The sequence below is a fragment of the Dreissena polymorpha genome, chromosome 4 (assembly GCF_020536995.1).
Source record: "Dreissena polymorpha isolate Duluth1 chromosome 4, UMN_Dpol_1.0, whole genome shotgun sequence".
Lineage (NCBI taxonomy): Eukaryota > Metazoa > Mollusca > Bivalvia > Myida > Dreissenidae > Dreissena > Dreissena polymorpha.
Window position 1 is genome coordinate 83,674,753 of NC_068358.1, and position 144,179 is coordinate 83,818,931.

The following is a 144,179-nucleotide window of genomic DNA, read 5'->3' on the forward strand; positions in this document are numbered from 1 at the left end:
AATTTTGACACGGCTAGATAACAGTGTTCCACTAATAAATGAAAGCGATTAAGTACAAACAATGTTAATTAGTGCAACATTTGGCCCGTCAATACAAATACTGATTGACTACAACAAAGGGTTTAAGAATGGGGCTTTCTTGTCTGATAACTATATGTCAATTTAGTTCATTACTTTGTTCTCTAATAACTTAAATATGAATTCACTTAAAGGCAATCATTTTTGCGAATAACATTAAAAAACAACCGAGATCCACTCTATGTACTCACGTAGATTGCGAACAGTGTCAAGACAGTGTCAATGTGTCTTTCATTGAACATTAAACGTAGATCAAATACGCTGCCGGCCAAGGCCATGTGTTGACAAGTGAAAGGGTTGAGATGATAAACAGCTGAAAGTCCACACCATAGATAACAGTGATTTACAAGGCATGCCAATTACATGTAATATTGGAATATTGACATGTTGAATGCCTTTTTAAGACATCGGATTTTAACAATGGTATAAAATGAGATCGCATATAAATCGTGGGATGTGTCCAACCATACTAGAATATTACTGATGTACACACAGTTTCCCAGTACTTAATCGCTTAGGCAAGTTTGACCAAAGCCCAGCGGATCGAGAGTTAAATTATTTTTGAAAGCCAGATTTAAATATATTGGGTTAATCAGCTTAATGTGAATATTTATTGCAGCCTTATTTTTCCGGCTGACTTGGAGATTACAGATTCGCAGTTGACACCAAGTAGAACTTTATAGCGCAGTCGTAACACCGCTTTGGAAACCAGTTCCTCTTCCACGTTCAGCATGCGTTTAATAACCTATTTATTTTCTTCTACACAATTATTTATTCAAACTATCGTTTAAAATGTAGTGATGATTAAGGCATTTTCATAGACTCTGTTTGTTTTTGGATTAACCTCTAAATTAGTAAAAAAGAAATATCTTTAAAAAAGATATACGGCGTTGATTGTGGTTGGTGTTGATAAAAGATAAAGAGTTATATCAATGAGATCAAAGATGGGGGAATGCCTTTTTCTGCGCTGTCCTTAGCTGCATCACACGCAAATCAATTACGAAGTGTTGCGCCTTTCACAAACACCACTATCAACGCCGCATATCTTAGAAAAATAGTTCATGTCTCTATTGTAATGATTCTTAACTGTTCCAAATAAAACGTTTTTTTAGTAAAACATTTATTGACCTTTTTTTTTTAGAAATACGACATTATGAGAAAGTCACTGTAAAATATTTGACACAGGCTCATTGAAACATTTTTGAAGCATTTGTCACAAGTAACACGATATGGGATAAAACATTATAAACAAAATGGGCCCATGCAAAAGCCACTTAGCTGCACAAATTAAAAAAAATGAATGCGTTTGTTTTGAGGTTGGTCAGCGTTGAAGTCATTGCATGATTAATTGAATGAATCATTTGGGAATGCGAGTCCTATGATTGTTAGAATGTCATTTGACTGTAACACGTTAAACCGGCTTGTGCCCCCTACCACCCCACAAGACAGCCGCGTCACTGTAACACTTTACGTTAAACCGACTTGTGCCCCCTACCACCCCACAAGACAGCCGCGTCACTGTAACACGTTAAACCGGCTTGTGCCCCCTACCACCCCACAAGACAGCCGCGTCACTGTAACACGTTAAACCGACTTGTGCCCCCTACCACCCCACAAGACAGCCGCGTCACTGTAACACGTTAAACCGACTTGTGCCCCCTACCACCCCACAAGACAGCCGCGTCACTGTAACACGTTAAACCGACTTGTGCCCCCTACCACCCCACAAGACAGCGGCGTCACTGTAACACGTTTAACCGACTTGTGCCCCCTACCACCCCACAAGACAGCCGCGTCACTGTAACACGTTAAACCGACTTGTGCCCCCTACCACCCCACAAGACAGCGGCGTCACTGTAACACGTTTAACCGACTTGTGCCCCCTACCACCCCACAAGACAGCCGCGTCTGGATTTGCCCTGCTGTAATCACTTAAAACCCGAAAAAAAAACAGTAATTGCTCTGATTTATCATGACGGACATTGATGTTTATCGTAATGTTTGTATATATATATATATATATATAATCTTTACGGAGAATAGTATTAATTGCTAATAATGTACGCTTCCATTAGAATATAATACACAGTTCGAATATTTCTTAAGTCAAAATAAATAAGATCTATTTTAAGACACTCGGTATCAGTATGATGCCATTAGAATACCCTTACTTGTATTATTCTTTTGCAAACGGATTGCGTATGTACTGCTGGTAAATAAATACGACCTGTTAGATAAACCAACCTTTCTTTAAAACTATGAAAACAAGTCATAGAATTGTCATCCTTTGCGATGAGTACATTAAGAAACTCGGCAATGCAAAATAAGACTATTAGTCAAAGGGGCGAACTCGCTGTACATGTCTTTGCAAAGGCTGACCCGGCTAGATTATTTCAAAAGCATTTTACATTGATCTCTCATTTAATAAAGAATTAAACCGTCAAAAGCAATTATCCCAGCCAAGCATGATATATTTATTGATAATTATGTAAAAACATCGCCTTGATCAACATCACTACACTCATGACATATAGTAGATATACATGTATATTAACCCATTTAAACCTAGCGTCTATAAAAAAGGCCTTGGCAAACCGCGTAGACCCAGATGAGACGCCGCATGATGCGGCGTCTCATCAGGGTCTGCGCTGTTTGCTTACAGGAATTTCTGTAAGAAATATTCTAAATATAGAAATAAATATACTAGACATCCCTAATTTTGGAAATAAATTGATCCCATTTATAAGGATGGGAGAGTCCACTAGACATAAATGGGTTAACACTGCATGAGCAACCGGTACTTGGGCAATCGAAACTGTATCGTTACCTTTCTGAACCGTCTGCACAGCACACTCGGACGAAGGGGATGGATGGTGAGTTATATGACGATAATAAATTGCTAACAGTGTTGTTAATTATAATTGCACTTGAGCATGTTGTACATGACGCACGCATAAAGTCACGAGTTACCTCATCAGAGCCTCCACCATGCGGTACGAGTCGGGAACGCGCATCGCCTTGTGCAGACACGTGTCTCCCACGTTGTCTCGTGCATCGAGATTGAGCCCGTGCCCCGCCATCAGGTAGATTACCGCCACTCCGCTAGGGTTGAGCACGTGACCACCGTGCCCGGCAAGCACGTGCATGAAGGTCTGACCGGTACTCGAGTCCATAATGTTGACGTTCTTCTTGGACGTGATGTACAGTTGACAGGCTCTCCATAGCTCCACGGCCGACATCGACGGGTCGTTAATGGCCTGATAGAGCTTCGTCTTCGATAGATCCATCAAGTCCTTGTGTATTGCAGCGACCTACGAAATCAACACTGTAATCGGTCTGGCATCTCTGTCATTATTTGATTCTTGTAATATAATACTTTAAAAACATACTAATTATGGCTATTAAGCTAGTTTCATCACCTAAATGATTATTTAACATCCAAATTGCGAAGTATAACCTTTAAACGGTATTTGAGTCTATCATTTTAATACATGTTTCTGGTGCATCTGTTGTGTTGGTTCCGTAAATTTTAATATCCCGTTCGCGTTTAAGTAATCTGCTATTTAACAAGACTGAACACAATACAGTAAACATTATTTACTGAAATGATACGATAGATTTAGAGATAACGGCGATAACATTAAATAATAGACGATTGGTTCTACCTGTATTCCAATAGTGGAGCACTTAAAGCGAGACAAATACTTGCTCTCTCTAATTCACACTAGTCCAACTGTCTCCATCAATCAACCCGTTAAGCACGCATTTGTTTGATATTGGAGCGTGTTCGATTCTGTGCGTAAAATCAATGCAGTTTACGTCTTGTTAAATAAATCCCTTTCGATGACATGCGTCCGTCTATATAATGCCTCACAATAATTGATTATTCCCCTTCTTTCTCGGACAACTATCAATATGTTGACTCAAAGGAAGAAATTAATTTTCACTGATATTGGAATTTCAATGTCAATGCAGTGCAGTCCTTTTTAAAACATAATCGAGTGCACCATGAATATTATTACAATATCTATTCCACCCACGAAAAAATGAAAATCTAAAATGTGTATCTTTTTATTTCTACCGTCTATACGAGAGAGGAACAGCGTCCACGTAAATCTCGAAGTTAAAATAGAATTGTATTAAACAGGCGGCTCGCTAGCATAAGGCGATCAACGAACAATCAAGAAATAAACAGATAAAGTTCAATAGCAAACAATTCTGACAATACCAGTCGATCTTAACACTTGTAAATCAATACATAACCGGATTATTGAAGGCTTTGTAAGCTATCGAGGTAATGTATTTATTAAACACTTTGTGATAGACGTGGCCTTTTAAAAAGTCATGATCGCAGATAAAAAACGCTATTTAAAGTCAAATAGTTGGGGGAATACAAATGATAGATAAAACGACCAAAAAGTCTTGTTATTTCAGTTAACAGTTATTACCATTTTCAAGTACGCTTTCAATAATTAAAATAATACTCATGGAATGTATTTCGCATAAAATATACCTAATCATGTATTTATACGATATATCTTTTATTTGAACAGTGGGCCAACTGGGTTAGGGTTAGTGCACGAGCGATATGCACAAGTAAGTGAATGTTTCAAAAGTTCAATACTGTCGAAGCGCTTACTGGGTGAAAACAATCGTCAGGATTCAAGAATATATATGTTCACGCGTGTACAGCACTCAACTTGATTTATAACATCGGGTACCATGGTAATTTAACGCTTAACTAATGTGTGTAAGAGTTATTGAACATCAACACTTATCAAATAATCAAATTATTCACACTTTTCATTTAGCTTCTTAATTGTAAAAGCATAGTATTTACAACGCTAACGGAGGCGATTTAGGACTTTCCGCTTTTATGATATTTTCTATTTAAAGAAAGTCTCTTCTTAGCAAAAATCTAGTTTAGGCGGAAAGTGTCGTCCCTGATTAGCTTGTGCGGACTGCACATGCTAATCAGGGATATGACACTTCACGCTCATGCATTATGCCCAGTTTTCCCAGAACGCGACTCATTTACAGGCCTGCTAGAGAGGCTAGACGGACATGTGGGCAAGTGCAAAGGGCTCTGCAAATGACCACCCGTCTCATACTTGCATCCAAACTTCAAGTATAGCGACGATCGAGAAAAAAAACTCGTTTACTTACAATTTTACGCAAAACGTCGTTGAAACTACACACTTTTACGAGGTTTGATCAAGCACAAACAGAGTAACTAAAATAATTTAAAAATTAACATTTCATCGTCTTGTATCTTATCTAATTCTTGGCTGGCCTAAGCCGATATCTATACTACAACAACTTGGTTGGTCGCGTGAAAAAATAGAAACAAAAGCTTATGTAATCACTCGAGGCCACGAGGTTACTTCATCTCTATGAAATGTAATTAAAGGGAATCAGAATATAAAATCTGAACATAAATTATGAACAATATGTGGACAAAACCTGTGGCTTTTGGAAAAGAGGCAACAATTTCGCCTCAATGTTATACTAACTTGTCAGAATGTTGGGCATGAGCAAGCAGCGATATTCGATGCAATGATCAAATGTCTAGATATAATCTGGTATATGTGATTTATTACGGTATATTTTTCGCAGCTGATACCACACCCGGTTTTGCCTAACATATTTAGTTTTCAGTTCAAACACTTTTTAAGACACATAAAATTCCTTAGGTAAAACAAATCGTTTTATTTTTATAAGTAGGTAATATAATCCCGGAAAAGAATTATTTTTTTATTGAACATGTCGAATGGAGGACCAACATTTGAGCATAGAATAGCAATTTCTGTTTAATTTTAGCGAACACTCTTTATCGACAGTCTCAGCATGCACCATTTTATTCAATAAGCAATTTGAAAGTGTGTTAGGCTCAATCTTAAATAAAAATCTGCAGGGTCGTCACACCAGGCAACTGTCTGTTTCTCGCAGGAAACCTTTTACATTTTCGTCATGCACATTCGCAGTGAACTCGCATGTTATGCGTATGTTGCTCTGATAAAATGAAATATATTTGCAAAGAATCAATTTAAAAGAATACAGAAACTCTTTACAATAGGTTGTCCGTCAACATTGCACAGTCCCAGATATCTTATAGGCTTATCAACCACTGAATTCTCAGCTTTCAAAGAATTCGCTACAATATTCCTTTTTTATTTTATGTATTCTTTTCATACATACAGCTGATGACATCAGTGATAGAATCAATTAAATGCTTTTCCCTAAAGGGCTGTCGTACTCTTCATGTAAATCTCCAGGGCTGTGGTGCTCTGTATGTATCTCGAGATCTTTCTTATTCTTTATGTTCCACAAGGGCTGTCGTAACCTTCATATCCCTACAGACTGGGATACTCATGTCCTTCCAGGGCTGTCGTACTCTTCATGTCACTCAAGGGCTGTCGTTCTCTTCATATTCATCTAAAGCTGTCATACTTTTCATGTCTCTCAAAGACTTTCGTACATGTCATATTCATCCTGGGCTGTCGTACTCTTCATGTGCCTTGAGGGCTGTCGTACTCTTCATGTCCCTTGAGGGCTGTCGTACTCTTCATGTCCCTTGAGGGCTGTCGTACTCTTCATGTCTCTCCAGGGCTGTCGTATTCTTTGTTGCTTTTAATTTGCTTTGTGTTGCTTTTTGTGTCTAATTGTACTACATTTTGGTATCAAAGTGTATGTTTTGATGAATCTGATTCGTTTCTTACCGAACATATAAACTTTACAGATGATTCCGAGTAATATATCTTAAATTAACGTATTATCTTCTCTGGAAAAATAAATTACGATCAGATAAATATATAACAAGGTAATCTACTCAAAATGACCCGACAATAGGGTGCATCGCTTTGAACAGCCATTACTTCATCAAGAGTGCTATGATTTCCACTAACTCGGTCTTTTTAAATGAATTTCCTTTCTGGAAATGTACATATTTTGCAATATTTTTACAAATGCTTGGTCAAATTTTAAGAAATAACACGATACACAACTCGCGTGACTTACTCGTCATCGATCTGACCCGATCCAAGACTGAAATCTTCACGGAGTAAAGGGCATTTTACCTGCAATGTTCACGGACATCGGTACCATAATTCAATAAAACGTATGAAAAAACATCCTCACCGTTCTTGCCGTTACATTATGCATCTCAACTAACTCTCCAGCGCCTTCTGAAACCTTTGTTTACATATATCTCAACTGGCCGACATTTAAAACACACGAGCGATTTCATCGGTCCGACGCGAAAGAGTGTCCTTTACTCCCTGAAGATTTTATACTTGAATCAGGTTAGATCGTCGACGAGTAGGTCACGCAAGTTGTGTATCGTGTTATTTCTTAAAAATTGACCAAGCATTTGTAAAAATATTGCAAGATACTTACATTTCCAGAAAGGAAATTCATTTTTTGCGTTTAATAAGACAGAGTTCATGGAAATCGCTGCACAATTGATAAAGCAATGGCTGTTCACAGCGATGCACTCTATTGTCGGGTCATTTTGAGTTAAATTCCTTGTTATATATATACTTGATAGTGATTTTTAATTTTCAGGGAAGTTGATTTTTCGTTATAATTTGATTATTTTTCATTCAAAATGATGTTTTTACCAATAAATATCATAGTCCACACGCTAACCACCTGTGTTGTAAGCCTTTCAGACACGAGTCTTATAAATTTAAGTACACAGGCACACTACATTAGTTGAGACAATTACATATTAGCGTTTAATTGCTTAACAGTAAAAGCTAAATAGATTAAATTAACTTAATCGAACCTTTCGTTCTTGTATTAAAACTATTTGTAGACTACCGGTTACGCAACGCGAAAAAAACAACAACTTATATTACTTTTTAAAACTATTAAATGAAAAAGCAGAGTGACGGGACAAATATCGCTTATTTCAATAAGCCTTCCAAAACTCTTTTTTTCAAACTTTAATTCTTTTTTCACAAACGCGAAAGACCAAACAATTTTTTTTTCAATTTTCCTACGTCAATCATGATGCAGCATTTATCCCTTCGATATTCTTGATTGTAGTCTTTAAACTCTATTCTTTTGATACACGTTTTACTAACTGATTTTTTAGGTCAGAAGTTTACTGGCCAATGTTTTACTCACCACAGATTTTGTACGGATAAAAATTTATAGTTCATATTTCGTCTAGTTTTGTTTGCTTGCATGATGGGTTGAAACCCTGCATGCGGCATACACGATACATTTGTTCATCGACATCTTCCTTTTCCATTTTAAACAGTTGAATTAAGCAGACAATACTTTGTGGATAAACATATTTTGTTTATATAATAAAGGAACGACCTATTCATCAATTTTAAAGTATAAGTCAATTTCCGGCGAAAGTAAAAGGTCAATGTACCACAATTATAAGATTTAACACTCTTTAAAGCCGATGAACTGTTCTCAACGTCTGAATTTTTCAACAAAAACACTTAATTGAAAACATCGCGCCATTCGAGCACATTCTACTATATTTTTTAATAAATATCAAATGCAATCTCGCCGGTGAGGTCCAGCCATATATTCCAAAACGTGTGTTCATATTTCATTACAATTATCCATCCTGAACACACAAATACAGGGTGCTGGATCAACGGGATTCACGGGAGTTAACACACAGGCTGGGCATAATATAAACACAACGTTAAGAACTTAAGTTTTGCAAATATCACAATTTGTTGAAATTCATTAAAAAAAATCGTTAGAGCATAAAATATAGTTTTTCTTGCAGTTTGTGCAAATAACTTAAGATTTAAGAATACATCCGTTAATACGTCAAAAATCGGTGCCAAATGTTCTCGTTACGTGCAGCATAACCGTGTACATGAATGCGGTACGCATCGAATGCTTTGGCCAAGATCACAGGCTTATTAAATAAAGTAATTTTGATGCATTTCACATTGCCATTAGCAGCCTAAAATCGTTCGGCTCGTAAATGTTGTACGGGAAAGTATTCATAACAGCACGAACGCGCCGAGCTTCTAATTTTATTCAAGAGTCATCGCCCGTTGCAAATGATAAATTCTTGAAGTATTATAATGAAATTAACTATGCCATCGAATGATACCATATTTTTTGCTCACCAAAAACAAGCAAAACGACCATAAAATGGTCAGTTTTGCGAACTACTTTATTAATATCCTGTCCTAAAGATTGACAGTAAATAGACGTTTACAACGCCGATGACAAGTGTTAAAATGATTGCAATCAAAACAAGTTACTGAAACGAACGCCGTTACTTCAAGTCAAGTCCAGTCAAGTAAATTTTGTTATTTATGCTACTTCTAGCTTCAAACAAATGGGACTGCGTCAAAAAATGACAATCCGTCGTAATTAACTGGTCTAAAAACAACAGATCTGGCCTGCAGACATATTTCAGAATAGCATTATTTACAATTCATTGCAATGTTTGCAGCGGGTGGTGACGTTCTTGATTTGTAAAAGGATACTTGAATCGATGTACGTGCGGCAGAATTAACCGCAGTGACGTGAACGTTTTCTGTTTTTGTATTAAACAATTCACCACTCAAACGGGCATATTCATGATGGGAAAATAATGTATACGCATAAACCAAGCATTTGATTCAGTTTGGATAATTAAACCGTAAAAAGTGGTTGAAATTAATTTAAATAAAACACATTCTTTATGAGCTATGGAAACGAATGATTCCAACGCGGAAACTCTAAATGAGAACTTTGACGCGCCCGAGATACTAGTAACTGCAGTGGACAGCGACGATGAAATGGGAGACGTGGATGCACCCACAGACATTCAAATACCGTTTGCGAAATATGCGCAAGATAATGACACGAACAGTGATAACGCGACTGGATTAGCGCAAGATAAAGGAGCGAAACTGGATTCTAAAAGCGAAGGTGGTGATAGTAGATCCAGGAAAACGTCCAAAGTGTCATTCCACAGTGATGTCAAAAGCCAAAGTTTACCAAATAGCCGGAAGGTTTCCGCGCACTGCTATGGTTCCCCGCAGCGAGGCGAGGGGGTTTACATCGCCCCAGTGCATGAGCTATACCCGGTGTACAGTGGGATTTCTTTTGCACCTCACGCGCATGGTAACGTCCGGAAGCTTTCTGCACAACCTATGTCGTATTACCCGGATGCGCCTCATGCCAGCCGGAAGTCCTCAGTGGAGCCGTTCTACCTTTCCCCACAGCACATGGCGGATAGACTCTCACGCGCGTGCATGCACGCGATACACGGCGGAATGCACCCAAAGGTCTCGGTGTTCTCAATGGGCAACTACTCGGACGGAGTGTTCTCGGGTGGAGACGAGGGCGAGAGCATGCCCACCCTGGACCACTACCGGGTCAGCGTCGTCGATAATCAGAGATCTACGCTCTATCAACTCCGGGAGGAAGCCATGGTAACGGTTACTGGCTTTAATATAAGTAACAAGTAGTTTTATTGTGTTTTTAGTAATATTACATTTGCATCCACAATTACATTATCGCTTTAAGTTTATATAGCAAATAAAATATTAATGGATGCAATGGTTTTACTAGTTTAACGTCAGACTTAACCAAGGTTTCGGCATTTTTTTCATTTGATCAAACTAATTTAGTTAGTTGGAGTTATTCGGGTATTTTTACGATAATATTCGTTTCGTCGTACGCGAGTCAAAGCAAAGCCTTAAATACAATTTACTTATAAATAAATACCAACATACTAAAATGACATCAATCTATCATAATGGATGAACAGTTCATAAACAAATAATCTTGTAAATGCCTATAACGCTGGTGAAAATAAAATATACTTTAATCGATATATGCAGCCTATAAAACTACACATGCAATATTCAAAATCCGAACTCAATACACGCCGTTAAACATATCCACAGTACTCATTTGCAAACTATGGTGCTTTAATGAGCTACAAAAGACGTCACAATTTGTCACACGGTGCAGTTAATCTGTCAAAAGGCACAGTAACCAGTCATAACGGCATTATAAAAAAAAAAGGTAACGCTATGTTTCGAAGTCTAATTAAATGCGCATGGCGGTCTGGAGTTACGAAGGTTGCACATGGCATTAGGCCCATTTACGCATAATCGGCATTACATTTCTCCTCTCTCAAGAGAAGAATTATAACAAACAACAGCGTTTGAATTTTTTCTATGGAGTTTAAAAATTGCCGTTTGATTTAAAACGCGCAGTTATTGTATAATTCCAATTCCACCATCGTATTTCAACTTTTGATGTACACATACCGGTTCGCGTTTAACTCATAGAAAATAACTCACACCTCAACTGATTTCTTTATAAAGCGAATAGAGCAATTGCCATTCGGCGAGTAGAAAATACAATGTCCAGAAATACAAATCAAAAGTAGCGTAATACTAACATTAAATAAGAGATACAGAAAAACTCCATTTAATTTTATCAAACACGAATAAGATTAAAACATTCGGAATTCGCAATAAAAAAAGAAAACGCATCTTCTTAATTTGATAAATTGATAACTAAATTTGATAACCTTTACAAACTTACTACGGTGGCATAGAGGTGACATTCACTCCTCCTTTTAAAAACTGCATTCCTCTTTTTTTTTATCTCGTGGCCATTAAACAAAAGAGGGGAAAATTTTGAGATCTCGAGATCCCGACTTAGTCAGCCAATCAAATTTTGCGTAACATGTGTAAATATTCTTTACGCAAAGATATAGCTGGCGAAAGCGGGCTTTTAATGTGATGATTACTTCCCTTTGTATAAAGATCACAAAGGGCGACACTATTGAACAATTTGATTGGCTGTCTAACTCGTGGCCACGAGTTAGCTAAGTCGGGATCTCGAGATCTCGAAATTCTCCCCTCTTTTGTTTAATGGCTACGAGACAAAAAAAGAGATTTGTTTAATGCACCCTTCTTTTATTTACTACACCGCTCTTTGTTTTAATTGCACTCCTCTTTTATTTAGTTTTGCACTCCTCTTTTTTCTATCTCGTGGCCACGACATTAGCTAACTCGTGGCCACGAGTTACTAAGTCGAGTTACTAAGTTACGAGTTACTAAGTCGTGGCCACGAGATAGAAAAAAGAGGAGTGCAGTTTAAAAAAGAGAAGTGAATGTCACCTCTATGCCACCATAACTTACAGATTATATAAACAAATATTTAAAAGTCATAACCATACACATATCCAACATTTTAGTTTTTTTAATGTCTTTTTTTTAAAGAATCTCGTGTTTCGATGAACGTGTATTATATGCAATTTTGTTAACATAGGATCTTGCATGAGTGGTCGTTTTGAATTGAATTTATTAAACGAGTAATCTAAACAAAGATAACAACGAGGCTTGCCGAGTTTTTATCTTTATTTAGATAACGAGTTTAATAAATTCAATACAAAATGACCACGAATCTAAGATTCTATTTATAACATGACAAACATTTTTTTTCTTTATTTTATGCTCTTTTCACCTTTGTATTCACATTGTAAAAGAGTTTAACTGAAAAAATTCACTGGAAAATGACGTCATTTCGTCACAAAAATGACGTCATTTCACAGTTATATAACTTGTGTGTGAATGTCATCTCTATGCCACCATAACTTACAGATTATATAAACAAATATTTAAAAGTCATAACCATACACATATCCAACATTTTAGTTTTTTTAATGTCTTTTTTTTTTTTTAAAGAATATCGTGTTTCGATGAACGTGTATTATATGCAATTTTGTTAACATAGGATCTTGCATGAGTGGTCGTTTTGTATTGAATTCATTAAACGAGTCATCTAAACAAAGATAACAACGAGGCTTGCCGAGTTTTTATCTTTATTTAGATAACGAGTTTAATAAATTCAATACAAAATGACCACGAATCTAAGATTCTATTTATAACATGACAAACATTTTTTTTCTTTATTTTATGCTCTTTTCACCTTTGTATTCACATTGTAAAAGAGTTTCACAGAAAAAAATTCACTGGAATAATGACGTCATTTCGTCACAAAAATGACGTCATTTCACAGTTATATAACTTGTGTAATAACACCGTGTAATAAACAAAATTGAGCGTTACGTTATTTCACTCCTTAAACGTAAGTCATGTTATAAAAAGAAATAAACAACGGCGCAAAATGTCTTGCTAAGTAAAATCGATTAAGGTAAAAAAACAGGTTTTGGCCAAAACTACTTGTTAAATCTTATAACTTGTGGCAATTGAATAATTGTTCAATCTAAAAAATTATGAAAAATTAGCCATTATACTTCACATTTTCTAAAAACAATTACTTTTTTAATAACACGCTGGTCATCCAGATACTTCGATATACGGATGGGACATCGATAACAGAGAAAAATACCGGTCAGAGCGAGAGGTAAGTTTCTCTGTTTTTTTCCCTAAGCATCAGTCCTTGAAATACGAGACATGATGGAGTTAATGATTGTATGTACTATTGTTTTGCGAGGAAAGAATTTCAGTGAAGAATAAGAGATTAACTTAAATACGGTAGAAAATTACAAATTTAATATGTTGTTACATTATAAATATATTGATCTTTTTTTAATCAAATAGATAACACGCTCTAAAATTATTCTTATTTTTTAAAATATGCACTGATCATCCATTTCATACTGATTTTCAACGGAATATTTTCTATTTTATAATTAAATCCACTTCTGTGACGTTCTTTCTTCGCAATACGAAGTGCTTAACCAGTTTCCGGCCAAACAAAGTCCCGTGTCTGAAAACTCAATGAACAGAACATACAAGCAAAAGACCCTCGAAAACTCACCTCTAGCACACGGCTTTTGTTTTTTTGTTATCGAATTGTCATTCGTATATCGAATTATCTGGATGACTGGCGTGAAAAATAAAATCAGAGTCCGAAAGAAAATATCGGATACGTGAATCAATCTAAGACTACACATACTGCATTCCCGTTATTAATTACGGCGTTCATTCCTAATACAAAGTGTTTTAATGATGTCATCATTCCTGATTAATGTTTCTGTATGTTGTACTTAGCGCCTGGGTTGTAAGTTATCGTGTTACACGGTACTTTAAAACCTTGCTTAATTAGGATCTTGAAATAATGGTTTGAAATTTGCAAATGACCCTTGCACATTTAAGATGTCAAGTTCTGCAGAAGTCGGACTCGCTTTGCTAAAACAAATCGAGAACTAGGCTAACACTGTGTTGGATTTCCTCAAGATGCATAAACTATTCATAAAAAATTAAGAAGTTGATTGATTTTTCATGGCAGGGTTCTCAGTCGAAGAAAATCAATTTAGTTTATTCGACTATGTTTCCAGTTCTAAGTTTATAATACAAAATGTATTTAACGGTCGCAATATAGCCACTTTTGATAACGATAAAGTGATGTTCGTCATGCTTTTGTTAATTGAACAAACAAAAAACAAGACACAGACACTTTTGATCATATTTGCCAAAGTAGATTAAGTTTGCCTTATTTCTTCGAAGTTTACATACTTAACGAACAAACGGCAATTAGAAGGGAACTTAGATACCCATGGGTCGGGTCAGTTTTGGCAATTATGAAGCATAACGCTTAAAACTTTGATTTTAATTTCTATCAAACTGTATGGGTTACAAATTCATATTGTAGATTTGTTTTATTAAATATTCTAATTGGAACACCATCATCATCTAGCTCTTTATTTTCACCTAGAATGTGTGAATGCAAGAGAATCCCAGGCATTTTCATCAGTTAATGAGTAGTGTTTCATTTCTTTCAATTCACACTATCATGATATTTTTCTTTCTAATATTATTTAAACAAATATAAAAAACAAACACAATTACTTTTTACGAAATTTATTCACACCTGTTTTAGCAATATGACTTTTTGTACATCAAACATCATTTAAACCTAAATTTTTATAAAGACGTGTTTAACCTCAGAAGGCCAAAGGCGATGCAGCAAATGAAATATTTGCCGACGAGCTGTGTGACGACGCCGACGAAGAGAAAGCCAGCAAATCAACCGACGTGAAGAAAGGAGGACTGAAATTCGGCTGGATAGCCGGTGTAATGGTAAGCCGTGTATGGTTACATATAACATTAACTTGACGTGCTATACAAAAGGGGCCCCCTTGTGGATTGTTTTTCAAAGACGCGTGTTCATAGAGCTTGGTATATTTTTTTTTTGTAATTTTGGCATATTTACAAACCCATGTTAACGACTAAAAGATCCTAGTTTCTTCAAGTGGGACTCAACCCCTTTTGAAAAATAAGTCAACACATGAATCAATTGGCCTGTTCAGAATGTTGAAATTATTATGCATTTGTACTGTATTTGAACGATCCACGATCCACATCAATTTTAAAGAAAACATTACATACACTCCAAACTTATTTATTGCTTTGCGTTTCAAATATAAAATAGTCAATTTTAAGAGATGATTTCTCCTGAAAAAATGGTAGTGACTTTAAACAAGAATTGCCATAAAACAGTCGGCGTCGAGATTATTATTACGATCGTCTGCCCTAAAAAAGAAACTCTACGACCGGCATGACCTGGAACGTTATTTATCGAACCCCATTATATATATATAACAGGGAAAATACTCTCTTGATGAAGATCATTATATTGTCACAATATCTACCAACTTGATACAAAAGTTACCTTTTACGTGACCAGTTTTTACCATAGGGGCAAGGTTTAAAACAACAAAAACAACAGTTGTAGGTAGCCACTTTATTATGTTTTATACAAAAACAATGTTTGATACATCTTGGTTACAGATACAAGATGATTTAAAGTTTCCTTGATATATACGTCTATCAAAATAAAGTGACCTAGAGTTGTGTCCAGTTTTGACATTATTCCAACAAATTTTGTAGAGGACAACACATTTTGTAGAGGACAACACATTTTGTTGAAGACAACACATTTTGTAGAGGACAACACATTTTGAACCCAGAGCCTTTTGAATTGTGTTACAGTCATGAAGTGGCAGGTTTTTACTCAAAGGGCACAATTACAAAAAAATTGTGCAGGGACTATTTTATGAACCCAACATAATATATGCGTACCTTGTGGTTTACGAATATTTATTTAACTTACAGTTTACATTCATAATAATATCTTTTTAGCACGTATTAGTTGAAAAGGAGCTTGTCTTTTGGAATGATTAATGACTAATGTTGTCAGTATGCGAGCAGGTTTCTTTATTTACTAATTCAAGCGTTGAAACCCCCCTTAGCCCAATGATAATACCAATGTCTCTCTCTCCAACGAAAGCTGCGATGCCTAATGAACATGTTCGGTGTGATGTTGTTCCTGCGCATCACATGGGTCACTGGTCAGGCGGGGATCGGACTTGCCACCCTGATTGTCCTCCTGTCCGCAACGGTCACATCGCTGACCACCATATCAATGTCCGCCATCTGCACGAACGGCGAGGTGAAAGGAGGTCAGTAGTTGTCCAAAAAACTGTCAATGCATTACAATTCAAAAGTTTGTTTTGTTATCTATAGAATACGTTTAGCAGAAATATCTCTTGATTTTACAATTTTATTATCTAAAGCATGGCGATCTGTTGAGATTTCGTTCTTACAATAAAATTTTGAAGAAACAAATCGCACTTTATTGTATGTTTGTATTAAATATTTATTTTAAATGTTAATTTAATTATGAACATTTTACCCAAATGTGTTTATTGTACTGTTAACTGTTTGCATAAAACTGTAATTTTACATTCGTTTTTGTCTACTGTCTTACGGCGCTTTTACTATATCATCTCGCGAAGTTTTGGAAAACGGTTTTAACTCCACCCTACCACTCCTACCTCCCATAGCACTTACTACAAGATCTTGCAAAGTCTCGGACTATTACATGATAGCACGTATTACACGATCTCGCTAAATCTAGAACCGCAATTCTAACTCCGAACCTTCTCTTCATAGGTGGCGCTTATTACCTGATCTCGCGCAGTCTCGGACCACAGTTCGGCGGCTCCATCGGGATCGTGTTTACACTCGCTAACGCCGTCGGTGCCGCCATGCACATCGTCGGCTTTGCGGAGACCGTCCGGGACATCATGTGGGTGAGTGGCAGGGTCTTTAATATCATAATCTCAATCATCATAATCATAATCATGATCATGATCATCATGATCATGATCATGATCATGATCATCATCATGATCATCATCATGATCATCATCATCATCATCATCATCATCATCATCATCATCATCATCATCATCATCATCATCATCATCATCAACATCATCATCATCATCATCATCATCATCATCTACAACGACAACAACAACAACATCATCATCATCATAATCTATAGCAGCAAAAGTTTCACTATTACCATTATGAGTTCTCTTCCACATGTTTAAATCCCTCATATGTGTATTCGTCATCATTATCGTGGCTGATGACTTTTCAGAAAACAGAGATTGCAGTCAATAAAATTTGCAGAAAATAAGTTTAACTTTCCAAAGAAAATTTTGAAACTAATTTCACAATTGCAAAAAAATAGTTCTCTTTTGATACGAAAATATGTTTTCGTGTGTAGATATAGATGACTTCTTTTGCAAACAAACCTCCGTTTACAGTAATAAAGTGTTGGCCTCAGAAATGCAACATATTTTCAATCGCAACTTGATTATAGACCAAGTAATCTGTTGGATTTTGATATTTTATTTTTCACGGAAACTCATCTAACTGATGTTGTTTCCGATAATATTTATAAATTGAAGGCTTCAATGCAGGTTTTATACTAAAATATTGACACCTCACTCTAGCGACTTATTAATTGATGTTATTGATTCTATGCTGTCGGGGTGCGAACTTGTCAGAATGTCCCCGAATTCATCATTATGGATTGAAATTAATAACGGCCTCTTTTCGCTTTACTAAGCTGCTTTATCGTCCTCAAAACTCTTATATTTCATTATGAAATGACCGTGAAATTAGTATTGATCAAACCTTTGACCCCAAAACGCAATTGACGATATAGACAAGCAGCTAAAAAAAGTACCCGTGATGAACAATTATTGCCAATATTTCATTTAAGCCCAGTTAAAACTGAAACAAACATAGTCACTTCCTATAATTTAATTGTACTGAACAGTGATGAAATATCAGTTGTTACTTAGGTAAGCAACCAAGGCTGACCGTATTTGTGTCTCAATAGTCACAGTCATAGTCAGTAAACCGGTGCAAAGACATGCCTTGTTCTAAGCACTAGCAGATTTTCAACGTCTTAACCATTTAATGAAGGTCGAAACTTCGAATTTCATAAACACTTGTAAAACCATTTCTTTGAACACACTTAAATTTATTGCAAACTATAAGGATTTCTAAGAGATCACTCAATAGTCTATCAGTGATATATTTGATTAAATAGATCGATCTTTTGACGAAAAGATATTTTATTGAATTATATTCTGCGATATATCCAAGACCTTTAACAGAATTCGGCATGAAGGTTTTTTTATTCAAACTTAAAAAAACTAGCAAAACTGGAAATATATTACAAAGGATAGAAAAATACTTGTCTAGCCGTACCCTAAACGTATTTGTTTTGCTTAGCAATGTTTCAGTCATTACAAGTTAATGCCGGTGTCCCTCAGGGCTCAGAATTTTGAGCGGTATTTTTCCTAATGTATGTAAATGATATTGTAGACAATCGTGGAAGTGTTACCCGTATTTTTGCTGAGGATCCTCCATTATCATGTACTTTATCTAAATTATGTGATCTCGAGGAGCACTGCCAAATTAACATGTAATTAACTTTTAATCCCCAGAAAAATAAAGCAATTTTATTTACAACACAAAAATACATGTAGTTCATTTCCTACATTAATGTGCGGTAATTTACCCGTAGCATTTGTGGATAGTCACACACATCTTGGTCTAACGTTAAGCAGCGATGGCCAAAAGGAAAAAAAAACATACGTAATATTCTGAAATCTGCTAGAAACTCTTTGGAGTTATGCGAAAACTTAATTACAAAAACTCTAAAGAAAATGTCTTGATTAAATATTCTTCACCAACATACTTCACAGGCCTAACCAGATCCGTCTCGCTTAAAAATCTTTACACTAACGTTACATATCATTTACATTTTCAGTTCATGAAAAGTCATCTCGCAATCGTAGAATCACAGAAGACTATATATCCTCTATTTTAATCACGGAGAACTTTACTTTATTCAAGCTCGTGTTTATCACGTGCCATTAATATGTGGAATTCGTTAAATATTCGAAATGTAATACTATCTTCAAACATTTGGTACATTTATTCAACAACATTGCCCGGTACTTAAACACAGGAGATAGAAATACATCAATGTTACATGCATGTTTAGGAAATACTTTCTGTAGCCAAAATCAGACTTATTAAATAATCATGAATCACAGCACCTCCCTTTTTGCATGCGGAAATGAGGTTTAATATGTTGCGCATTTCCTATTTCAATCACAGGTGGTTAGCGTGTGGCCATGATATTAACTAGTGAAAACATCATTTTGAATGATAAATACTCATATTATAACGAAAAATCAACTTTTCTGAAAAAAATTCACTATCAAATATATATATAACAAGGTATTCAACTCGAAATCATCCGAAAACATGTTGCATCGCTTTGAACAGCCATAACTTCATCAATTGTGCAGCGATTTTCACGAGCTCGGTCTTATCAGCATCATAAAAAGACACTCGATTATGTTATAGACCTTTAGGTCTAACTCTTTTCCCAACATGTATACAATTATCTTAATGTAAACATTTTTTATGATGTCATTCTTGTCTTTTGGACATAAAATATATTTAAAAAAGTAACGAGATTTTAAAAACGAAAATAAGATTTGTAAATAGGTATTGTTTGCATATATTAAGTTCGCGTTTTCAGAAAATTAAATGTTGTTGTTTTCATTAGGAGCATGGCGCGTACATTACCGGGGACAGCATTCATGAGGTGCGCATTATCGGCCTGGTCACGGGCGTCGTGTGCCTCGCCATCATCCTCATCGGCATGGCGTGGGAAGCCAAGGTACTGTGAGTGTGTTGTGGAAATGATGCTGTGAGAGAGTGGGGGACCAGTGTAGTGTATGGTATTGGGAGGGCATGGTATCATGGGGTTATAGAATTGGATGCTAAGCTACTATTAGATGATAGAGTGGGGGGCCAAGGCACTGTATGGGAGTTTGAGGTCAAAGTTATCAGTTTTAAGAGAGTGTGTGTGTAGGGGGGGGGGGGGGGGGGGCAAGGTACTATTCGTCTCGTCTCTAGACTGTGGGGCCCATGTACTATAGGGTGAAAGATAGCGAGACAAAGGTACAATAGGGTCATATAGTGACAGAACACTGTACTAAATGGTGATAGACGGGAGGACAAACTAAAAAAGGATGATTAAGTGTAAGGCCAATTTGCTATATGTTTATATAGTATGTGGACAATGCACTATAGGGTGGGAGGCGTTCAACGCAGTATGGACTTAATATATGATATTAGTAGATATGTTTTTTACAACTTTTCCAATATATGCTCGAAATTTGATCACTATGCTGTTTGGCTCTGAGTTATTTCCGATCATGATTCTATATCATTACACTACGTACCATACTTGAAAACCACGTGCTGTCAGATCATGTGTACATGTTTGTCGTCAGCTGCAGGTCAATCTTGGGCTGCTAATGATCCTGTTCGCGTCCATTCCTTCCTTCGCCGTTTATGAATTTATTTTGTATGCTTTAGGCCCAGCTGGTGTTACTGGTGATCCTGATCGCTGCTCTTGTCAACTTTTTCGTCGGCACATTTCTTCCCCGTAGTGACGAGCTGCGGTGGAAAGGAGTCGTCGGGTACAGCGGTACGAACGCCCGACATTGTTTTCTTTGCAACTTCATTGTTATGAAACCGGTATATAACTTAAGAATGTGGAAACAAACACAATATTCTGACACAAAACGTGCAATAGGCTTTACTAATGAATTGTACTCGTTAAAATATGTTAGCATGGATGTTCCAAATAATGTTTCAATGTGTTTTAAGCATATTAAAACACATGTTATTCCTCCACTACTTCCTGACCTAAATACCGAGATTTTAATGTTTCAGACCAAACTTTCGTACATGACATCAATAACTTTATTAAGTAATTACTACATTTCTTGTTAAGGTGAAACATTCAAGACCAACTTTGTGCCCCACTTCTCGAAAGAACACAACTTCTTCTCGGTGTTCGCCATATTTTTCCCATCAGCCACCGGGATTATGGCGGGAGCAAACCTTTCCGGTGACCTTAAGGTATACACTCCAAGCGATATTTTGTCATTTCAAAATGACATATAAGCGTTTAAAAAAACTCATTTTATTGTTGCGTTTAAAAAAACGCATTTTATTGTTGACTTCTATTAACAAACGATACATTATTGTCAAACACACTGTTTCTAAAAAAAACAACAGCGTATTTATATAGTACATGTAGTAATTATATGCTGTACTGTTGCTATGAACATCACATTAATGATTACGTTGTATGATAGCGCTATAAATTGTTTTATTTTAATTTTGCAGGATCCCCAATCGGCAATCCCCAAAGGTACGTTCCTTGCCATCCTCTTGGCGTCATTGACCAACATCGCATTGGTCTGGGCCATGGGGGGCAGTATGGCGCTCGAGGCGGTTGGAACCGCTGTTACCATGGCGACAGGAAATACAACCGTGAACGTAACGTCACTTTCGGTTCCGACCCTCGAAGCCATCCAATTGTGCGGCGCTTCTGTGTGCAAATATGGTCTGCTGCATGATTTTGGGGTAAAAGTTGCAACTTCTAAAGAAAAAAACAACAAAAATATAATTATAAATCAAGTTTATATGGTATAATTTTTATAAACTTTAATATTTTGACAGGAAAACACTATGTTTGTAATGAAACGTTGTTAAGAACTTTACCTAATGAGCCTTTTATGTTGCAGATCACTGGTCTTGCAAGTGCCTGGCGACCTCTGATTATTGCGGGAATATTTGCCGCCACTCTGTCGTCTGCTCTAGGAAGCTTGGTGAGCGCTCCGAAGATTTTCCAGGTAAGCATGTTTGTGGCTCACGTTTAATTAAACATCTAACAAATGTGACTGACGAAATATTACGTATGAAACAACAACTACAACAAAAGCTATATATTTATTAAAATAAAGGCCCTTTGAAAGATATAAACAATATAAATAACCGTAATGCAATTTTGGCTTCATAGTTGCTGATGTTAGCCTCATCTAAAATGTTATCCCGAGGTTTGAATAACTTACATTGCTCACATATGAATGGTTTCCGGAAATCGCTAACATCATGGCGTATGATAATTTTCTGAATGTGCAAAGTAATCATTAATGAAGTTCGCCTCCTTTGTCACATCTGTCAGAAAATGATAAATACATAAAAGTTCATATTGCGTCAATGTTTCATGCTGGAAAAAAGCTCTACAGTTCACGGGAATCAACCGTTAGAACTATGAAAACATAGTATTGAATCAAAGCGACACAGTAGAGCGTCGTATGTCATTTAATATACAGTTGATTGCTGTATCTTTCGTCTGAAATACCTACACTAAGAGTTGTTTTGTAATCGTACAATCTTTCATACGTCTTTGAGAAGTGCTCACATTTTGTTAGCCAACACGCCAGATATATACTACCTAGCACGGAACAGATTTAACCATTGTTAAGTGTGGGCCTCAAACGCACCGTTACATTAATAATAACACACGTATATCAAATGCTTCACACTCCTCACTCTTTAAATTCACCAACCATAAAAATGTGAACAAAAGGCACTGTATATCTAAAATGAGCCGCGTCATGGGAAAATTTGTCATATGCCTGATGCGGCCAGCGCGTTAAAGTCGCGTAATATTCGTAGTCACAATAGCGCAAAACGGAGCTCCATACCAGTTTGCGCATAAGTGAAGGCTTGTCTGGAGCTACGTTGACCGCTTATGGCATACGACAAGTCGGCATATACAAGTCGAAGTACTCAGTTTTAAAGAATGTCGTCCCACGCCTCTGAACCGGACGTAATTAAGATCCCGTGGAGGTCAGCTAGTTTAAATGTGAATAATTCAGCTTGTAACGGGATTTCATTCAGATTTTCCATATATATATGTTACTGTATTCTTTTATTTATCTGAACCTTAAGAATTATTGAAATAAAGTTTTGTGTAGGGAATATAATCTAATGGTTTAAACAAATCGAGTGTAAATGTTACCAAAGTATATTCTTGCAATATTAAATACGAATTAACATAGCAAAAAAGTTATTCCCATCCGAAACATTACCAAAAGGTTATAAACAAATGACCCCCCCCACACAAAAACAACAACATTAAAACTAACATTATCACCACCAACAACAAAACTACAAAATAAAAAAAAACTTCATAAGTAACAGCGTAAGCAATAACAACAATAACTGCATTTCCTTAAAAACAACAACGTCACTATACAACAAATTAAAATGTAATCAATGTCATCAACGCCATCATTATAAACATCATCATCACAATTCCAATGCAAACAAAAACTCTTACACATCAACAGCGTCGAGAAGAACATAACATAACCATCTTCAACAACAACATCATCATCAGCACCACAATCCCCACAATATCCGCCACCATAATATATTTTCCATATCCAGGCACTGTGCAAAGATCGACTGTTCCCTTTCATCCACGTGTTTGCAAAAAGCTACGGAGCAAACGGAGATCCAAGGCGCGCCTACATCCTCTGTTCTTTTATCTGTCTCGCCATTGTTTGTATTGGTAAGTGACGTCATTGTTTCCTTCGGTTAATGGCGTAATGAGTTGTGTCAGCAAGTAACTTCTGTGTATGTGAATGCGAGTAACTTCATGCTTTGCTTCTGAAAGTGACGCAATTGTACGTGGTAGTCAGTGACGGTAATCAACTTCATATGTTTTCGTTTTCCCCGCAGGCTCCCTGGACATTATCGCTCCCATCATCTCGAACTTCTTCCTAATGGTCTACGCCATGGTTAACTTTTCCTGCTTCAACGCATCCATGGCTAACACACCTGGCTTCCGGCCTGGCTTCAAGTTATACAAGTGAGTCGTCGCCACGGTGTCGACATCGACAATTTAATAACTGGTTCGTTTTGAACATTGTAACTCAGTAAGTCACGAGTCTTAAAGGTTTCAAAGGCTGTCCTATGAAAGTATAACAAGTGTCTGGAAACAGCAACATTATTAAGTGGTCGATACATGTTGGTTCTCACGCTTAGTGAAATTTTAAAAACAAAAAAAGACAGTTACTGTAATTAAGTCTCACATGATGTGAAACTAAATACAGAACTCATGCAACGCCAACACTGTCCTTTATTGCTCATAATCAAATATCTACTGTCTGATGGTATATAGAAACTGTCATAGTCACGTGACCATTGTCTGTCTAAACAGCAAGTGGCTGAGTCTGCTGGGGTCATTGCTATGCATGGCTGCCATGTTCCTCATCAACTGGTGGGCGGCGCTCGTCACCTACGCCATCGTAGCCGGCGTCTACTTATACATAAAGGTATCCAAACCAGGTACGAGAGATCCAATACGCCCAATTATGGTATATGTCTCATTTCTAATGAATTTCATGTCCGAATGTTAATGGTGTAGTTTAAAACGCTAATTTGGAATTTAGCTGCAACTAAAAATGTATTAGTGTATCCAAGTATTCTTAATATTATTTTATAATTTAACATTCTGCCATTGTAATTTATGTATGTGTTACGTTTTTATTTAGAAACTTTGTTTACCTCAGATTTTTATTTATTCTTTTCTAGTTATATGTTCTTCTTTTCTTTCTTTCTTTCTTTCTTTCTTTCTTTCTTTCTTTCTTTCTTTCTTTCTTTCTTTCTTTCTTTCTTTCTTTCTTTCTTTTTTTCTTTCTTTCTTTCTTTTTTTTCTTTTTCTCTTTCTTTATTTCTGTGCTCGTCAGCTTGTTTTATTTCCTGTTATGTGTTCTTATGTTCTTTTTTGTTTTGTTTTCTTACTGTTCTTTTTCCCTTTAGCGTGTTTTGCTTTTTTATTCTGTTTTGTGCTCGTTTTCTTTATTCATACTATATTAATCATGTTCTCTTTTCCATGCAGATGTGAACTGGGGTTCATCTACGCAGGCCATTGTTTACAGCGACGCCTTAAAGACGACGTTAAAGCTCATCAACATCGATGACCACGTCAAGAACTTCCGGCCTCAGATCCTCGTACTCACCGGATATCCACGCAACAGACCCAACCTGCTCGACTTTGCGGCGACCATCACTAAGAAACAGTCTCTGCTGATTTCTGGGCATGTTTTCAAGGTTTAACATTGTTTTGCTGTCACCATTAATGTTAATATATTTTGCATTAAAAAAAAACCGTAAACAATAATGTTTCTAATTCAATGCTGAAAATAAAGACAAATAATTACTAAACAATACAGTAATCTAAACTTTTAGCATAATTCCCAATGTTTGGCCCTTGATTTAGTTTAGTGTTTGTAAAAAATGTGTTACAATCCAGCAATACTCACATATAAATACTTTAATATTGACATACTTGTAGACTTATGTATTATATTAATCATTGACCCCTAGGGTGACCTTGAGGAGCATCTGGCCCGCTTGAGGTCAATGTCCGTGTACCGATGGTTTAGTGCTCGCAAGGTCAAGGCCTTCTATAACAGTGTCTGCGCACCGACCTTCCGCATAGGAGTTCAGGTTTTACTGCAGGTGAGCGTTCATAGAACATACTGGTACATTCGTGTAGAGAAAATATTTGCATATAATACATGGGTTTGATAACATTTACTGTTTAACTATTGGGAGAGCTGAGCCAACTATGAAAGGACTGAGTCAAATGGGGGAGTAGACAGTAATTAGGGAGAAAGGTCAGAGGAAACGGAGAGAGGTCATTCAAGAGAGGTCACTCAAATTGGAAAGAGTTCAATCAAATGGGAAATCGGTCAATCATTTGGAAGACAAGTCAGGCATTTTGGAGAGACGTCCGTTAAATGTGAGGGAGTTCGGTAAGAAACTGTTGAGCAAAAGTCATCACTAAAGATAGAGATTTAAATACTGTTTACTACATTTTGACATGATTAAAATGGCGAATGCTCCTTCAAGTTAGGTATGCCAGTAAGGTTTACATGTGACAGATGCACACATGAATGTTTAAAAAGAAACTTAGAATAATTAATGCTTGCTCTGGATTGTACAGTCACAGTTTGACTCGCAAGGCATCTGTGTATTGATGCATGTTTCCATTGACAGGCGCTTGGAGTAGGAAAGCTCCGCCCCAACACGCTGTTGCTAGGATACAAGAATGATTGGCAGAAGGCGGATCCACTCGAGGTCCTCGACTACTTCAACGTTATAACGTAAGAAACAGAAGCCTTGTTACTCGCGGTGTTTTACATCATTTCTTGATATAACATATTTCAAAGGTTGTTTGATATCGTTTCTGTGACGCCTGATAACAATGTATTAACAAGTTTTACACGTTTTTTTTATGTGGATATCATTTTGTTACCATAAAATATGCTGACCACAAACTTGAATGGTTTTCAATTTAAAGTAGATAAAGTGATACTAAACTATGCTACAAATATAATTAATCTTCTATAATTAAAATTAAATAAGGCCAAAATAATAATATATTTCCACTAACATTCCCCAAAAATTGGTTAGGTGTGTCGGCCTTTTTAACAGCTTTTTTTATAATTCTCAATTTAAATACAAATATACAGTTGCATGGATAACTTTAAAATCTCTATGAAATGGTATTTTTTGAGTACACTTGAGATGATTAAATAATGTTATCGAATGAAGCATATTTGTAAAATGCTCAAATAATGTACATGGAATATCAAAAATGAAAATATTAAAGTATGCGATAAAAAATCAGGGTCATTCTAGTTAGAGGAAACAACTAAATGTTTAAGAAATACATGTGTTAATAAATGTCTTGTTTTCAGGGACGCGTTTGACCTTCGATATAGTGTTGGAATCCTGCGCGTGGCGGGCGGCTTTGACCGGAACAAGGTGCCCGATGACGTCATCGATCTCGATAACCCGGAAGTGAACGAATCGGACGAGAATATTGAGGAGGAAGACGGTATGCACGATATTTTAAATATTATTTCAAATTTGTATTGGCTATGCATTGTTAATCTATTGATGCATTCTATTGGTGCTCACCTTCAATAGAGAAACTTTCGATAAGCTCCTTGTTTGCAAACAGATAGAGATTAATTCAACACTGCTATTTTCTCAAATCGAACAGTATAAGCAACACCAAAAACATCAACAACAAAAAATAAAAATACACAATTCCACTACTGTAATTAAACAACAATAAATAAACAACTTTAATGTAAATTTAATTTAAAAAGGCTTTAGGGATAATTTCGCGAAAGCTGTAATGAAAACATGTATAAATCCTTGTTTAAACCAAATACAAACCTGATCGATATAAAATCGACAAAGCTGCTGAATCTGAAGTCATACTAAACATTACACAAATATGGCTGCGGTACTTTAGATGACGAGCTACAAACGAATGACGTCACTGCGAAACCAGTTGACGTCAAGACGAACACCCAATTGAACGGACAGCCGCACTTTGTCCATCACCGACTAAACACGCTTGAAGAGGGAATCGAAAACGCGGCCTTCCAAGGTAGCACACATAATTTTAAATGTTACAATCTTGATCCCTATCAACACAACTGACTTAAACTAGCAACATTTATTTAGTCTCTTGGTGTTTGTAATGAACTTAGTTCTACTCTACTTAAACATCAAAATATAACATACATGTAACTTGTTTAACTTTATATATATTTTACTTACATGGTACCCTAAATTGCTGGATGTCACATTGGTCATCTTTTCAGGACTTTGCACTGAACTGCAAATTCAACTTCAGTTAATATTGTGTTATGTAGGTTAGTAAAAACGGACCATGTCTTACGACCACGTGGATTCTAAAAGCAAATGATCATTCTCTTAGCTCTCGAGCGCTGGAAATCAAAGCTCAGATATTACAATGATTTTCACGAGTCATTGTTTCACGAGTCAAAGTTCAGACTTCGATCCAGGTCGCCATTTTCACAAAAATTTCTAAGCCTGTTGAAAACATGTATCTGGTTAAAGACTCTGATTTCATTGAATAATGTTTGAAAAGTCTACAATAAAGCATAAAATGCAGTAATGCGTGTAATATTTTTTTAAACTGTTTGTTACAATGATTTTTTTTCCACATTTTATAGTAAAATAAAGATATTGAGCTCAAGTTAATCCAATCTACACATGATTCTTATGAGATCAGGACCATCAGGTTGAGTGTATGGGCTAGCTCTCTGAAAAGTACCACCGACCAGTGCTAGGTTATAATCTACATGCGCGGTTTGTCAGTTATTGCGAACATAATTGTATACCACATATTGAATGTGTCAGCATATTTTGTAAAAGTCATTTTGATAGGTACATATCAATGTAATGGTTTATCAGTCTCATTGTACATGCATATGTGACGCGCTTTGAGAAAATGGTGTTTAATTCATGTGCGTAAAGTGTCGTCCCAGATTAGCCTCTGCAGTCCGCACATGCTAATCACGGACGACACTTTACGTTCTTATGATATTCTTTTTTAAAAAGAAAGTCACTTATTAGTATAATTACAGTTGAAGCGGAAAAGGTCGTACCTAATCAGCCTATGCGGAATGCACAGGCTGATCAATCTGGGACAACACTTTACTCACATCCCTTTTGTCAGAGAACGACTCAATTATATAAAATAGTTCACGCTGTCCGCGATAAGCAATTGTTTCAAACAAATGTGTACATGTACGAACTATCTAATTTGTATTTGACTCAAACGATCCATCGATAATTATTTATAACAATCTATGAGCTATGAACATTTCCATAAAGATGACGATGCCAAACCTGACGGAGTTGAGCGGACGGCGCCGGTGTTCCGGGAGAGCCAGTACGGCACGGTGGATGTCTGGTGGCTCTACGATGACGGAGGTTAGTTAAACACTCACGAAGTAAGGGCATGTTACGGCGGATTCATGAGTATTTCATTCTCGGTTCCGAGACCGATGATGTCGCATTTTACGTCAGGTATCTTCAGCGGGACAGGTGACCTCGTACTTTTCGTCATGTAATATTAGCGAAACACTATGCCATCGCCTTTTACGTCTGTAAACGGAATCGGAACAGCTTTGTATTTATTTAGACGTCAGGTAACGTAAGCGAAACGTATGACCTCGTATTTGAAGTCTGGTAACTATAACGGGACAGTTGGCATATTTTTTCCTCTGGTATTTTTAGCGGTATATGTGACATTGTATTTGACGTGTTATAAGGTAACCGGACAGACAGCGTCTTATATGACGTATGTCTGGTAATTTTAGCTGACAAATTCATATAAGACGTCTGAAAGAGAATTTTAGATGAGAGTCACACACATGAAAAACCTTATGTTTTGGGGGGAGTAGAAGTTGTGTTCGTGAATGGCTGTACCTCACATTTCCAGCTTTTTATACGGCTTTGCGAAACTCTTTTTGGAAAAATCTCTAGAAAACAATCTAAGATTCGTTTATATGCCCAAGACAATTTGCTAACTATAAGTAAAACATAAAGGTAATAATGTTGCTCTATTTTATAAAACCTTACCATACAAGATGTGACAAATAAGACAAAACAATTTTATCATAAGTGCCGTTAAAATTTGCAATCTTTCTCCAGGTATGACGTTACTGGTTCCTTACATTCTCAGTCAACGCAAACAGTGGAAAAATGCAAAGCTAAGGGTGTTCTGTCTCGGAACCAAGAAAGAGGAAGTAGCTGAGGACCAGATGAGGTATTTGTTATTGGAGTCACCTTCCGTTTATAAAAATATCGAATAAGTTATGTCGAGTTTTAAGCGGAAAACCTGCATTTGATTAAAATTACATGAAAAAGGCCATCCAACAAAAATAAAACAAAACTTAAATTTTAAAAGTGAACATTTTATAAGTTTATATCACAATCGGCATACTAAAATACAGCCTTACGGTATAAAAAATTATAATTAAAAGTTTAAATCACAATCATCTTGTAGAATGGCATCGCTTCTGGCAAAGTTCCGAATCAACTACTCGGAGCTGACAATTCTCACGGAGATGAACAAGAAACCGCAGTTAAAAACGTACGTGCAGTGCAAAACATTTTCAAATGACATCGCTTCTGGATTCGTATAAACAGTTCCTAGATACTGCCAAGCTGGTTCTGTTATAAAATTGAGTGAATAAAATATAGGAGTATATGTAATATAAACGATCTCATACGTCAGAGCTGGATCGAAGGTCTGTTACCGGCCCGCTGTCGATAGAACGGCACAACGGCCTTCGGACCGTAGGCTGTTATACAGCTAAGGCTGATAAGTTATATGTCATTTTCTAAACATTTATATGTTTCAAACATAATCATGTTTTACAAGTCGGGTTTCAATTAAAGCTTTTCTTTGACACAGTATATAGGCAGCTTTCCATAAGGCCTTCATTTTCTGTTCAGACGTGTTGTTGTATCATGGATTTATAATGGGTATGTGAAATAATGAAATAAAAAACATCAACAGTACCAACTTAAATTCAGAAAGATCATTTTTACATGGACTTACATTGAATCTTGTTATGAAAATACTCTAAACATCGTCTTATCCAATGACATAACACAAAGGCCTCAGTCCGACGGTATGTTTACATTACGTTATTTCCAGTTACCGCCAGTTTGAGACGCTGATCGGTAAATGGCGGCTGAAGGCGGGCGAGTTCCAGGAGGATTACCCGTGGAAGATCGCCGATGCCGACCTCATGGAGTACAAACAAAAAGTAACCATAGTCACCATCCTAGAAAACACATCATAGCAATCACAGAAAGTATAAAAAATAACAACTTGCCAATCATGACAGACGAATCAATAAAAACAATTTAAGCAATTCATACAAATAACAGCATTCTTAAACGTAAAGTCGAGTGCTTTTTTTTCGGTCAACACATGCATCATCTCACGTTGATTGATTGTGTTATTTTTAGAACATCGCTCGTCGAAGTATTCATCTGTGAACACGGGGAATTATTAGCAATGATAAACAACTTTTTTTTATGTAAAAACGTTTTTTAACACGATTCGTCTGTTGCAGTGACCGCGAGGTGTAAACAGGAAGCAATTTAACTTTTGACGAAAGGTTCTGGTTCGAATACCGTTATATAATTAAGTTTATTTTTATTTTCTAAAAAATATTTGATAAGACATTAAAATTTATAATATACTATTTATGTACCACATCATGAGTTGATTATGTGTAAAGCAGATATAGAGCAACATATATATAGAACGTACATAAAAAAGAATGTACATTTTTTGCCATTCTGTTTGTTGTGTATCTTTCTTGAAAAGGGTTCCAAGAAGAAAATATACATGAACTTATATTTATTAAAATATAAAAATAAAATGAAACAAACACCTCGTGAAATAAGTTTAAACTATGGGACTCGAACCTACTAAGTCCCAGTAAATGAGACGATGATCATACCACTAGGTCATGCTGGCCAGTTTGAAGCATGACGATGGTCGTTATGGCATGTATTTAGATGATGATAATGCTGATTATGATTATTTGACTACTTTATCATTACCTCCACATGATGATGATGATGATGATGATGATGATGATGATGATGACCATGAGCAGATTCGACACGATTAAAGCATCAGCCTTAAAATCAGTACGAGCAACAACAGTAACAGCATCGCCATCACTATAACCATAATCATCACCATCATTATAATACAAATCTTCGTCGTCATAATCATTAGTAACACCATCATCAAGATCGTCACTCTGTTTATACAATGATGAACCGTGTTGCGTTTAAAACAATACATGAAACTGGTTTATAAATCGTAACTAACGACTGTTCATTGAAAATGCTTCCAGGTCCCGCCCTGGTCCATTTGGGTAGAATCGTTTCCAAGTATCTTTTCTGATCCTAGAATATATATGTATTATAAAGCTATTTAGCAACAACAGCTGAAGCATACAAACAACAACAATTGGAATTTACGTGTTTGCTTTTCTCGCTGCAGACGTACACAAACCTTCGAATCCGAGAGAAGCTTCTTGAACATTCCATGGACGCTTCTTTGATTGTGATGTATGTATTACGTCCAACAACTTCCAAGCATGCGCACTAGCTTGCGTTCTTCTCAGTACTCGAAATAGTGTAAACTCGATTTTCGAAGAGATACAACGTAAAACAGGATCCATTATAATCTGAGTTATGCGAAAATGGGTATTATATCATAATTTCCTGATCAGCCTGCGCAATCGCTGTCACGCACGGTTTCGTGTTTTCATTAGCGGACAGGGTAGCTACTGTCTAGACTGCGGGGTTGTACAAGCTTTGCGGGGACTACTCTAGCTGCATAGTGCATAAGACCCATTTTCGCATTACGCGGCTCATATAAGTTATATGGGCATGCAATTTATGCTTTGGGAGACAGTATTTACTTCCTGCTTGCACTTAACGTGTTTGCCAAGTGTCATTATTTTGTGTTAAAACTAGATTTCCACGTATTATTAACATTAGTATATTCTTTAATATTATATATTATGATTAATTATATAACTCTGATATAATGTTCGCACTCTATCATCTCTATCCCCTCTGATACAGGACGCTGCCCGTTCCCCGCAAGACGGCGTGTCCGGCTGGTCTGTACCTCGGCTGGCTGGAGATTCTAACCCGCGACCTGCCGCCCACTCTGTTACTCCGGGGAAATCAAGAGAGCGTGCTTACGTACTACTCATAGAATGATGACGTCATAAGCTTCGGAGTGATGGTGTAAACTTCGCATAGACTAGTGATTTGTGACGGCACATCCAACGTCATAAACTTTGTTCCGGAGTGATTACTTCTCATAAACGGTTAACGTTATATCCGGGCGTTATGCGCTATAATTAAAGTATTTTATTTAGGTGATATTATTACAACAATCATTTGCATACACCTTACTAGTAATACAAAGGCGGACAATTAAGCATCGGTAAGTATTGTTGGTGTTCACTATATTAGGACAAATAGATATATACATATTCTTTTATAACATGTCATAAAATATATAAAAAATGTTTGCATACGATTCTTTCTTCTGTAATTTATTAATTTACTTGTAGGCCAAAGCATAATTTAAATTTGTAGTCTTTTTTAAATTTATGCTTAAACCCCATTTTCGAGAGTATAAATGCAATTCAACTTTGCTTGTGCGCTAGAAGGATTGCTTAGATTGAAAAGTGATTTATTATGACATACAATAACATATGCAGGAAAAGTCTACCTGTTTCTTTCAATGTGAGCTGCTCAAAATCATTTATGGCATGTTTATACACGTGTGATAGGAGAATGGAAAGATGCTCTCCTTGCTTGGCCTATAATGATGTATCAAAGAATTGCGATAAGGAATTTTTATTAGTATTTAAACACATGAATGGACATTTTGTCGTACAAAAAATTCGTCATATATGACCGTGTGGATTTTTTTTTGAATTATAAGATGTAGTTAAAAAAATGTTAACAACTGTACTACGATTATCTCTGAATTCAAATTGAGCTTCGTTAAATATATTTTCACATTCACACGACTTGTTTATGCGATCACGAAGGATGGATGAAAATACTTTAGACCTCTGTAGTTTAAGGAATTTTTCCTCTGTTCATTTATTGGAACAATTGCTTTTTGTTTAAAACTTTAAATAAATAAATTAATGTGTTGAAAATACAGCTGAATATATTGAAAACATAGGGTGAAAAAGAACTTGCAGTCATTAACACAAATCTGCAATAGTTCCTGCAAGATTACTGCTTTGATGTTGAGACATATTGGAAATCAGTTTAATTACTGCTTAAATAGATAAAGGACAATCTAGACACTAAAGGCTTGAATTGAAATCAGTCCATCTCGATGAATCATATAAATAGAATGTAGATCAGTTTCAATTTCCTTTATTTAATGTCTTGCAGAGTTTGCATTTTAAATTTAAATAATATTATAAATATACGGACTCTAAATACAATTTGGAATATTTCAATAGCATAAAATGTCATTTAGAAAATTGTATTTGTTGATTGCCAAACAAAGCTCAAAAAGTATTTTTGAAAAACGTTTTTCTTTTAATATAGAGTATAGAACTCAAAAAAGTTAAAAATTGAGCCATCTTTAGCTAATGTTTAAAACCACGAACTTCAAGTTACAATTGCGATTAACGAGCGTTTAACATTAATACACGTCTCCGTTACAGTGTTAACAACACTTCAGACCCGCGCAAAACACAAATCTTTACATGAGAATGTAAAAAAATGCTGCATTTGTGAAAGAAACGCCTTATTTTAACATATGCGTAATTGTTAACATTGACATTGGACATACTGCACAAAAGCTGCGAATAACACATGAATTTATTTTCAATAGCTAGTTTTTATCTTCCAGTAAAAATATTTGAGTTTTATTTCTTACTGTTTGGAAATAAGTTCAGACACAATAAATATGTAGCTTATAACGACTTTGTTTCAAAGAGAGAATAGTGCAAACAAGTTCTCTGACGATTTATTCCATCGTTAAAATTGTTGAAATCGAATTAAACGTATATCACTGACAAAAGACTAGGGTCTTCGAGCACCGAGATTAACAATCATCTTCTAGCGACGTTATAGGTTTGAAGGGGAATTTCTACACATCAATAAGGTCGCTAGTTGAAGTAATATATAAGATCAATTCAAGTCTAGTCTAGTCGAGGTCGTGCTTATCTGACCCGGAGTCTTCAGCGCAGTAGCTCGAGGTCTCTAAGCGTTTAAGAGCACACCCGATTCATACTTGTTGTTGTATAGAGTGCTCAAGCTTAGAATTAAGGACATCTGACTTTTATTTGTTTACAGATTCAAAACAATTTATCAACTACTTATCATAAAGCCAGCTTGAGAAAAGTATACGTCTACATTGTTATTATTTTTTCCAGTCATTTTTGTGTATGGGGCTATACATAAAACACGAAACTCGGGCCATTTACTACACTTTTTTTGTTTTAAACCATAGAGGTGCGTAAATAGACTTATATAAGCTGTAAATCACGGGACAACCTTTTCAGCAGACCCGCCAGTGAAGAAATGGGTCCAGTTGTGTTGTAGGAAGCTTTTTTTGGATGTGTTCTTTAGAGATTGCCTTCTTTTCAGCATCGCTCTGAGAGTCTTTCTTGCCAATGCCTGGAATACTGCTGTGTAGCTGGGGTATTTCAGCATTGCTTCAGCCTGGATATTCAAGGCATCATGGATATCTTTTGGCCTGATCCATCTTATATCTTGGCATTTTCTTTCCGCAATCCTCATCTGTTGGATAAAGCTTCCTCTCTTCAGTATTGTTTTTTGGTTGGGTCAGTCTGTCTTTAATAAGATAGTGTCCAGCTCTTTAATATGTTTTACCACATGGTGCTAGTCACTATTTTGGCCGCCTTGCTCTGATTTTTTTTTACATTTTAAAGTTTGATTTTGCTGCTGTGCCCCAGTTTGGGGCTGAGGACTCCGCCTTACGGTACTCCGTGTTTTAGTGTTGTCTTCCCGCCGTTTTGTCCATTAAAATCGACTCGTTTCAGCTGTTCAAGTACTCGTTTCGATGCAAAGATGCAAAGCTTGGTTTGGATCATCCGTTTCATTATTATGCCCAAATCGCTGGTGAGACTGATTGGTGGTTGGCAACCTTTGCTAAGCTTTTGCTTGTTCATGCGTTCCTCTTGCTGAAACGCAAGTGTGGTTCTATTGTCCCTCTTAACTAGGCCTTTCAATCGTTAGTTACATCGATGTTGCTATCATCCTTAAAACTATCCTGAAAAAAGGTTGGCTACTTCTCCTCCTGCCTGTCAGCAATATTTGGCATTGTGTGATGGTAATTGGCGTTGCCCTTGTTTAACACCATTTATTGTTTTGGTCAGCTTGATAGCTTGTTATCATTATCTTAGTTAAACTTTCTCAAACTCGATTTTGCTGCTTTAAGAAAGGTTATTCTGTATTCTGTATTTGGCAGTGTTTGCTTTCAATACGATAATCTGCTTTCAGAATGACGTGATTGAAGTTCTTGATGACTCGATTGGTTTAGAGGTCGTTTTTCTACAGGCTCCTAGTGTATATGTTTTTGAGGCTTTCAAACATGTGAAACTCTGCCTTATTTTAGTTTCTCACTGTTAACGTGTTGAAGTGTTGTTTTTGTACTGCAGGTTGATACTGCAGCTTTTACAGTTCTGTGATCGCTAACCCTTAACTGACTCAGTACTTCTCTTGTGCTGTTCTTCGAGAGATCATTAGTTTTTAAACTGGAGATATGGGGTACAGGTTGACAGCCACCTGCGTGAGAAGAAAGTGGGTGGGTCTTCATGATCGTCAAGCAGAACCATTTTGAAGTCAATCTCCCAGACCTCCACTCTGTTCGTCCTTTTATAGATCCAACACGTTGAGTGGCTGTCTTCAACAACCAAGCAATTCTCGGTAGAGGTGAGTATATTTTATGTATAGATCTGTCTAGGGTGATGTTGACTTCTTTGATTCAGCTTGTGGGTTCATATATGCTCTAATTTCACGTGATCGGTTGTTGTTCTTGATGAGCATCAGCACTCCTCTTTCGTTTCTTGCTGCTCTGTCTATAATGAAAATTTGGGTTTCTCTGATGATTAACCGGTGGTTTTGGTTCAAATGCGTTTCTTCGATACTGTCTTTATCAATTCTGTTACAATGCAGTCATTTATCGAAAGGAAGCCGTGTGTCGTATATTTAATATCGCTTTATATGAAAGAATGTTCAAAGGTCAACGTTTCTCTTGAGAGGTTGATGTTCTTTTCCAGCCAGTCGCATTTGAACACCACCTCTGTAGCCTAGATTTTCGCAGGGACGGTTCGAAATCCGGTGTCTATAATTGGACCCTTTTGAGGTACAGGAACCGGCACTTCTCCAGCTCTGGGGGACTCTACAAACAGAAGTGGATCATACAAAGATCAATTGTTGTCAATTTGTTTAATTGGAAAACGTTGCACGGTCGTTATGCGCTCCTTTGTCCAGTGCTTCCGGCTTGCTTGCCGACCAAGGCTTGAGAGCGTCTACGGCCCTTTGTTTCTGTCCGTTTGATCCTTTTAATACTTGATAGCCTCAAGGAGAGGTGACTGATATTCGTCTGTCCGCTGACCTTCAAACTGTCCAGCTTAGGAATCCCTGTCACGAGTTTACACGCCCACTAGCATAGCTCTCAGGGTCATAGGGGCACTCAAAACACACTGACACGTTTAAGAATCAGCTGTTTGGTAGGTATAATGCGATATAAAAGCAACAGTAATCAATATAATTGAATATCTATTCTAATTATTTAAATCTCGTTCCAAACTACAAATCTAAAGACGCTATATTTGTTTCAAATTACCAAACAATTTAACAAATGAATACTGTAATGACATCAGTACATGGCCGTTAACCCATTTATGCCTAGTTGACTCTCCCATCATTCTAAATCGGATCAATTTATTTCCAAAATTAGGGATGTCTAGTATATTTATTTCTATTTTTAAAATATTTCTTATAGAAATTCCTTTAAGCAAACAGCGCAGACCCTGATGAGACGCCGCATCATGCGGCGTCTCATCTGGGTCTACGCTGCTTGCTAAGGCCTTTTTTCTAGACGCTAGGCATAAATGGTTTAATCACGGACACCATCTCTTTTTTGAAATGCAGAAATAAACAAGCAAATTCTACTTTAGATTTGACATTACGGACTGGAAGTTTTAAAATACCCTGATAATTCTGCAGGGTTAGTAGGTTTTATGTTTTTCAACAGATTTCGCACTCGTTAAAATCGGGCTATGTAGTGCGATTCCAGGGCAGAAAAATTCAATCTTTAATGTGTGGAAAAAAATAATCACAGATTATTTGTAAACGTGAGAACCTGAATAAGTTGCATCGTGGTGTTTTTTTAGAAGAAAATCGATGGTTTTGTTTGCCTGTATGACGAGGAAACGCACGTCCAATTAAATCGCTATTTTCATCAGACGATTGCTTTGAACATTAACACGCTGCTGAATTCAGGATAACATTAGTCTCTTACCGATCTAAAAGATTATTGCACATTCTTAAAAAAAGGAGCATTGAAAAGGATGTGGCGCTTAAGAACAGGAGATAGCGCCCATTCGCATGTTAAGTCCCTTTAAAATGACATATTTTATGAAATAGTTTCTATGTATGATTTTCCAGGACTTATATTTGTCATGTTTCTGCTTAAATTGTTAAATTGATAATAGGAGTTACGTAAGTTTTGATATACTCTGATCAGACTTAGTAATGTCCTAATAATGTATTGATTGTTTTTAAAGTTTCAATGCTTGTCTTAAAGGTAAGAAAAATAAACCTTGAATAGCTTGATGCATTTCAGTATTTCAGTGACCGGACGTTCGCATCTGTTCATCATTTATTCGTTATCCGCTATAGAACTTGAGAACTTTAATAAATGCTCTGTTAATAAGAATGATTTCTTTCAACTATTACAACACTTAGTATATAACTTCGTGTATACGTAAACTGTTGTCAGTATCAACACACACAGAGCGTGTGAAATCATGTGAACCAGGTAATGCCAACTTTCTAGGCACTTTAGTAAATTGTTTCATGTGACCTATTATTAGCAACATAACCTCATCGACAAAAGGGAATTGATATATATATGGCTTTTGATACCCCAAGTACCTAGAAAGTATATAAACGTTGGCTAATATGCACATTTTAATAGAAAAAAACAACAATAATTGTAAATTGCTTTGCAATATTGATTGGTGTTTTTAATTATTTCCTGCAAACTACGCAAGGCGTCCAATACCAATTTGTTTGTTTCTATTAGCCGGACTGACCCTAATTTTCGGTACCGATCATACACTTTTGTGTGGTATTCCATGTTGTTTCGGTACCGATCATACACTTTTGTGTGGTATTCCAGGTTGTTTCGGTACCGATCATACACTTTTGTGTGGTATTCCAGGTTGTTTCGGTACCGATCATACACTTTTGTGTGGTATTCAAGGTTGTTTCTTTTTTTCTAACTTTTTTTTCTTAATATGATCATGATGAAATATAATCGAAAAACTAAATTCTTCATAAAAATGCAGAAACATCTTCTGCAAAGAGATCTTGATGATTTGTGTCATTGAAAATGACTTAATTATAATAAAAAAGAGGCGTATAAACGACCTATCCTATTTTATTTGAGATGTTAAAGGAAACAAACAATTTATTTTCCCCTAATTAAGTTCTTTAGTCGCTTTTTAGTGAAGAAAACATTTGTATAAGGGGACAACAATAGTCGTGCAAGCAAACGTTAATCTTACTGTGTAAACATGTTGTACATGAACTGTTTTGAAAATTTTGGGTACTTATTTATTGGATTTATTGAGTATAACATAATAACATATATTGGTCAATCTGTGTTAGTTATGTTTCTTAGTTCTTTTCTTAGATAATAAAATACAGGCATTTTGTGTATATATCGTGTGTATGTTATTTTAAGAATGCGGTTTACGTATGAACTTTGAAAAAAAAACACATATATAAAGGAAAATTATCTGTCATATTAAAGGAATGTGATGATATTATTGTGATACATTTGTTCAATCATATATCGTGCATTTGCACACCTCCTATTCTTGGTCCCACCTCCTTAATAGTGGTTCCATAATTTTTGGAAGAATTCACAATTCTCTTTTAGATCGACAAGAAACAATGTTATTCAGATTTTTGATCTCTCAAGCAACGAGTTTATGGTGAAAGCAATCGTCTGATGACGTAAGGGATTTAATTGGACGGACATTTGCTAGTCACACTGGTAAAAACATCGATTTACTCTTAAAATTTTCCGCATGTCAGAGCCTATAAAGGTCTACACTTTTCCACACGAATTTTGAGTTAATGTTTCTTTATGAATAAATCTTCGCTTAATCGTACTAAAACAATTTTAAAAGGACGCGTAATATGTTGAAAAAAAAATACAACAATAACCACACTCATGTAAAGCTCTTAAGATTAATCTGTATAATTAAAAAAACGTCGGATCCTTTGCGACACCTGGAAATAGAATAGGCTCGTTTAATAATGCATCTCAAAACAGAGGTGGCGCGCGGCCGCGAAGTAGGGCAAGTTAAAACGGATGTGTTCCATAGAGATTGCCTTCTTTTCAGCATCGCTCTGAGAGTCTTTCTTGCCAATGCCTGGAATACTGCTGTGTATCTGAGGTATTTCAGCATCGCTTCAGCCTTGATTTTCAAGGTAGCATGGATATCTTTTGGCCTGATCCATCTTAAGTCTTGGCATTTTCTTTCTGCAACCCTCATCTGTTTGATGAAGCTTCCTCTCTTCAGTATATTTTTTTGGTTGGGTCAGTCTGTCTTTAATAAGATAGTGTCCAGCTCTTTAATATGTTTTACCACATGGCGCTAGTCACTTTTTTGGCCGCCTTGCTCTGATTTTTTTTTTACATTTTTAAGTTTGATTTTGCTGCTGTGCCCCAGTTTGGGGCTGAGTACTCCGCTTTACGGTACTCCGTGTTTTAGTATTGTCTTCCCGCCGTTTTGTTCATTAAAATCGACTCGTTTCAGCTGTTCAAGTACTCGTTTAGATGCAAAGTAAGCTTGGTTTGGATCAGCCGTTTCATTATTATGCCCACATCGCTAGTGAGACTGATTGGTGGTTGGCAACCTTTGCTAAGCTTTTGCTTGTTCATGCGTTCCTCTTGCTGAAACGCAAGTGTGGTTCTATTGTCCCTCTTAACTAGGCCTTTCTATCGTTAGTTACATCGATGTGGCTATCATCCTTAAAACTATCCTGAAAAAAGGATGGCTACTTCTCTTCCTGCCTGGCAGCAATATTTGGCATTGTGTGATGGTAATTGGCGCTACCCTTGTATTACACCATTTATTGTTTTGGTCAGCTTGACAGCTTTTTATCATAATCTTAGTTAAACTTTCTCAAATTCGATTTTGCTGCTTTAAGAAAGGTTATTCTGTATTCTGTATTTGGCAGTGTTTGCTTTCAATACGATAATCTGCTTTCAGAATGACGTGATTGAAGTTCTTGATGACTCGATTGGTGTTAATGTCGTTTTTCTACAGGCTCCTAGTGTATATGTTTTTGAGGCTTTCAAACATGTGAAACTCTGCCTTATTTTAGTTTTTCACTGTTAACGTGTTGAAGGTTTTTTTAATGCATGTTGATACTGCAGCTTTACAGTTCTGTGATCGCTAACCCTTAACTGACTCAGTACTTCTCCTTTGCTGTTCTTCGAGAGGTCATCAGTTTTAAACTGGAGATATGGGGTACAGGTTGACAACCACCTGCGTGAGAAGAAAGTGGGTGGGTCTTCATGATCGTCAAGCAGAACCATTTTGAAGTCAATCTTCCAGACCTCCACTCTGTTCGTCCTTTTATAGATCCAACACGTTGAGTGGCTGTTGAAGTCTTCAACAACCAAGCAATTCTCGGTAGAGGTGAGTATATTTTATGTATAGATCTGTCTAGGGTGATGTTGTCTTCTTTGATTCAGCTTGTGGGTTCATATATGCTCTAATTTCACGTGATCGGTTGTTGTTCTTGATGAGCATCAGCACTCCTCCTTCGTTTCTTGCTTCTCTGTCTACACTGAAATTTTGGGTTTCTCTGATGATTAACCGGTGGTTTTGGTTCAAATGCGTTTCTTTGATACTGTCTTTATCAATTCTGTTACAATGCAGTCATTTATCGAAAGGAAGCCGTGTGTCGTATATTTAATATCGCTTTATATGAAAGAATGTTCAAAGGTCAACGTTTCTCTTGAGAGGTTGATGTTCTTTTCCAGCCAGTCGCATTTGCACACCGCCTCTGTAGCCTGGATTTTCGCAGGGACGGTTCGAAATCCAGTGGCTAAAATTGGACCCTTTGAGGTACAGGATCCGGCACTCCTCTATCTCTGGGGGACTCTACAGACAGAAGTGGATCATACAAAGATCAATTGTTGTCAATTTGTTTAATTGGAAAACGTTGCACGGTCGTTATGCGCTCCTTTGCCCAGTGCTTCCGGCTTGCTTGCCGACCAAGGCTTGAGAGCGTCTCCCGCCCTTTGTTTCTATCCGTTTGATCCTTTTAATACTTTATAGCCTCAAGGAAAGGTGACTGATATTCGTCTGTCCCCTGACCTTCAACCTGTCCAGCTTAGGAAACCCTGTCAGGAGTTTACACGCCCACTAGCATAGCTCTCAGGGTCATAGGGGCACTGAAAGCACACTTACACGTTTAAGAATCAGCTGTTTGGTAGATATAACGCGATATAAAAGCACCAGTAATCAATATAATTGAAGATCTATTTTAATTATTTAAATCTCGTTCCAAACTAGAAATCTAAAGACGCTATATTTGTTTCAAATTACCAAACAATTAACAACAGAATACTGTATTGACATCAGTACATTGCCGTTTACCCATTTATGCCTAGTGGACTCTCCCATCATTCTAAATCGGATCAATTTATTTCCAAAATTAGGGATGTCTAGAATATTTATTTCTATTTTTAAAATATTTCTTATAGAAATTCCTTTAAGCAAACAGCACAGACCCTGATGAGACGCCGCATCATGCCAAGGACTTTTTTCGACACTAGGCATAAATGGGTTAATCACGGACACCATCTCTTTTTTGAAATGCGGAAATAAACAAGCCAATTTTACTTTAGATTAGACATTAAGGACTGGAAGTTTTAAAATACACGGTATATTCTGCAGGGTTAGTAGGTTTTATGTTTTTCAACAGATTTCGCACTCGTTAAAATCGGGCTATGTAGTGCGATCCAGGGAGAATAATTCATCCTTTAATGTATGGAAAAAAATAATCACAGATTATTTGTAAACGTGAGAACCTGAATAAGTTGCGTCATGGTTTGTTTTTTTTAGAAGAAAATCGATGGTTTTGTTTGCCTGTATGACGAGGAAACGCACGTCCAATTAAATCGCTATTGTCATCAGACGATTGCTTTGAACAGTAACACGCTGCTGAATTCAGAAAAACATTAGCCTCTTACCGATCTAAAAGATTATTGCGCATTCTTAAAAAAAGGAGCAATGAAAAGGAGGTGGCGCTTAGAACAGGAGATAGCGCCCATTCGCATGTTAAGTCCCTTTAAAATGCCATTTTTTATGAAATAGTTTCTATGTATGATTTTTCCAGGACTTATATTTGTCATTTATCTGCTTAAATTGTTAAATCGATAATAGGAGTTACGTAAGTTTTGATATACTCTGATCAGACTTAATAATGTTCTTATAATGTATTGATTGTTTTAAAGTTTCAATGCTTGTCTGAAAGGTAAGAAAAATAAACCTTGAATAGCTTGATGCATTTCAGTATTTCAGTGACCGGACGTTCGCACCTGTTCATCATTTATTCGTTATCCGCTATAGAACTTTCGAACTTTAATAAATGCTCTGTTAATAAGAATGATTTCTTTCAACAATTACAACAATTAATATATAACTTCGTGTATACGTAAACTGTTGTCAATATCAACACACACAGAGCGTGTGAAATCATGTGAACCAGGTAATGCCAACTTTCTAGGCACTTTAGTAAATTGTTTAATGTGACCTATTATTAGCAACATAACCTCATCGACAAAAGGGAATTGATATATATGGCTTTTGATACCCCAAGTACCGCGAAAGTATATAAACGTTGGCTAATATGCACATTTTAATAGAAAAACAACAACAATTGTATATTGCTTTGCAATATTGATTGGTGTTTTTAATTATTTCCTGCAAACTACGCAAGGCGTCCAATACCAATTTGTTTGCTTCCATTAGACCGACTGACCCTAATTTTCGGTACCGATCATACACTTTTGTGTGGTATTCCAGGTTGTTTCGGTACCGATCATACACTTTTGTGTGGTATTCCAGGTTGTTTCTGTACCGATCATACACTTTTGTGTGGTATTCCAGGTTGTTTCTTTTTTTCTAACTTTTTTTTCTTAATATGATCATAATGAAATATAATCGAAAAACTAAAGTCTACATAAAAATGCAGCAACATCTTTTGCAAAGAGATCTTGATGATTTGTGTCATTGAAAATGACTTAATTATAATAAAAAAAGAGGCGTAAAAACGACCTATCCTATTTTATTCGAGATGTTAAAGGAAACAAACAATTTATTTTCCCCTAATTCAGTTTTTTTAGTCGCTTTTTAGTGAAGAAAACATTTGTATAAGGGGACAACAATAGTCGTGCAAGCAAACGTTAATCTTACTGTGTAAACATGTTGTACATGAACTGTTTTGAAAATTGTGGGTACTTATTTATTGGATTTATTGAGTTTAACATAATAACATATATTGGAAAATCTGTGTTAAATATGTTTCTTAGTTCTTTTCTTAGATAATAAAATACAGGCATTTTGTGTATATATCGTGTGCATGTTATTTTAAAAATGCGGTTTACGTATGAACTTTGAAATAAAAACACATATAAAAAGGAAAATTATCTGTCAAATTAAAGGAATGTGATGAAATTATTGTGATACAACTGTTCAATCATATATCGTGCATTTGCACACCTCCGTTTCTTGGTCCCACTTCCTTAGTAGTTCCATAATTTTCGGAAGAATTCACAATTCTCTTTTAGATAGACAAGAAACAATTGTATTCAGATTTTTGATCTCTCAAGCAACGTGTTTATGGTGAAAGCAATCGTCTGATGACTTTAGGGATTTAATTGGACGGACATTTGCTAGTCACACTGGTAAAAACATCGATTAACTCTTAAAATCTTCCGCATGTCAGAGCCTATAAAGGTCTACACTTTTCCACACGAATTTTGAGTTAATGTTTCTTTATGAATAAATCTTCGCTGAATCGTACTAAAAGAATTTTAAAAGGATGCGTAATATGTTGAAAAAAAAAATACAACAATAACCACACCCATGTAAAGCTCTACAGATTTATCTGTATAATTAAAAAAAACGTCGGATCCTTTGCGACACCTGTAGAATAGGCTCGTTTAATAATGCATCTCAAAACACAGGTGGTTAGCGTGTGGCTATGATATTAATTGGTGAAAACATCATTTTGAATGATAAATTATCATATTATAACGAAAAATTAACTTTTCTGAAAAAAATATTTCACTATCAAATATATATATAACAAGGTATGCAACTCAAAATCAGCCCAAAACGGGGTGCATCGCTTTGAACAGCCATGTCTTCATCAATTGTGCAGCGATTTTCACGATCTCGGTCTTATTCAACGCAGAAATGAATTTCCTTTCTGGAAATGTATATGTCTTGCAATATTTTTACAAATGCTGGGTCAACTTTTAAGAAATAACACGATAAACAACACGCATGACCCACTTGACAGTGATCATGCTGTCTTTTAGACTGAAATCTTCACGGAGTAAAGGGCAACTTCCCTACAAAGTTCATGCAGTTCGATACCATAATTCAATAAAACGTTTGAAAAAACATTATTACCGTTTTTGTCGTTACATTCTGCATCAAGACTAACTGTCCAGCGCCGTTTGAAACCTGTGTTTACATACATTTCAACTAACTGACATTTTAAACATACGAGTGATTTCATTGGTCCAATGCGGAGGTGTGTCTTTACAACTAGAGAATTCATTCATAAAGACAGCATGATCACTGTCAACTGGGTCATGCGTGTTGTGTATCGTGTTATTTCTTAAAAGTTGACCCAGCATTTGTAAAAATATTGCAAGACATATACATTTCCAGAAAGGAAATTCATTTCTGCGTTGAATAAGACCGAGATCATGAAAATCGCTGCACAATTGATGAAGACATGGCTGTTCAAAGCGATGCACCCCGTTTTGGGCTGATTTTGAGTTGCATACCTTGTTATATATATATTTGATAGTGAAATATTTTTTTTCAGAAAAGTTAATTTTTCGTTATAATATGACTATTTATCATTCAAAATGATGTTTTCAATAATTAATATCATAGCCACACGCTACCCACCTGTGTCTCAAAACAGAGGTGGCGCGCGGCCGCGAAGTAGGGCAAGTTAAAACGATATTGGAATAACAATGCCACATAAATACTGTACTGCTTTTTTACTGTTCATAATGTATTATCTATAAATCAAACAAACATTTTAAAACTACTTGTCTTGATGTATTTGACAATAAAACAAATACGACTTAGTGAATGATATGCTATAAAAAAGGTATCTTAGTAAACTGTCCATAGTGGTTTATTTTGTGTCGGTATATGTCTAATATTATTTATGATGATAATCATATTATTATTAATAATAATAAAGACATCAGAAAATGCGAATTCGCTAATAACGAAAATTGATACTATTTTTTTTATGATATAATTTTGATCTATTTGCATTTATAGTGAATGTATACCAAATGGCCGTTTCATGTGTGCAACATGCTCTAAATATTGAACGATTAAACGTTAATTGTGCATTGATTGCACAACTGTCAAACTAAGTCTTTTAATAATATGCATTTAAACTCTGCATATCGGGGGAGTTTAATATCACAAAATTTATCAACAACATATTCTGTGTATTATGCCATTTTTTATCTAGACCTCAAACAAGTAAAATAAGAAAAGCAAATATTTAGATAATTTTCAGTGCATACCTATGGAAGCATATTTGTGCCACTACTTACCAGATGTAATAACGTGAAAATAATGGCGGATTTCGCGAAAAAAAAACGTTTTTCTCGATAACAGATAAATGTTCACGAAAATAAAATAAATTATGTTAACACGAATTTTTCCCTGTTAGTGCTCTAAACTGCCACCACATAAAGATAAATAAAAGTTTTTACGAAAATAAATCACTTATCTCGAAAACAGATAACTTTTCATGAAACCTTACTTTTCGTGAAAACTTTTCACGAAACCTTAAAAAATTCGCGAAAATTGCCAGATCTAAAAATAGATGCACTTCAGAGCCTTTAACGTGAATACCTAACGTGGTGTTCTACGCGTGGTCTGTTAGTATGTTTTAATTAACTTATACAAAATAGATCTATTAATTGTATAATATAGTGATATTAATTGTTATTAAAAATGTTTGAAATGTGTTTGTTCTACACTTCTTTTATAAATATAGTTTGGGAGGGCACGTATTCATAAAAATCAATGTTTTCATTGGTAAACTTATATTTTTTGTTACAGCTGTCCCAGAGCTTTTTTTTACTTTTTGCTGTGTCTGAGGCACTTTATAAAACCTTGTAAGACCTAAATTATTTAACATGAAGTGTTAAAAGTGTTAGTATGGTCTTTTGTGAGTGTTTTTGTTTTTTTCTTTTCAGAGTATTACCTATCCTAGAATTCCAACATGCCAGATTTTCAGAGATAGATATTGCGATACCTTTTTAGACTGTGAGCACATGCTGTGCTACGTTTGCAGCTGCAAAGAAAGGGGTTCGATATGCCCATTTGCAAGTGTCAGTTCAACATGTCAAAAAACGGTTTTACTTAATAAAACTATATTTCTTGGACTGATTTATGGCGAGGGAGTAGTTGGGTACGATTGATTAACCAATGAAAACCCAGATGGTTTTTTATACAGCAGTAACCAAGCTCATACTATGTACTATGTAGTTTTAATCAATATTTAATGAAAAGTATTAAGAAATACCCAAGGAGGGTGACACTCATGATATTATGATGTTTTTTCATTATTTTGGAAATTAGGTTTTACACACTTGAGCACAAAGTATTTCTTCTTTTGATTTTCTTGCTGTCCTGTTGGTAAATAGTTTTACATAGACTTATTTAGCGCCATCTTGGCCTTGTATATTTGACTTGAGGGTTTTAAACATGAGATGCCAGCATATATATTCATGTATACTTGTGTACTGTTGGATTGTGTTTTATAATTGCTATGTTTTTACAATTCTTATAGAGCACTTATTAAACCAGGGCATCTTAAGTGTGGATATTAATTTGTTCAAATTTGGATATTGATTTCAAATTTCTAAATGTCAGATTGACATTACATTGGTAAATATTTGGATATTTTTATATATAACATAGTTTGTTGAAATTTTTCCAGATTTCATTTTTTACACAATGAAAGTGTATATTTAAGCAATAGTGTCAAATGAACAAATTTATGACAATGGAAGTCATTTTTGATAAGGCTGAAAATAATGAATATTGTAAAATTAACTATAAAATACATTTTCAATTCATCCAAACATTGCTTGATAGCTGGTAGAAATATTCCTGCTAATGAAAAGGAAACTGTGTCCCTTTATGTAAAACGGTAATTTTTTTAGAATTTTATTCTTGAGAACAAAGTTAAAACTTAAGTTTTCTGATAAAAAATGTATTCTTTTAGGAACATTTAATACAATGTTAATGTATACTTTTAGTAACATTTTAATAAAAAAAATAGCAAATACCAATGAACATAAATGTTATACATTGTCATCTTTAAGATTATTAAATAAAGCTTACTCAGTTTAAAAGGACTGTCTGTGAAGAGTTTGAAATAGTTCTGTATTACACAAATTTTCAAGTTTTTTTCGCATTTTATATCCTTCAGTTTAAGTTGTTATCCCCCCTGATAGGTCGGAGGGGGATATGGGAATCGCGATCGTCCGTCCCTCTGTGTGTCCGTCCCTTTTTTGTCCGGATCATAACTCTGCCATTTATCACTAATCAAATTTCACTCATCCTGCAACGAAGGCTCCCTACTATTAGACGATGTGTCTCGCCGTAAATTAAGATTGCTACCCCCAAGATCAATGTCACACTTAAAGGTCAAATGTCCATATATGACAATATGATAGTGTTTCGCGTCCAGAGCATAATTTCGTCATTTATCAAGCAAATTTCTTTTAACTTGGCAAAAGTGATCCCCATCATAAGACGATATGTCGCGCTTTACAAACCAGGGTCCCTACCTCCAAGGTCAAGGTCACTCTTATAGGTCAAATATCTATTTATGACAATATGATACAGTTTTTGGTGTCCGAAGCATAACTTTGTCATTTATGAAGCAAATTTTAATAAACTTGGCTCAAATGTTCCCCATTATTTGATGATGAGTGGCACATAACAACCATGTCCCATTCTTCAAAGTCAAGGTCACACTAATAGGTCAAATATCTATATATGACTATATGATATAATGTTTTGTGTCCGAAACATAACATCTTCATTTATCAAGCAAATTTCATCTAACTTGGCACACATGTTCCCCATCATTTGCCTATTTATCGCGCTTAACACCCAGGTTCCTACCCCCAATTTCAAGGTCACACTTATAGATCAACTGTCCATATATGACAATATGATAGTGTTTCGCGTCCAGAGCATAATTTCGTCATTTATCAAGCAAATTTCTTTTAACTTGGCAAAAGTGATCCCATCATAAGACGATATGTCGCGCTTTACAAACCAGGGTCCCTACCTCCAAGGTCAAGGTCACTCTTATAGGTCAAATATCTATTTATGACAATATGATACAGTTTTTGGTGTCCGAAGCATAACTTTGTCATTTATCAAGCAAATTTTAATTAACTTGGCTCAAATGTTCCCCATTATTTGATGATGAGTGGCACATAACAACCATGTCCCATTCTTCAAAGTCAAGGTCACACTAATAGGTCAAATGTCTATATATGACTCTATGATAATATAATGTTTGTGTCCGAAACATAACATCTTCATTTATCAAGCAAATTTCATCTAACTTGGCACAAATGTTCCCCATCATTTGCCTATTTGTCGCGCTTAACACCCAGGTTCCTACCCCCGATTTCAAGGTCACACTTATAGGTCAACTGTCCATATATGACAATATGATATAGTGTTCCGTATCCGGGGCATAACTTCGTCATTTATCAAGCGAATTTCATTTAGCTTGGCACAAATGTCCCCCATAATTAAACGATGTGTCACGTTCAACACCCAGGTCATAACCTCCAAGACCAAGGTCACACTTATAGGTCAAATGTCTATATATGACAATATGATACAATTTTTTGTGTCCAAAGCATAACTTCGTCATTTATTAAGCAAATTTTAATTAACGTGGCACATATGTTACCCATCATTTGACGATGAGTAACGCTTAACACCTAGGTCCGTACCTCCAAGGTCAAAGTCACACTTATAGGTCAAATGTCTATATATGACAATATGATACAAGCTTTTGTGTCCTGAGCCCTACTTCGTCATTTATCAAGCAAATTTCATTTAACTTGGCACAAATGTTTCCCATCATTAGATTATATGTTGCTTTTAACACCCAGGTCCCTACCTCCAAGATCAAGGTCACTCTTATAGGTCAAATGTCCATATATGATTATATGGTACAATGTTTCGTGTCTGGAGCATAACTTCGTCATTTATTAAGCGCATTTCATTTAACTTGGTTCTAATTTTTTTCCCCATCATTAGACTATGTGTCGCTCTTAACACCCAGGTCCCTACCTCCAAGGTCAAGGTCACTCTTATAGGTCAAATGTCCATATATGATTATATGGTACAATGTTTCGTGTCCGGAGCATAACTTTGTAATTTATTAAGCGCATTTCATTTAACTTGGTACTATTGTTCCCCATCATTAGACAATGTGTCGCGTTAAACACCCAGGTACCTACCTATAATGTCAAGGTCACACTTATAGGTCAAATCTCCATATATGATACAGTTTCATGTTTCATTCGTGTCTGGAGAATAACTTCGTCATCTTTCAAGTGAATTTTATTTAACTCGGCACAAAGGTTCATCATGATTGTCCAGTGTGTCATGCTTAACAGCCAGGTCCCTACCCACAAGGTCAAGGTCACACTAAGACTTATAGGTTAAATCTCTATTTATTGTACAATGTTTCATGTCCTGCCTGTGTCCGTAGCACAATTTCGTCCGCGAAGTTCTTGTGTTTTTTTTTCTTATTATTTTCTTACCTTTTTGATAACATTGATTTCACATTGATTGCTATGCTGTGATATGACAAAAAGTCTGTCTTATTTTATATAAATTTTTTTCTAAAATAAACAGTGTCATTATTAATTTTATTTGCCCTTGCTTGACTTAATCATGTTTATGTGTTTTAGCTCTACTTTTCGACGCATGTTGAGTTATTGTTGTCAGACCATTGTAGTTGAGGACATCAGTCTTGTTTAAGTGTGTGACTGGTGTCCATTTTTCAACAACTATCAAAGGTTTTCACCTCTAACTTTGAACACTTGCAGCCAGTTGTGTAAACTTTGATAAAAGTTATCATTGGTTATCTTTTTCAATATCTCTGGTGTTTGGATAATTTAATTTGGATTCCAGTTGTATAAAAAGATTCGCGAGACCATTACATGCTTTGGATATTGTTTTGTTGTTGTTAAAGTTAACTAAGGTCTTAACCAATTTGGACAAATTTAAGCAGTGCGCAAAGATAACCGGCGGATAAGATATCCAAGTTTTATACAATGGGCTGTTGTTAACTATCAAAAGGAGAACACCAACTTGCAAGACAGATAATCCAAGAAATATTTTGGCAGAATTATACCCCATTTTCAACGTATATTTGTTCACTTAGATTTTCATTTTATAATAATAATCTAGCACTGCCCTGAGAAAAGTCGAGTGTGTGGATGTCGAACGGTTCTTGTTTAAATATCAGCTTGATTACCATCAAACAAATTCAACTAATACAGCCACCTCTGACTTACCTTTGCACTTTCGCATACTCTGTGTAGTTGTACCTTAACAAATAGTTAGTTGTACATAACTATTGATGTATTTATCCATGTTTACTGGTGTGTTTGAGGTATGTTACTCAAAGGTCAAGGTCACATGTACACTACTGCATAATAAAAATTAGTTTGGATATGAAACACTCTTATTGTATGTCATAAAACTGCTATTCTCACCCCACATTGGAGGAACAATGCAAGACGAGAAGTGCCTTATGACAACCCCTGCATTCAAGGGAGCACGAGAAAATGACACCTGACAGCCCTCTGACACGACTGCAAGAAACAATGATATCAAATTTGACAGTCGTAATGAGTCAGTTTCTCTCGTTTATCTTTAGTCTTTACAGAATCGTCTCAAGGCTCACCTTGTGTTGCATTGTTCATACCGTATGCCCAAAAATTTTATAACTATTTGACAGTATAAGGGCGATTACCACACATGGGCAGAACAGAAGCATTCCATCGTTCATATGCCATTTGAAAGTGTTACGCAAACAGTGCAGTGATCCAGAAATTATATTTTCAGACACTCTACCCTTCGTGTAACAGTACTTCCCCCGTGACGGTATTGATTCCATATACACCGTAACCTGGTTTGTGTTTTATTTTTATTTCAGGGTGTTCATAACAAATAAAGCTAGCATTTTGGCAACATATTAAATGATATTTTAAAGCGAAACTGACAAAACATGTATTGTTTTATTGACACACAATCATACATGGCAATGACAACGCATACAAAGCCAACAGCTTGTTTAAAACTAGTACTTGCTCTGCTTTCAGACACAACTATATCTATTAATTGACATTTTGTCAACTAATGCACAAGTTAGCCAGCTTGTAAGGAAGTATCATTAAGTTCATTTTTGTTTCATTTCCGTGTTAAACGAGGCGTTCAATGTACATGATTATTGCAGCAAAAAGCTCTGTTCCTTCTTCTCTGTTTCTAGGTGGGTATTGAAGATTCAAATCTCCGACAGCTGCTCTTGCAATTGTCAGGAACTCTTGTGATACACCAAGTTCTGGAGGGCGTTGAGAATACTCCCGTTCCACATCATTTAATTCCCTTTGGTCAACCAGTGATATTTTACAATCTCTTGCGCCATGTACTTCTGGCTGAAAGAACAACACCTCAGGTTTTCATGCAGGACATGAAATTCGGTTATTTCGACGAACACAATGAGTATTCCAAATATTGCAAACTTCATTCAGGTCTTTACTTATGACAAGAAGAAAACAATATCTAATGCATTCTAAGTGCACACTATCAGATGTGTCCAGTAATCCGAAATCACTCATATCTTTAAAATGGTTCATCCAGACATTTCCACACATTTCTCTAAGACTTCGCCAAAACCTCTCAATTCAGACATTTCTGTTAGATGAAACATAGACGAAGCTTTGGATCCCCTGGTACTGATCTGCGTCTGTCCATCGTAATTCCATTTGCACATCACGGACAATAGAATTTTCTATACCGCGTCACCGTAAACCCGAACTGGAATGCCATCAATTTCCCTAATGTAATCTAAATAAAAGCTAGATATGTACATCGGCAGCACCTTGTGAATCAATGAGTCCTAAAATAAGACGAACCATCTCAAATGTAGCTGCAAGTCCATGATTAATCAGGAGTCTTTGACGCATTTGCCGGTAACCAGCATTTTCACCGGAAGCTGATAACTCAAGCAATATTTCTTGAATAATTTCGTCGAGACTGTGCTGACTTTGGCCTCTAGTCAGGCGGTAACGTCTCAAGACTCGGAAAATTGATCGTTCGCTTGTTATTGTTCCATGTCGTATGGCCATAACTCCAAGAATTTCACGTATAGAATAACCTCTCTGACGATACAAAACAATAAGCTGTGATGATGACATACCCCGAAGATCGGCGTCCTGAATATCGTATGCGGGCATGATCTGGAATTACCATAAAGAAAATTAGAGATCTATTATTCAAATAAAAAATCCAATGGTCTAACAGGTGGCTTTCCAAAGGGGGAAATTGGTACTGTACCGTTTTCGACCTTTGAACTCTAAATGTGACATTGACACTGTATAGACTGTTGCATTAATGAATACAGAAAAATCGCACATCCATTTGTCACCCAGTAATTTCCATTTTTGTGTCTGAAAATAAATATGTAAAGACAGCTTCATGTATTTTCGTCAACAAAGATGCATTTACATAAAAAATAAAACAATAAAAGGAAACTTACTACTTGCTATAGTATGCACGTACACTCCAGTTCTTGGTCTGTAGGATAAAGACAATGTTCACCAATTGAAGAGCATCTATTTTTATATAACTGGCATCTTTCGCGAATTAATATTCATAATTTCATGAAGTTATCTGATTTCGAGAAAAGTTATTTGTTTTGCGAAATTTTCCATTATTTTCATGAACATTTTATCTGTATGTGTTGGCAGTTTAGAGCACTAACATGCATAAATTCGTGTTAACAAAATATATTTATTTACGTGAAAATTTATCTGTTTTCGCGAAAAGAATTTCTTTTTCGCGAAATCCTCTATTATTTTCATGTTATTTTAAGTTGTTAAGTGGTGGCACAAATATGCTTCCATACATACCAATATGCAAATTAGACATCCTGTTTACGTCAACATGGTCGGTGTGTATTGAACATTACACACATGAAATTGTTCTAGAACAAATAATAGATTTGTAATTTAATTTATTATGAAGAAGCGATTGCTATTGTAGTAAGAGTGGCGTGGAGGGGGCACATGGTAAACAAAGTCCATGGAGAATTATTTCCATTTTATTGGAGACGTAGACCAAGACAGTTAGAACGAAAAAAAAAAACACTAAACAAAACAATCGATACAGGTTGGCCAATGAGCATCTTGCATCGGACTAATTCTTGATTATGATTGGACATGACAAGTACAGGTTTTGCATCAGCTTTCATGGGTAAACGCACACTACAGAGGAAATAATTCACACAAAAAGTAAATATGCCTTATATAAAAAGGGAGATAACATATTTACCTGTACTACATTATTTCAAAGGTTATCACAACTAAGTCAATTAAAAACAGAGCAAACCCGGTTTAGCAGGAATACAAAGTACATACTAACACGATACAAGTTCATTCGTTGTAAATGTCAAACTCTTTAAATTGAAACAACTGAAGCGAATTCAGTGAATGTTTTGTTGCTATTATTAATCATATCAAAAAGGTATGTTTTATTTAACCGAATTGACGTAAAATAAGGTCTTCGTGAACAAACCTGTCGCTTATGAAAGGCCCAAAATAGTTTGAGCATCACGACAAAAATAATGTTTTTGGGGTTAAATATTTTAATATTATAATCTAACAAATTCTTTTAAATAATGTCTTGAACGAATGTAAGTACGCTTTTGGAATTTACGCACATATTTTTTAATACTTATGTAAAAAGATGCCTACATAATTAAAATTGACCGTTGGCTTACTTACCGAAAAAAAAACAAACAAATGCGAACAAGACTGACATTAGTAGTCTTAAAACATTTTGATTTTATAGCTGAATGTTAAATTTTGATGTTAATTTAATTTTTTTATTTATTTTGTTTAATCGCCAGGAGTATTAAACTATAGAACAAATCTTAATTTTCATTACGTCACTATTTCAATAAATGCATTCATAACCACACAGTATCCTTATCAAATCAAAACAAGTAATATACTTTATTACATTTTTGAAAAATGATGCATAGAAAATGTTGTCATTACGTTAATTTGACCTCGGGACCACATTTCAACCGGGTTTTCCAGGTGGAAAAACTAATTATTTGGATGCTATACCGAATTTTGACTTGAAATGACTAAATATGTCGTAAATACTTTCTTAAAATTAAACAATATATGATATTAACCATATAAATATATTCTTCATAAAGAGAAAATATGGATTATTTTATGATTATCTATATTTAGTGGAAATGAAGCAGGTATGCTTATTTAATTATTACTTTTTCGTGTACAATTAAAGATTTACACATAAAAATCTAGAAAATACAATAATCATAAATGCAAATCCGTTTATAGTTTAACGCAACATTGCACCAATGTTTCGGTAGTGATGTCGTGCTTCAATTTATCAAATTAATGTATCAAGTTGGAGCTATTTTGATTTTAATATATGATCATATTGTCATGCCCTAGATCGATCATTTTAACATGACTTTTTTTGTGTACATGTTCGTGCATATTTTTCGTTTTAGTGTTAGAGTTTGAAACTAAATGAGTAGGTCACTGTTATTTACTGCTTTTATAAGAAGCTTTGTTGTAGTTAGATCTGATAACAGCCGATGTCTACCTTTTGCACTTCTTTATTATTTGTAATATCCTTTTAAAATGTCTCCTTGTATTAACGTCTGTTCATGTGGCCGCCATTTTGTAAATGCAGGAAGTTGATTTCCTGATGCTGACAAAAGTGCATTCTGTGTAGTTTACACTGACTACAGTACTTTGACAGGTTAGTCATATGAAATAATTTCCTTAAAACTCATAATCAAACCAATATTATCTAATAAAAAGGTAATAGTCGTCTTTATAAATGATGTATGTATTTAATTGATATGTACTTGGCTATTCTTTGATTTTAATAATGTCAGAAGTTTAAGACGAGTGACATTACCGGTGTCAAGGAAGCTCAAATTCTTTTGTGCGCTCTTGTGCGATTTACTGAGCGTTTTATTGTGCGCTTTATGTGCACATTTCATAGGTGCACTTTTATGTTAATATTGCACAATGTCGTGCGTGCGCTTCTGGAGAGTATAAAAGGCACTGAACAGTCTCATTTGAGGACTCTGAACTTTGATTTCCTAGGTATGAAACCTATTTTATTTTGTTATTCAAAGAAACGACATTTCATTTAAATTATACAGATTGGCTATTAAAATTTAAGCTACACATTTATTTGTTTAATGTCATATTAAATAAAGAGTGCAAATACTTTCTGTAGTAACTGAATTTGAATACTACTACAATTCTATGATGAACTACTTATGAATTGTAGGTCTTATTGGAGTTATATGTACATTGAAAGTTGTCATTTATTACAAATGAATACATTGTGAAATGTTACAAATCTTGAGTTAACATTTTCTTGTAATATCACAAGGAACTAGGGCCAAATAGTTTTATTAAGTTTTCTGTTTATTGTGTTCCATGTTAAAGTGAAAATATGCATAAAAAAGTGTGGTACAGAAATCTGACAGAATAAAATTAGACAAAAAACACAGCTACCACTCGGCTCGTGACAATATTAATTCATTAAAACCTCGCTACGCTTAGAATACAATTAATTCACTCATTTAACATGCCATGATTTTATATGTAATGTAACTCGATTTGAAAGAATATCATGTTTTAATGAAACGTATGTTCTATTAATTGTGATCCTTTTTTTTACCAACTACTCAAAAAATGGTTAAGTAATTTCAATTCAGAAAAACCAGACAGTTGTGGCCAAAACATTATCGGTCAATCTGATAGTTTGTTGCCATAACATAATTGTTCAATCTCATTATAATTATAATTTTATTTTAAACTTCTTACACTGAATTTTCTACAACAATAGTGAAATCCCTATACAGAGAGCGACAGTAAATTGTCAGTCATTGCCCTAATGACTAAATGCTGCTATGGTCAAGTTTTTAATTAAAGCGTTCATTCCAAATAGAAATGGTTTTTATAATACCATCTTTCCTGATTAATATTGATACATATTGTACTGAGGCACTTGTATTAAGATAATGTATCAGAAATCGGGTTTCACTTGGAAACATGACTTGATTAAAATTTTCTAAAATTTGCCTCCAATATGCAATATAACCTTTTCCGATTTCGACATCAGGTTCTGCAGAAGTTAAAATAGAAGAAAGCAATGCAATGGTGAAAGAGCGTAAACATCGGCTTGAGCCACTGAACTGCACTCACGAACTACAACTACGAGGGCAAATACACAGAGATGCAATCCTACCTAAAAGGACGAGAACAGTGATGCGAATAAAAAAGCCCGAACGCTGACCATGTTTAAAAAAAAGCATGGATAAGGGCATTAATACATGGTAAAGCAACAGACACAATCGAGAGAGGGGGAGCTGGAACTTACGTGCAATACCCAGATGGACAGGCAGGAAAACCCAATACCATCAGACCACCCCACTTAAATGCGTGTCAGTCCAGGAAGTAGCATAAGTCTACAAATATGCCTCCCCTCCGAGAAGCACTACACAACATCAAGTCATTCAGAAATGTTCTCAAGTGGATCCATCTCACTGCATTTTACACGTACATGATGAGGAGCCAGAAACAATAGCAAAACTGAGAGCAGAGTCAGTGTAGAAGTAATTAACATGATAATCAACTGCATGTTCTGAACTTAACTACCGCAGGACAGCTACCAGTACATGTCTGGACTTTAACAGGAGATCATTATCTGACTGCGTACATGGCTCAATATAAAAAATTGCCACAAGTACAAGAGTGTCCACCTCATGCCGTATCTAAAGGGCCTCCTGTGGAAAAGCCGACCAAACGGCTGCACACATCCTCAAAGAATGCAGGGACTAAAAACCACTGAGGAAAAAAATAAAAATGAAAAACCGAAACCTGTGAGCCTGTATAAAAAGCTATAGGACATGGGGTTAGGTGGGAGGGGGGGGGGGGGCTCGACAGAAGACCACCCTTTTAATTCTTTCCTCCGGACATCACATTAAGCGGCGATAGAGATGTGGATTTTGCTAATGGTATGGAATTGACAAATTGCTTCATCACCAAAATTTAATACAAACTGTTTTTAAAACTAGACTTTAAAAAGTAAAACAAAACAAACCGCACATATTTAGCCATTTACAATACAGCACGATATGCAAATGAGGCACACTAATGACGTCAACATCATGGACTACGTGTATTAATCATTAAAAAAAAAACACACACAAGTTCTAGAAAACAAAATTGAAGTTAAATTTATTATGAAGAAGCGATTGCTGTTTAAAAGGTTATCACAAGGCTGTCAAAACAGGGCAAATCCGGTTTAGTATGAAAACAAAGTTTTTGTTTAAGTACACATAAACACGATGCAATGTCATTTATTTTTAATGTACAATTTAATTAAATCGAAACGACTGAAGCGAATTATGGGTTACAAAACATTTAATTGCTGTCATTAATCAAGTCAAAAAGGAATGTTTTATTAAACTTCACGATAATCGATTAAACGAGAGCTATCGTTTGCTGCGTTGAATCAAAATATGGTCGCAAATGTAGGCTTACCATAAAGGCATTACGATAGAAATAATAAGTTTGGGATGTTAATGTTTAATATCATAATCTGACAGATTCTTTTAAATAATGTCGTGTAAGAATGTTAATAAGTTTTAGTAGTTAGTAGGAACAACAAACCTGGTTTCTATCTCTTAATTAAAAAGGGGCCTTCATAATTAAAATTGAGGCTTTGCTTACTTACCGAACAAAACGCAAACAAGACTGGCATAAGTAGGTTTGAAACAATATTTTGATATATTAAATTTTACATATGTATTGCGTTATGTAGCCAGGAATATCAAACTATAGAACAATGCTTCAGTTTCATTCCGTCGTTATGTATATTAAAAATGTAGTACATGTATACTTATTGTAACTAAAAATAATCCACTTGATAACATTTTAGGAAAATGATGCATATAAAATGTTGCCATTACATTGATTCGAATAAGGGAGCTAATATCAAGTTTAACAAAAACTGAGTAAGTCCAATTACTAATGAATAATCATTCATAAGCTTACAATTATTGTTTAAAATAATTATCATATTATCATAATTATTGCAAATTTAAATGAAATATAACAAAAAATTCATCATGTCAGGTTTTCAAGAGTCGAGTTATCCGAGATTGCTGGCATATCTAGTAACAACAAGAACCGCAGTGCAGCAAGTATCAACATTTATCAGAAATGAAGACGTCATTTAAACCCCTTTCTATAAGGGATGAAAGCATTAAATAAGAACGGGAACAACGGCTTATAGGCAATGCCTGACAAACGTATTCACTATCGATTTCTGTTCAGAGATTTCATTATTGAAAAATTAGTAAAGTACATGCACACTATCATGAGTAAAACCTTTAAAGGCTATCCGATTGAACAAAATTATCAGATGAAACGATTATGTCATTGCCACCATTGTCTGGTTTTCATTAATTGAAATTATTTGACAAGTTTAGCGCAAGCTGACAACTGCATAGAACACACATTCATCGAAACATGGTGTTCTTTTAAAGCGAGATTATACGATTTTGTCAAATATTTAAGAATTTATATAAAATGTGTAAAAAAACTAATTATATATATATTTCAATATAAATTAAAATAAAAGTTAAGAAGAACATGTGTCGAAAAATGCGAAATAAGCCAGATATTTAATTCTAAAATTGAAAACGGCTGTACAGTCGAATTCGCCAGCATGTATACCATACATGTACGATGTGAATTTAAAGTTAGTTTAACGGTTCATTTGAAATTCATGCAACGATATGTATTCATACGACACACGAACACTAACTCCGATCCTAATAAAAAGACGAATGCTTCGGTTATTGAAGGAAAATATGTACGTCACAATCGGCTCGGGGCGCTAATTTGTCATTGCTGCATTTTATGAAATACGGCTTTAATGTATAATTTTTTTTGCCTATTCTGTGTTACTGTAACATATTTTATCAATATATTACAATTAAACACCTATAAAAAATCGTATAATCTCGTTTTAAATAAGTAATAATACATCATGGCAGGTTGGATAAGTGAATGAATTTGCATATTTAATACATATGCATGTGCTCACGCAAACTATAAAAATAAACATAAGATTTCAATATATGGTGTATTAAATTTTTTAAGTTTTCTTTTAATATTAATTCATATCGGAATTTGTGGAATTTAATTATGTATTTTTATAATGGCACCTTTCTATCAATGTTTCCAGATGATGTTATTTATTTGTTTTACCGCGCGCTGCAAAAATAATGGTTTACTGGAACGACAACTTACACTACAAGTTTTACAATTACACTGATATTATTTAATATGGGTTAATAAATAGATGTATTACGTTATGGTGCTCTCTTGTCAATAAACAACAGTCTTATTCTGCTGACAGGAAATCGAGAGTACATTGCGCAAATAATGCTATGATTAATGCTGAATCGAAGGCTAAATAAATCAAAGCGTTGTAGGCGCTGAAGGCATGGGGCTAGATTTAGTGTGCATGGGAAAAAGTTTAAACCTGTGTTATCGCTACTTATGACATTATACAACCAAATCACACGTCCTTATCTATACTGATAAGGCAGCTACAAAAAGAATATTTTTTTAACAGGACAAACAATGAACTCTAATTAAAAACCAATTAAAGTGCCGATTTTGATCCAGGACTTCCGCGAAAAGATGTGATTACGTCATATTTCACGTTGATAATGACATCACCAAGCTTAAACTGACTGAACGTCAGAACTATGTGAAAAATTGTTTTTATTCAGAATACAAGATTATCCCTAAAATGACAATAAACAGACAAAAACATGTATCCAATATGTCTAAAAAAGAAAAAAATACTAGTAATGCAAAACTCTTTCTAAAAATAAATTCAATATTAAAAACCTTTAAGTTTCCCGATATATTAAGTCTTTCTGTTAACAAAACAGATAAAACAACAACTGAATATCCCTTAAATTCATGATGTTATGACATTTCGTGAACACTCACTGGCAGCGGTCATTAATGCGTCCGAATGAAAAAGAACCAAAATATTACCCAACTATGCAATTGTGACGATTTTGGCCGGTATTTTATCCTTTAGGTTCATTATTCTTTGAGTACATTAATATTGTTTACATCAAAACGAAAGTACGTTTCCCGTTGGCAAATCGTTAACTATTCGGTACGTTCCACGCAAATAGCGTGTGTATTTAAGATTGATCATTGTATTTTCATGTACATAATTTAATTATTTAATAATACAAGTCGGTTACAAACATGCACAATATGTTTTTGCAGGATATAGTAGTAGTATAATACAATTACTGTTTGAAACGGTAGGGTTGTGTTTACATGAAATAGTAGGGTGATGTCTTTAGCAAGCGGGTCACGTGGTACATATATCAGTATATAAAGCGCTGCTCTTATGGACTATATATCGTCTAACAGGTCGGGCTACCGTAACCTCGTGAAGAGGCCAGTAGGACCTGTAAATAAACTCTGAAACACATACGGGGAGCGGGCAGTCTGCGTTCGATCGTCGAACAGTTCACAACGTTAAATACGTTGCATTAATTAGAGACCTTATACCATTGGAATTATCTGGGACTTTGGATGCCTTTTGAGTAGAAGTGACCTAAGCAACTTTGCGCACTACACCATAGCTTGATGGGTAGCTTCAATAGAGACTCATACCTTTGTCCGGGTCACAGGTTTTCATTGGTAATATAGGACAGTGCACGTTTCAGGTCTCGTAGGTCAGCCTGAGTCTGTCAAGCTACTGAGTGTCGCTTGTACAACACTGACCGATTGTCTTCCTTGCATAAACGCATAGGGGGGACATTGATTGTCTCCCTTGCGTAACACAGAGGGGAGACACTGACCGTATGTCTTCCTTGCATAAACGCAGAGGGGGGACATTGATTGTCTCCCTTTCGCAACGCAGAGGGGAGACACTGCAGACTCGTTGCAATAGGTGTAAGACACCTGGGGTGACCCAAGTCACCCAAGACACCCTAAGTCGACCCAAGTCAACCCAAGTCGACCCAAGTCAACCCAAGTCGACCCAAGTCAACCCAAGTCGACCCAAGTCGACCCAAGTCAACCCAAGTCGACCCAAGTCGACCCAAGTCGACCCAAGTCAACCCAAGTCGACCCAAGTCGACCCAAGTCAACCCAAGTGATCAAAGCAATCCAAGTCGCACAGGGCATACGGAACCGGCTTGTATAGAGGCAAATTATATTATTTGTTTATCAAATCACACGGCTAAGGAAAGCCCGAGGAAAAGCCATTATATATATATATCCCGAAGGAACGGTAGACACGTTACAAAAATTGGTGGCAGCGGTGGGATATATTGGGACGACCCTTAAAGCATCCCGACTCAGCGTCACAATGGCTTCACATCAAGAACAAAGTGACTTGGATAGGATAAGAGCCGAACTTGAGCATGTCAAGCTAGAAAATGCTAGACTAGAACTTGAAAACGAGGTCAGCTGTGATCGCCCACTTGAAACTGCCGCTCCAGACCATAGTTCGATGAGAAGACAGGTCCCCACCGTGGTTGGCTGTAACGTACAGACCCAGACAGACGAACCTAGGGTAAACAATTGCGATGTGTGCGATATCACATTCGGCAACCAGGCCATGATGTTCGTACACAAGGGTTGCCATTGTGTCGACAATCCTATGAAATGTAATGTCTGCGGTGAAACATGCCATGACTCGATGGGTTTCTATATCCACATAACCATGGGGCATACTGCCAAATGACTGAGACACATTTAGAACTGTTAGAGTTAGCTGTATAGTTTATTTTTACTGTTTTTTGTTCATTGTTTCATCAGGTCACACTCATGTTTGTTTTCTCATCCCATCAGAATACTATTCATTCATTTAGCATTAGATATCATGTTTTGTCATAACATTTGCTTTTAACATGACTACCGGGAGTAGTATTTTGTTCGTCAATAAAAGATGTCGTTGACGTATTTGTTTAACACTTAGACAGAGTATTGTAAGCGGGACGCTTAAATCGGAGGCGTGGGTAGTGTGACGATTTTGGCCGGTATTTTATCCTTTAGGTTCATTATTCTTTGAGTACATTAATATTGTTTACATCAAAACGAAAGTACGTTTCCCGTTGGCAAATCGTTAGCTATTCGGTACGTTCCACGCAAATAGCGTGTGTATTTAAGATTGATCATTGTATTTTCATGTACATAATTTAATTATTTAATAATACAAGTCGGTTACAAACATGCACCATATGTTTTTGCAGGATATAGTAGTAGTATAATACAATTACTGTTTGAAACGGTAGGGTTGTGTTTACATGAAATAGTAGGGTGATGTCTTTAGCAAGCGGGTCACGTGGTACATATATCAGTATATAAAGCGCTGCTCTTATGGGGAGCGGGCACGGGTAGCGGATCCGTGGTCTAGTGGTAACACACTGGCTTCACAATCCAGAGATCGCTGGTTCGATCCCCCGCTGCACCTAACCTACTAACTCGTCTTTCGCATGAGACGTTAAACCGAGGTGCAGTGTACTAGGTGCTATACACCGGGCACTAAAAGACCCAGGGTCACCCCTGGAACGGGGTGTCTCCTGTATCTTGCACTATCCCCCGTAACCAACTAACACGTCTTTCTGGGGGCGATGGCCATATGGGAGACAATCCCGGTGCACTCGATAAAAAACGAAAAACACAGGGAGCGGGCACGGGTTGTCCGGCTAGCGCAGTGGTTAGCACGCTCGCTTCTCACCTAGGCGACCCGGGTTCGATTCCCGTTCCCGGCGCATGTGAGTTTGGTTGGTGGTCACCATACCGGACAGGTGGGGTTTCCTCCGGGTACTCCGGTTTCCCCCCACAGCACAAGACCACCCTAAAATTAAAAATCTTTCAGTAAAAACAATAAATAGCTGGAAATTGCAGCTATCGTTCAAAAATTCGTCCCAACTTTCGTGAGTCTAAAATCTGATTAGGAAGGAGTGCTGGGACACACTCCGGGTCCTCACATAATGCAGCCTTTGGCGCGGAGGGACCTCATAAACATGGAAATACACACACACACACACGGGGAGCGGGCAGTCTGCGTTCGATCGTCGAACAGTTCACAACGTTAAATACGTTGCATTAATTAGAGACCTTAAACCATTGAAATTATCTGGGACTTTGGATGCCTTTTGAGTGGAAGTGACCCAAGCAACTTTGCGCACTACACCATAGCTTGCTGGGTAGCTTCAATAGAGACTCATACCTCTATCCGGGTTACAGGTTTTCATTGGTAATATAAGACAGTGCACGTTTCTGGTCTCTTAGGTCAGCCTGAGCAAGGGACATCTCTGTGACTTTGGATACTTTCGAGTGGAGGTGACCCTGGCAACTTTGCGCACAACATACCATAGCTTGCTGGGTAGCCTAGAGACTCGTATATAAGTCCGGGTCAAAGGTTTCCATTCCAGTTAGTGCACGTGTCAGGTCTCGTAGGTCAGCCTGAGTATGTCAAGCTACTGATTGTCGCTTGTACAACACTGACCGATTGTCTTCCTTGCATAAACGCAGAGGGGGGACATTGATTGTCTCCCTTGCGTAACGCAGAGGGGAGACACTGACCGTTTGTCTTCCTTGCATAAACGCAGAGGGGGGACATTGATTGTCTCCCTTGCGTAACGCAGAGGGGAGACACTGCAGACTCGTTGCTATAGGTGTAAGACACCCGAGGTAACCCAAGTCACCCAAGACACCCGAGGTGACCCAAGTCAACCCAAGTTGACTCATATCACCCCAAGTTGACCCAAGTCAACTCAAGACGACCCAAGTCGACCCAAGACAACCCGAGTCGACCCAAGTCGACCCAAGTCGACCCAAGTCGACCCAAGTCAACCCAAGTCGACCCAAGTCAACCCAAGTCGACCCAAGTCAACCCAAGTTGACCTTAGTCGACCCAAGTCAACCCAAGTCGACCCAAGTCGACCTAAGTCAACCCAAGTGATCAAAGCAATCCAAGTCGCACAGGGCATACGGAACCGGCTTGTATAGAGGCAAATTATATTATTTGTTTATCTAATCACACGGCTAAGGAAAGCCAGAGGAAAAGCCATTATATATATATCCCGAAGGAACGGTAGACACGTTACACAATATTCTTCTTATGCAAACAAAAAAGCAAATTTCTAAAAGAACACATGGTAAATGTATGAATAACAACACAAAATATGTACTTCGAAGTCACATCTGATGGGTTTTTTTGGCCTTGAACATAGAAAATTTGCAATAAAAAATTACCAATATTATAGAATACTACAATATTTCAACAGAAAACACTAAATCGAATACTGCTACATGCTGAGGGTAAATATGAGAACATTTACTTTACTCGTAATTCAATTAATCTGAAAATTTATCTGAAAATATTGCTAAACAGTTTAGATCCTGATCAAACGTCACATTCCAGGGCCCTCGTTTTACTTTTTTTGTGCCGAAAGTCGGCCCCATTTCCCCCCCCCCCTTCCCCATAAAATAGTATGCTTTTTTTCCCTAATTCAGCTAAAAATCCCCCCCCCCTCCTCCAAAAAATATATATATTGAAATATCGCAATTTTAAGTTTTAAAAATTGGTGCATGGTTATGAAGCGTGTTTTTTTTAATCTTCTAAAATTCCCCTTTCCCCCCCCCCCCAAAACGACGCCAAATCCCCCCACCCCTTCTAAGGACCCGGGCCCCAGTCCCGCAAAGTGTAGCGAGGGCCCTGCATTCTGTAACTATGGCGTCTGATCTGGATCCAAACTGTTTGTTAATGCCTTCAAAACTCTAGACAATCTAAAGCAACAATATGTTTCACTAAATTATTATACATGTATTTAGTATTTCCACCATAACATAGTCTAGAACTGTTCCGGTGTAAAATGGTGCAATCTCACATAATCGTAAGTACGAACCATTTTGGGGACGAATACAAAAGTGGGGAAAAAACACCTTTTTGCTGCCAAATCAAACAATGATTATAAAGCAGTTCCATTTTTAACTTGGCGGTTGAGTGCAGAAGCTTAGAGACAGTAAGAAATGACAACAAGTGTGTATATACAGTGTACATAGACGGTGGAGGTGTACACGATATCGACTGGTGGTGGGAACGATAACCTTTTGTTCAACCCTACAGATCTGTTAGAGGTTCGTCTACATAGGCGATGAGGAAATACAACAACAACAACAACATTGCCGCAAAAAAATGTTATTGTTGGTGTCAAATAAATCACTTTCAATAGCCTAAAATAGCTTTCTATTACATAATTTACAGATCAGGAAAACACTCATACTTCCTTTGTAATGTGTAAACAAAAGAAATTGTACTTACCCTGAAAAAGAACGGTGTACAGATTGTGTACTTTGTCTCACGTAGAACTTTTCGCGCTCGATCTGCGCACTGAAATACCATATCCGGTTTCTTCGTCTATTTCCGTGAATATTTTTTTTTGATTCTATTTTTTTCTGGAATGTCTTGTTAACGCAAAATAAAATAATAATATTTTAACATATGTTTATAAATACCAAATATAATGTCTTCAAAAAATGTCTCAGAAAAAAATCTTACTTTCTCCGTAAACACTCGTATCTTTTCGGCCTATACCGTTGAGTGTGGAACTTATTCTCGCATGAATATGTAAACAATAAAAACTATGTCGTAGCTAATACGTAGCAATTTTGCTTCAATAATATTTGTTTACACTTTTTATGATACTGTCATGTTATATAGTGATGTTCTGTATTTACAAGGCGGGTTATTGAGATCTGCGAAGAACTACTTTTAGTGTGCATGAATTAAGTGGTAAATCGGAGTTTTGGGAATTTGTTTTTTGGCAGCCAGCCAATTCTGATAGTCTCAAAAAATGTGTATCATTGCTATGGCATTGGGGCTACGCACACGCCAAAACGGGACTTTTATTCTTTGAACAATATAAAATCAAGAATGCATTCAAAACATTATTTTCAGATTTAGAGTTGTGTAAAATCCTTTCATAGTGGCTTATATAAATATATTCATTTTAACAATTGTGTTAGTTGGTATCTTAAAAACGAATGCAGGAGATATTAGAAAACGCTAACAATTGCAATAAGGTTTCATATCCTGAATTTAGAGATTTACATAAAGTACCGTTGCGGTTGTTTCTTTTTCAGAATTGTTTTTTGTCCATTTATATGAACATTTGTTCCCTTTTTTAAATCTAATAAAAATGTTTAAATTTGTCAGCTTGTGAACATGTCACATTATTTAGTAATTCAAGCTAAAATCCGCTTCGCCAGTCTGATTTCTGATCATGTCTATACCAAACTACAAGTTTGATCAAAATCTGGATACCGCTAAAACTCGTAATATGTGAATTTTCGAATGACATGATATATCCATATCCGAATATAGACGTTGAAGAAGTAGGTGTAAAAAGTTCAATATACACATAGCTGTATGCATAACTGCATATTCGTGTTTATTTTTAAAAAACCAAAACCAATTAATTATTTTTTACATTTCACAAAAGAAGGCGTAAAGATGTTAACGCGTGGACTACTCATTTTTAAAAGAGCGTCAACGCTTCAAGTTAACGTCAAAATACGTGTTAGAAAAGTAAACAACTTTGACTTTATCGATAAGTCAATGTAAAACTTCAACCCGATCGTTTGTTTAAATTATAAAATAATCGCTTAAGTCGGGAATATGTGTCGACTTCAACTTATCCGGAACTTCGACTAAAACGAATTCGATACGACGTAGTTTCGTTGTATATTTGAGCTTATAAAATATTATTAATAATGTATGCTGTGTATATTTACATTTTTAAGGTTTGTCAGAAGAATATTTTAATCAAAAATCATATCACAAATTTAGAAACACGACATACATGCATCGTCTTTTACCAGCTTGAAAAGAACATTTGTAAAGATGATTAACACATAATGCTTATAAATGTACTACAGGTACATGTGCTAAAGAATTCAAATATCAGAGATGAATACAAAAAGTGTGTGATATATGCACATACAAATTACTGAAATAAGTGCAGCTATGCCCAATTACATGTTCGGTGTGATGTTGTTCCTGTGCATCACGTGGGTCACAGGTCAGGCGGGGATCGGCCACCCTAATTATTGTCCTGTCCGAAATGGTTACCTCACTGACAACAGCTTGATTATTGTCATTACACCGAAAGCTGTTTTTTTGTTTTATTGCGCATGGTGCCCTTCGGATTCCTACATTTCTGCTGTCGAACTGCCCTCTGTTAATCTTAGATGGCGCTTACTACAAGATCTCACTCTATAATATGGTACCACGGTACTTCATCCACCCTATCTTCCCACTCCCGAAGGTTTCACCTACATTTGTATTTCAAGACCTCGCTCTAAATCTTCGCTTTCTCGCATAATTATCATGTGCATGGTTCAAGTATCATGTATCATTTACCTTTAAAGACTCAATTCATGTTGATGTTATACAAGCTTCAGCTGGGCGATGACATACAACATGCCGGCAACAGGTACCAAAATGTGCCGTCGCTAAAACAAGTCGAATGTTATGGTAAGTTTTTGCGCATTCCTCTTTTAATAGCATATCCTCAGATTGAGACTTTATAGATGTTAATAGCTGCACAGGCAAGGGTTTAAATGTATTGCAAAGAAAACAAGTGACAACAGCTGGACGTTGTTTTGTAAAGCTTCAATCAGTAGCAACCTTGACTCACGGCCGTTAATCACGGGCGGCACCTCTTTTTTGAGATGCATTAATAAATGAACAATTGCAAATTCCGAGGTTGCGCATAGCCCGAATGGTTTGAAATTTCATGGATAATTTTACAGGGTGATAAGTTTATATACACGTATGTGTTTTTTTTTTCAGCATGTATCGCATTATTTTACAAATCGGGCAATGTTGTGCGAGTCAGCAAGATTAATTCAACCAAAAATGTACAGAAACATACATTCTCACTCCTTTTAAAAACGTGAGAACCTTAATAAGTAAGGGTTTTTATGGTGGAGTTTTAAAAAGCATTTAGATGAGTTATTCCTGTGTGACGAGTACATTTCCAGCCAGTTAAATCGCTAACTACATCAAATGATAGCGGCTTTGTGCCGGCGTAATAGATACTTAAATGCATTGTTTTCACAAAAAAATGGAGCCAATGCTAAGGAGATTGCGAATCGCAATTACATAATAAAATCACGTACATCTGATAATGTTAGCCATTACATAAAATTTGTCACTTTTAAAAAGCTATAAATGTGCATTGGCACCGCCTCCTATTCTGAGCGCCACCTCATTTGCATTGGATCCGTATCCTTTTTTTAAACATGTAAATGTTCCTATTAGATCGGCTAGAAACCAATGTTTTTGTGCATGCATTAACTTTCACAGGTTCAAAGCAATCGTTTAATGTAATGAGCGATTTTATTGGCTGGGAATGTACTCGTCACACAGACAAAAGACATCGAACAGCTTTTACGAACTCAACCATTCGACAACTTTTAAAGATCCTCACGTGTCTAAATGGGTTGTAATTGTATGTTTCTGTACATTTTTGGATGAATTTATATTCGCTGAATCGCACTCCGTTGGCTGATTAAAAAATAATGCGAAATATGTTGAACAAAGCATATAAAATCTAATCACCCAGTAAAATTTTCCGTTAAATTTCAAAACATCCGGGCTTGAGCGCCACTTCGGAAGAAGCATTTGCTCATTTATTTATGCATCTCCAAAAAGAGGTGGCGCCCGTGATAAACGGCCGTATGACTGCCATTCATTGATTACACCGCGTCGTAATTAACTCGTTTAAACAGAACAGATCTGGTATGCAGACATCTTTGCGAGCACGACATTGCAATTGTCACAACAATCACAATGATTGCTGTAGTAATGACATTCTTAATTTGTAAAAAAAATAATTGACGTACGTGAGACGTACATAAACGCTGTGCATAGTACTTTTTTTGTTCTGTTTTGCGAATGATGAAGTTCTTTATTTGTAAAAAATACATACAGTGTTGTACATGCGACGAAATTTATTGCAGTGAAAAGTACGTTTCCTGTTTTGTCTTTAAATGATTCGACATTAAAAACGAGTCTTTCGAGAGGGGATAATAATTTATCAGCATTTAAAGCTCATATGTTGTAGTTTGGAAAATATCACATTTGTAAATTTAGAAAAGCGATAGAAAGTAACAATTAATAAAAAATTAATTAATGAGTTACGTCTTTTAAGTTTCACATGGAAACGCACGATTTGATTTCGGATGCGTTAAATCATAACCTTGATAAGCCAGAGATATCGGTAACTGCAGAGGACAGTGGTATTCAGATGGGAGATGTGGAAGCACCCACACATATTCAAATACCGTTTGCGAAATATCCCAACAAGAAAGATGATGTCTCGAAAAGTGAAAGTGCGGCTGGGTCAGCAACGGATAAAGGTGGTCCAAAGCCGGATTCTTACAGCGAAGGTGGTAATTGTAGGAGAGTATCCAAAGTTTCATTCCACAGCGATCTCGGAAGCCACAGTTTACCCAACAGTCGGCGAGTCTCCGTGCACTGCAATGGTTCCGCTCAGCGATGTGAGGGAGGTTATGTGACCCCATTGCATGAGCTATATCCGGTGTACAGTGGGATCGCTGCCGCACCTCATGCGCATGGGAACGCCCGAAAGATCTCCGCACATTCTATGACGTATTACCTGGATGCGCCACGTTCCAGCCGGAGATCATCGATGGAGCCGTTCTACCTCTCCCCACAGCACGTGGTGGCGGGGATCTCGCGCCCGTGCATGCATGTGATGAACGACAGGATGCACCCGAGGGCGTCGGTTTTCTCTCTGAACAACTATTCGGACGGGGGGTTTTCGGGTGGGGACGAGGAGGAGAGATTGCCCACCTTGGACCACTACCGGTACAGCATATTCGAGAACCAAAGACCCACGCTCTATCAACTCCGTGAGGAAGCCATGGTAACGGTTACTGGCTGAACTATCAGCATTTATATGGTATTATTCATTCATCAAAACTACGCCTTAAAAACATTTGAGTCGCTTACTGAGAAAACTGGGCATAATGCATGTGCGTAAAGTGTCGTCCCAGATAAGCCTGTGCAGTCCGCACCGGCTAATCAGGGACGACACTTTCCGCCTTAATTGGATTTTCGCTAAGAAAAGACTTCATTTAAACAAAATATGTCATAAAAGCGGAAAGTGTCGTCCCTGATTAGCCCGTGCGGTTTGCAAAGGCTAATCTGGGACGACACTTTACGCTAATGCATTATGTCCAGTTTTCTCAGAACACGACTCATTTTATTTACCTTAAAAAACACCCTCAAATGACATAAAACCAGTTGTGTGGATAAATTGTATGAGAAAAACGATTTGTTATTCATCGATATGCAGTTTTTAAGTGTAGAAAATGCAATTTTAAAAAAACAAATTAAAACTTAGCATACTATAAAATTGGTATCTGATATCAGAGCTACACATTTCGTGCATTTAATTTAAATAAAAACGATGAATATTAAAAACTCTGATGATACGCATGTAACAAAAACGTGTTCTTAATTTGATTATGTGTGTAATTTACAAACTTATAAACTTACATACAAGTACTTGTTGACAATGTCAGGTTTTTTGTATGTCTTGTAACTGATTTTTTTTTAATTATCATTTTATGATGAACGTGTATTATATGCCATTTCTATACAAGCTGCGCTCAAATTAACAGATTAATTTATTTCGATGAAGGAAACCATACGGTTGTGGTCATAACATAATTGTTCAATCAGATAATATTTTAAAGTTATTTTCTAAGTAATTTGAATATAATAATATTAAAAAGTTTTCTATTACAATAATAAAATCCCTCAACATAATGCAACAAAGAACATAGAGTACGTGTGTAAGTCATTGCCTAAAAGAGACTTAATATATTCCCACGTTTAATGAAGACTTTCATTCCCACTGAAATCGTTTCAATGACGTCGTCATTCCTAATTAATGTTGCTTCTTGTAGTACTACGTGACTAGTTTATTTTTTTTATTTTTCAGAAATCGAATAACTCGACACTTGAACAACTGTCTAATTATGATCTTCAAATATTGACTTGAAATATGTAATACACTTAAATACTCTTAAGGTCCGGGTAGTTTTGGCATCGATGAAACATAACCTGTGTAATAGATGTAAATGTATATTAACTTACTGCATTTGCTGCAAAAAAAAAACAGTTTTAGATTTTTTTTATCATACATTCAAATAGGAACATCAATAATTATCTCTCGTTCATTCAAGGGCATTTTCATCAGTTGATGTTAATGGTGCATTAATGTATGATTCGAGTAGAAGAATATTTCCCTCTGCAAAGTCTTAATTTTGTTTTTTGCATTGTTGTAAAAAATGTGTTTTGATATAAAATGTGTTCTTCAGTTATTTTGCAGTTTGAAAACAAAAGCGCAGAGAAGTTATGTACATTGACCTTTTTTAACAAACAAACGATATTGACAGGTGTTTTATTTACACTGCCTTTACCAGTCATGTTTTGATTAATGTCGTTACCCTCAGTACACTTGTAATGATGACAAAGATCGATCATACACACTGCGTCATACGCATAAATAAGTTATCAATTGCCATAAATTATCTTTGTTTCCTACAATATGTGCTAATTGCCACTCTATTGCAATTGAATGGTAAATCGTTAAAACATACATTAAAAAACAAAAAAAAACAAAAACATAAGATATTTTATCCGGTAGTGAAACAATCTTTGTCCTTAAAAGTTATCTCGAGTCCTGCCTTCACTTGTACGTAATACTATAATAATAAAAACAAAACAGGCGGCGTTAGTAACAAACTTATCTGTCAATAAATAATATATGATGTAGAAACCAATGTGTATATATCTCATCATAAAAATGTCTACGAGTTTCTAACAGAAAGTCTCTCACGTTTATCACGTTCAAATATCATTAAAAAGAATGAAAAACAACAAACAAGTTTTTCATTACTCATTTACATTCGTTTAATAACTTTCTGAATTAATCCTTGACCTTAGAAGGACAACGGCGATGCAGCAAATGAAATGTTTGACGACGAGCTTTGTGACGACGCCGACGAAGAGAAGGGCAAGCAATTAACCGACGTGAAGAAAGGAGGACTGAAATTCGGCTGGAAAGCCGGTGTTCTGGTAAGCTTTGTGGGGTTACATAACACTAAGATGACATATGATTCAAAAGTGAAACACTTATGGAACAGGCTTTATTACAGAAGCCTGTATATTACCTGTATACATAGTTTGATAAATTGTTTTTTTAATGTAACATTTAATTTAAAACTGTATTGATTTAAAAGAAGAAAATACATATTATAACAGGTAAATAAAAAAATTACATAACAGAACCCTATTTTGCCACCTGGGGCACAAGCCTTTTAAAAGATATATCTCCTTCTCAATCACTCTGTCATTATGACATGTTAAAACTACACTTTATATTTTACTGCATATAAACAATACACATCAATTTTTACGAAAAGAGCACATCCACTCTAAACGTGTTTATTGTTTCGCGTTTCAAACGCATAATTTTAAGGATGTAAATTCTTAACATAATATTTTACATTAACAGAACGGAACTAACATTAAACAAGACTTGTCTTTAAAAGAGACAATATGCGTTGATATAAATAGTTGATGATATGCCCTTAATATGGAACAAAAATGCCAAGATGATCGGTACCGTGCTTTCTCGGAATCCGTTATAGTCTATATACAGATAGGTGGCTAGGGATACCCTTAACACCACTTATCGAAATATATGCACATTGGTACAATAAAGTTGCCCTAGTTTCATTGCCTGTTTTGACTAAAGATGCATGGTTATAAAAACATTTTTGTATATTACCATTTAACCATGTCTTGTACAAATACAAATATGAATTCATCGTGGTTTGAGTGACAACTATTATTAAGACGACGACGGACGAAGTTTGATGTGGACATACAAAAAAATATAATTTATTTTTTACAACGAGTGAACAGCTCATTGTTCAACAATCATCAGCACATCTCGTTAACAATACGAGAATTTCGTGTCAAAAGACGTGTTGGGATGGAAAACAACTTCGAATTACAAGATAATTCTAGTTATTTTAATACATAGAATAATCCCTTCAGTTGAGAATAAGTATCTACGTCAATTTATCCGCAACTTCACAAGCGACTTCAAGATGTACATTTTATGATATTTGTATTTTTATTTTTTTTCAGAATTCAATGCTGTATATTTTTACGTTTTTAAAAAAGATTTGTAACACCAACTTTGAATTGAAGAATTGAATCGATATATAAAAAATCAATTTAAATACCTTCACATTTGTTCAACACATAATGCATGTACACGTTTAATTGAAACATTTAAATATAAGGAATGAAGTAAGCATAGTTCGTTATATAAAATTACTTAAATATGGAAATGTCTCCCTCTCTATCCAACGGTCTCCCGCTCTCTCCAACAATAGCTGCGATGCCTAATGAACATGTTCGGTGTGATGTTGTTCCTGCGCATCACATGGGTCACTGGTCAGGCGGGGATCGGACTTGCCACCCTGATTGTCCTCCTGTCCGCAACGGTCACATCGCTTACCACCATATCAATGTCCGCCATCTGCACAAACGGCGAGGTGAAAGGAGGTCAGTAGTTGCCTCATATCACTAATAATACCTGTTGTTTAGTAATTTTAGGTATCCAAAGCAGCGCGATCCTTTGAGACTTCGCCATCATACCTAGAAATGTGTTGTTTTTTTCTAAACAATTAAGAAACAAATTGCAATTTATTGCATGTAATCAATTAATGTTCCTTGTATAGGTGTATATAAGTTTTTAAATAAAACCGAAAGATGTTTATTGAATCTTTTATTGTTTTCTGTTTTATATGAAACAAACACTGATCCTCACATTCGCATATGTGCGCTGTCTAACTGCCATCTGTTTACCGCAGACGGCGCTTATTACACAATCTCTAGCCATTATAAATCCCCCAAAAGCACTTACTACAACATCTCGCGCAGTCTCTGACTGCAGTAATGAATCCTGACTACCACTCCACAGGGGGCAACCTATTACAAGATATCTCGAAATCTCGGATCGCAGTTGTACATGTAGCTCCATACTTTCTCTAACCAGGTGGCGCTTACTTCATGATATCGCGCAGTCTCGGACCCGAGTTTGGCGGCTCCATCGGGATCGTGTTCACACTCGCTAACGCCGTCGGTGCCGCCATGCACATCGTCGGCTTCGCGGAGACCGTCCGGGACATTATGTGGGTGAGTTGCAGCATCTTTAATATCATCACAATCATCATCATCGTTATCATAATCATCGTTATCATCATCATCATCATCATCATCATCATCATCATCATCATCATCATCATCATCATCATCATCATCATCATCATCATGTTCTTCTTCTTCTTGTTCTTCTTCTTCTTTCTCCTCTTCCTCCTCCTCCTCCTTATCATCATCATCATCATTATCGTTACAATAATCGTCACAGGCATCATCATAATAAGCATCATCTTCATCATCATCGTCGTCATAAACAACACCATCCTCATCAATATCCACGACAAAAAGATCTTCACTATTACTTTACTTAATTCTTAACCGTTACCTTTGTTTATGATCTTTCCCATGTTAAAACACATTAGAATTGAATCTGCCTTTATTATCATCACTGATGACTTTGCAGAAAAAACAGATTGCTAAGGAAAAAATGAGTTTCCAGAAACATTTTATTTCGGAAAAAACATGGTACAATTCCAAAATAATGTCTGATTTGCAAACAAAAGTGTTTTTTTTACATAAATATGTATTTGTGATTAGATATAGACGACAACGGATGAAGGGCGAACGATATGGTTCAGTGGGGATTATTCCACACATTGCAAAGGATGACTGTCATCGTCAAGTACGAGATAATCAAGAGCATTATGAGTTGCACCCTAATATCCAATAGGCTCATATCAATCCGTATCTCAGCGAGACCTCACAACATCACCATCATCCAGGGCTTTGAACCAATATCAGGCTACGAAAACTAGGAGATCGAGCAGTTTTATAAAGAGTTAGAGCGTAATGTAGCCAATGTCCCGAAGAAAGATATCCTCATTTTCCAAGGCAACTTACGCGCAAATGCTGGACAAGACGCCTGCAAGAATGGTCAGGGACCATAATAAGACAGAGAACTAAGATTTTAGTTTTTCAGAAGCCGCCAACTCACCACGGCTCACACGCTGCATCAACACAAACCGTCCATAACAAAGATCCTCAATTAGGAAAGTACACAACCAGGTCGAGTTCATACTGTCACCGCAACGGTTCAAGACCAGCATCAATAAGACGAACACGGGGGCGTGTCTAGCGGAAACATCGACAGTGACCATGAGTAAATGCTCACCACCATTAAGCTGAAGCTAAAGCACAAACGACTCTCGCTTGAGGTTTAACTTGGAGAAACAGAAAAATCCAGAGAAACAAAAGGCACAGAAAAAGTGGCAACTTAGCAGCCCTGAACATCGTAGACGATAACTTTGCTACCATCAATAACAACATTAATTCAGTCCTACTGATATCTGCCGAAGAAGTTCTTGGGAGAGAGAGACGGAATAACAAGCCTTGGGTCACGACCGAGATCATGGACCTCTGCGACAAAGGAATAGAGATAGAGGAGGCAAGAGAAGTATAGCAGTCAGTACTATAAGACAGAATACCAGAAAGCGAACAGGGAAGTGACGAAGAAGATGAAATATCCAAAAGGAGAAGTGAATTGAGGAGCATGTAAAACAATTTAAAAGAGATGGTCAGGCAAAGGTCATTGTCATAACAAACGAGCTTGACCAAGAGTGCCGTAATTCTTAACAGGTGGACTCTACAACTGCAGCGACCTTTACAACTATCCGCTTAATACCATACGCCGGTCTCCTTCAGAATGATCCCAGATCAGAAGACGACGACGGGCATCCTTCGATACATAAGGCAGAGGTGGGGGAGGCAGTGCACAGTCTGAAGGCAGAGTAATGGACAACCACCTTTTGGAACTGATTACGCACGGAGGAGAAGCAATGACGGCAACAATGTCGGCACTGTGCCAGAAGATCTTGGATGAGATGAAGTGGCCAAAGGTGTTGACCCAGTCTCTGGTCATCCCCATACTGAAAAAGAGCAACCTGAAGATGTAGGAGAATTACTACATCATCGGCCTCAGCAGCCAACCAAATAAGTCGTGATACAGATCATCTTCAACCGACTGAAAAGTAAGGCCGAGGAACTGCTGACGGAAAGGCTGGCTGTATTCAGAGCTAGACGGAGCACATGGAAACAAACATTCAACTGCAGAGTCATTATTGAGAAACACCTGCAACGTAAACGTGAACTCTCCAGAACTTTGTCGAATTTAGAATGCGTGATGCACGACTGATAATGCAGGTTCTGAGAGGAATCGCAATTGACGACGGGCTTGTGTAAGTCATCCAAGAACTCAACGGAAACGCCAGCAGCACATTACTTCCCGATGGGCAGATTGGTGCACTCTATGGGATATCAGGGATGTCTGCTCTCCTCTGTTCTGTTTAACATTTTTAATCAAACGATAATACAAGAGACCGTCCAAGACCACCACAACTCAATCTCCATCGGTGTAAAACCGATCTCGATTTTGAGATTCGCTGATGACATTTGACTCATGGTTGGCGCTAATATTGAACTCTAAGACCTCACCAACAGACTCTATGAAAGAGCAGGAGCATATGAGATAGAAGTCAAGATATATAGAAATCAAAGATCATGGTGAACAGCACGAACAGCATTTGCGATGACAGAAAAAAGCTGGAAGAAGTGATATGCTTTGACCTGCCAAGCTCTTTGGAGAATCACTGTCCACGGATTGTACCAGTACCGGTGATAGTACCAGTACCGCTGAGGTCCTAAACAATTTGTCATGGCAACAGCAGCGATGGCCAGAAGCTCCATCAGCTTCCCAATCTAGCACAGGCTCTACAAGTTCTTCGTTACTACTGTACATCTGCGAGAACTGGATTCTTAACGCGGACACTGGACGCAGCATTAATGTACAATGTGAAAAAGTGAAAATCAATTCTCATGGCGGATGATCTCTGTGTCGTCATCTCTTATTTCTTCCAAACGTTCAAACCGGTCAAGGGAACAATGATTTGATAAAAATAAAGGATCGGTAAACAACAAACAACATATTGTAGTATCTTGCAAATGTAATCTCGTCGCATGTAACATGCATTTCTTTGTAGAAATTAAGATCTCGTTGCCAGACACTTTAATATCGTTCTTTTCATTAGGAGCATGGCGCGTACATCACCGGGGACAGCCTACACGAGGTGCGCATCATCGGACTGGCCACGTGCTTCGTGTGCCTTGCAGTTATTCTAATCGGCATGGAGTGGGAGTCAAAGGTACTGTGTGTGAGTGAGAGGCCAAGGTAGTGTGTGGGATTGTGAGTCAAAGGTACTGTGTGGCAGTGATAGAAAATTATAATGTGGTAAAGAAAGGCAAATGTACTGTGTGGTAGTGGGAAGCCAATTTACCATGAGGGATTGGAAGGACAGGGGACTGAGTGCGAGCTTGGGGGGGGGGGTGGGGGGGGGGGCAAGGTACCATAGGGCGATACAGTGTAAGACCAAGTTACTTAAGAGAGCAAAAGTTTGAAGTTAAGTAATTACATGGAGATAAAAAGTGAGGCAAATTTATTACATTGAGTTAAAGTGTGAGGCCAAATTACTATTTGGAGATGAAGTGTGAGGCCAAGTTACTAAATGGTGATAAAGTGGGAAATCAATTTACTATAGCTTGATAGAATGGGAGGCCGAGGTACCACAGGGTGATAGAATGGGAGGCAAAGATATTTGGGGTGATGGAGTGTGAAAGGAGTTTTTTTGTTGACAGAGAGGACGGCCATGGATCCTTAGGGAGAAAGAGTTGTAGACCAATGTACTATAAGGAGATAATGGTAAGGCCAAATTTCCCTATGATGATGATGTGGTTAGAGGCCAAAGTACTATAAGGTGTGATGCCAAGGTTCTATATGTTGTTAGAATTGGAGGCCGTTGTTCCAAAGGTTGATATAGTGAGAGCACAGGCACAATATGTTTGTTGATTGGGAAGCCATGGTTCAAATGGTTGACATTGTATGAGTCCATGGTTTTATAGAGTGATAGAGTTAGGGGCTAAGGTACCTTAGGGTAATACAGTAGGTGGTCTAGGTTTTTATTTTGGCGTAAGGGTCTATGGGTTAGTAACTGTACCTAGGGCTTGAATAGCGGTGGGTCAAATTACTGCGATTGTGAACACCGATTACCATTGTCCTGGTCAGTAGATGAAGCAATTTTGCTGCTGTTGGAATGATATGTCCAAGCTCATAAGGGAATGGTTATGTACTATCGAGAGAAGTCATCGTGTGTATGGGGTGGATAATGATAAATTATATGGAATTGGAAGCGGGGAGTTGGGGGCCTAGTTGTGACTCTCCTAGAGATACCTTACCATCATATAATCCTTAACAGCTTAAAAAATAATGGTGTTAAATATAATGGGAGGGCCATCTTGACTCCATGCCCTAACTCCCACAAGGCAAACTAATACCAACACATAAGTTCCCCTCTCTCCGCATCCCTCCAACATCCCTCACACCTCACATGTTATTTTAACCTCCCCCCTAAACCGACATTTGATGAGCATTCCGCCCCCAATGACGTTAGCTCCCGACTCCACAGTGCCTTTGCATCTCGGTATTGAAATGCCTTGTGGCAGTTGGGGCGTGGAGTCAATATAATGAGGAGATGGAGGTTGACATAACTACGCGTTTTATGGTTGCCTATTTTGTATCTGCCTGTACTGGTAAATAATTTTTTTTATACCTAGTCGTACAAGTATTAGATCTTTGTATATATATTTTTTTAAATCATAATTTTATAAACAAAATATGTTAAAGATACGATCACAATATTTTTGGGTTTCAGATTTAATCCACGGCATGATTCAGTACTTGCAACAGTATGTTCCTTTCAAATCTCTCCCGTTCATGTGTGAATTTTTATCGTCTGCATTAGGCTACACTCGTGTTGTAAGGTCATGGGTACATGATTGTCATCTGCTACAGGCCCAGTGGGTGTTGTTGGTGATCCTGATCGCTGCTCTTGTCAACTTTTTCGTCGGCACATTCCTGCCCCCGAGTGACGAGCTGCGATGGAAAGGCGTCGTCGGATACAGCGGTACGAACGCCCGACATTGTTTTTTGACAACGTTTTTGTTCTCGAGCTGTTACCTTAGTATAAAATTACGGAATTAACTTTAAAGTTTATTTTTATGTATGATTAATTTTTTAAAGACAAAAAGTATAACACATTCTGACACAGGACGTTTTACATGTTATAAAAGTATACTTAAGCGTAAAATTAGTTCAGTGTGAATGGTCCAAGTAAAGTAATAATGTTTTAAAAGAATTACTTGTTATGTGAACTCATTAATGACTGGTTTTAAGATGAACTCCTTCAGAATATGCTCAAATATGATTTTAAATGTTGATCCAACAGATATTTTTCCGTTAGTTCTTACTGCCCAAAACACAGAGACTTTTAGGTTTCAGGCCAAACTTTCGTTGATGTCAACATTATTTTAACGTAATTAGATCTACTACATTTCGTGTTAAGGGGAAACATTCAAGACCAACTTCATGCCTCACTTCTCGAAGGAACACAGCTTCTTCTCGGTATTCGCCATATTTTTCCCATCAGCCACCGGAATTCTGGCAGGAGCCAACATTTCCGGTGATCTTAAGGTACACACTTCCGGTTACATTTAGTTGCATTTAGATTACATTACTGATCAAATATACTAAATATTCTACGTAAGTACAATGTTTTTATTCGAAGACGTATTTAAATTGTCATGCAAACCTTATATGTTAGCTGTTCAAGCATTATTTTGGCCGGGTCGAACTTACCAGCCGAATGTTACAATTTGGACAAGATGATCACATTTTGTCACTAAATCAAACACGGCAGATATGCATATAGGTTTTAAACGGCTATGGTGTGCCATGTGTCCTTATTGACACGCCATCGGCTGTTTTTGCCGTAGGGCTTTAGCAATGTGGACATATGGAAAACCAAATCATAGCCGTGTTGTAAGCTATTTATTACATACCTAAACGCAATACCACTGCATATTTTAGCGCTTTTTATTTTAGTTTTGGCATTGAATGTTTGTATTATTTATGTAATGTAACGTCCTATGTGCATAAATTAAAAGTCGTGTATGTAACATACCATCATAGCATGCATATCTATTGAATTATAATTTTCATAAAGTAAGTCAATATATAAATAATAAAATTTTTGAAAGCTCTGCGTAGATGTGCGGCAGGCGTTTTGATGTTGCTAATAACGTAATTTGCAATTTACACCGGCGCAGGTAATAGATCGATGAAAACCTTTCCCTCTCATTATGTTGACATAAATTCATAAACGATACATGATTGTCATTTTGGTACAAAAAGCAGTGTTATGTTGCGTTGTATAGTCTAGTAATGATTTGCTATACTGATACTTAATGTGAAAATTACATCAAGGTTGATGAGTCTGATAGATCAAGTAAGTTTTATGCATGTTGCAGGATCCCCAAACGGCCATCCCCAAGGGTACGTTCTGTGCAATCTTGCTGACGTCATCAACATACATCGCCATGGCCTGGGCCATGGGAGGAAGTATGGCGCTCGAGGCGGTAGGGGCCGCCGGTATAATCGTGGCCGGAAATACAACAATGAACATAACATCACTTCCAGTTCCAACCCTCGAGGCCATCCAACAGTGTGGGGAATCTGCGTGTAAATTTGGCCTACTGCATGATTTTGGGGTAAAATTCACAACTGATCGAAAACCATTTTTAAAATCATAAATCAAGTTTATGTGGCATAATTGTTTTATAATGTTGACAGAAAACACTATATTTTTGGTGACAATATGTGCACTCCTTTTGGAATTCCATTGTTCCTATTATGTTGTAGATTACTTCTCTTGGAAGCGCATGGCGACCTTTGATTTTTGCGGGAGTATTTTCCGCCACTCTGTCGTCTGCTTTGGCTAGCTTGGTCAGCGCTCCGAAGATTTTCCAGGTAGGCATGTTTGTTGGTCAACTTTAATTAAACATCTTAAGAAAACTTTGAGTGACGAGATTTTTCGCGTGAAACAACAACAACAATATAAAAACATTTATCATGTAACTAAAAAAGAGCATTTAAACGATACAAAATGTGAATCATATTGTTTATTTATGTATATTATTTATTTGTCAGAATATATATATTAATCATAATGTAATCAACAACAAATTACTTCATCAACATAACACGACATCGTATCAACAACAAATTACTTCATCAACATAACACGACATCGTAACAACAACAATGCCGATAACAAGATCGTCAACACCACCAGCGTCAACCACAACAACATCACCCGCGTCATCAACATCATCATAATCATTACCATAACCAACACAAATACAATCGATTCACATGTTTCAGGCTCTGTGCATGGACCGACTGTTTCCTTTTATCCACGTGTTTGCCAAGGGCTATGGAGCGAACGGGGATCCAAGGCGCGCCTATTTCCTCTGCTTCTTTATTGCCCTCACCATGATCTGCATTGGTATGTAACATCATAGTCTCCGTCTGTAAATTATGTTATGAATTGTGTCCGAAAGTCAGTTCAATGTAAGTGAATAAAATGTTACTTCATGCCTTGCTTCTGTCAGTGACGCAACGGTATGTGTCAGTAAGTGACGTAGTTCTTTCTGTCAGCCAGCGAGTTCATGGCTTGCAAACGTCATTGCCGTCATAGTCCTTGTCAATATGTGACGGAATGGAGGGGAGAAGCGTAGAACGTCGCGTCATTGGCTGTGTTTGATTTTGACGTCATTGTTTATGCCAGTTTGTTGGCGTCATTGGTTATGCAAGTTGGTGTAGAATTTGGTCTTCATCAGAAAGTGACGACATGGTCTGCACCAAAGAAATTTACATTACGATCGTTAGAGGCGCAATTGTCTTTGACGGTAGAATAGTCATGATATTTTGTCAGTTTGTGTCATTATGGTCTGCTGCAGAAAGTGTCGTCAACTTCTTGGTTAGTAATTGGCGTAATGGTGAGGGGCAGTTAGTGACATCATCATTGGGAGAACATGTTCAAAATATGCACGAACCAAATATAATGAACTAAACTAATGAGCACACTTTCTCGTTTATTCCGCAGGCTCCCTGGACATAATCGCTCCCATCATCTCCAATTTCTTCCTGATGGTCTACGCCATGGTTAACTTTTCCTGCTTCAGCGCATCAGTGGTTAACACTCCTGGCTTCCGGCCTGGCTTCAAGTACTACAAGTAAGTCGCCGTCACGTTGTGCCGTCGTTTCTGACTCAATTGATTGTTTGTGTTGAACAATTACACACTTGCAAACACAATCAAACGTTGATCTCAAACGGTTTAAACGTTAACCAAGGAAACCATAGCTGATTTTATTGACCAATGTTTGGGAACAGTAACATTATTAAGTCATCAATACATGTTTGTCTTCGTAATGAGTGAAATTATCTACACATAAATTAGCCAGTAAATTCTTAGTAGTACACGATATGAAACTGATTTCAGGGCTGATTGAAACGTCCTTTATTACTGATAATCATTATCCACTATGTACTTGTATATACAATCTGTCATAGTCACGTGACCATTGCCTGTCTAAACAGCAAGTGGCTGAGCCTGCTGGGGTCGTTGCTTTGCGTGGCTGCCATGTTCCTCATCAACTGGTGGGCGGCGCTCGTCACATACGTCATCGTAGCCGGCCTCTACTTATACGTACACAAGTCCAAACCAGGTACGAGACGCGCCATAATCACGTGCGCCTCAATTTAATGTATTTCATGTAAGAATGTTTATATAAAACCATTATGTTGGAAAGTAGCTTCATGCACGACTATATTTATGCCGCCTAGTAGCATGATATTATTTATACCAGCGTATTTGTTTATTAGTAATCATTCTGGTCAGAAGTTCTGTTTCTCCCTGATTGTTCGTTCTTTGAAATTCTAGTTTTGTGTTATTCATTTTCATTTTCCTACTCTGTGGTCTTTTTCTACGCAGTTATTTTTCATTGGAATGCTTTTTAAACGCCTTTCCATTAATGTATCCTGTTTTTTTCGTCTCCTCTTTCTTTTTTTGATATTCTGTGTTGTTTATCTTGGTCTATTTCATGTATTGCGTTGTTATTTTCCGTTCTATGTTCACGTTGTTCTTTTTCTGTTCGGCGTTTTTCAAGTTTTTTTTTCCGTTTTGTGTTGTTTTTTTTCATCTCACTTTTTTCATGAAATTTAAACAATGTTTCCACATTCTTGTAGATGTGAACTGGGGCTCCTCCACGCAGGCCAACGTTTACCGCGACGCCTTGAAGACGACGTTAAAGCTAATCAACGTCGATGACCACGTCAAGAACTTCCGGCCTCAGATCCTCGTGCTCACTGGATATCCGCGCAATAGACCCAACCTGCTCGACTTCGCAGCGACCATCACTAAGAAGCAGTCTCTGCTGATTTCTGGCCATGTTTTCCAGGTTGAATATTGTTATATTTACGACTAAACCGTAAGCACTAAAATTTCGGTTTAAGCGCATTTTTAATTTTAATTCAGAATTAACAATAATAGTAGACACTTGTTTAACTTTTCAGAAAAAATAGTTCCCAATACAAAATCCTTAATATATGGTTGTTATAGCAATATGTAACAATCCTGAAATATTAACATACAAATATTATATTAATACATGCTTATAGACCTGTTTATTGCGTTAATAATTGACCCCTAGGGTTCCCTTGAAGAGCATCTTGCCAGAACGAGGTCGTTGTCCCCGTATCGATGGTTCGCAGATCGCAAGGTCAAGGCATTCTATAATAGTGTCTGCGCACCAACCTTCCGGACAGGGGTTCAGGTTTTACTGCAGGTGAGCGTTCATAAGACCTACTGGCACGAACGTTTGGCGAAAACATATGAACCGCGCTTTGGAAAAAAACATGCGTCAGACATGTCCGTAAAGTATTTTCCCTTATAAGCCTGAGCAGGCCGCACAGGCTTATCGTAGAAGAACATTCCGCTTGTATATAGTTCTTCGATTCAAAGAAGTTTCTCCTGTACGAAAAGCCAGGCTAACCGGAAAGTGCCGCCTCATATAAGACTGCGGACTGCACAGGCTTATCTGGGACTACGCTTTGCGCTCATGCATTTAGCCCGTTTATTCCAGAGCGCGACTCATACAAAAAACATGGGTTTGATAACGTGTAATGTTAAACTAATTTTGGAGCGAAATACGATCTTTTTTCTGCTTATAATGGACATTGTACTAAAATCCGGTTATTTAGCAGAGCACTAAAGATTAAAATGCTTCTTTAAACTTTTTACACGATTAAAAAATAGTGCGGATGATTCGTCAAGTGAGGTATGACAGTACGGTTTTCATGGAACAACTGTACACACGAATTTTTATTTTATTTTAATAAAATAATATTGCTTGGTAATGACTTTTTAATTGGGACGATCGCTTAAAATTAACAACTTTCACAGTCACAGTTTTGCCTCGCAAAGGATCTATGTATTGATGCATGTTTCCATCGACAGGCGCTTGGAGTAGGAAAGCTCCGCCCGAACACGCTGTTGCTAGGATACAAGAACGATTGGCAGAGGGCGGATCCAGTCGAGGTCCTCGACTACTTCAACGTCATATCGTAAGCGGCAGACGCTTTGTAACTCACGGAGTATTGATTCATTTCTTGATACAACATGGAATCAAAGGTTGTTTTATATAGTTCAGCTGATTGTATTTGCCTGTATTACATATTGTTGTTTTGAAAATGACATTTTGTAATAATAAAATAAGCCGATGACTGATTTTTTATTTGAAGTGTTTTTTTTCGATAAATCAAATTGGATAAGGCCATAATAATCAGTACTTCTACCAGCATCGCCAAAAAAAAGGTCAGGTAAGTCGGTTTTTGGCCATTTGTTACGATTCACAATTTAAGTACAATTAACTATGACATTCAATGTTGTTTTATTAATCTGACATAATTAAAAAACATAACTCGAATGTAGCATTAATGATCGCAGACTTAATAGTTATTTTAGTGGATTTAGTAAAAATGATCAAAACATGGAATACCAAAATACATATTTAATTCGGCGAAAATAATCGTTGTCAGTCGAGTTTTTGGAAGTAATCTGTTTTCTCTGCTAAAGAAATCAGTGTGTGTTGATAAAATGTTTTGTTTCCAGGGACGCGTTTGACCTCCGATATAGTGTTGGAATCCTGCGCGTGGTGGGCGGCTTCGACCGGAACAAGGTGCCCGATGACGTCATCAATCTCGATAACCCGGCAGTGTACGAATCGGACGAGAATGTGGAGGAAGAGGACGGTATACACCATATTTTATTTTATTTACTCCAAACATTTTAGTTTTGTGTTTCACTTCTAATATATGATGCGTTTTGCATGTCATTATAATTACTCCGAACGTTTCCCACTTCATATCGATGTACGGATGCGTTTTGTATTTATTATACATACTCGAAACGTTTTAGTTTGGTATCTCATGTCAAATGAACGGATGCATTATATAGGATTAAATCTTTAATTGAGAATTTATCGGTGAGCTCAACAAACATATGAAGACTGATTCAATCTCGCCCCTCCCCCGCCCTGCCCCCCCCCCCTCCAATAAAAGAGAGTGAAGAATAGAATTACAGAAAAAAGACACAATAACATAAAAACTTAAAAACTTCAAACACACAAATACAAATTAATAACTCCATACATTAATATATATTTAAATTGAATGACGTTTAGCATAACTTCACGAGGGCTTTGATAACAATATTTTTTAAATCCGTTGATTTTACACACAAAATGATCATAAAAACGACATAGTTGGCGAATCTGATGTCATAATTAAAATTGCACTCGTGTCCCCGCTGCTGCAGATGACGAGCTCAAAACGAACGACGTCACAGCGAAACCAGTCGACGTTAAGACGAACACCACTGTGAACGGACAGCCGCACTTTGCCCTTCAACGACTAAACACACTTAAAGAGGGAATCGAAAACGCGGCCTTCCAAGGTACCATACATAATTTTCAACTTTGCAATCATGGACCATGTAAGAAATATTCCCAAATAACGAGTAAGGAAATTCTTTAAACTAGTGAAGTGTGGAAGTCTCTTGGCGATTGTGTTTCTTTTACTCTAAAATGTTTTAAACCACGAACTTTTGCTTGGATGGTTAAGTGCATACTCTTCTGACACAAAAAATGCTGGATTTAAAATTTATCGTCTGAGAAGAAAGTTGGTATGTTTAAATGAAACAATGTATTTCTCTTCACGTGTTTTTATTCAAATTTGGGACCGGTAGGGGACCCATTCCCAATGGATAAAATGTTGTTTTTTTATACAAGTGGGACCTTAAAATTCCGAATAAAAGGTGTCATTAAAAAATATATGTTTGTGTAATAAGTCTTAACATTTAGTTTATCTCCAAATTAGTTCTTAGTTGAAACTCAGTAAATGATTGAAATCACTTTTATTCTCAATTTTAAAGTATTTTTAGCAAAAACCACGAACACTATTATTTCCAATCTAATTCAAAACTACTCGAAAGTTGCCAACTCAAAGGGATCTGGCCAATTCCAAAAATGGTCAAAACATCACTGTTTAAGTCTCTGTTATCATTGATTTTAGTAACTTTTTTGAAGTTGATGGTTTAAACGTCTTAGATAAAACATTAATTTTAATTATATTGTGTATTACACATGTAATTTATTTAAAACTTGTGATACTTAACAATGAAAATTATGTACATTTTATAGTAACAATTAGAAATTGAGCTCAAGTTAGTCCTATCAAACATGCTTATTTTCAAAGTATTTTGAGAAATCAGATTGAGTGTTTATGCCAGCTATCTTTAATTAGTCCCGACCTGTGCTCAGTTATAATCTACCTGGAACCGGTAGCTACAATAACATTGCGAGAGAGAACAGGAAATGCAAGCTGTGCAATAGCAACATGGTTGAATCAGAATATCATGTTTCATGTATGTGTACGCGTCATCGTGATTTAAGAATTGAGTACGAAATTAATACATTGTTTTACACCGTCCACAAGTTCACAAACATGATGCCCCATACTATCACTAGACAATTAAGAAATATTTATTATGTTATTTACAATGATATGTTCAAAAAATGGTTGCCCTGCTAGTTAGCTACTTTGTTGCATTATGATCACACGAACGATATAAACTAATTATTAGTAATTTATGTATCACTTTCATTTTCTATGAATGTAATATGGTTTTTGTTTTATATATTTGCTGATTTTGCCAATAAACAGATACTGAAACTGAAACTATAGACAGTTTAAACATTATAAACATTTAAATACAATGTGTCACGCTCTTTGTGATACGCATGGCTATACAACAAATGTGACGTACACTTACATACTTACTGATTTCTATTTGATCAAAATAAAGCGATCCCACGGTTATTATCATAACAATATTTGAGCTATAGACATTTCCGCACAGACGACGAACCTAAGTCTGACGGCGTTAAGCGGAAGGCTCCTGTGTTCCGGGAGAGCCAGTCTGGCACAATAGACGTCTGGTGGCTCTATGATGACGGGGGTGAGTAGAGAAGGCTACGTCGTATTCACAAGCCTATCGTTACGTTTTTGAGATCGATGGTGTCGCATGTGAAGTAAGGTATCATAAACGGAACAGGTGACCTCGTATTTGACGTCTCAACTTTAGCGGAACATAAACTGGACAGGTGACCTCGTATTTGACGTCTCAACTTTAGCGGAACATAAACTGGACAGATGACATCGTATTTGACGTCTCAACTTTAGCGGAACATAAACTGGACAGATGACATCGTATTTGACGTCTCAACTTTAGCGGAACATAAACTGGACAGATGACATCGTATTTGACGTCTCAACTTTAGCGGAACATAAACTGGACAGGTGACATCGTATTTTACTTACGTCTTGTAACGTAAACGGGGCATATGGCTTCGTATTTGGAATCAGGTATCGTAAGCGGGGCATATGGTATCGTTTTTGACGCTTGGTAACGTTGACGGGGCAGTTCGCACCTTACTTGACGTCTGGTAACGTAAACGGGGAAGGTGGCATTGTATCTAACTTCTGGTAACGTTAGCGTACAGAAAGTGTCGTAAATTAAGTTCTGGAAAATAATAATACCTAATTAATAGATCTTAACAATTGTCTGAACATTACGCCAAATTTTGAAATCATAATGTTGTTCGCTATTTCTTTTTCTGTTGGTTGTATTTACGTAATGCCAATAAATCATTCACAGTTAAGTGTTAACAATCTGGCTGAAATAGATATGATAATTAAGACAAAATAATGTTAGGTTCATGTCTAGGAATTGATCACAAGTGTCGTTACAAATGTGCAATCTCCTTGAAGGTCTGACGTTATTGATTCCCTACATTATAAGTCAACGCAAACAGTGGAAAAACGCCAAGCTAAGGGTGTTCTGCATGGGAACTAAAAAAGGGGAAGTAGCTGAGGACCAGAGGAGGTATGTGTTATTAGAGTCACCTCCCGTTTATGGGAAACCTGTATCATTGAGGCAGGTTTTGCATTTTTCTACAATTACATGACAAAGATGTTTAAAACTTTATTGAAATAAACAATAAATGAAAAAAAAGAAAGGTTATTTATAAAAAACGCAAACCATGACAATATCAATTTTTAAAATCCACCTGATTAGAAAAATACATTTTAATGTATAAGATATAGTTCATACATGGTCATGTATTATACAAACATGGTTTTATAAAAAATGAAATCCACAATCATCTTTTAGAATGGCATCGCTGCTTTCAAAGTTCCGTATCAATTACTCGGAGCTGACAATTCTCACTGAGATGAACAAGAAACCTCAGCTAAAAACGTACGTATATTGCAATATATAATTCAACACGCTGGGTATGCGGATACTTTGATAACAGATGGCACTTCGATACCAGATAACAACAAAAGTCAAGCGCGAGAGGTAAGTTCATCAGGGTTTTTTTTAAAGTTATATAATAAAGATTAGTTTTTTAGACAAGGCGCATGGTCGAGTTTATAAATGGTGTATCATTTTCTATTGCAAAGAAAACCATCACGGAAGAATGGTAGATTTTTCCCCCAAAAATTGAAAATTCGGTCGGAAAACAGCATAAACTGGATGAACAGTAAACATTTTAACAAAATAAAACTACTTAGAAATATTGCAAGAAATTGTTTGATATTCCAGCATGTAGAGTAATCACTGTGCTTCAAATACTGAAATTGATAGTATTCAATGAAATATAAACGAAGATAGAGCATGTTTTAATCGGTGGTATTCATGAAGTTGCGGATACTTTGATTCCCGATATAAGTCACTTCAGATAACAGAGACATTCAACAAATTGGGCACTCTGATAACCGAGTTTTATCTTCTACCTGAAATGCATTTATGTATATTATGGCTATTCTTACCAAACATTTTGAAGTACGAATCAATTTGCATTGTCAAGCCCGACACATTGGGAATTGATGCATAACGTAATTACATACACATGTAAAATATAACCAATGGCGTTGATCGTTTTCAAAAAACTTAGTACTATTAATTTATATAATTAATATTATAAGTGCAAATTTTAAATAAGATTCAACTGCTCTTTTCTGAAGTAATATATTTCAAGTGACGACCGAAAATAATTGTCTAAATAATAAACTTGTTTTTAAGTGGTAAATTGAGATTAAGAGAATTGAAAATACAACGGATCATGTGAATCAACACGACTGTGTTCAACTGAACTTATAGCAGGACTCTAGATAAGGGGAGCAAGGGGTCTTAAAGCGGCCAATACAACTCATAAAATCCTTTGTCAGTGGTGCTCATTAGAATCGCATCATGAAGACGATACTAATGCGTAGCCATAAAATTTAAAAGAGATTGGAAAACTCACTTTATATTGAGCTCTACTTATATGAAGCACTTCCCTTTACACTTCCCTTTCCCTTTTATTATCATATTCCAAAGGGATAAGTACATGTTTCGGTAATTCGTTTTTAATTTACATCAGTTCATACACTTTTATGTATTGCCTGCTTACTATAGCAGTATTCCACAGCGAATTCTGCATTTCTGATTCACTATATAGAGTGTGTTATATCTGGTAAAAAGTGTCGAGTTATCCGGAATCGAAGTGTCATTGTCTTTGAGATGATCGGTAAAAGAAGTGTCCATGAAAATTTGACATCCGACTCTTAAAACATTTGAATTTCCCCAAATACGTTATTTAACAAAAATTTAACATGTTGTAACATTAATGGACATATTGATCTTTTATTTCAATTAGTTGGCACGTTCTTGATTTATTTCCAAGTATTTTTATTTTGTTGAAATACGTACTGACCATCGAATTCATGACGATTATCGATGAAATTTTATCTCTTTTTTTATAATCCACTTTTTTTCACGACTTTCTTGCTCCGCAATACGATGTACTATACCATTAATCGACCGAACAATGTTACGTGCCTGAAAACCAAATGAACAGAACATACATGCAAAAATTTGAGATATATATTTAAAGAACCTTATTGTTGTAATGCAGAGAGAATTTATTTTAAATATTTCGTTGCCTCTGGTATAAACAGTGACCTAATAAAGCAGTGACCGAATAAACTAGCTGATATCCGTCAGTACATACGGTATTCCTACGCGCCGATTAACATGTTCTAGTATTTGACCTTTGAAATTAATTTAGACGCATTCTGAATGTCACAAAAAACGCTTTGACGCGTGTTTTCGTGTACATCACATTTTATTGTGTTTCTTTTTTTTTAAATATAACCGAACAAGCTTTCTGTATTTATTTGTATTCGCTTGATTACGCTATTTATGATGCGTCTTGTGTATCGTCATATCTGTGACGAAACATTTTGGGGACACAATTAGGATGTCGTGTTTTTTATAAAGTCAAATATTTGTTAAAACCGTCAAACAAATCCAAAAAAAAATTTGGATTGTGTGTTTGTCTTGCATGATTCGATAGCAATAAAAAAATTGTTGTTTAACATAAATTTCGATAAATGGATGGAAGAACAGACAATGGAAGTGTATATCGTTGAAACTATATGGGTACATGTATAAGCGTTGGACTAAGGTTGTCATTGAGGTAAGCGTGTCGTTTATACTAAATTGACTTTTGTATGACTTTTGTCAAAGCATAAATAGTGTAATTAATCTGATCTATGGCACTATTTTAGCTGCAATTGATCCTTTTGTTGACTTGTTGCTCAATTTTATTTTTATCCGTTCTCGATTCGCTTTTTATTTGTCCTCGTATTTTGAATAGCAAAAAGGAACAGTTTAATGTGGAACTATGTTTACGTGACATAATTGGTTGTTATTTGGTCGTCAGGAATGTTGTGTACATGAAGGAGGCCCGACCAGAATATATATTTATTTATTATTAATAACTTGTATTTGATAAAATGTTTCAACGGAATAATTTTTAATGAAGCAGGATAAATCGAATACATAGTTGGTGCCGAGATGGCGAGAGTAAATCCGGTTCGGCCTAAAAAGGAAAATAGGGCTCACTTTACTAAAGCTCGCCCTATTTTCTTTTTTCTAAGCCTGGTCGGATAAACGTTCTCCATCTCGGCACCAACCATGTATTCTCGATATCAAATGGCTTAACAATAAGGCTCCCGTTCGACTTCATCGGTACATTACGTTATTTCCAGTTACCGCCAGTTTGAGACGCTGATCCATGAATGGCGGCTGAAGGCGGGCGAGTTCCAGGAGGATTACCCATGGAAGATCGCCGACTCGGACCTCGTGGAGTACAAACAAAAAGTAACCATAGTAACCATACTTGAAGATACAATCATACCAATCGCAGAAAAGCATAGAAGACCATAGAACTCTTGGCATGCATAACAACCGTATCAATCTGAAACAACTAAAGCCATGTGTAACAAGAGCACCGCATAACGGGTGCCACGCTTGGCTGCGAAAGCTTGTCAGAATTTTTTTTCTTAGAGGTCACAGTGACCTTGACCTTTGACCTAGTGACCCAACAAGAGATGTGTTTGCCAGAAACACAATGCCCCCTACTGCGCCACTTTGAAATAAAATTTATATTTATCATTTGGCAGGTATAGACATCATCTCCCTTCAAAGCTTTATTACTTCCCTTGGGTTTTGTCCAATCCAACCGGGGGGGGGGGGGTGTCTGTAGACAGTTAAAAATGACACAGTCAGACATCACTGACAACCAAGGCCTGTGGTTTATCAAAGAGATCATAGCCAGCGTTCATCATGTATGTATGGACATAAGTCCACTGGTATTTAATGAAAACTAGCATTCACAAATTAGAACAGGTTAGAAATGATAATTATATCAAGAGATGTGTTCGTCAGAAACACAATGCCCCTATTGCGCCGCTTTGCAATATAACTTCTATTTATCATTTGGCAGGTATAGAAATCATCTCCCGTTAAAGCTTATTACTTCCCTTGAATTGTGTCCACTCCAACCGGGGGGAGGGGGTAGTCTCACAGTCAATTATGACCATGTCAGACATCACTGACAACCGAGGCCTGTGGTTTAAAAGATATCACCGGTCAGAGTTTTTTTCTTTTTCATAAATCAGGTCAGAGGTTTTTTTTGTTTTATTTTTGTCTTTTCCATATTTTTTTTTAAATAATAATAATAATTATAAATAAAAAAATCAGGTCAGTGTTGTTTTTTTTTCTTTTTCAGTGTTGATCATGTATCTAAGGACATAAGTTCACTAGGTATGTAATGAACATCAAAGAAATTATAATTATATCATTTAAAAAAAATCTTTGACAAATCAATCATTTGAGTTATAAATAATCAAAATAATGAATCTGTACAGTAACTGTGAAAAGAACTTCAATTCTTGGTAAAGAAATATATAATATGAGATTTATAATTATATAAATTACTTCCCTTGAAAATAATTGTCTCTAACAAATCTCTATTTTTAGTAGCAAATAATTAAAAGCCACTACCGTGACTGTGATTGACCACTCGAAATGTGCTGCTCCATGAGATACACATGCATGCCAAAAATATAAAGTGGCTATGTTTAATATTGAATATTTATCTCCCTTTTTAAAGCTTATTACTTCCCTTAAATTTGAATTTTTTACCGTAGACCGGAAAGGATGACCTTGACCTTTACCTTTTACCACAATGTGTTTGTCAGAAATACAATGCCGCCTACTGCGCCGCTTTAATTTATTTAACAAACATATATACCTGGGCAGGTCAGATAACTATGTCCATTTTAAGCTTATTACTTCCCTTGACTTTGTTTTTTCGACCCTAGACCTTGAAGGATGATGTTCACCTTGAAATTTTACCACTCAAAATGTGGAGCTCCATGAGATACACATGTATACCAAATATCAAGGTGCTATCTTCAATATTTAAAAAGTTATGGCCAATGTTAAGGTCTTAGCACGACGCCTACGACGGACGTCGGACGGCGGACGGCGGACGGCGGACGACGAGATGGCTATGACAATAGGTCGGGTTTTCTCCGAAAACAGCCTCGCTAAAAACAGTTGCAATCGTTAACGTTTATTCCATGTTTTCAAAAGATGCGCAAGTTCACGTTGCTTGATTGTGTTATTTTAGAGGTTCATCCGTCAAAGTATTTCGTATAACAAGGGGACGGATACGCAGTGATAGGATTCTTAAGAGATGTAAAACAACTGTGACACCAATCGTCCGTTGCAGTTAACGTGCGGTGTAAACAGGAAGCAATTTAGATTTTTAAACGAAAGGTTCTTGTTTGGTTTCTGTTACAGAATTATGTTTATTCTTATTTTCTTAAATGTAGTGTATACAATTTATGCATTATGATTTAATTATACTAAAAGCAAATAAAGCAGAAGATAAGAAAGACGAAATGAGTCGCGTTCTGAGAAAACTTGGCATAATGCATGTGCGTAAAGTGTCGTCCCTGATTAGTCTGTGCAGTCAGCACAGGCTAATCAGGGACGACACTTTCCGCCTAAACTTGATTTTTGCTAAGAAGAGATTTCATTTAAACGAAAAATGTCATAAAAGCAGAGAGTGCCGTCCCTGATTAGCCTGTGCGGACTGCACAGGCTAATCTGGGACGACACTTTACGCACATGCATTATGCCAAGTTTTCTCATAAAACGACTCAAATTATATGTCCATTTGTCGATTTGTTCATGTATTTGTTGTGTATCTTTAAAAATGGTTCCAAGCAGGTAAAGAACATGCCGGGTAAACTTCAATTGATGAAAAACTATAATAAAACACACAACTCGTGAAGCTTTGGGACTCAAATTATCTTAGTATCGGTGAATAATACGATGATCGTACCACTTGGTCATTTATTTCAATTTTGAAGCAACTATAACACCTTTCTGTATTGATAATTATTCTTAAATATTTCTTCGAATTAATTTTCTACTCGATATTTGGACTACGTCATTTGAGGAATTACGAAATCCTGTCGGTGATAAAAAAAAACTACGCATTCAATCAGCGTTAATTAATGCACATTTTGTCATAAGCAACGGGACTATACTTAAATATCGATACAATAAGATGTTATGATATGAAGCTATGGAAAAATCCTAAAGTAACCTGAAAGTAATAAAACCGGATACGAGTATTTCATAATTTCCAAATACTCCATATAAATGTTTGAAAGCATTTGCACATGTACTTATGTTTTGTTTTCCGTTAAACAACAGGTTACAGAGAAAATTAGAAATAGGCGGAGTACATAATGTATTCATAAAATGTGTATTTAAATGAATATCTATCCCTCTCATTGGTATGCATATTTCGAATGAGACCTTATTCGTCCGTTGTGTGTCAATAAATGCAAAAACAAAAACAACGTACTTTTGTCGCACCCTTAATTTCCAGGAATAATTATTTCTAATTGCCATTGGGATAAATTATATCAAAGTCGAATGAACGGTCCTTTTGAATGGATGAATGATCTCAGTTTATAGAGGTTATGTGGTTGCTTTAGAACGCCAAATCATGTCGCTTGTTATGATAAACTGTATGGTGATCATCGTGATTGTCCGATTTATCATCACATCCACATTATGATTGTGATGATGATGTTGGTGAAGACCACGAGCAGATTTGACATCATTTCAGTACCAGCCTTAATATAAGTGGCAACAATAACAGCAAACGTGTCGCCGCCACTGTCATCATATTCATCACCATCATTATAGTCACAATCTTCGTCGTGATCATCATTATTGTCACTCTCATCAACATCCTCCGTCATTATGTTCACTCTCATCAACATCCTCTGTCATCATATTCACTCTCATCAACATCCTCCGTCACTATGCTCACTCTCATCAACATCCTCCGTCACCATATTCACTCTCATCAACATCCTCCGTCACCATATTCACTCTCATCAACATCCTCCGTCACTATGCTCACTCTCATCAACATCCTCCGTCACCATATTCACTCTCATCAACATCCTCCGTCATTATGTTCACTCTCATCAACATCCTCTGTCACCATATTCACTCTCATCAACATCCTCCGTCACCATATTCACTCTCATCAACATCCTCCGTCACTATGCTCACTCTCATCAATATCCTCCGTCACCATATTCACTCTCATCAACATCCTCCGTCATTATGTTCACTCTCATCAACATCCTCTGTCACCATATTCACTCTCATCAACATCCTCCGTCACTATGCTCACTCTCATCAACATCCTCCGTTACTATGTTCACTCTCATCAACATCCTCCATCACTATGTTCACTCTCATCAACATCCTCCGTCGCCATATTCACTCTCATCAACATCCTCCGTCACTATGCTCACCCTCATAAACATCCTCCGTCACTATAGTTACCCTCACCAAAATCCTCCGTCACCATATTCACTCTCATCAACATCATCCGTCACCATATTCATAAACATCCTCCGTCACTATGTTCACTCTCATCAACATCCTCCGTTTCTATGTTCACTCTCATAAAAATCCTCCGTCTCTATGTTCACTCTCATCAAAATCCTCCGTCACTATGCTCACCCTCATAAACATCCTCCGTCACTATGTTTACCCTCACCAACATTCTCCGTCACCATATTCACTCTCATCAAAATCCTCCGTCATTATTTTCACTCTCATCAACATCCTCCGTCACTATGTTCACTCTGATCAAAATCCTCCGTCACTATGCTCAGCCTCATAAACATCCTCCGTCACTACGTTCACTCTGATCAAAATCCTCCGTCACTATGCTCACCCTCATAAACATCCTCCGTCACTATGTTTACCCTCACCAACATTATCCGTCACCATATTCACTCTCATCAAAATCCTCCGTCATTATGTTCACTCTCATCAACATCCTCCGTCACTATGTTCACTCTGATCAAAATCCTCCGTCACTATGCTCACCCTCATAAACATCCTCCGTCACTACGTTCACTCTCATTTCTTTCGGTTTCTATATTGGTGACATTCTTACCTGAGTGTTCGTGTGAGATTTCACCGTCGTAGTTATTCCGATTGTCGTTATCATCGCCATCATATTAGTGATATTACGTTCAGTGTGGATTTTCTTCGTATGTAAATAAATAACGGTAATACATTAAAATATTATTATGTAAATAAATCGGTTGATGTCTTCGTGACGAAGATATAATTCTGATGATATTCTCCATTTTTATTGAGACATGGGAATATGTTTTTAAATTAAATGCTTTTAAATAAGATCGCAATACCTTGCACGTAAACAATCAGAAAGCTTTCGTAGAGATGGCTGATAAAAATGGAGAGAAAATAATTACTGAATGGAAGATAATTATGCCCTGCCAGTAATTCTGTTTGCCAATAGATGTTACTAACCGTGCGTTAGATTAATTAGATTTGTTCTTGTCGATTAATCAGGGGTCTATTACCATCAAGAACTCTAAAAACTAGGAGGGTCTGTTTGCAAAGCTTCGGTTTAATTTCTGTAACTAATTGGTTTTCAATTAAATGTGTTTGCGTGTGTCGACTACCGTATGAGCGAATCTTATACTGTTTCCAGAAACTTTGTGTGACGCTATCGTTATACATGTACGCTGATTATATATATATATATATATATATATATATATATATATATATATATATATATATATATATATATATATATATATATATATATATATATATATATATATATATATATATATATATTATGGAGCCATATATGCATTTAAATGTTATATGAATCCAACAAGTCTCGATATGACACATGTATAAACAAAGTTCCGATAAACTGGTTAGGTGACCGTTTCAGAAAGCTGTCGTAAGTGACTTACGATTCGTCAGCATTTTTTTTTCTCACAAAACAACCTTACATAATAACTTATTGTGTTAAAAATCTGACCGCAACTAGTTTATGAATCGTTACTTAATTACGACGGTTTATTAAAAAGGCGACACGGTTTCGCCCTGGTCCATGAGGGAAGAACCATGCCCATGTATCTTTTATGATCATTGATTTTTTTTTAAATTTATTATAGTGTGATTTAACAAAAAATAGATGTCGCAAAATAAACAACAATAATTGAAATGTTGTTTTCCTTCTGCTGCAGACGTACAAAAACCTACGAATCCGAGAGAAGCTTCTGGAACACTCCATGGACGCATCTCTGATTGTAATGTAAGTATTGAGTGTATCCATATCAAACAACTTTCAAGAAATAGTGCGAACTCGATATCCGAAAAAAGGTCAACATGGTCGAAAATGAGCTGCGTCATGCGAAAAAGTGTCTTATGCCATATGCAGCACACATAGCTGCAGACCTAGCTGCACAAGCGCGCAGTCTGGTAAAAAGCTACGCTGTCCGCTAAAAAGTCACGCAAGGTTTCGTGGCCTCATTAGCGGCTAGGGTAACTCCTGACCACACTGCGCGGATCCGCAAACTGGGCTGGAGCTACACTGGCCGTAAATCTCAGACCCATTTCCGAATGAAGCATCACATATTGTAAGTGATATGGGCCCACATTAAATCATCCGGCTGACGTTTTTTATTTATTTCTGTTTGAACTGAACGTTTTTGTCAAATGCCATTATTTCTGAGACAACTATATTTCTCTTTTTGCACTAATCATTTTCACATCAGTATATTCATTAATTATAAATACGTTTACATCGGTGCTGTCTCTTATTTTCCTATTAACGTGTTATGTCCTCTGAGGGCAGTATCTTTGCAAACAAGTATGCCTATAAGGCTATGAATACTTTGCTATACAAGTGTAAAATGTATGAACTCAAACCTAAAACACTTTGCCAGTTATTTGATGCATTTGTTGGTTCTATTCTTAACTATGCCTTCGAAATATGGGGTTTTACAAAGTCTAAAGAAATAGAACGTATCCATTTAAAGTTCTGTAAACAAATGCTACAAGTAAGACTCAACAGTTGTAACGCATGTGTTTACGGAGAGTTGGGTAGATACCCACTTTACATAAATCGTTTTATAAGAATGTTAAAATATTGGTTTAAAATTAGATTGAGTGATAATATTATTCTCCAAACTGTGTATAATATGAATGTTGTAGAGTGTCATAAAGGAAACATCAATTGGGTCTCACATATTAAACAGTTGTTAAACGATTATGGTTATGGATATGTTTTTAATAACCCTAGCTCTGTGTGTGTTAATTCTTTTATATGTCAGTTTAGAAATAGACTTATAGATACATTTAAACAGGAATGGTTTGGTACATTAAGTAACAGTACTGTATTAGACATGTACAGAGTTTTTAAACCAACAATTGTATACGAATCTTACTTGGATTTGTTATCAAGAAGTTTGCGTACCCAATTTGTTAAGTTAAGAATTTCTGTTCACTCACTGAGAATCCAAACTGGGAGATATGGGCATAATAATATTCCTCGCAACGAAAGATGCTGTGTTTGTTGCAATAGTAGAGATATTGAAGATGAGTTTCACTTTGTTTGTATTTGTCCATGTTTTAGTGTTTTACGACAAAAATACCTTAAAAGGTATTTATATGTTAATCCATCTGTGTTTAAGTATCACCAATTACTGACTTCATCCGATAAAAACGAACTTGTCAAGTTGTGTAAATATATAAAAGAAGCATTTGTAATTCGCAATTCATTTATCAATAATACCATATAGAGTCTAACCGGTATCACCTACACATCTTTCTGTCATTATATGTTTAGAAAATTTACTATATGCTTTTTCTTCATTTGTATTTTTTTTTTGTGTGTTATATATATATATATGTTTTCAACTTAAATGAAATGAAAACGTGACATATTTATTTTATACTGTTTGTATTAAGACGATGTACTTATGTATAAGTCTAAATAAAATGTCTGTTCTGTTCTGTTCTGTTCCTATAGTATTATTTTGGTATACATGTCTATAATAAATTTTAATTGTGATGCCCTTGAAAAAATAATAGATGTACGACTGAAAATTTTTAAGCATACCCTTTTAACTGATAAATCTCATTCAGATATGTTCACATTCTCACATTTCTGTCCCCTCTGATACAGGACGTTGCCCGTTCCCCGCAAGACGGCGTGTCCGGCGGGTCTTTACCTCGGCTGGCTCGAGATTCTCACCAGCGACCTTCCGCCCACCCTGCTTCTCCGGGGAAACCAAGAGAGCGTGCTCACGTACTACTCATAGAGAGATGACGTCATATAGACACAAGCTTCTTTCCGGAGTGTTGATGTAAACTGCGAGTGGACTGGTGATTGACGAAGTATATCATATGTCATACGCCACGTTTCGTAGAGTTAACTGGCCTATAAATAAACTGATGCCCTTATATGCTAGAATTAAAATAGTAGAGTTTATGTGTTCATCTTGAAAAGTACATTTACATTAACCTTACTACTAATACACACGTGAAACAGTAAGCTACGTTACAGAGTTTATCTTATAAACACCAAAACTCTGTAACGTAGCTTATTGATAATCATTCAAACTTTAAAGACTTATAACGTCACATAATACGTCAATAATTAATGCATACGATATCCGAAGCCTTTTGACGTCAACGGATCGTCATTTATTTCGTGTGTGAATTGATAATACTTTGATGTAAATATATGATCGGAACTCTTATTTGGTCATACTTTATTTTGATTAATATTATTTAACGTGAGCATGTCGATAGACTCTCTTCAGACCATTCTTACATGAACAATATAGATATGAGCTACGTTATGCGAAATGCGACTTATGGTATAAACGGCCAGCGTAGCTCCACACTAGCCTACGCATTCACAAAGTATGGTAAGGAGCTACGCTGTCTGCTATAAAGTAACGCAATGTTTTTATAGAACATGGTAGCTCCTGACCAGACTGCGCATGCTGGCATAGAGCTACGCTTGTCGCATAAGGCATAAGACACATTTTCACATGCCGCGACTCATATAACACTTTGTAAACATGCATGTTTTACACGTTAGACTTTAGTGTTGCTTTTAGATTAATGTACGCTGTATGTACAATTCGCTGTATATTTTGGTTGGACAAATATTAACATTATATCGTTTGTATGATATTCAATCAAAAAGCTTGATATGTGATGCATATTCATTACTCTATAAATTTCAGCACCATTTGTCTTTTTATACTTATTAAATAATTAAATATGCAAAATGGGTCTAAGGGAAAATGCCGCAAGTGAACGCACCAGACATAATTGAAAGTACCATATGATCAAAATACACTATAGATATGTTATCCTTTAAAGTGTTTCAACGGATGCAAATAGGTCCGCCTCTCTGTCCAAGAATACACAATCGTGTGATTATTTCGCAAGACCTGCTCCCACTTCGGAGAAACTTGAATTACAATTTGCGACGTGAAAATTATTCACGCATTGATATTTTCAAAATAAATCAAAGGTCAGGTAACGGCATTTTATATTAAAAGTACTTTAAATTGAACAACACTTAGTTTTGTACTTTCGCATAAAGAAAAGTGACAAACGTATTTTGTTGCAATTTAATTATGAATAATATGATGTCAGATGGCTGTAATAATGTTAGAAATTTGTAAATCTTTCGACGATTTTTGCCTCAAAATATATACATGGAATATTTTTTTTTGTTATGATATCCTGATTACATCGAGAAAAAAATCGCAATCTTTCTACTTATATGAATTTTTATTGATGAAATTATTATGCATTACTTATTTATCTGGATACTGTTGTCGTAATATTAAATACATACAATTTCTTGATACGGTTTGCTTACAAGCTCAATTTTTTATTATGAAATTAGATCTATTATTGGTTTATGAATTCGTATTTTTATTTTCATACAGTTCATAGGACCTTGCCTTTGCTTGTAAAATACAAGTATTATAAACTTTAAACATTGATCACATGGTTGGGACAAATCTCTATTGCAATCCCTTCATACTCTGACCCTGTCTAGTTCCCTTTTCAAGACGTAGACTAGGAATAAAATATCTGGCACCAGCTTGCAAGCACGTGCGCAACAGAATATCGCGACTTTCGCACGTGGTAAGCCAACAAATGAACCAGTCTAATTATATGATAGATTATCAACCAAAACACAATCCGCCATAATAAAATTAATCATGACAATGGACTTCATCTTTTATTAGGAATCATCTTCTTCATAAATGCGATTCTGAACTTTAAATGAGGGAGAATTAATTCATTTTGAAATGATTTCAGCAAATAAAAGCTCACGTGACTGTTACTCGTCATTGAATGAAGCGCGCTGTTTTTCACTAACGGCACTGCGCATGCGTTTCAGCACGTGCCCTGACGTCAGTCACCCATCTGTTAGCAGACGAAAATTACTGTTCGTTGAACATACGACACCCTCTCTCGCATCTGTCATTTAATTCCACAGTTTAGTTTGAACTTAACAATTAAGACGTATTTTATTTGTTTACAATATCTTGATCTTTCTATTAAATTCATCAATATGCAACCGTTTCTCAAAGAAAAGAAATCGCGATAGTAGAGATTGAGCTCAAACAATTAAAGTGGAAAGCTTTGTTATTTTACCACCGCTAGATAAACTTGGAAATTAATACCCACAATGCCCCGCTAACACAGACAGCGCATGCGTACAGCGCAACGGCCACGTGCCGCTAGCCATAAGTTGATTGCCTTTGACTTATCATTCTATTTATCAGAAAAAAGCTGTATAAGATGTCGATATTTTTATTAATTAAAAATAAACGATGTACTCCTACATGAACCCAAAACACTCTTTTAAGAAATCATCGATAAATCTAGAACAACAAAGAAATCAGTACTTGACAATGTGTCTGATTTCGCTATTTATTATGTAAATGGAAATGGTTGCATGATCATTTTGGAGCAATTAAAGCTTGTGTTTGACTATAAACATGCCGAGTTGCGTTTTAAGACTGATTAGAGTTTGAAAACGTTTTATTGAGACTCAGTCAGTTATGAGTTTGTTTTGTCTTGCACGGACATAAAATAGTGACCAAATCATAAAGTGATCAAATGGTGTAATTTACACTGTTCCGTATAGTACATTATCTCGAATTTCGCTAAACGCTCGCGAACATTCTCCGTGTCTCTCAATTTACTTTGGGGTTATCTGAGACCATTCAATTAAAGTTGAAGAGAACAGTCACCGGAAATTACATCACATAAATATTCCCCGAATATCATATTTACGTTACAAAACTTTAAGGCCAAACAATCGTTTGGAACTATTTCCCAGTGGACCTATCCGTCATGGACCGAATTACCGCCGGACTAATTACAGAGACGCGGTAATATTACTCGACTATTGAGCTACAGGAAGTGATTGTGCGCTGGGTATTTCCTGGCAGGATGCTTTCAATACAATTTTGACTCTTCAGATTAACGCGTTATGCCCAAAACGACGTTGTTCCGTTTATATCTGCCCCTTTTCTATTGAGGAAAATAACGGTTATACAAACAGATTCAACGCATTACAAACACGCCATTTATCATCGTGTCAACGTCAACAAAAGGAGAATTTTGTCTAATCTAGGAATTTTGTAGCTGAGGAATTAATTTACATATAGACTGTCTTGTCGTTTTAGGGCAAAGATTTCTGGTGGTAGTTTATGAGAAAATAATAAAAAGTTGATTGAATACCCTTCACGGATACATTCATTTCTGTCAAATATGTGTGGCTTTGAAAACATAGTCACCAACGCCGAACCACACTTAAATAAAAATGACTTTGTTATTGTATATATCAGCCTTTGACGCTTTGGCACCAGCCTTGACGCTTGTGTACAAGCCTTTGACGCTTAGGTACCAGCCTTTGACGTTTGGGCACCAGACCTGGATGCTTGGGTTCCAGCCTTTGACGCTTGGGTACCAGCCTTTGACGATTGAGTTCCAGCCTGTGACGCTTGGGTACCAGTTTTTGATGCTTGAGTAAAGGCCTTTGATGCTTGGGCACCATCATTTGACGCTTTGGTTCAAGCCTTGACGCTTTGGTACCAAACTTTGACGAATGGGTAACGGCCTTTTATGCTTAGGTTCAAGGCTTTTGCGGTTTGGTTCCATCCTTTGACGCTTTGGTACCAGTCTTTGACGCTTTGGTTCCAGCTATTGATGCTTGGGTTCTAGCATTTAACGCTTGGGTTCAAGCCTTTATGCGCAGTCGCTAAGTACATGAAATCAGTAAACAAACCAAATATAGGCATTTCGCTTACTAGCAGAGGTCTGTCGCAAGATCGAAAATTTTCCTCGATATTATAAATAACTAATCATTATATACTACATTGGTTTGACGGATAGATCACAAATTAATAATAGTGAAGAAAAAAATCATATCCAATCAAGTGAGAGACGCTGACAAGCTAGCTGGTCCCAATAGCTCGCTTGATTAGGCATCAGCAGTTCGCAAAGTCTGAATGCATTAGTCCGATCACTGTTAAATACCAGTTTTTCTTTCAAGAAACCATAATTATGCGGAGAAAAGCTGTCGATGTATTGGATGAAATTATGCGGTACTCATGAGTTCGTTAGTGTTAGGCGCAGAAATCAGCGTTAACCCGAGCTATAATCAAGAGTATCGAGTGTTGTTAATTTCTTAGAAGAAATATCACAAACATATGTTAAGTAATTACACAGTATCCGCTATGAGAACACAACTTAGTTCATGTACGTGTACAACATTCACCTGTAAAAAGTGTATATTGGCACATTAAATTGTCCGGAACAGGAGCCCGGTTTATGAAACATCTTACGACAAAGGTAAATTTATGACGAAGCATTATCGATAAGCACCAACTTCAATGATTTTGGTCCTGCTCTGGGAAAACCGGCTTTGTGCATGTGCTTTAAGTGCCCAAATTAGCCTGTGGGGTCCGAAAAGCCCAGTACGTCAATTTCCACCTTTTTTAGAATGTTTCGTTTGAAAGAAGTCTCATCTAAACAAAAATCCAGTCTCAGCGGGCAATGCCATCGTTTACTCCAGACTGCACATGGGTCCAGTGTGCCATGCAGTTTACTCCAGACTGCACATGGTCCAGTCTCAGCGGGCAATGCCATCGTTTACTCCAGACTGCACATGGTCCAGTCCCAGCGGGCAATGCCATCGTTTACTCCAGACTGCACATGGTCCAGTCCCAGCGGGCAATGCCATCGTTTACTCCAGACTGCACATGGTAATCTGAGACGAAACTTAACGCACATGCATTAAGGGCAGCTCATTTGTATTTAAGTGAGCTAAATTTCATGCGTTAATTAAATGTGTCTTTATATATATTTAAGAAATAATGTTCGCCTTCTCATTGTTAATCTGTCTAGACAACGATTGTTTGTTATGATGCATTGGACTGAAACCATGGTGGAGCTAGGCAAGACTTGTACTATTTAGCAAATCAGATTGAAATAATTTGTAATGTGTGAGTTGATATTAAAAGTTGACGAAACACTTTAATTAGATGTTTGAGTACTTTTTCTTGACAGAAATTTTATTACGTGGGAATGTCACCGCATAAAGTTAATAATAATAATAATAATAATAATAATAATAATAATAATAATAATAATAATAATAATAATAATAATAATAATTATAATTATAATAATAATAATAATATTTCACTGCGTTAAGTCCACAGCCTTTCACTCAGTCTGGAATAATCCGTGTCTGACATTTACCAGAAATTCTGTATTCAACATTAGACATAACATTTAATAATTTAACTAATATTCCTTCCTGAGAGAACAGTATTGGGCTACAAATTAATTATTCGAAATTGGATTAAGTCCGAAAATAATGTTGTTTTATGCTATTCTGCAGACATCGCCGATGGCTGGCATTTAATAAACGTTGCCTTAAACTTAATGTTTGCCTAATATGATCAGTGATGGGAATTCGCGAATATAAATGATTAATATTGTATTTGAAATATTAATAAACAGTGCCCCCTAGTGAAATATCGCGACAGTAAATGATAGCATCGGTGGTTTGTTTAAATGCTAATAACAAATATGACAATATGTTTAATAGAGAAACTATATTTATAACGGCATTTCGGCCTAATGCATTCGATTACAATTGTGTATAATACAATCTCTTGATGAAAACGTTTTCGATAAAATATGCATCTGTAGTGTTTAAAGAAATATGTAAAATGATAAATATTTACATAGGTATGTTTGCTTGATTTTTTGTAAGGCATGTTAACAACGAAGACAATCATAATTATAATATGAGGAACAATAAAACTTCCCTTACAATGACAACAAATTAAATTCTGCTTATATTTCTTTATACTTGATTAAAACGAAACGAAGCAATTTCGCGATACCACACGTATCATTATACATCATGAAAATATTATCGCAGTGACTTGCACGTTTTGCTGCCTGTTATAAAGTACTTCTCCAGCACGTTACCTGAACGTTACCTGATCCGAACAGGTCGTAAAGTAATCAAACCACCGCCTGATTTCCCATCGGTCTCCTTGAGGCAAGAAACAATGTAAGAAGATTTAACATTTAAAATGACGGATGAAACTAACTCAGGCACGACATACGCAGTCATTTAATTAATTCTTTTCTTGCGGCCATTTCAACGCCGTTTCAATCTGAAATCAAATATAATTAATCGATTGTATATATTTTGCCAATATTTGTTCCGTGGGTAAAATGGTGAATCAACGAGAGACGTGTAGCGTGTGCATAACAGAGTGGGAAATTTTAACTGGACTCCGGAGAGTGCCAGCATATCGAACCGCGTTTTCATGAACTAGTAGTTCAATGCCTGCGCGTGGTGAAGGACATTGTGTTGGCACTAGGATCAAAATTTGCAAAGAGTTCCATGAACTTAACCCATTTATGCCTAGTAGACTCTCACATCTTCTAAATTTGATCAATTTATTTTCAAAATTAGGGATGTCTAGTATATCTATTTCTATATTTAGAATATTTATATAGAAATTCCTTTAAGCAAACAGCGTATACCCTGATGAGACGCCGCATCATGCGGCGTCTCATCTGGGTCTACGCTGTTTGCCAAGGCCTTTTTTCTAGACGATAGGCATACATGGGTTTATATGCTTTTCTTTTGTTTTTTAATATGTTTTTCTGTAGTCATGTGTGCCAAGATAAAGTAATAATTGTGCTACTCACGAAGACTGCATTCTATGTAATATATATGATGCATTTACGTCTGATTATTAATGATAAAGTTCTCTTTACTGAAACGTTTTAATTATGAAATGAATCATGATAAAGAGCAAATGATTCCTAAACATGGTGTTGAAACGTTTTTCATATGCATTCAAATGCGTGCAGGTTAATCGTCACTAAATTTATAAATATTGTCGACTGATATGAATGTTTGTTATTGCATTTTATTTCTTTTGAGGATAGTCAAGATATTGGAGTGTGTATTAATCTCCTTTGAACTGAACGACCTTGGTTTAATATCAGAGTATGAACATTTGATGGAAACGTAACTGTCAATAGGCATAAATGTGAATAGGTGCTTTAACCCATTTATGCCTAGCGTCTAGATAAAAGGCTTTTGCAAACAGCGTAGACCCAGATGAGACGCCGCATGATGCGGCGTCTCATCAGGGTCTGCGCTGTTTGCTTCAAGGAATTTCTGTAAGAAATATTCTAAATATATAAATACATACTCTAGACATCCCTAATTTTGGAAATAAATTGATCCAATTTAGAATGATGGGAGAGTCCACTAGGCATAAATGGGTTAAAAGCGGACACCAAGACAGCTGATAAAGTAATACACATTCAGGTATACATTTTTAAAAACAAAATCAATCAAAACTGAGAAGATCATAATATTACACAATATCACCAACGGAATTATATAACAAAAAAAAACACAGCTAGACGAAATATAGTAGGAACGGTAAAGATCATCGTAAGCGTGAAAACAAATAAAGGTCCAGTAGCACGAACGTTGTGACGTAAAAATTATCGAATAGTGTGATATTAATATCTAAGACGCTTTTGATTAGATCAGTGCAGAATATGTATCACTTTTGCGGAATGAGGTCCCTTTTCAGTGATAATTTAAAAGAAGTTACAATTTTCCGTCACATTGCACGGAACAATCAAGTTTCATGCCCGCCTCATTAACGTGCAGTTGACGCGGAGCCATCAGGGCGAGAAATGACCGCTCTCTCTACTAAGCATAATTTCATCAAAATTAGCCTCCGATTGATTGGCGACACTTTCTTCCGACAGCTCATAAATGGTGATTAAGAAAACATCGTGGTGGTATAAATGCGAAACGTCTTCAAAATCCCCCGATCGCGAATCAGTGCGACGTTTTTAGCGGAGAAAAACTGCTCAGTCTAAAATTATCTTTCGATCAAAATTAAATTGATGGACGGCAAATGTATTCAATGGGGATCACGTCGAATTAAGACCGGTAAATCCGGCTTAGATCTTGTTTCAGTAAATTGTGGCTTCTCGGACTTAATTAGAAGCTTTCAAGTCCGTTACAACCGTTCCATTTCCTTTTGTTATCTACTTGGAATTTTCACCATGATGGCTACTGCTCCGTGACATTAAGTCTGTCAAGTAAAGGCGAATAAATCATAGAGAATTATATACAAATATAGAGATCGTTCCATCACCAGAGTCTGCAGCAAAAGCATTGACGTCAACAACATGATTGTGGTCCATTAATTATCTTGTGGCACGTCTCAATTGTCCAATAATTTAATTATAGTCAGTTAAATGTTCTTCTGAACAACAATTGCTAAACATTAAAATTTATGAATGATCAAGATCTATAATTTTAAATTTCAGTATTGCCGTTAACATCATGATGATGTCATTTGATCTAAAGTATTGTAAACTGAACTTTATTAAAATTCATAAAGACCAAACAAAATTAATTTAACATAGGATAAATACCCGTTATTTTACATGAACGAATTTAACGAAGGTGACACATTTAGGTCTTCTGACTTTCTTTAGTGGATAAAATCATACTAGTATACGGATGGATTTAACTTCATTTGGAAAAAGTGAGTGAATTATTTAATGAAATAAGGTACGAAAGGGTGCAAATACATTAAGTCAACGCGAAAAATATGGTTTAGTAAAACAATTTCTTAATTGAACATTGGGCGCGGATTTCTCAATCGCAACTTGTTGGACTCAATTATTTCACGTGTGTTTTAATTCAAGTCGTGAGACACAACTTGCGCTTTGACGGTTCATGAAATTATTTGTGCGACTATTTTGACTCTTGTTATAGCAAGACGTTAAGTACGGAAGTCTCAGATAGGATCCCCAAATAGTCGAACGCATATGGTGGACTCTGGAAAAAAGATTTTTTGAAGAAATAAAATCACAAACACAAGACTATACCTTAAGCAAAACAAAAGATTCAGAGAGCGTAATTGTCTATTGACAAGGGGTACTAACACTGCCTGATTTCGGAGATAAGTGGTGGAAAATGGACAAGTATTGTGTGTTTTTTTCAACCCTGTTAACTTAACCGATGGTCTATCAATTAAAAATCCTTGATTACTTTGGAACTAAAATTCTTACAGAAAAATATTTATCATCTACCGACGGTATGCAACCATGATTAATTAAATATTCCTGTTACTGAAAAAAATAATTGAGAACCTATAGTCCGGTGCAATGAGTATATTTCGCATATAGCGCATCTTTAAAATAATACGGCATGCTTTGTAAACCCTAACCCTCATGTTCATAAATATAGAATACTTGGTCAGTGTTGAATACAGAGGAGTTTATTTTGAGATGCTTGGAAAACATAATCCACTTGTCTTGGCGAACACAACACGTATCTGTGTTCGACTCTTACTTGGTATTTTTTATCCTATCATTTATGCAAACAAAATAAAAAATGACTGAATACAAATGGTGTGAAAACTGACTTTTCCGTGGCAGCTTTGTGTCTAAGCTCCAGTTAATTTGTATCATGCATTTTTAAAATCTCGTCATAATGATTGGCTAGCGCGTTTGATCTGAAACAGTAAAAAGTACTGACATATCAGGACTGTTTTTAACTCACAAATGAATTGCGATTACCAGTATGAAGCACGAGATGGCGATTGAACGCAGAGATACAAACATGAAATATTGACATCCCCGTTTGACATGGCGCGTTTAGTAGTACTATTAACCCGAACCGATACAATCTTGTTAACCCGCGACCAGGCGAAATGCGACAATTTCGGATTATTTATTTAATTATTGAACAAGCACCTTGCCTGGGGCTTGACTGCCTATCGGTAATTAAATGACTCGGTTATCAACTTAAATTGTCGCGCTGTAAATTTAATAATTGAATAGGTCGTACAAATAGTCTAGTTGGACTCAATCAAAGTCTGGAAGTGCTTTGTTTGTCGGGTGAGGACATGAGAATTAGAGAGCGAGATTTCACGAGATAGACGGAGAAGCCGGGGATGTATCAAGTTGTGACAAATAAGCGTTGCAAAATGACCGAGAGATGGTCGCGATAGACCTTAATTTCGTTTTCCACCGATGTGTTAGAAAAGCAATCGAGATGAAGTGAAAAATAATTGGGAGGCGCAGTGTCGTCGCGTGCCGGTATGTACCCAGAGATGACTACGGGAAGATTCGGCTGAGATAGGCGTAATGTTGATCATGATATTAGTATCATTGATAACGACTGTCTCGTGTAAACAATACAAATGCTAGAAACGTATGCGTCTTTCTTGCAAATCAAAAAGTAACAAATTTTGCAAATTTTTGGCATGGACAATGGTAAGTGTTAACCAAATCTCTAGCCCTATAGCCGGACCGACTCTAACTGTTTTACGCTGACCCTTATTTGTGTTAATTTATTCCAGGTGGAGTTTCCGGTCAGTATCCTTAGTTCGAGCACATTCACTTAATAAATTAATAAAGTGTGTGATACTTTTTCCCACATTCGATCTCATTTAAATTAACAAAAAAAAAAAAAAAAAATAACTGAAACAATCATAAATTCATATTGGGAATAAATTTGCATGTCATATCATTTTATATGAAAGTTGATAATCATAAAAAAAATGACTAAGACACTTTTGCAGACCTACATATACTAATTTGTTGGCGATGTTGGTGGAAACAAATGGCATTTTCTGTTTTGCACTATGGTGTAAAATGACTAACAACTCGAATACTTAATCCTTTAAGCAATTAAAAAATCGCTTGGCTGTTAATGAAAATGAACAAGGTTTTATGGCAAATTCAACAGCATTTAATCTGCGTCATGCCATAATGGGTCTAATGCAAAATGCGGTCAGCGGAGCTATGGACCAGCATACGCTACCCGATATGGAGTCACCCAAGGATACATTGTATTATTAGTTGACAGGTTAGCTCCTTACCAGACCATGCGTATAGCTTAAGACCCATTTTCGCATGGCGCGTGTAATTTGCCATTAAATTATCTAAATACACCGGTGTCGAGCTTGATGTCAATAATTGAATATGTCCATTTCAAATTGCATTCATAATTAATATCGAAATGCAAATGCAATTAAATATACATATTAACCTTTACTTAATTTTTCTGAATGCTTACTTTGTAATATTGTGAAATGTTAAAATTAAATTCAATGTATATACAGCAATATACCTTAAATTATGGTCTGGTATGTTTAGGAAAAAAATGAAATCATAATAACTATCTAATCCGCTGTTTATGAACGATAACTTAAAAAAAAAAACAAAGACAGAAGTATGTTTCCACTTAAAGCAGCCAAAATGGATGGTAGATCGGTCGAAATAAATTTCATTTTTTAGATAAACTTGTTATTTATCACTGTATTAATTAAATGACAGAAATTTTAAAAATCTTTATGCGGCAGGTTTCTTCAACTGAAAACGTTAATTTACCGAATATGACATGCTTGATTTGCAACTATTTTAAAGAGGCACGTAGGGTTGTGAAAAAAACTTGTGTTCGCCTGATCAATACAATCGAGAACGAGAAAACTAAAAAGATGAAAAATATGCCATCACCATGGCTCAATCTTATGACCGTGCTTGCAACTCGACGAAACGCCGTGCAATATGTTCCATTTAATGTTAACGTAAATGAAAGAGGTATCTGTGAACGACAGAAATAATTCTCTTGAAAAGCGTTATTATTTAATCAGTTTCAATTAATTATTATATTTCAAAGAATAGTCATGTGTAGATATGGGCCGTGCTCTGTGAAGAGGGGGTTAAATGCATGTGCGTAAAGTGTCGTCCCAGATTAGCCTGTCAGCCCGCACAGGCTAATCAGGGTCGACACTTTCCACCTACGCTGGATTTTTGCTAAAGACAATTTGTTTTAGCAGTAAAATATTATAAAAGCGGAAAGTGTCGTCTATAATTAGCATTTGCGGACTGCACAGGTAAATCTGGGACGACACTTTACGCACATGCATTTAACCCCTTTTTCCCATAGCAAGGCCCATTTATATTACAAAGATAGCAAGCAGGAGCATACCCATTTAATATTTGAAATGTATAATCAGTAGGTTTTCTTTTTAATAAATATTAAAACCGTATTGTTAAACATGTTTGCAGGGCCATTCCCTTTATATAAAACCAAACTAAGTAATCGCAAGTATTTATGAAATAATAACATACAATCTCACTCTAGTAAAGATGATTGTTTTAAAATCATACATTTAAAAAATAATATCAAAATTCTAAAATAATATTTAAATAAGGTGCATTTAATAAGTATGATTTTTAATCACAAACAATATATCGCAACGAGGCCTTTACTACAATCATCGCATATGCAAACAAGTAAAAAAACTCATAATGATAAACAACACTTTGTGCAAAGTCGATTGTTCCTGACTGATAATTTACCATTTGAACACTATTCGCAATACAGGGTACGTTTGCATTAAAATAGCTCCTACTGAATGAGTCTGGAAATATTAAAATGCAGCATTCATTCATTTTAATAAGAAGAAAAGTATGTGATTATGATTTCAGCGGTTTTTTTTCAAGAGTCACAAACACGTTTATCCTCGAAACGAATGGCGTGCACGTTTTTTACTACGCAGAGTACCAGACAGCGTTGCAGTTCCAAATGGAAATAAGTATGTAATACAATAACAACAACACGTTTGTTATTAAAAAACGAATGGCCTGAAAATAGGCACAGCTTAAAAAAAAACACAATTTAAAGTGAAAAACATGTGGGTAAAGAATACAATATGAGGGTTTGTTTATGTTATATTTTTCACGCTTTCTTATTTTAGAAAGATATATAAATGATGACCTTTATTACTTGGTTGCCTTCATTTTATTTTTCGTCTATGATTTACACAAAATCTATCAATGACCACAATACATTAAACAACCGTTTCACTTGTAAGTGTCATGACCAACAATAAACCAAGATTTTATATACATAATCTTAATATTAATCTTGTTTGTAGATATTTAAACAATAATAAACAATCATGAATGTGTCGATCATTCCTTTGCCTAAATTAAAAAATAACTATCCGGGAACAACACTTATGAGACACAAACGGAACTTCATACAACACTTGACAAATGACAGAAAACTGGCATGTACACGTACGCACGCTGTATAACGAGTCATTAAACCCCAATACAAACAGAAACATACTTTAAAAAAAGAGCTTAGAGTTTAAACTAATCGTATCCGAAAGTAAATGTCTTCATATTCCGGAACACAAAATTTCATCTTATTCTAAGTTAATCCGTTTTCTCGCAATAAAACCACAATACAGGATGTAGTTCTATATAAATCTTAATGCATGTCACCCTTTGATGCACAATGTAGCAAGTGAACTTTCTTTCATCGCGCTTTCCTTATGCCTTTATTTATTAATTAAGAAATCCTTAAATTCACATTTCAAATACTTCGATATATCATTTAAGTTTTAAATGAAAGACCGTTAAAGTTAAAAAGCACCGTTAAATAAGGTCGCCCAGGTACAAATTGTTAAGAGGGCAGAACAAGTGGTAGACTACGCTTTAATTCACGATCTATAAAAATAAAGTTTCATTTACTTGTTTTTATGATTGTAAGATTTCACGCCATTGATCATAAGCGAAACATTATCATAAAGAATCAGTTTCAATCGGATTAACTTCACCGTAGCAAAATACCACAAACACGCTGTTAATTCAATCGACCGCTCGCACGTGACTATTCAGTGCGCATGAGCGGAAGTGATTGACATGAAGCGCTGTTGCGTTGTGGCCAATGAGAACACTGTTCAATGCTTCGTTTCCAACTAGCAGAAGACGACACGCCCTCCAGGCCAGCTGACAGCTTCATTTTCAAGTCGATAACAACAATATTTTCCATAGTCAATAGAAATTACAATAGGAGTTTTACCGTTAAACGTGTGGTAGTCATTATTTTAAATAATGCTGGAAGTATAAATGGATGTAGGCAGTCCCCGGGATGTTAATTATGTACGTTGTATAAAGACAAGTTAAAATAAGGGAATGAGTCAAATACCGCTTAGTTTCTGGAAGTATAGTTGTTGAAACTTATGTGAATAAAAAAAAAACAACACTTTTTATTAAAAAATTAATTACATGTTCGTTTTTTGTTTAAAACAGTGCGTGTTTGTCAAGAAGTTTATTTAAGACTTAACCATCATCACATGTTGAAGGTTCCACGGTGTAACGGTGCGACCAGCAGGTAATATACGTTTGCTTTTGTAACAATGATTATGATGATAATTATTATCATAAATGTCGTCGTCACTATCAAATAATCATCAGCATCGTAAGCAGCATCGGTAGCATCATCAGTTTCATGATGATGACGATGATGTTGATGATGATGATGATGATGATGATGATGATGATGATGATGATGATGATGATCATCATCATCATCATCATCATCATCATCATCACCATCATCATCACCACCACCACCATCATCATCATCATCATCATCATCATCATCATCATCATCATCATCATCATCATCATCATCATCATCATCATCATCATCATCATCATCATCATCATCATCATCATCCCCACCATCACAACCACCAGCATCATCTTCATCATCAGCAGCAGCAGAGGCAGTAGCAGCAGCAGCAGCATGCTTATCATCAACATATGAACTGAACATCAACATAATACAACCTTATGATCACTATGCTCAACAACTATTCGTCATCACTCACAAGTCACTTATTTAACTTACATAGTCATATGAAATAATATCTTTACATTGGCCTGACATAATACAAAAGTAACCTCTTAAAACTGTTCTCATGTTGTGGACGCTTTTATTTTTTACATTTTTGCCGTAATATTTGAATACATGTTGCTTATATGTAATGAAATACAGTTTATGAGCATAAATAACAACAACACCATTATAATAATTAGAAAATAATAATAATAATAATATAATAAATAATAATAATAATAATAATAATAATAATAATAATAATAATAATAATAATAATAATAATAATAAAGTTTATTAATCATATTTATAATGAAACATTTCTTTTGATACGGAAGAAATAAACACTAAGCAGATACTAATCTTATTGGGGAATAATTGTGAGTTACTATTTGTTTAGATGAATTATTTTCGCCAGCAATGATGAACTGTATCACTTGATGAGTTGTTTACTTCAAGATTGAGTTACGTATTTTTTAAGATAAAAAGTATCTAACACTACGGTTCGATAAATTGTAGCTGTCAACTTCTGTAAAAAAACGTATCGATCCTTAAATTTGAAAGACCGCCATATTTTGTTGTGTAAGCATTTGCAAATAAATATCTTATCTTGTATCTTATATTTTATTTGAAAACACACAAGTTAAATAAATAAAGTATATTTGCCTTATCGGCTTATTTTACATACTATCACATCGGTACTGTGTTCAATGATAGCTTCAATTATTTAAATAATTGTTAAATTAGTTAAACGAGTAATGTTACAATATTCAATGCTATTGCATGTTTACGGTTCAGATTTTCACCCTAACCGGGTCCATGTTTCTAATTGAAAATTTTAAACATGACTTCGTGTCATATCGCTTTATTGCCTATATTTTCGTCACCCGAACAGTCTACGAGTATGCGCGTAAAACAACGATAATTTTGTCAAATTTTTTAAAGCCCACAAACCCTCAAAATCAACGAATATTTCGTACAATATTTTGAAAAATAAAGTTAACACATAAACAAGCAATGTTCCTTATAGCAATAACCAAAATGTCAACGCTATATGTGTTCTGGTAACTTAGATTTAACAAGATACAAAATGCTCTTTTTTATTTTTGGCGGGACAATATATTCAACAAGTTAGTGTTCGTGTGTCGTATGAATATATATCGTTGCGGGAAATTAAAATTGAATTCATTGTGCAAAAAATAAAATAAAAACGAGCATTTTGTAAATTTTTGTATCTCGTTCAATCTATTTTACCCTACCACATCTAACATTGAAATTTTGGCTATTGCTATAAGGAACATTATTTTTTTATGGTGGAATTTATTTTATGAAACATTTTAGACTATTGCAAATCGTACAGTGCGAGTACAGTAATCACATTTTATGAGATTTAACAAATAAAAAAAAGTCAACATTCCCATTGTATTGCAAATTATACAAAACGTATTTTAAATTAACACGCTTTGATGAGTAATTACTAACTGATCAGCGTAAGTTCCATTCAAACATACTGTAAATAAAAAAATTATAAATAAGGGATTGCGACCTGTATGTACATAATTGTCACATCTTTAAACAAACGTTTGCACAATTGAACTGTTCAGCAATTCAGTTTCTTTTATATAAATATTAAAGACAATATGTTTCATAAGTTCTTGCACATCCTAAAATGTTCTACCGATGCGTGGTTGTGGCCTATTAAGTTTTGCAAACGTGGGTGCCGTAGCAAATGAACCTGTAACTAGAATTTGTGCGGTAAAACGTATTTTTTTTTTACCAAGAATACATCGTAGACAAAATCTACACTCAAAGTTTGTTTTCCCTTCTGTTGTTATTTTTTTACAATATATTTAAAAATGACGTATGACTAGAGATTTGTATTAGTCTGGTTTTCTGAGGGGAGATAACAACACTTATGTGTTTATTTCACTTGTTACATCTTATTTATAATCAAACAAAATGAAAAAAAAAAGATTATTGGGGTTCAACTTTGAATTCCTGAAAATCATTTAATGTTCGGTAAATTTTGAAATTGTACGCACAAATATTGGATGCAAAGTACCATGCAAATTAAAATATGAAAAAAGGAAAGAACATCATAATGTCGTATTAAATGTTTAAATCCTTTATATGAAGTAAGGAAACGTCATTTAATTGCGATTTTAGTTCTTTTTAATCTCTTTTAAATATCTTAATTTTATTTTTATGGAATGATGATGATGATGATGATGATGATACTTATTATCATAATAATAATAACAATATTTTATTGTTATTATGAATGAATGAATGAATAAATGAATGAATGAATGAATGAATGAATGAATGAATGAATGAATGAATGAATGAATATATGAATGAATGAATGAATGAATGAATGAATATGTTGTTAACCAACATTTTTCTAAATCAGCAAGTTTCAATTTGTCCTAGTGCATATAATTTATCCCCTGAACGATGCGACGCGTGAAAGAGAAATCAAAACGCAGGTAATGCAAATCCTTCAATTAATTACCGCGATTAGAACATTATCACCCAACGTTTTGCCATATGGGCCCGGGCCGTCACACGCATTTCATGCCGCGCAGACGATACGGACCATTCAGTTACCTGCCGTGTTATTACTGCAGAAACATGATCCGATTTTCCAAGTCAGTAAATCACAAACGCAGCGTATTGCCGTGAAATACTGATTACTTTTAGTTAAAATACGATTTCTGTAACCATATGGAGGCGGGATAAGCTCTCGACACCAGCGATTGGAAATGATACGAGGGATTAAGGAGTAGCAAGCGGGTCAAAGAAATCGAGCAGGGTGACAATGTTGTCGCCATATGGCCCCTCAAGTACGGGAGGGGGGGGGGGGAGGCGGCGTGGCATAGGGCTGGGGACATCGATCTTCATCGATCAAGTAAGGGTGCAAATACGAAATCAACACAAACGTTCGCGTTGATACGAAATAGTGAACGATAAAACGAGTTCCTCTGCGTAAGATCATCGAGTATACATGAAATATTACTAAATGGAAACTATTTTAATTAATGTATGAGTTAGACAACCAATTACACTGCACGCATAAACTAAAATCGATTTTCTTGATGTTTTTATACGATTGAAAAATTAATTATCTTTATATTTGTAGACTTACAACTTGTGTTTAATCAATACACGCGGTCGGTTGTGATATGTTCTATAATAACGCTATTTCAATTTGATTGTTTTCAATTCGGTTATGTATTGCATCAGATCGCAACGAGAAAAGTAAATGACATCTTTAAAAGTAATACTAAATGAACCCGTGACTTTCTAGGCACACGCACTTAAGAACGTCCATCTGATTTCGATTTACAATTCAGTAGCTGCTTAAAATTACATGATTGTGTGTTGTGTAATATTAAGGAACATTTGGTTGTATTAAGAGTAGACAACATCCAAACTATTTTAATCAAACACACATTATCCTTTGTAAATTAATAGTTCTGGTATACGTCTATACAATTAATTAAAAGTATACTTTCTTGTTGACTGTTTTAATGTAGTCCAATAAGAATACACATGATGATGTTATGCATTATGAAAAATATCCCCATTTCCCTTTATCATAATGCAGTACGCGAAGAATAATTAATTTATGTACACATTAGTTTGAAAATACTTTTAAATTATTGTTTAGAAACTGTTAAATAAAAACATTCAATAATACAAAATTGAATACAACTGAACTAAGTTTTACTAGTATACTTGACAAAAAATGACGTTTTAAATGGTGTATCAAGCGTTGCAAAATCGAATATTTTCATGTTTGTGTGGTAAAGTTGCTTCTATGTAACACAAGTTTATATGTCCATTATGTACATGTACATTGTAAATGTACTTTATGATATGCACATATTAACATGGGAAAATAAACATGCAATTTAAATCATGGCATTTACTTGAAACGATGTCAAGCTGTATTGTCAATCTGTTACTCTTTTTTTCCGTCAGGGTCACTCGATGTTTCTCACTTTCAATTTAAGATAACATGATTGAGAAAGAAAACATTCGATACGAAGGGGAAAAATCAGGAGGGATGCGACATTGCAAAGCGAAGTGACAAAAATCCTAGAACGCGTTTTCATTCTAATCCCGTTCCTGCACATGGTGTTTATTTTGTTCCAGCTCTTGTCGATCTTATGAATAAAAATACGAAACAAATTTCTTAGTTTTTTACAGCTCAAAGCCCATTTACCGGTAGATATTGTACAGCTCAAAGCTCATTATCCGGTAGATATTGTACAGCTCAAAGCCCATTTACCGGTAGATATTGCACAGCTCAAAGCCCATTTTCCGGTAGATATTGTAAGGTGAGTAATAAGCCTGGGGGTTTGTACGTTTTTATTGAGGACGACCGGCATCTGTAGATTGGTATTCAGGTTTAAATGAGCTTTCAATTTATTTACTGCGTTCCTATGTTTACATATATATTTCAATATTTTAATTTAAAGGATCGTTGTTAATTTATGTTATATGCGTTTTCTATTTCTTACTTTTTGTAACAACACGATGTTCTTTTACTGCGTACGTTTAACACAATGCTTTTACTGATATTATTTCGTAACTATTTCGTAACTCACCACATTCTACTAGCTTTAATAAGTATAATCAATTTATTAGCGGTTGCATTGTTCAATGATATGTATTTATTTAAAGTTCGCAGTATATCGCCAAATCAGAATATTTTATAAAGGTATTATTTTTTATTTAGTTTAATTATGCTTGAACGACGTGTGTCATGGTGCTTTTGAAAATGAACCTCTTACCCTAGAATAGATCGACACTGTGTTTTATTTAAAAAAAGGTTGTAAGCTCGAGATATCTGGCAACATAAACAATAGATAACTTGAATGAAAAACAACAACCTGCTTATCCAGTTGCAATCAGCGTAAATATATAAATGCGTGCAGGAAAGTGATTGGCATTTAGAATGAGCCGACTTGCAGGTACAAAAGTTTAAATGTGGTTAACGGAAAAGAAAAAAATTTTAGGTCAAATATATATTACATCAAGAATTAAATTATCTTAAATGAACACATGCGCACAAAATCAATAGAAATTACCACATCCAATTAGTTAAATCATAACATTAATTTGAACCTCATACCGCTTCATAGATACCACTGCTCTAGAAGGCTTTTTCAAGCCATTGACAGTTATCTTAAGTTTTCTCAAACGTTGTTAATATGACATATGTTTAATACATTGATTGATTGCCTGATTGATGGTTCGAACGAACAAACGAACGAAAGTTTACCGTTTATTGAGCTCCCAATAATATCACATATAAATTTCGTTATCGCGCACCGCTATCTCGCAATCTTGATTCGTGATTTCTCTTCTTCGTATCATGTTGTCGCGCTTGTAATACGTTTTCGAAATATCTCCGATGATGCAATAACTCAATTCATTAAATGACTTCGTTTTACTACCTATGCAAAAGAAATACATTGTATAGAACATAATTTTATGACACACATGTTGTATAATACCTAAGTACATGTAATATTTTATCAAACACAAAGTTGTACATAATATTCATAGGTAAATATTTAATATAAATATGTATTGTGTTTAATATATAAATACGTTTGACAAGCCATAGTTTTTAACATATATCCTTAAATTATGTGTGTTTTTTTTGTATTATGACAACTACCTTTAATATGTTAAAGTTATAAAGCATGTTTTCTGTTATTTTCTATAAAGTTTTACCTGCAATAGTAAGATTTTTAAAATCAATTATACACATATATCGCCCGTTGTTTTACAGAGTTATGGAGTTCGACCGATCCTCTACAGAGGAGTTAGAAAGCGAGCGCCGAGAGCCCAGAGGCGGCAAGCTCGGCTCCACGATTCTGAAGACGCCGGAGCAGACATCAAGCTACCCGTACCGTCAGAACACCGTCTCGACCGTGGTGCTACACGGCGTACCAATAGTCTCCCTTCTTATCGACGGCAAAGAGCGTCTGTGCCTGGCGCAGATCTCCAACACGCTCCTGAAGTCGTTCAGTTACAATGAGATCCACAACCGGCGCGTGGCGCTTGGAATCACGTGTGTCCAGTGCACGCCGGTCCAGCTGGAGATCCTGCGGCGCGCAGGTGCAATGCCCATTTCGTCCAGGCGGTGCGGCATGATCACCAAGCGTGAAGCTGAGCGACTGGTCAAGTCCTTCCTCGAGGATAACAGGCCACCGAAACTTCCGGATAGCTTCTACTTTGAGGTTCATCACAACTGCGGATGGGGTTGCAAAGGCAAATTTGAGCCATCGAGATACAACAGTTCAAGAGCTAAATGCATCCGCTGCAATGTTTGCAACCTATACTTTTCTCCCAATAAATTTATTTTCCATTTTCATCGTACAGCTGAGTCTAAATACAACCACCCGGATGCTGCTAATTTCAATTCGTGGAGACGTCACCTACACCTGGTACCCGGTACGGACACGGAGGATATTTTCCACGCCTGGGAGGACGTCAAGGCCATGTTTAATGGCGGAAGCCGGAAGCGGACGATGTCGTCCCCTTGCTTTCAGGAACCGCATTCACCCGAGTCACCGCCGGAACCAAAGCGAGCAAAGATCACCCCAGACGATAATTTTTTGAACGCTTCCGCATATAGTTCACAATATCAAAGCTACCCACTATTTTCCTTTCCACCGAAAGGCATGCCCTTCAACGCTTTGCCGAATTCTAATCCGATGTCCCTACATTATCCATTCAACAAAGCAGACCACGGCGAAGAACCAAAGTCATCTCATCCGCTGACGTTTAACCCATGGAGGCAGCCCAATGACTTTGTTATACCTCCTTATGATTTTTTCTGGGCAAGTCAGTTTACCCATCGGTCCTCTAGTCATCTTCCCGGATTTCGAGCTGAATTCGGGCATTCCTCCCCCGTGAAAGAACTGACCCCCTCAGAACACTCCCTCAGGCATTCATCGTCCGAGGGACACTCATCCTCCGAAGAGGAAGAACCCGTGTATAAAACCCCCGAAGAAACACATCCTTCCGGAAAATCACGCATCTCGGCGTTCAGACCCGTTGGAAAACAGGCTAGAAACCAGCATGAACCCGACCATAAACATCTTAAGGACATCCATGTAAGGGATGACGTAAATGACAGTGAAGATTTGGAAATTGACGTGGAGGACGGGAATGATATTGAAAAAACTGATTTTGGTGATAATTTAAACAAGGCGAGAGACATTAAAGAATCTGAATGTCATCATGTCAGAAGTTCAAAGGAACAATCGATGCAAGTGCTTTCACCTGCCTCAGCCGTCACATCTCCGTGTGGGCCCAAAAATAATTCACCGACTGTTAATATAACAGTAATTGATACGGTGAGTACTTCGACAATTGCTATTTTTTAACATTGTTGTTTACTTGAGTTACTTTTTGGAACGTCTGATAGTCTTCCTCATTAAGTCGCATTTAAAATATCGTATTTGCAAATAGCATCGATAGATTTTCTGAAAACACATGTAACGTGTGTAGTTCATACGTAGAAAGTAGTCAAATTACCGGTACACTAACTTCGTCACCATGAAATATATGATATAAAGTGAAAACAATCATCGCAAGTGTGTTTATTAATATCACAAACTTTTACGATTTTAATTCAAAAGAGATCAGTGAAAAAGTGTTTTCATGAGTGGCGCAGTTTAATGTTTACGATTAGATAAACTAAATCAATTATCAAAATGTCTTCTTTACTTTGTGTTTTTCTTACGTTGTATGTCATTTTATGCGTTTTTGCTATAATTTAGAAGTATACAACTCAGTAAGTGAAAAAAGTAACGTAAAATCGACAAAACTGTATTAATTCAGCAATAAAGACAACGTTTCTGCAGATCAAACGTGAAAATAGTCGATAATTTCATCTCTTATTTTCCATGTTTAAAAAACGGAATGGCCTGTTTGAAATTGCTATTTTCCTTCAAAGCACACGATACAATGAAAAGTTATGTTATAATAGAATAATGATGATTTATATGATTATCAAATTTTTATATAAAAAAATTATTTTAAGCAAAATACAATTTTCTTGCATTAAAAGTCCACATGTATTTGCTTGAACTCATGTCGGTTAAGCAATAACAAGACACGCGTTGTACTTTTCCGTTTCCACTTGTAAAAGCATGAAGGATTGACATTTGATTTAAATAAGTTATGTCGACGTAATGTTTAACAGCTGAAAATGAAAGTAACCGTTCTTGCGTATTTAACGAAGCCCATTATGTCCCGTCTCTTGTGTTATATTTACATGAGAAATCAGGTAAACAATCTTTTTGGATCACATGTTTAAAGATGCGATCGACGTATACGTGATTCTAACGGTAATTTAGTTCAGCAGTATGGTAAAATATTAATGAAAAAAACTGAACGTTAGAAATGCTGGTTGATGATTTTGGACGATTTAATGCCGGATTAAAGGAAGTTAGCAAACCGAGCGATGCATAAAACTGAATAATTTATTACCAGCACGCGACTCATTTAAAGCTTAAACATACAGGCTTTTCAGCAAGTTCTCTATTTTTATGCTCCGTGTAACTGCTCTAATTGAACTCGGGTTTTCCGGGTGTTCCGCGCTAATAGGGCGAGGTTGTTAACCGCACCGAGATTTCCCTTTAATCAACAGCACATCGAAAACACATTTACTTCATTTAAACATATATCGCTTTAAAGCCGGTCGTAAAAATTTCATTTTATGTCTTAAGCTTTAAAGATTGATTGATTTCATATTATAGGTGCTTGTTTGGTTCGGAAAGGTCGATTGTTGTCCTGTCAAATTTCATTTTGTCTTGAGTTATTAGAAAGAGAAAATGATTGTATTAAGAGACCTCCTACTTTATTACAGGGTTCACCCAAGGCGAGCGAGGGCGACACGATATCAACTAACAACAATGGTATGCAGACCTCGCTATCATTCGTCTAGTCTAGTTCAGTCTGTTATGTATTCATGATTTTATGATTTTAATTGTTATTGAAAAACAAAAACAAATTGTGAAAATTTCTATGAAAATATACACATTGTTAACGAAATGTTTGTTTGTTTATTTTATTTATTTTTTTAAAGCATCGAAACATCAAACTTACTAAAAAGAAGTTCGCGTATGATCCATATAAAAATTAAGTAATTGTAGCAAAATATTGTAAAGTAACTGCCTTCAATGACGATTTCAATTGAAATCATGGTGCTGTTATTGCGACTATCGGATTTTGTAAGTGCTTTTCTACTGCTTTTATGGTTTGTACAACGTCACCATTTAATTGCGAGTCGAGTTACGTTGCACGTTCTTCATTTCTTAGAAATCCCGGACACGAAGCGGGCGACCACAAACATAAAGGAACGAAGATTGTACGACTCCGAGGAACTTGAAGGCATGACAAAAGGTGCTTACTTAAAAAGATTACTTAAATCAAATTAGAAATGAGCCGCGCTCAGGGAAAAGGGGGTTTAATGCATGTGCGTAAAGTGTCGTCCCAGATTAGCATGTGCAGTCTGCAGTCAGCACAGGCTAATCAAGGACGACACTTTCCGCTTTTATGATATTTCCTGTTTAAAGAAAGTACCTTCTAAGAAAAAATACAGTGTATGCGGAAAGTGTCGTCCCTGGGAAGCACATGCATTAACCCCCCCCCCTTAAACAGAGTGCGGCTCAAATATTTATTATAGTTTTCAATACATCAGTAAGACTTTATATAAAATATGAATTTAATAAGACATTTAATCTAACCTGTCAAACACAAATGCCAATGCGATCTCGTGAACACTATTTTTGGTATTGAACAATTAAAAATTGATTGCTATCATATCTATATATACAGTCAATAATACTATTTGTAGAATACGCAAGATAAGAATGTCTTACGTTTAAATGGAAATTTGATGATGTTTTTAACTGTCATTGTGACGGTATAAGTACGGATGGCCAATTGGTCTAGGCATTGGACTTTAACTGCATGGGTCAGTGGTTCGAGCCCATTCGATAGTTACATTTTTCTTTCTTTAATTTTATTCTTGTTTTTGACTCAAGCTTTTTAGATCCCATGTTTATATTTATCAATATAAAGCATTTTATGACAAACGTCAATACATGTCAAAATCTGTATAAAGGTCCCTTTATATCAACCTGGATACGCATCTAAAACGTGTTTTTTTTGCGTTTCGATAAGCTTGTCATCTTGACCGCCGTAGAAACGTATGATTAAGTTATACCATATACTGTTGCATAAATTTTCTTAACAATAAAAATTAATATCTTACGATAATTTCTGATCACAATTTCCGTATATCTTAAGCAGAGGAGTTGCAACAGACGCTAGAACGCGAGATGGCGGTGCGTCGCCGCGTGGAGGGCGACATTCACCGGATCCGGAAATCCTTGGAGGAGCAGGTGCACAAGGAGAAGAATCAGAGGGACGAGATTTCCTCCCAACTGCAGGTCATGAAAGGTAAGGGTCACACGTACCAGCAAACTGTTGCTCGTGCTTATAACATCATACAACGATGTTCTTTGATTGCAGCAGTAACCTCATTATATATCGTAAAAAAACAACATTAGGTCACACTTTAAAGTTTAATGTTGATATTCTTTACAATTTATTTCATCTGCTAAAAGCTTAGAGACATGCTTGTGTGGATATCAAAAGTAATTATACCAAAACAGTATTTTTTATATGATTCTAATCTAAGCACGGATTGTTCCAATCGTATAGAACATTCCAATGATAAAATGGTTAAATAATGAATGATAAATAATGGTCTCGATCGTTTTGATCACAACGTATAAAATACGCCCGCATTAAAAAACTACCCAAAGAGCAGTTAACTGATGATTGGCAATTAGTAATTTAATTTTTGTTAGCATATAAAGCTGTTTTTGTGTGTGTGGAAAATAACGACATTTACATTAAAGAACAAATACTGGACTCAAAAACATTATCTTAAAAGTCAATGATTCCAACGTCACAAAGTTCGATCGAAATTACGACTCGTTTGATAATCGATTCCGTTCGTAAATTGGCACCTTAAGGTTGACTACTCACTGTACATTTCAGTGGCTCTGTGTAACGAACTCGAGCAGGAACGGAAGATCCGCTTAACGATGCAACAAAAACTAAGAGGTAACCAAACGAACGGTGTTCATATTTATCATTCAAACATATACACACATTATAGGTATTAACATATACCTTTGTTCAAAAACAAATTATTTATGGGGATACTCCACTTGATATTGCTCAATAGGTATACGTATTTCAGCTAAAATTCAATAAGTCGGTTAAAAAATGTTATATTTAAATAAATATTAAAGCAGTCGCCTTTCAGTCAACTTGGCAAATGTTGTAAACATCCCTTTGCTTTTATTTTCAAGAAGCGCACGAAGCTCTGCACAGCTTTTCTGGAAAGATGTTTAACGGCAGACCTTGCGCTACAGCCTCCGACATTCTGATTGGACGACCGTGATGACCTGCGAGTAGCAATATTGGAAGGCGTGACAGAGAACTTTGTATTTGTTTTCTAATAAAACTTAGTAGTGTTTGTGTTAATAAGAGACCTAGTTTAAGGAATGATCATTTTCTCCCCCATGTAGTATTCCCGTCTGCGTAGTTCTAGTACTAATGCACGGTAGATTGGCTCACCTTAAAGTATCTTATCATATGTGCTCTGTCAGATGACTGATAAATGGCTGTGCAGTGAACTTTTGCAGGATTACATTGCAATATACGGCTTTCATTGCATTTTGACATTATGTTAAATGGGGGTATGCATAAAATATTTTCCGCTGTTACAGTTGTTATCTCTACTTTGTATAAACGACACTAAAGAATTGTTTAACCCGTTTATTATACCTCAGTAACATGATTTTGTTACATAATTATTTCCATTTTTTGTAATTGTACCACAGTAATTATTTATGTTATAAGCAAAGTTGTTAATTTTATAGATGTATAAACAATTTATCCTAATGAAACCATTCGCTTTGGCAGTAATACAATGTTCCCAGTTCAGTAGACAATATACCGTGTATTGTGCTGATAGGATAAGTAAAAACCATTGCATGTTGCTAATACAGTGTAGATTTCTTATGGTTGTTGGAAGGGGGTCAAATAAAGGATATGTTAAAACTAGGCATTTAATCACATTTAATTCGTTTTGTATAATGTTTGCATACATTCCAGCTCTTGCCACCAAAACTCTTGATGTTTCACCGTATGTTTGAGTGTAACAACAGCTCTTTAATTTTGTTTTGAAGCATTTAGAAAGTCGGGCATTGTCTTTTACATCATATATTTGTTGTGTAAATAAAATATGAAAAAACACGTTGTTAACAACAAATTCATAACGAAAACAGCAACTTTTTATTTAAATAAATACATCTGTAGACTGTTGGACGTATTAAGGACTTAAGACCAGCCTGTGAAATCGCAGGTATGGGGCTACATTGTTCAATTAACACAAGGCTGGTGGTGTCATTGCAGACAAGGTAGATCCTCACCAGATTGCGCTTAATGCGCAGGGTGGTGTGAAGCTACAATTGCCACATATGGTAAAAGACCAATTTTCGTATAAAGCGGCTAAAACGAAATGGACTTTTTTTATCAATTTTGACCAACTGTTTGGTTTATATTTTGTGATTTACAATCTAAGGCAAATGCGCTTTGATAATTACATAGACAACTAATATAGCTTAAGGTATGCAATGTATCGACCAATTCATAGCAGTGAAGCAATCTGAAAATTTAATAATCTGCCTTTAATGTCTGTCAAATGAGTTATGTACCATGTTATGTATTCGAAATCACCGATCTGTACTAGCCGAGCATTCGACAGGGGAATAATACGCATTAAGGATAATTAAAAAGAATACTTGAGGTGTTTCATCGGTCATGTCAGGACCTTTCAGACATTTAATATTAAATAACTCATTAATCGTTAACAGTTGGCTGATAAACTGGTAACTAAAATCCTGTTGAATCGGGAACGCTATTCAAACACTATCTACTGCAGACGCCGCCGAGAGCAATCGTTCATTAATAATAAGAACTGCATGGCTTGACCAGGTTCTTGTCAATTATGCCTCATGCCTTTCTACCTTTCTAAGACCAGAGGGAATTAAAAACATTTAATTATTGAAAACTATTAAATTAAATTGTATTATTTTGATACACGTGAAATAACTACGAAACTCAATGCAGCTAATGTTTTATAATTATTTGAACGCCCCCTTCTATAAAATACACACAACGAATGATTAAAGATTGTATACAATCACAATATCAAATAGTTTCATCAGTTTAAAGCGATGATCATTAACACTTACTAGTATTTCTTATTACAAAACGCACAAAGCCTAACATGAATAGCTATGAACTATTAAGCTAAAGAAGCTTCAGCGTACAGTTTATATAGTATTGACATACCTGTACGCTGAAGCCAACCCCGTATCGAAAGTCAACCAGAGTCGTTACATATTTATGTCACGCTATAAATCAAAGAAAGCTCATTTTCTTGGATACATTTCTAAGTATATTGGTGAATGAATATAAATTACTGCATCGGGGAATATTTTAAGGTTCAAATGTTTCAAATGCATCTTTCAATAGATGAAAATAATTCTCATCAGTCTGAAATTCACAATTTTGACGCCATTGTCGCTTTGTCACGTGACGAGTTTTCATTTGGATACTTTAGGATCGACCTCGACATTTTTTTGCTCAAATTGTGAACATTACTTTCGTTTTCTGAAATCTATTATTAACAATATACATCTGGTGGATTATAAGACTGATTTCAGTGTGAAGCAGGTAGTTTTAAATAATATTTGTATTTACACTACAATTTGTTTACAAAACAAGCCAGAATAATCTAAACTACCGGAAAATGTCATTCTGAATTTGAAAACACTTGAGCACATGGTATTTTACTAAAAATAGAAATAACGTCATATGACCGTGAAATCTCGGGAGATTCGCATTTCAAGAAAGTCTGTCACATCGCTGTTTTTCTCGATATGAAAGAGAAGAACAGATAAATTTTAAATGTTTATTTTGTGAAAGAATATATCAGTTAAATGTGAAAAATGTCAATCTTTCCGATCAAGTGGTTGATTTGGGCCAATAACTGCATTTAAAACGCTGTTTTGGACCAGTCTTTGTTAACTGTCAACTTTTTGGGAATTTCTGGTTGACTTTCCTAATGGGGTTTGTCCATAAATATAATGTCGCGCCTGTCAAAAATCATAAAAAGCGACATTTAAAGTTATGGTAGCCAGAACTGTGAACTTTTCAGTTTAGACAAACATACACATTCCATGCATATGTTACCATCTTAACACTGATGTTTAAAGTGTTATCTTAGCGTATGTTGGGAGATAAAAAATACAACAACCAATGAAACATATTTTTTTAGTTTACAGAAAATGTTAATGTTACAGTTGATGCAGTACATGCAAAATAAATCGTGCGAGTATAATATTATATTTGCTTGATTTAATTAATTTAATTAATTTAGATGAACTCTGAACGTGTAGTCGTTTGACAAATAGTAAGAAGTTTGAAACTAATTTATTTTAACCCACAAAAGATTTCAATCATGCGCCTTTGTATAGTACCGAATTGTTGTCTTATTATTATAACTTGTAATGATTTAATCAGTACTTGACTTCGTATTTCATAATACGATTTTTTCCTGGTGGCACAACCCGAGTTTTATTGTGTTTGTATGTCATTAAATGCTTTCTATAAGCGAATTTCCCAGTTTGCATCAGCTAGAAAAGACTACGGCAGTAATCGAAAAAAAATGCCACAGAGGTGTTTAATATTCACATATACGAAATCAGATTAGTGCAAGCGCTGTCGAATTTCCCTATTATCAGAGTAGTAATTGAATTTCTTCGTGTGATTAAAAAACCTCCCGAGGAAATGTTTCTCTAACTACAGTGATCGCCTTCGCAATAAGGAATAGCCGTGCTTGGAATAATGAAATTGTCTTGCAACAACACATGTTAAACCGTTTTATCACTCGTGTCTACAGTTATCATAATAACTTACTAATTGTACACCTAAACTTTACATAATTGATAAATTTGTACTGTACTGTACTCAAAATAAATGTTGGTATATTGAATTAAAATTAATCGCAAAATTCAAAATCCTATAAATCTGACCAATACGCAATTGATCGTGTCCGTTTAATTAACATGTCAAACCATGGCGTATTTGTCAATATAACTAGAATTTGTCACAGACACTTATCCCCCCTCTCCCACGATACATGTTTGAACACAGACATATTGGTACAGTTGAGTAGAAACATTTTAGTTAGTTTGTGATGAATTCTAGGGTACGTGTGAGGTTAGGTTTTCATCAAAACGGATTGCCTTGACCGTGCCTATGTTCTGATCCCATTTTTAATCCCTGTAGATTCAGGGTTGGGTGTCTGTTATAGAAATAGTGTTAATCACACAATACTGTCTCTAATGATAGTCGCTGGACGTTCATGATATGCTATATATAATAATACAAAAGTTTTTTTTATGCCGTGTGCATGCAGTAGAACGTATGCCCGTACATGTGTGCAATATTGTCATACTTATGTGATCACAGACTGTTAGCAGTAGACTTCATAAATAAAGATGAAAGATATTTACAATCTTTTTTCACACCTAGTAAATTAGACACTCTTCAGCAAACACATAAGTAACTTGATCGTTAAAAGTGTTTGTAGACGAATAATTTTTTTCTAAAAAACGAACTTTAAAACCTAACCAATAATCGTTTGAAAAGATGTAAAAAGTTACGACACGTAAACATTAAATTTATGCATAATTCGAATCACGTTCCACGTTTTTTTCGTATATTTTAATTGTAAGCATGCTCTGTCATAGACAGACAGACAGACAGACAGACAGACAGACAGACAGTTTATTTCAATCCAATAAGGCATTAAAGCCCACGAGGACATATATACAATACAAGTGTTGACGAACAGTGTAGACTAGAATACAAAATTTTAACAAAAGTTGTAGTTGTATGTTTCCAACTTTTGGAGAAGATCACTTTGAGAACAATATTTCAAAAAACATACATGCAAGATAATTCTGAAACGTTTTCTTAGCATTAAACCAATCTATTTTAGACTATTATACAATATGTTCTTATCTTAGAGGTTTTTCAAACAACTTCTTTGGGTAGTATAGCTGCCTATATTTATTTTTGTCCTTGTACCGATTACTAGATGATATTTTATTAACAATTTAGAAACATAGAAATTGGTTTTTAAAATGTAGCATACATTTATCCTGATTTGTTTCGTACTATCAAATAGCATCATATAAGCATGATAGTATGTTGTTTAAAATAAGCCTTTTAGGGCTGTATTCTAAACATATACATCGATTTAACAAACAATGACAAAAGAGTAGTTATATATACACATTTACATAAATATGCCATATTACACCACTTTATCCTGCATTAAATGGTTTCTCTACATCGACCTCTTCGGATATGTCATATCAAAACAGGTAAAACGACGATTTAAATTGAGCGTTCCAAGACGGGGATCTCAGTTTGAATCATTTAAAGAGGCGTTTTCACGTTTAGGTAAATTGACACAATAGAAAAAATGTTTCAGATTCGCAAATTAGTGTTGAAGTTATAATATTTGTGAAGAAACAGCAATACTAAACATTTATCATGTTCTAATATACCCATATATGCATCTGTTTACAATTTAAAAACCCGAAAAATATAAAGCGTTGCAACGCGAAACGATTGAATAATTTGGAGATTTCTGTTTGTGTCGTTATATTTTGCGACACTACGGCGTTTGCTTATACAGAGTATAAAATTCAGCACTCAAGGTATGAGCGCGGCTGGTCGACTGGTTTAAGCAGTAGGCTTATACTCCAATGGTCAGTTGTTCGAGCCCAGTTGAGGGTTACTTTTTTCTTTTTTATGCCCCCGGATCGATAGATCGGGGGTATATTGTTTTAGTCCTGTCTGTCTGTCATTCTGTCCAAAACTTTAACCTTGGTTAACGTTTGATAACTTTTGCAATATTGAACATACCAACTTGATATTTACCATGCATGTGAATCTCATGGAGCTGATCATTTTGAGTGGTGAAAAGTCAAGGTCAAGGTCATCCTTCAAGGTCAATGGTCAAATATCATTGTAATTGTCTTTCCTAAAACTTTAATCTTTGTTAAAGTTTTATCATAACTTTTTTAATATTGAACACAGCAACTTCATATTTGGCTTGCATGTGTATCTCGTGGACCTGCACATTTTAAGTGGTGAAAGGTCAAGGTCATCATTCAAGGTCAAAGGTAAACAAAAAACGGCGCATTAGGGGGCATTGTGTTTCTGACAAATACATCTCTTGTTCATTTTTATTCTTTATCTTTTTTAAGTGGAGAGTTTTACATCAAACGCTTACATCATCAATATAAAGCATTTCATGACAAACTTCAATACATGCCACAATCTGTAAAAAGGCCCCTTTAATATTTACGGTTGGTGTTCTGTAGCGGAATAGAGAAAGAATTTATCTACCGATAAGAGTGTCAGGAGTTTACTTTATCATATATTGACTGGATAGAGACAGAGATAATGGGCAGCAAATATTAACTATATTTACATCTGATACCATGCCCTTTTAAAACGGCTTGCGTGATATTTCTAAAATGATCCTATCTATCAGTTATGCGTGACTTATAGGGGGTACTAAGTTGATGAGCCATTACAAAGAACTTGTATTTCTACTGAAGGAAACGTATTGAAGCATATGCCTAATACCAATGCCATTGTTAATAAAAAGTAATTAATCATTTGTTCCCAAGTGGACATGTTGAATCCTTAAAATATTAATAAATCAATTAGAGGGTCAAGCCATATGAACACGATTGGTTGTGCGTTTTTTATATTAATTTATTGTATTTAACGGTGTTCTACGTTCCATGTCCAACTACTGCATCATGTTTGATTATATTTCATTAAAAATGATATATAATATTTGCGCAAATTGTTTTTGAGATCTGCGAAGGACATATTTTATTTCCAAAAGATGTGAAAAGTAATACAAAGCTGTATAAATAACAGACACATGTCAGCGGTTAGAATAAATTTAATTGTATATGAATTTTTAATATACTGTACGTTTTAAACAATAGCTTTGCACTTTTCCGTAAAAATAAACTTGTTTAATACTAGTTGGTAATTACTATTATCTGAAAATGGGTTTTTATAAGTTTTTTTTAAAGATCAGTTGTGTTTTATGCGTGAACACTTTCATTACTTGAGTCTGAAGAAGATATTAAATTAGATTAGTTAGTAATGTTATGACATGCTATGCATTGTTTTCTATGTAATATAACCATGGCAAATATTTTTGTATTAAATATGTGTATGCCGCAGGCTCGCTTAATGATTAATAAAATATGGTATGAAACGGCAACTCGTATCATATTCTATATATTTGCAGTTAATTGCCATTTGCCTGTAACTGAATGTGATGTTTGCTACCGAAGCGAATCACCATTTACATCATTGTTGTGTACAAAATTACTGCCTATAACTTAAAATTCATCTGTAAGTAGACATTCTATATTCTAGTAAGGCAGAAGTTTTAGTTGCAGATAATGCTACCAATAGTGTTGAGGAGTATACTGCAGATAATGCTACCAATAGTGTTGAGTATACTGCAGATAATGCTACCAATAGTGTTGAGTATACTGCAGATAATGCTACCAATAGTGTTGAGTATACTGCAGATAATGCTACCAATAGTGTTGAGGAGTATACTGCAGATAATGCTACCAATAGTGTTGAGGAGTATACTGCAGATTATGCTACCAATAGTGTTGAGTATACTGCAGATAATGCTACCAATAGTGTTGAGTAGTATACTGCAGATAATGCTACCAATAGTGTTGAGGAGTATACTGCAGATAATGCTACCAATAGTGTTGAGGAGTATACTGCAGATAATGCTACCAATAGTGTTGAGGAGTATACTGCAGATAATGCTACCAATAGTGTTGAGGAGTATACTGCAGATAATGCTACTAATAGTGTTGAGGAGAATACTGCAGATAATACAACCAATAGTGTTGAGTATACTGCATATAATGCAACCAATAGTGTTGAGTATACTGCAGATAATGCAACCAATAGTGTTGAGTATACTGCAGATAATGCTACCAATAGTGTTGAGTATACTGCAGATAATGCTACCAATAGTGTTGAGTATACTGCAGATAATGCTACCAATAGTGTTGAGGAGTATACTGCAGATAATGCTACCAATAGTGTTGAGGAGTATACTGCAGATAATGCTACCAATAGTTTTGAGGAGGATACATTTTGCGGCTATGGTTTCAAGCTTCAGTAGATGAAAACAAATGGATTCATGCATGCAGAAATGCTTCATTCCGAGTAGAGGAGCTTTATTAAAAATATATGATAAACTACAGGAGAGACATTAATTTTGCTGTCCACTACTCATGTATCCATTGATTTGATGTTAAATGTCGTATTGTATGTATAATATTGTATCATATAGGCACATGGTCATTACAGTAGCCTTAAAGAAAAGACTAGCGGACTAAATATTTCTCATTGAAATGTTGCTTCAGTCTTACAATTCCTATATACTGAAAAACTTAATAAATATTTGGTCTGAAATTGAGGGCTAGAGAGATAACATAACATTATTAACATAATATATATGCTTTGATTTATCGACGCAATGCTGCTTTTTTGCTGTGCGTAAGAGGGAGTAGTTTTCTTCACATGAAATATTGTCGTTTATTTGGAAAAAAAAGCAAGATGAATGCCATTTTTGGTAAATATTTATTGAATAGTAAATTTATGGTACGAGTGCAATTGAATTGAAATAATTTGTTTTCAAGAATTCATGTGAAGTTTTATCATATATAAAGTGATCTCGATAACATAGTCTTTTTTGGAAGTCAAATAATCTTTTTGTCTACTCAAGATGGTTTAATGTGTAATGGATCGGCGTGTTTTGAAATAACTATGACAAAGGACCATCTTATAAAAATGGGTTGTTTTAGCTATGGTAGCCTGCCGTTGTGTGCAGTAACGCGGAAACATGGGAACATGCATAGAAGAGGCCTTACCAAGAACACGTGTATACAAGTTCATGATGATTGACCACGAATAAAAAAAAATACGGTGTAAAAAAACAAAACTTAAACGCAAAGTCAATTTTCAGTTCAAGCGGTCATTTTGTGCAATGGAGCGGAACCTTTTTAATAATCTTGGCAGAAGAGCACCAAATGAACAATTATGTAATATTACAAACGGGCCTTTTCACAGATTTTTACATGTTTTGACGTTTGTCATTAAATGCTTTATATCGATAATTGTAAACATTGGAAATAAGAAGCTCCAGTGAAAGATCGACAATAAAATCTAAAAAAAGAAAATAAAGTTTCCCACAACTGGTTTCGAAATACTGACCCCTGGAGTAAAAGTCTAAACCATTTAGACCACTCGGCCATCCGCGCTCACACAATGTCGAAAGTATTTTATGCTTTATATAAGCAATCCGCATAGTTTCACAAAATATAACGACAACAACAGAACTCTCCAAATTTTTCAATCGTTTCGCGTTGCAACGCTTGATAAATTTCAGGTTTTTAAATCGTCGAAAGATGCATAAAATGGATATTTTAGAGCATGGTTAATGTTCAGTATTACTTTTTCCTCACAAATATCATAACTAAAACGAAAATTTGCGAATCTGAAACTACTTTTTGTAATGTGGTCAATTTTTTAAAACGTGAAAAAGCCCCTTTAACAATTTGTTAGACAAAAGGTGTTTTGAAATATGGATTTTTTAGAAATGGCGACTTTATTGTGCAGTGAAACGACACTAAGTATAAACGTTTGGTATAGAACCATTGTCATGTCAATTTTATCGCCGGCGATCCTTGCTACTTACATTTATGATGTTGTGAGAGAAATAATTGACATGAGCATGTTTTTTGCATACGATAATTTATCGTTAGTCATATTTGCTACGTCCATCAACGATGCTGTAAGCCAACTAAATGACATCGACATTGGTTTTTGTATAGCGGGCACTTCCATATCTATCCTTCTGTACGGTTTAAGTTCTTGTAGCCACATTGTATAGTGTAGTGGAGCACGATGAACAGTTTTGTAAAAGGACCTATTTAATAATACGTTTTCTTTCAGGTTGGCCGAAAATTTAAAACAATTTGTCAGGAGCACGTAAATTGAACGCGAATCGTTAAGGATGGCGTACCGCCCGCCCGATTGTTGCAAATTTATCTATAATGTAAATTTTTCTTTGAAAAAATCCACTTAACAATTACTATAATTTGGGTCACCGCGTTAGAATGGTAAAAGCAAAAAATGGTGATTTAAACCGTTTAAAAGGTAATTGAACAAACACGCTTAGTCTGAAAATAATCACAAGACATTGATTTGCAACCATATACTATAGTATAGTATATCTCAAAATATTGCAATTCAAATTAGCAGCCGTAAATGCAAATGTTAATTTTCTTATAACTAAATTGTTAATTATTTTACCATAGCAACTCAATTGCAAATAATTGAAGCTCGATGAAATTAAATAAATAGTCATATCTCATTAATCATCCCTTATTTGAAAATAGTCCAAGACTTCGCATCATATCGTTTAAATAACAGATCATATTCTCAAGAAAACGCCGTTAATGGACAATTATCAAGATTGTGGATTTATTGTAACATTCCAGATCGAAGGAATAAAAAAGTTATTTAAGCAATGAAAATGTCACACAGTGGTTATACGCTTCCGTATAAAGTCAAATGACATTTATATTTTATCTTCAGCGTTGCATTTTGTTAGGAAAGAAATCCTGAATTGATGACACAAGATAACTTATAACTCCCATGAAAGATATTCATAACAAGGGTCCGCTCATCAGTGACATCGATGCAATAGTTTAGTTTTAGAGACTCACCGGTGAGGATTACCACCAAATATGCAGGATGCGTAAATATCCCTCGAAATGGTGTATATCATACGAAATATAATAGGCTAGTAAATTTACAACTATACCTCGAACTAATTGCAAAAGAAATAATATTGATATAAAACGATAACTTACATATGTGTTATGAACTAAAAAAAGTTGCAGCTTTAGAACGTTTGACTAAAGGAGATATTAGCCTAGATATTTTTTCTGAAAATCGGGTAAAAGTCAAATAATTTATGGCACTTATTTTACACCATACAAGGTAGTCTTCGATCTCCGATACAGCTTTTACGCGCCACAAATGTAAACTTAACCTGAGAGCGAATCTTGCGAGACATTTTTTTGACAATTTTACACAAAGATTTGCCCAAAAAGGACAAGTAATATTCCGACACGTTTTCCATTTATTTAACACTATCGTACATGCTTTATCAAATGTAGATCTATATGCTCTAAAATCGCACTTAAAGGGGCCGTCCAACAGATAACGCGTCGTATCGACGCGATTCGATATTTTGGGAAACTACGAGGATTGCTTATATAGCTAAACAATACATCCGTTCCGAACGTGAGCGTGGATGGTCGAGTGGTCTGGGCGGGAGGCTTTTTACTCCAGGACTCCAGGGGTCAGTGGTTAGAACGCTGTTGAGGGTTACTTTTTTTCTTTTCTTAAAATTGTATTCTTGTTTTTTTTTACTGGGAGATTTATAGTTCAAATGTTTAAATGTATCAATATAAAGCATTTAAAGCATTTAATGACAAGCTTCGATACAAGCCAAAATCTGTTGGACGGCCCCTTTAAACGTTCAATGTCATTGACCTTTTTTGAGGGTATTGATTTTATAACAAATAGTAAATATAGATATAAACCCATTTTTATGATTTTGCTTGAATACACCATTCAATGACAAATGTGTAGTATTTAAAATAAGTACAATCCGAAGTAAACTGTATTTTATTACAGAAAATAAGTTTGGTTAAAGTTATGACGCCACACAGGGAAAAAACAAACGTACGGAAGATTGGTTGCACCATTATTTCATAAAATGACGATATTTTTTAAACGGTCTTTACTTTATTTGCTTGATTTTTTGTCTATTTGTTTTAATTTAACAGGCAGATGCCATTCCTGTTTCGTGTATGTTTTCATTGTTGTTGAAATCATGGATTTCCAAATCAAAGGAAAACAAGTGAGTTTTTTAAAAACTTTTTTGGTGGTTTAAATTAGTTTAACCCTGCGATAATTGTATATGACGAGTACAATTCATAATTTGAAAATATTTTGTAAATATGAGGCACTTAGCCTAGGAACAAGTATGGCAATATGATAGAATTGGGTATTATCAGAAATGTCTCCTTTGAAGAACCAAAACTATTGCTGTCACTTAAAGAATTTCACTGAAAATTCGAATCCGTGTAAACATGTTACTATCTATCTACAACGTTCTTTAGGATGAATCAACACAAATACATATTTTACATTTCAGATGGAGTCTCCAAATCGCGCTATTTGTAACTTGTGTTTGGATGGATCGCCAACGACAAAACGTGCAGCAAAAGGAGCTTCAGCATTGTGAACTCAGCATTTTGAAGAAGAATAGACAACACTGTTAATGTACGTGAAGAACGGATAGTTCATACGGAGTGCCGTAGACAATTAATTCATACCCGAAATGTTTAACAAGAAGATCAAAACAATAACTCGACCTCTGCGTCAACACGGTCCTCCTATTTATTTGATTTTAATAAATAATATCCTTTTATGGGAAAGATGCGAAAATAAACAAAACAAGCATCGATGTTTATGCTTTTCGCACTAAAGACTTTCAAATTGAAATAAAGGACAAGGGACAAAATTGTAACAAAACCAGGTATTTATTGTGAAAAAAAAATCTGATAAAGGGAGAAAACTCAAACTGAACTTTTGAAATGAACAAACAAAATTAACCCCCTTTGTAAGTTCGTTTAAAAAAAATAATATTTTTAGTCGTGGCGACCTTGACATTGGAGATATTGACGTGATTCTTTCGTGCGACACACCGTCCCATGATGGTGAACAAATGTGCCAAATGATTTTAAAATCTCACAATGAATGACATAGTTATGGCCAGGACAAGCTCATTTATGGCCATTTTTGACCTTTGAACTCAAAGTGTGACCTTGGCCTTGGAGATATCGACGTAATTATTTCGCGCGACACACCGTCCAATGATGGTGAATAAATGTGCCAAATGATTTTAAAATCTGACAATGAACGACATAGTTATGGCCCGGACAAGCTTGTTCCGCCCGCCCGCCAGCCCGCCAGCCCGCCAGCCCGCCCGCATTCGCCAATCTAATAACCAGTTTTTTCCTTCGGAAAACCTGGTTAAAAAAGGTGCTGAGAAAGATGATGACTGGTCATTGGAATTACTCCAAAGAATTGCATCAGTGATGAACTTACCAGCAGCTGATGCAGTGTATCATCACAGTGATGAACTTACCAGAAGCTGATGCAGTGTATCATCACAGTGATGAACTTACCAGAAGCTGATGCAGTGTATCATCACAGTGATGAACTTACCAGCAGCTGATGCAGTGTATCATCACAGTGATGAACTTACCAGAAGCTGATGCAGTGTATCATCACAGTGATGAACTTACCAGAAGCTGATGCAGTGTATCATCACAGTGATGAACTTACCAGCAGCTGATGCAGTGTATCATCACAGTGATGAACTTACCAGCAGCTGATGCAGTGTATCATCATTACTCTAATGTAAATTTCATAACTAAGGGCGCCAAACCAAAACGGGTTGGAGATTGCAAGGCAAGGCCAAGCAAAAGGTTTTCAGGTAGACCAGACAGTATATATACGGTTGATGCTTTTAAAACATTTTTTTCGTTTATAAATGAAAATGTGAAATGTGTATATTATCCCTCGGTGATCTTGTTAGCATTATGGGAGAGCAATGTGGAGAAGGAACATATTCAAGTAAACATCTAAAGGAGAAATAAATTGACAATTTTGAGGAAATGCTATCAATAAATACTATAAGTATAACAGGAAAAGAGGACATTTCTACACTTAAACAAACTGCAGCTTAAATTCTATATGAATCAAGAAAATCAGAGATGGCATTGATCTAGGTCAACCAAACAAGAATTTTTATCCCACATTTTCAGCTATTGCTTCTTCTTGAGAAAACAATAATTTTGTTCCGGAGCATCTCCGCCTATTTGTTACTACTATTTAATGTGGAAAAAAGTTTAGATTAAGGTGTCTTCAATTGGAAAAGCTGTTATTCAGACATGTAGACTAATAAACAATTACAATACCTTTGCAATTAGGATTAGCAGTTCAACTGCAACATCTTTTCGCTTTACGGTACTTGGTCGACCTATTGTACAATTTAAGATTTTGTGCATCATACTTTGAAGTCAAAATTAAAAAGGCTAGTAAGAATCGACATAAAATATACACAGAAGTCAATGCTTGCTGATACTATTTGAAAATAGGGCGATTGTTCCAAAACAAAAGAGCCATCAGATGATCCCAAAGTGTCGTATGTTTTAGACAGCGACTCGCTTCTGCAAAAGATGCATTGGTCTAAAAATAGTACGTTCACGTCGATATGCGAGAAACCAATATGCCAGTATGGTTTTCGATGGGTATTCTAACGGACCAGCAACAAAGGACGTAACACACCATCGTCGAAGTACAGGCACGATTGACACCGATGTGAACTTTTCATACAACACAACATTTAGATCGAATATGGAACCCTTTCTAAACATATTTGATGCCAAACAAGCTTTTATTAATTACTTGGCAAATATTTGATAGAAAGAATGAAAATATTAGATATGCACCTGCGGTTGCTGACAGGCTTATCGTTTAAACCGCTGTAGAGTAAGCTGACGAAATAGATTTTTTGTAATAAGCGATGATACCGACCTTCTCATGCTGTTATCAGGTCAGTAATAATTCAAAAGTCAGACAATTAGTAGTAGTAGTAGTAGTAGTAGTAGTAGCAGCAGCAGCAGCAGTAGTAGTAGTAGTAGTAGTAGAAGTAGCAGTAACATCAGCAACAACAACAACAGCAGCAGTAGTAGTAGTAGTAGTAGTAATAGTAGTACTTATAGTAGTATGTTATGTTATGTCAGAGCCTTGCCTGCTTTGACCAGCTATATATATGCGTACAGAATATTTACACATAAAACGCAAAATTTGAGTGGCTGACTAACTCGGGATCTCGAGATAGCGAAAATTCTCTCCTCTTTTGTTTAATGCACTCTGCCTTTATTTACTGCACCGCTCTTTTTTTAATTGCACTCCGCTTTTATTTAGTTTTGCACTCCTCTTTTTTTCTATCTCGTGGCCACGACATAGCTAACTCGTGGCCACGAGATAGAAAAAAGAGGAGAGCAATTTAAAAAAAGAGAATTGAATGTCCCCCTATGCCACCGTAGTAAAGTGATAATATTATATATATTTTTATTCGTGCAAGCGATAGTTAAAACGTTAGTTTTCTTACTTTTTTAGAAAAAATAGCTTCCGGTATTTCAAGCAAACGCAAACCATGTATATATTGAGCTGTTAATGTGATTACAACAACATTATTAGCGAACATAATCGTAAAAGATAAATAAAGTTTATTATTCATCTTTTATCAGATGGGTATGTTCATGTTAAATACCTTTGATTAGTATACTCGAGCATCATACTCACGCATATATCTAAATATATCATCGTTTATGTATAATTTCATTATATAATTAAAGTTCTGCCTACATAATTGTACCAAAGTACAAAAAATAATATCGACATACAGAAGTATATAATCAACTTAGCTAAACTATACACTATTTCTAAAATGTCCATCGATTCGTAGTAGTTGTTCAGATCTCGTCCTTTTAATCATAACTTTATTAATTCGTTTGTTGGAATCAGTCATTAAAGATTTCAAAAAGTACAGCAAAATGTATTATGAGTAATACAAATCATTATCCGCAATCGTAGTTAATGTGTATCTTTTATGAAAATTCGGTGTAATGAATTTTGTAACATTATTCATCTATAGGATTTTTGTATGAAAACAATCCAACTAAACGATTGAATTATATTGAGTCAGTTTTATATGACTCCATTTAAAAACAATATCCATCCTACAAGGTCAAACTAATACATGGAGTTTGACTATTGTAAAACAATTAAACCATTCGATATATGGTTTATATTTACTATACAGGACAGTTCATGATTTCGCTGATTGTTGATACGAATTTGTGTACATGCCGATACGGAATGGTCTAATGTGTGTATAGACTACTTAATATTTAACAATCTTGAAAGTAAATTTGTGCAACTGCATACCAAAGACGTGTAAAAAATGTTCCCTCAGTGGTCCGCTTAGTTCACATGCTA

The 144,179-nt window shown here is 35.9% G+C and overlaps 4 protein-coding genes across 6 annotated transcripts in view; 3 read left to right on the top strand and 1 right to left on the bottom strand.

The window, feature by feature from the left end:
• Positions 1 to 4,226, bottom strand: part of LOC127879738 (uncharacterized) — a 15,513-nt gene extending 11,287 nt beyond the window's left edge. The window contains exons 1-2 of one of the 3 annotated variants that reach the window (XM_052426757.1): positions 3,744 to 4,226; positions 3,049 to 3,389 (exon numbers count right to left, since the gene is read on the bottom strand). In XM_052426757.1, coding sequence (XP_052282717.1) covers positions 3,049 to 3,365 — 317 coding nt within the window. In that variant the 5' untranslated portion in view covers positions 3,366 to 3,389; positions 3,744 to 4,226. The other 2 variants (XM_052426758.1, XM_052426759.1) reach the window with 2 other exon arrangements.
• A 5,532-nt stretch (positions 4,227 to 9,758) lies between these two features.
• LOC127878555 (solute carrier family 12 member 1-like) lies at positions 9,759 to 33,250 on the top strand. Its single transcript, XM_052425086.1, has 23 exons — positions 9,759 to 10,487; positions 14,991 to 15,122; positions 16,333 to 16,504; positions 16,998 to 17,137; positions 19,993 to 20,106; positions 20,811 to 20,922; positions 21,232 to 21,359; positions 21,630 to 21,869; positions 22,031 to 22,138; positions 23,745 to 23,868; positions 24,039 to 24,168; positions 24,520 to 24,647; positions 25,201 to 25,412; positions 25,689 to 25,823; positions 26,364 to 26,470; positions 27,068 to 27,207; positions 27,634 to 27,771; positions 29,028 to 29,126; positions 29,850 to 29,964; positions 30,205 to 30,291; positions 30,862 to 30,973; positions 32,233 to 32,300; positions 32,823 to 33,250. Exons 1-23 carry the CDS (start codon positions 9,759 to 9,761, stop codon positions 32,956 to 32,958), a joined length of 3,606 nt encoding a protein of 1,201 aa, XP_052281046.1. The 3' UTR covers positions 32,959 to 33,250.
• Positions 33,251 to 63,106: 29,856 nt separating this feature from the next.
• LOC127878556 (solute carrier family 12 member 3-like) lies at positions 63,107 to 102,634 on the top strand. The gene is made up of 25 exons (XM_052425087.1): positions 63,107 to 63,313; positions 69,214 to 69,286; positions 71,047 to 71,705; positions 73,796 to 73,927; positions 75,259 to 75,430; positions 75,924 to 76,063; positions 79,111 to 79,224; positions 80,928 to 81,039; positions 81,478 to 81,605; positions 82,442 to 82,681; positions 82,833 to 82,940; positions 83,355 to 83,478; positions 84,079 to 84,208; positions 84,574 to 84,701; positions 85,222 to 85,433; positions 85,686 to 85,820; positions 86,492 to 86,598; positions 87,146 to 87,285; positions 87,851 to 87,988; positions 89,453 to 89,551; positions 90,364 to 90,478; positions 90,767 to 90,853; positions 93,694 to 93,805; positions 99,613 to 99,680; positions 101,556 to 102,634. The coding sequence occupies exons 1-25, from the start codon at positions 63,107 to 63,109 to the stop codon at positions 101,689 to 101,691; spliced, it is 3,816 nt and encodes a 1,271-aa protein (XP_052281047.1). The 3' UTR covers positions 101,692 to 102,634.
• A 19,881-nt stretch (positions 102,635 to 122,515) lies between these two features.
• LOC127878557 (SKI family transcriptional corepressor 1 homolog-B-like) lies at positions 122,516 to 128,953 on the top strand. The gene is made up of 6 exons (XM_052425088.1): positions 122,516 to 124,084; positions 125,602 to 125,650; positions 126,054 to 126,137; positions 127,050 to 127,199; positions 127,806 to 127,871; positions 128,123 to 128,953. The coding sequence occupies exons 1-6, from the start codon at positions 122,516 to 122,518 to the stop codon at positions 128,212 to 128,214; spliced, it is 2,010 nt and encodes a 669-aa protein (XP_052281048.1). The 3' UTR covers positions 128,215 to 128,953.
• Positions 128,954 to 144,179: the final 15,226 nt, after the last annotated feature.

Bases quoted from the DNA above. Each gene is read 5' to 3' on its own strand.
- LOC127878555 (XM_052425086.1), top strand. From the start codon at position 9,759: ATGGAAACGAATGATTCCAACGCGGAAACTCTAAATGAGAACTTTGAC. The intron at 21,360-21,629 runs GTATACACTCCA...TTAATTTTGCAG, and splicing joins ACCTTTCCGGTGACCTTAAG to GATCCCCAATCGGCAATCCC. The intron at 24,648-25,200 runs GTACGAGAGATC...TTTTCCATGCAG, and splicing joins CATAAAGGTATCCAAACCAG to ATGTGAACTGGGGTTCATCT.
- LOC127878556 (XM_052425087.1), top strand. From the start codon at position 63,107: ATGGCTTCACATCAAGAACAAAGTGACTTGGATAGGATAAGAGCCGAA. The intron at 83,479-84,078 runs GTATGTAACATC...TTTATTCCGCAG, and splicing joins CCTCACCATGATCTGCATTG to GCTCCCTGGACATAATCGCT. The intron at 84,209-84,573 runs GTAAGTCGCCGT...CTGTCTAAACAG, and splicing joins CCTGGCTTCAAGTACTACAA to CAAGTGGCTGAGCCTGCTGG.
- LOC127878557 (XM_052425088.1), top strand. From the start codon at position 122,516: ATGGAGTTCGACCGATCCTCTACAGAGGAGTTAGAAAGCGAGCGCCGA. The intron at 125,651-126,053 runs GTATGCAGACCT...TTCATTTCTTAG, and splicing joins GATATCAACTAACAACAATG to AAATCCCGGACACGAAGCGG. The intron at 127,200-127,805 runs GTAAGGGTCACA...TGTACATTTCAG, and splicing joins CCAACTGCAGGTCATGAAAG to TGGCTCTGTGTAACGAACTC.